General features: G+C 37.1%; 4 protein-coding genes and 2 long non-coding RNA genes across 17 annotated transcripts in view; 3 read left to right on the top strand and 3 right to left on the bottom strand.

Moving 5' to 3' along the window:
• LOC107211025 overlaps nucleotides 1-11,969 on the top strand; it is a 26,159-nt gene extending 14,190 nt beyond the window's left edge. The window contains exons 1-2 of the long non-coding RNA XR_001524066.3: nucleotides 1-1,850; nucleotides 2,038-11,969. The exon at nucleotides 1-1,850 is cut by the window's left edge and continues 14,190 nt beyond it. This is a non-coding gene — a long non-coding RNA (uncharacterized LOC107211025). The remainder of the gene's footprint in view (nucleotides 1,851-2,037) is intronic.
• A 29,350-nt stretch (nucleotides 11,970-41,319) lies between these two features.
• PARN (poly(A)-specific ribonuclease) lies at nucleotides 41,320-87,906 on the bottom strand. Of its 5 annotated transcripts, none has more exons than XM_015642447.2 (24): nucleotides 87,828-87,906; nucleotides 87,475-87,552; nucleotides 86,531-86,610; nucleotides 86,116-86,183; nucleotides 85,942-86,023; nucleotides 85,226-85,286; nucleotides 84,433-84,598; nucleotides 84,155-84,220; nucleotides 83,368-83,406; nucleotides 81,966-82,008; nucleotides 81,245-81,325; nucleotides 79,370-79,426; nucleotides 78,496-78,573; nucleotides 77,362-77,405; nucleotides 76,832-76,874; nucleotides 75,080-75,155; nucleotides 74,036-74,146; nucleotides 73,881-73,950; nucleotides 68,156-68,211; nucleotides 64,576-64,662; nucleotides 60,258-60,332; nucleotides 49,896-50,085; nucleotides 43,727-43,920; nucleotides 41,320-42,178 (listed from the first exon to the last, which is right to left on the bottom strand). In XM_015642447.2, exons 1-24 carry the CDS (start codon nucleotides 87,844-87,846, stop codon nucleotides 42,126-42,128), a joined length of 1,917 nt encoding a protein of 638 aa, XP_015497933.1. In that variant the 5' UTR covers nucleotides 87,847-87,906; the 3' UTR covers nucleotides 41,320-42,125. The 5 variants fall into 5 exon arrangements, 3 of the variants coding, with proteins under 3 accessions (XP_015497933.1, XP_015497936.1, XP_015497934.1); XM_015642450.2 differs by having other exon boundaries at nucleotides 87,841-87,858; XR_004499453.1 differs by lacking the exon at nucleotides 41,320-42,178 and having other exon boundaries at nucleotides 43,828-43,920; nucleotides 49,896-50,843.
• A 113-nt stretch (nucleotides 87,907-88,019) lies between these two features.
• BFAR (bifunctional apoptosis regulator) lies at nucleotides 88,020-97,483 on the top strand. Of its 4 annotated transcripts, none has more exons than XM_015643112.2 (8): nucleotides 88,020-88,041; nucleotides 91,717-92,047; nucleotides 92,908-93,106; nucleotides 93,426-93,595; nucleotides 94,218-94,362; nucleotides 94,618-94,788; nucleotides 95,240-95,442; nucleotides 96,303-97,483. In XM_015643112.2, the coding sequence occupies exons 2-8, from the start codon at nucleotides 91,782-91,784 to the stop codon at nucleotides 96,493-96,495; spliced, it is 1,347 nt and encodes a 448-aa protein (XP_015498598.1). In that variant the 5' UTR covers nucleotides 88,020-88,041; nucleotides 91,717-91,781; the 3' UTR covers nucleotides 96,496-97,483. The 4 variants fall into 4 exon arrangements, with proteins under 4 accessions (XP_015498598.1, XP_015498599.1, XP_015498596.1 ...); XM_015643113.2 differs by lacking the exon at nucleotides 88,020-88,041 and adding an exon at nucleotides 88,559-88,582; XM_015643110.2 differs by lacking the exon at nucleotides 88,020-88,041 and adding an exon at nucleotides 90,456-90,579.
• On the bottom strand, nucleotides 97,370-107,859 carry LOC107211276 (phospholipase A2-like). Of its 2 annotated transcripts, none has more exons than XM_033517971.1 (4): nucleotides 107,497-107,845; nucleotides 102,782-102,947; nucleotides 101,187-101,293; nucleotides 97,370-98,746 (listed from the first exon to the last, which is right to left on the bottom strand). In XM_033517971.1, the coding sequence occupies exons 1-4, from the start codon at nucleotides 107,546-107,548 to the stop codon at nucleotides 98,601-98,603; spliced, it is 471 nt and encodes a 156-aa protein (XP_033373862.1). In that variant the 5' UTR covers nucleotides 107,549-107,845; the 3' UTR covers nucleotides 97,370-98,600. The 2 variants fall into 2 exon arrangements, with proteins under 2 accessions (XP_033373862.1, XP_015498601.1); XM_015643115.3 differs by lacking the exon at nucleotides 97,370-98,746 and adding an exon at nucleotides 100,582-101,028 and having other exon boundaries at nucleotides 107,497-107,859.
• Nucleotides 107,860-113,131: 5,272 nt separating this feature from the next.
• On the bottom strand, nucleotides 113,132-127,755 carry LOC117245150. Its single transcript, XR_004499452.1, has 3 exons — nucleotides 125,944-127,755; nucleotides 125,623-125,771; nucleotides 113,132-114,539 (listed from the first exon to the last, which is right to left on the bottom strand). It is a non-coding gene; the product is annotated as an uncharacterized LOC117245150 (long non-coding RNA).
• Nucleotides 127,756-127,881: 126 nt separating this feature from the next.
• The window catches only part of ZC3H7A (zinc finger CCCH-type containing 7A), a 27,189-nt gene continuing 10,891 nt past the window's right edge, over nucleotides 127,882-144,179 (top strand). For 2 of the 4 annotated variants that reach the window (XM_033517854.1, XM_015643104.1), the window contains exons 1-12: nucleotides 127,907-127,989; nucleotides 134,046-134,149; nucleotides 135,343-135,382; nucleotides 136,139-136,336; nucleotides 136,866-137,024; nucleotides 138,633-138,713; nucleotides 138,800-138,841; nucleotides 139,638-139,665; nucleotides 140,164-140,444; nucleotides 141,748-141,955; nucleotides 142,961-143,025; nucleotides 143,724-143,916. In XM_033517854.1, coding sequence (XP_033373745.1) covers nucleotides 134,082-134,149; nucleotides 135,343-135,382; nucleotides 136,139-136,336; nucleotides 136,866-137,024; nucleotides 138,633-138,713; nucleotides 138,800-138,841; nucleotides 139,638-139,665; nucleotides 140,164-140,444; nucleotides 141,748-141,955; nucleotides 142,961-143,025; nucleotides 143,724-143,916 — 1,363 coding nt within the window. In that variant the 5' untranslated portion in view covers nucleotides 127,907-127,989; nucleotides 134,046-134,081. Of the gene's footprint in view, nucleotides 127,990-134,045; nucleotides 134,150-135,342; nucleotides 135,383-136,138; nucleotides 136,337-136,865; nucleotides 137,025-138,632; nucleotides 138,714-138,799; nucleotides 138,842-139,637; nucleotides 139,666-140,163; nucleotides 140,445-141,747; nucleotides 141,956-142,960; nucleotides 143,026-143,723; nucleotides 143,917-144,179 lie in introns of all 4 variants that reach the window. The other 2 variants (XM_015643103.3, XM_015643101.1) reach the window with 2 other exon arrangements.

Here is a 144,179-nt window from a genome sequence, read left to right as displayed (position 1 = left end):
AATATTAAAACTTTAGACAACAGACCAGACAGTGACATGTACATGTAAATTCAGGTGTGGGATATGGCCTTCATAAAACAGGACACTAAAATTTGAGGTCTTTTGATACAGGAGACCATTCCACTATTAAGCAACTGGTGCTAAAAGCAGTTCTAAGATTCAGAACGTGAGAAGTCTTGGAAGATGGTCTATAAGATGTACGTTTCAATTTAAGTCTTTTGTGAAGTTAAAAGCTTCTTGCAGTGCAATGAAATTCCTCCAAAGTGTGTGGTATTTAGCAGCAGCAGACCTTTGTGTTGTGACAATCAGCAGATCTCTGTTTTGTCAAAGTCTATATTGTGATAATCACCAAGTAACACATCTTACAAAATTACTGTACCTTGACTGTGGCATGAAGCAAGCAAGCAAGGATACCAATGGATCCTTATGGGAATTTATGCAGGCCTGTGCCATAAATAGCAACCTGTGGGAATGCAGGAACAAGAAGAAATGTCCCAGAGGAGCTGACTGGCTGCCTACAGGAGCACCACACTGCTTAAAGAATCAACTGTCCTCCAACTTCACACCAACTCAGCTGAGGGTATTTCCTAATAGGTCACATATGGAAAGCACAGAAAACAGACAGATAGCATTTGTATTCTGAGGTTTAAGAATATTTTGCTTGGTCTGTACTGTAAGGAGCTAATAAAATGAAGATAAAATGGAAGAGAATATTATTTGATAACATTTGTCATATATTGAATCTGCCAGATTTAATGTTTAGGGTAGAATAAAGCTCATTTATCATGAAAGATCACTTCTCTAGTACTTTAGACTCATTTTCCTGCCTAAAGCAGATATTTCTATTTTTTTTACTTTTCAAATTGGGTTCTATTAGCTTAGGTATGGTCTCACACTTCATTGCAAAATTAATCTACAAAGGCACTTCAAGGACTCCTTCATTTAAAACAATAGGCCAGCAGTATGTTCTTGTGGTTTTTGGATTATTTTTTGAGGATGCATATTGGGAACAGGCCCTGATTCTGAAACTCCTCATTTCAGAATGTGTTGTAGGGAATTCTGTTTATTTGGATGTGGAGAAACTGTTCTGAAGTAATGGCTCTGAGGTGGTGCAGCAGGAGCACTGCACAGGAATTCATCCATCTGGTGTTTATCTTTGCTCAGATAATGCACCTAATCTGCTCTTACATCATGTATTCCAGCTGTGATTAGAATTACATAGAGTTCCTTCTGAATTTTAAAAATAATATAGTATGAATTAAGAAACCTCACAGATTGTTATGAAACAGACATAAATCTTGCAATATATAAATTGCAATAAATAAATAGCACCTTTGATGCAAAGGTGCTACTTAGTTGTACTTGTAGCCTTACCTTGTACAAATATCATTTGATCCTCTACATTTAAAACTGTACATTTCCATATTGAAATTGTTTTAGTAAGAGATGTGTTAGTTAGGCATTGCTAAACACATATTATGTTCTTGAGTAATAATTCAGTCTTTATTACTGCAGTAAAAGAGCTCCAAGCCACAAGGATTGGGTAGCAAAGAGGATCTTCCCGAATCCATGCAACCCAAGTACTGTCAGAATCATTCTTCTAAGTATGTGCTGCTTCAGTATGTGGTTTTTAATCATTAAAAAGTGCAGTCTTTTGTAACTTGAAGATAAGGACTTTAATGAGAATTTTTGTGAATGTATTACTTTCCTGTTATAATACTTGGAACGCTTTGTTAATCCTATGTGCCCTAAATCAGGACATCCTAGTAAAGCAGTAAATGGAATGTAAAGATGAATGGAACTGAAAGAACGTCCTCTTCTATGGAAAGAAAATACTACAGAGCTGAATGGTAAGTTCTTTACAGAGACATATAAACTGAGGAGAGTATTAGAAAGAACTCCTACAGAGCATGACTAGTTTAGTTATTAGTGAAGTAACAAATTTAAAAAAAAAAATCTTTATCAAGTGATTTTTGATTATATGGAAGTACATTATCTGTAGTATAAATTAAATATCTGTTTCTACTTAATTTTTAGATTTACAGCCATATGGATTGTTAGCCAAGATCTAAATGTAAGTGATTAAAATAATGAGCAAACATTTCAGAATGCAGGTAATGTATTGTACTTGGTTCTATCTCACAGCAACAAATTATCACTTAAGGACCAAGACCTAACCAGTACCTATTTAGTTATATATAGCTATATATACACATTTCTGGTTTCCTTTAGTAGATGCAAAGGAAATACTACCCCTCTTCCATAAAACCCACATTTTAATGTTTTTAGGGTGACTTAAAAGCTTAACGCCCCTAAAGACTGTGTCTGATTTTGTAGGTAAGTTCAGATTCAGAGTTGAATCTTTCAAAACTCAGCAAATTCCTCTTTGAGTCTTACCTACCTTAGATGCTTATAATGTGAGAGGATAAATAACTATTTGACAGTACCATTACTCTTCACTGATAAACAGTCCTCTTGTTTATCATGATCCCTAGATTTTAGACACTCATAGTAAGGAAGGATTATTTATCCTTAAAGTCACTACGTTCCTTAGAGGATTAAAAAATGAAAAGTCAGCACATCATTTTTCTTACATACAAGATCAGAAGAAATCCTGAAAAAAGGGAGTATTCTAATATTGTCTCATTGTGGCTGCTTATTCTATTTATGACACCACTTTATAAGCTGGACAAATCTATTCCTGCAACCTACAGATACTCTGAATGACAAAATAAAATTGAACATGAATATAGAAAACATCATGCATTTATCATGCAGAAATAATTTCCACTTATAAACACATTCTAAATTGAACTAGACAAGGCTAATATCACATAAAAAATAAAGCAACTAGACATTTAACTCACAGGAAGTAATATGATCAAAGATAAAGTCTAAATGACAAAACAGTCAGTTATTGTCTCGGTAAAATTGTCACTAAGATTTTTGTGTCATTATTATCATATTTATAAAACATTCACAGTATAAAAGTATACATTAAACACTGTGTTGTAAAAATCCCTGTGGTATTAGTCAAAAAACCCAGCAGAAACAGGAGTCTCTATTACTTGACATCTCTAAAAGGCTTTGAAATCAGAAACTGATCTGCACAACCATAAGTTTAGCATGCCTTTAAGTAAGTAGACTCAAAAGACCGTTTTGCTTCTAATGAAATACAACAAAATATTCTTTTGACAGAAAATTCTGTTCTGAGTCCCTATTTCTATATTTCAACCTAAAAATCACTTTTATAAATTACAAGTGTCACATAGATCAGCGTGAATTAAAAAAGAAATCTCAATTTATGAAAAGAGTCTTGATTTGAATAAGCTGTTTTGCTTTTAAATCAACTGGAAACCCAAACCAAATTCCCTTTAACACCTTCAGTGTGTCTAAACTGATTTTGGTTTCATTTCAACAAAGCAAATAGTACTGGTGATAGGCAATGACATGGAACTCAAGAGATTTTGGTCGTGATTCTTGCAGAATCTGGAGAATTAGTAAGTCTGAAGTATGTGAAACCAGTACAACAGTGAAGGATTTATCCAGGCTAACAGTTTCATGCCTAATTATATACCAAACTGAAAAGTTTTTCTATATTCATAAAACTAAAATCCCAATTCGTACAACCGTGCTGAACAGGAAGAGTTCCTCTCTTATTAAATGCAGAGTGATTAAATATTGGAGACTAAATGCTGGTTGATAAAAATGGCTGGTGCCTGTCCCAGAGGAGGCTCTCTCTGGAACACAGACTGATAGCTGGATTAACACGCTGAATAAATAAGGATGATGACCTTCTAGATATTACTACTGGCAATTTTTTTGTACTCATTCCTCTGGAATACTCCTATTGTTTTAGGAGGAAAGGACACAACAAATCAACCATAAATCCTATGCTTAATTCCACATTTAAACTGGCTCCTCTGCTGCAGCAGGAATTGCCACTGTAATGAGAAATTGTGTGTGTGAGGGCAGCATCCCACGGCTGTGTATCTGTACTTTATACCAAACACTGCCTGGGCTGGGGTGTGACCACAGGCAAGAAGGAGATTGCTTGACTTTCTTATAAAAAGGCATGTTGCCTGATAACTGGAAAATTATTTTTTCATTATTTCAGTAGCTGGACTAAATAAAAAGCTGTTGTGATGTAATCCCAGAGATGCATCTCAGGTACTTGCTTTGAGCTGCAGAGCACTGTCAAATGACTAGGATAATCCAGAAATCATCTAGGAAAACTCCATTTTGTCCTTAAAACTTAGGTTCAGAAGTACTGCTTGTGATTTATTATGGTGTCATTTCACACTTTGCACAAGTAACTGATTCCATGTTTCAATTATACAAATATACATTTTTGCTCAATATTTATACTCTTCATACATACCCTTTATTAATATAACTCTTACTCCCTATCTTAGAATGGTTTTATACCTGTAGCATAAATTTTATCCATAAGCAAATGATAGAATGAATAATGTAAAAAGCACATTTTCAGTTCAGCCACCTTAAACAATCACCTACATGAATCACTGGGGTTACTGACAGAGAACAATGTAATACAGTTTGCTGTAAGGTCTTTAAATTCTTGGATTGAAGTTTTCTGGCAAAACGTTCCCTAGCTTGAATTAACTGTGATAACCACTTATTCACCAAAACAAAGAAGTATACATTATACATACACAATTCCATCAGAATTCCTCAAGTCTTTACCAGCATGGACAAATTGTAATGGAAAAACTTTAAAGGATTTAGTGGAAAAGGCAGGCTCCATTGTTAGCCTAAGAGTCTGTACTAAAATTAAATAGTTTAGTTAAAATACATAGGACAAGCCTTCATAGTGCCCTCTGCACTCAGCTTGACTGCAGCCAATACTGTTAATCCTCTAATGTCATAAATACTGTAGGAAAGACATGCTAATAAAAAAGACAGCACTGACACCATTTATCATGTATAGAAATATATAAATACTGCGAAATCTCTCACTTTTACAAGAAAATCAGCTTTACAACAGTTTTCTGAGAGAACTGACTATAATTTCACTGCAAAAAATATTTATACTCTGAAAATAAAAATATTTTTAAATAACACATGGCTTGAGTTATCATTGTTATATCTATGTCAGATTTTAATGAAAGACTTATGGATGTGTTATTAGTGTTCCTGCTATCTGTTGTGTTTTTGGGAAGGTTTGATTTAGTATTGAAATATGCTCCATTTGAAAAATGCATTTCAGCCTAATTGTCAGAGCTTTGTAAACCTGGATTGGTTTGATATCTAAAATGCCTTATAGCAGGGAAAAATGGGGATCTCCTAATTAAGGCAAATTACAATGAGATTATTCAAATCAACTACCGTTAACAAAAATGCCCAAGTTACTTATAGTTAGAAAAGGTTTAGAAAATAGCTGTTCTCTGATACAAGCCTGCTCCAGAGCTCTCTGTAGGGAACCCCACTCTGTTTGTGGAATTTAAGGGAACTGGTGGAATTTACAATCTATACATCACATTCCTAAAATGTTGATAAAGACTGAGTTTCAGTTACTTATATCAAATTTTTAAAGGTTGTCAAAATAAATTCTGCAAAGCAAAACTCCGCAAAATGCAGCATTGGTTTTACAATAATCTCTATTTTCCAGGTATTTGTAAAATTGCTCAGCACATTTCCAATTATGAAAAAATCCTTTATAATTTTGAGTTACGGATAGTGGCAATACTCATAAAGAAGCAGACAATAAGTATAGTGGTGGTTTTGGCTCCAAAATCTAAATCCTAAACCTGTATAACACTGTAGAAGTAGTTTTTATTTATGATATATAAATGTGTTATTCTTCCCTGTGCAAAGTGTGCTTTTGCAAGAAGTCCTGTAATCTTCATTGAACATAATTCAGTGATGGAACTCCATAGAGGAACAGGACTGCTTGGATACAATGCCATGCAGAACTGAGGAATTTTTATTCTTTTTATTCAACAGAAAATAAATAAAGTACATTTTGCTATTGTTTTACATTGCTTTTGGGAAAATTAAAATATATAAATTTTGTCATAATCCTCATTTTGCTTATTCTTTTCTTATGGGAAAAATATTCTATTATTTTATTTGTTTAAATAAAAAGTTATTTAAAGCTGTGTTGAAAAGTGAGGTAATTCGTGTCCATACAATGTCAGGATTATGTATATTCTGTATATTTAGATATTCACAATTAATATAACTTTGGAATAAAACATGAATGAAATACTTTTTCTAATACAAACTGTACAGATTTTTGAAAGATTATAAAACCTTCAAGGGGGCACTTTTGTCTGGGGCAGACACCTTCTTGCACATACATTGATTATAGGAATGGATGCTAGTAATTAAAATATCTCCAGCTAATAGTACCAAAGATACAATTTATAATAGTAATGGAATTTGTTGTATGTACTGCTATGGATTATATTTTTCATTGTATGACTTTTTTATTTCAACCACAATTCAACAGGATGGCAAAGGAAGGTGTGAATACATGTAAATGTGAGATGTTGTGACTAAGCACAGGAGTGTAATGATGGGAAATCTTTCCTACAAATCAACTCTTTGCATGAAGCTTTGAATATATTTCCGCCACAGAGCTCAAACCAACCCCCTGATGTAATATTAAAGTGAGTGGCCTCTCTGTGTATGTCTCTTACATCATTGTTCCTTATAACTGCTTTGTATGATACAAGACTGTACAGAAAAGAGTTTGCTGTGACCCCACTTCTGCAGTTCCCAAAAAAGCTACCACTGAAATTCTCAAATGCCTGCCAGAAATTTCAGTATTGGGAAGGGTAAGAAATTTATCAGCATGGTTTTTAAAGAAGCCAAGAGCATCTTCAGTTACTTACAGTGATTACATTTTTGCCTGCTGATATTCATCTATTCTTAAAAAGAAATGAAGGCAATATGTGTTTTACTTTCATCATGCTTGTGACTGCAGATTCCAGTTTAAAAAGTGATGATAGTTACAGCTTTTGTACTTTCATTTTCCCCTTCAATTTGTCAAATGCAGTGAGATGGAGCACTAAAAAAAAGGAGAGAAGAATAGAGGTGGTGAGGCATCTAAATATAACCAAGATTGTTTATGTCAATGAGCTCTGCAAAAGGATAGTGTATTTATGTGATTGTCTTAGGGAGTTGGTTTGCAATGCTCACTTATACTGTGCATCCCTTATTGTTCATATTTCAAAGGGCTTTTTTTTTTTCCAAGGCTCTAAGCATACAGATCAATAGTTAAATTATTAACTCAGTTGTGGAAATTGAAGTATTGAAGCTGACTGACTCTTCCAAGTCAATATTTACTACTAGAAGGATTAGATTTCATGTCATCCCTCCAAATCTTACATCCAGAATTGTCCACCTACCACACTGTGACAAATGTTGGTGTGTTTGGGTTTAAGCACTTAGTACCCAGGGAAGAACAATCAGACAAATGACTACAAATTTCTTAAGGATAACTCAGATGTTGAACATAAAACCCCCTCACATTTCATGTTACAATTCTCCTCACTACCATTTCTCAGGAATGTTCTGATTCATCCCTGTGGAACACTATATGCTGCAGTTTAACTTTGTATCTCTACATGGTACCAGCAACGTGCCAAAACAACAATTTCCCTACAGCCTGCGTATTGCTCACTCCTAAACTAAACCATCCTGTCTGCTCCCATCCCTGCTGTCTGTCACAATTATGACTTTTTGTAAGATAAGAAAATCCCATTTTTACCACTGGAAAGCCAGGCTGCTTAGGTCACAAGATTCTCTTGGCTTAATCCTTGCGAATGAATCATGAACTTTCCCTAATAAGTACCGGCATTCTTCAGATGATCAAGCTAGCTTATGAAGGCTTCCAGAGCTTTCCACATTAATTATCACCATGTTTAAAGGATCCAAAGCAGCAGCTAATTAAGAATTATTAAGACTATAAATTGTTTATTCTTACTTTTTCTTTCTGTCCTCTATTCCTCACTCTTATGTGGGTTGATATTGTAAATGGCAATAATACAATTCAGTTAAAAGAAAACAACATCTGATAAGGATTATGAAAAATATAAATTGAACTGAAATTAATGATGTGACAAATTGGTTGCTTTCTACACTAGAACAGGTCAAAAGTAAGCTACACATGACCACAATTTCAGTTCAGAAAATTCACACTAATTATCAGAAAATTGTAAGATAACCAGACTAATAGTAAGCCCCTACGCTGCAAATAAATGACTTACAGCTTCTGCAAAAGTTGCAGAAGCACACACACTATTGAGAAGTCATAGTAAATACCATGTTATTAAATAAGTATTTTGTTAGAAATAAATAAGATGAAGACTTTCAAAAGAAAAAATAAACTATTTCTTAACATTTGAAAGTGGAAACAGAATATTCACTCTAGATTCAGAGTACAGAGAATTGTTGAAATCAGTCTGGACTTCTAAGTACTTTCAATCTGGTAATGTGACAATCCTGGGCACCTCATGAAAAAAATTATATTCTTGCACCAAATTCAGATACTAAGTCTAGTAAAAGTAGAACAATTAAAAGCCTAGTCAGTTTAGCTACCAAAAAGATGTATTTTTTTTATCTTTTACCAGGATGAGCATATCTAAATAAAGACTGGGTAAATTCCTCAAACACTGTTTTAAGTGTAGCACAGCATGACAGGAAAAAAGTGTATTTTATATTTGGAAAAAAAAAAAAAAAGGAGATTTGTACTTAGCTGGTAGTTAATTAACAACATGTATAGGTGAATCAATTATATATGTATGAATAACAGGATACACCCAAGTCATAGTCATAAATCCTTTGGGAACTTCTGTGAAGACAGTAAATATTTTTACAATAGCAGTGATTAAACCTGAAAATGAAAGGAGAAAGCCCTGAAAGGAAATCAGAAATGAGTCAAAATCATTAGTGGTTACTCTCATATTTATCATCCAAAGTGAGTCAAAATCAGCAGGCGTTACTCTCATATTTATCATTATATAAACTGTGTAAGAATGCAGTCAAGAGGAAAAGAAGAAATAAGATGAAAAGAACAAATCCATCTTTAATATTCTTTCCAAAGAAAGAACACTTGAGAGGAGTACTGAAATTTGAGAATAGTACTACTAAAAGTAGCATTAAATAGAAAATTCTTCTTTAAGCACTCAAATGAGTTCTGAAAAAGAACTAAAACCAGTGGAATAACATTCCAGTTTGTTTTCCAGACAAATCCTTTGAAATCAAATTCAGATACTGTACGTAGATATTTACAAATTTTTAAAATGCACAAAAATATCATAAAGGTTCCGTACAGCCCTTTTTTGAAGCATAATTCAGTGATATACTTGACCAAGTGACTAGCTAAACATGAGTCTTGCTTCCAAGGACTTGCATAATTTAGCACCCAGGTTCAGGAAATGACTCTAAGTAATACCAGCCTGATTCAATAAACTATTTGAAGACACAGGGTACTGGGCATTGAATTTAATGTTTGCTATGTCTATAATAGAATAAACAGAATCTTACTCCAGAATGAAGGTGTCTCTGCAGAAAAAGAAACATTTTCTAGTAACTGTTTTTCTGACAGAATACAGTATACAGAAATCAGGCAGAAAATATAACATCTCTGGGTAGAGATCTATGCCATCCCTGTCTTAAAAAAACATTATTTGTTACGGATAAGCTCAAGCCACTTAAGTAAGAGCTACACAGAGATAATCAACACTTCTGGTAAAAAACGTTCCTGTATTTTTTCAGATTTAGTGAAAAACACTGCAAAGCTTTATAAACACTTCATAGCATCGTGCAAAAATCTAAATTAAAATTTTACACTTCCACTTTGCTGAGTGTTTAGAGGTGAAGTTTAAAGTTCTCCAGAAGCTGTATTATTTGATTGTTAATTCTTTTTGTCCTGTTTCTCACTACCTCTGAAAATATTTTAGGTTTTCTTTTATGGAAGGGTAAAAAATGTGCAGAAACTGTTTCACAATTCATATTAAAAAAAAAAACCCAACTCTAAAGCCATGCTTTCAACAAAACACAGCATAACATCTTAATCTAATAAAGTACTGCCCTACTTTCTGATTTGCAGACCTCAAAACAGGAATTTAAATATTTTACTTTGGCACTAGGGCAATTATTTCCTAAAAAAAAAAAAAAATTGAAAAAAATTACCTTTCTTGGTACTCCTTCCAGTCCTAGAAACTGCAGAACCAGAAACTGTTTGGAGATGTGACAATGTACATGATGCAGATCAGTAACAGGAGCCACATTCAATTACTGTTCTACAATGGCATTAAGTAATTGGAAAGGACAACAGAAAAGAAACCTTTCCAATGCTGGTTTTTCCTTTGGATGAAATGAGCTTGTGTAGATTATAAGGCCAGAGTACAGGCATCCTAAGAAGAATCTGTTTCTATCTTCCATATACTGTACAAATAGAAAAATAATGATGTATCTAAGCAAAGATACTTTTTATATATGAAGACCAAATTATTAATAAAACTATTTTGAGATAGCTTTAAAAGCAACAATGAAAAAAAATAAAGGTAAGCATATAGGAAAATGTGAGATGGTTTTGAATGCTAGACAGGTATACAAATTATTTCCTAAAACTTCTATCAGTTACTATAACTGTGTCATTCTTTGTGGCTCATCTTTACCCAGAGTGCTCCATCATTGATCCAGCGCAGATTGTTGATTAATTCTTCACATTCTCTGTGTATGCCTATATTAAAGTATTGAAAAGTAAAGCTATTCAGGGCTTACACCATCTTTCTTTTCAGTCAGTAGTTGCTTCTCTTATTTGTTTTGTTTAATCTCTCAAAAGGACAAGGGAAGGATAACAATAGATTTTCTCTCAAAGAGTACTGCTCATAAGATATGATCTCTACTTCCAAGTATTAAATTCAACTTCATATATGCAGTGATCAATAGATATGAACTTCATGGGGCAGTAGGGTAGTAAGGCTACATCAATTAAACTCAACAATAAGTCACAAGGACTGCTGGTGGCTGTTCTCTCTGCCCTATAGGTTTTCTCTTGCTTGATTTACCAGTAGATTTACATTATAAACTTGATTTTTTTCTTAGGCATGTAATATATTTTAATATAAAAGTTCAGCAATGGCAACTGCATCAGTTTAACATTCAGCACTTATCTCTTCTTCATGATCTTCATTTATCTACCTTATTTTTTATCAGATAATGCATATGTATATGCATAGGATTCTTACCACGTTACCTTACTGCTTATGATTTAAAAGCAAATGAGTTAATTTTTTCTTCATAACAAAGAATGCAGCATGTTATTTTTATGTACCACTAGAAGAAAACTGATAAAGAAGAAATAAAGCAAGGAACAGAAAAACAAAGTGAGAAATTAAATCCAAGTTTCTAATGCAGCAATGTAATGCCAAGAAACTGCTCCAGAGAAAATTAGTAACTGCCAGCTTTTCTACCTGTTGCCAAGAAAATGTTGCTGTGTTCACTGATCCTGTAATTAAGCTGAGTATGTTCTGAAACAACTTCTTCTGAATTGTGCCATCTTCTGTGAAGGGGGAGGGAGCTTCATTCTTATAATACACCAATAGAAAGGTGGTTCTTCTCTAAAAATTAGGTAGAAGAGCAAGCTTGGTTTAAACTTGTACACACATTCTTTGAAGAGAATAAATAACATTTGGAAAGAGAAATCATACTGTGTACAGACCTTTGGCGGGAAGCACAGGACTGTAATCTGCATCATTCAAAATACTCACAAGCAGGGCAAAAACTTTTATTAGTTATCCTTTAATATCCTGTAAAAACAGCAGTCTTGCTGACTTCTGCTGTTTTATCTATATTTTAAAATGTGAGTTATTAATTGTCATGTCTTGTAGCAGTTTCTTGCTAGGATTTTAATGTTTAAGTTACTGCAATTACCCATGCCATTCAAGGTATTTGTATACAAGTATGTCAATAAGCCAGATCATACCAGTATACTTCTGTTGACACATTTTATCTTGTTCAGCCCAGTGTTGGTAAACCAAGATTTCATAAAGGCTGACTGTATTCTTTTCACCTCTACTATGGTCCTCTGGGATCTTCTGGTAAAGCTTTATTGTACTTTGCATGGCTTTTCTGCATTCCCCATGCTTTTACACCTGATGAGCTAATGAAATGTTGGCTTTTCCTAGCTGAGTCATTCTTTGCTCTGGGCTGGCTGTGCTAGGCAGGACAGTGGCCCTCTCAGACGTTTGTCACACAGAAGCACCAAACACCTGGGATTGAAAGGGACCTCTGGAGATTGTGCAGTCCAATACCCCTGCTGAAGCAGATCCACCTAGAACAGATTGCACAGGATCACATCTTTATTGGATCAAGAAATGTCTGGATCACCAAATAAAAGTGTTGGAAACCCCTTGCTTCTGAAACAGTTCCCAATCCTCTTCCCCACATACACCAATAGCAAACTGTCTGAACGTGCAGGCTGACAGGTTCACTCTGAAGCAAGAGCTGGGCACAGCTGGCACCCACATTCTGCTTCATTTGCAGGAGAGTTACTTTGTTTTCCTTCTGACTTGGCTTGTTTAGTTGATGAGGAACAGGTCAGAGTCATTCACCAGACAAAAAACTCTGCTACTAATCTACCTCCAAAACAAAATTCAGAAGCATAGCCAGGTCACTCAGTTTCCTGGCTTGCATCAGTCCTGCTCTCTCTTGCTGATATCAGCACTATGCACTGACTTCAGTGGACATGAATAAGCCCAGGTGGTCCATTACTGATCATTGCTTCTAATCCTGACATCAGCTAATTAATTCTTGTACTTCTAAGCCAAGCTTTGGACAGTTTAGGGGAGAATGAACAGCTAGCTGTTGGTGCTGACTCATTATCACCTGTTATTTCTCAAGCTGTCAGCATTGATTCCAAATACATCTCTTCACATTTTCACTGCTGAGCAACTTCACTTGCTACAGATCAAGAAACAAGAAGTTTTCACAGTTGATAATATGAGTACTTTTCAACCACTACTAAATGCACAGCAGGAGTAACACAGAAATGTATCTATCTAATTTGACTCGCTGCAAGAAAGGCCAGAAGATGGATGCACAGTTATATTGCACCTGTTCAAAGGAAACAACATTCTGTAAATATTGGGTTTTCAGCAGCCTTTCCAGTTGCCATCAGGAGAGCTAACAAAGCTGTCTAGCAGACAAAGTTCAGCTTCTGGGAGCCTATGCTTGTTACAGTGCTCTCACCCTCCAGTTGTGTCTCTGTCCTGGAGCCTGCCCTGGCAGCAGGGCTCCCTGCACACTCACAGGGATACATGTGAGAAGCCACCGTCTTTACAGAGACAACATTACCCTCACAAAGCATCATGTGTGAGATGTGACATCTCACAACTTGCACAAGGTTCTTAATCACAGCATTTGGAAAGGGAAATTCAATCTGGCATACAGCCCTTAATATTGCCAATGTATGACCTAGATTGCATTTCCCTAGATGGTTTATGAGAATGTTATTTGAGACATTTTTCAAAAGGGTTATTAAAATTAAAATGTACAACGGCCTATCCCTCGTTCACAAGAGCTGCTACCCTGTCGTAGAGGGAAATCAAACTTGATTAAATTGGTTTGTTGTTCACAAATCCATCCTGTTACTTTCTGCTTATCTTCTGGATGACAGCAAATTATTTTTCCTAGTTTATTCTACAATTTTTTATTTTTATACTTGTCACGTGAAAACTCTTCTTTCTGTTCCAATGTATATGAGCAAAACCTTTACAGCTGCACAGGGCTTTAAGAAATAAAACAAATAACACCTTGAACTTTTTATTTATGACATGCTTTGATAATTCAGCCAACCTTTGCAGCAGATGAAATTGTCTTTGAGATTGAAGGCCACACCAAGCTCTTTTAGAGGCACAAATACATTAAATCATCTTTTTGTGAGGCAGATTGTATACTTGCCATTGTTTTACTGGTCTTATGGGATAAAATTAATTTGCAGGGAGTTTTGGATTTCTTTTTAACATCAATCTACAAACTATAAAACTAAAAGTGTTTTTTCTCTGTGGATGTTTATTTTATGTATCACCATTTGCACCATTTGGAATATAACAGTAAGAACTGCTCTTTATGTACTCAAAAGCATTAGTTTCTAAGAAAATATTTGACACATACTGTATAGGTTAGTTCAGTTGCTTACTTAACTGTACTGATTGCAAAATGCTGAACTCAAACCAGCTCACACAGGATTTGTTTTAATTTATCTCTGTTGGAAGAAATAAAACACATAATTTAATCCAAATTCCAATGCTGTGCTCTGAGTTTTACTAGTACATGCCATCTAAAATGTACTAATAATGCCAAAAACTGAAACACTGAATGTTCTATTTATTCTCCATGTATCATTTTCTCATTTTGGGAATCAGGTTCTGAAGTGCTGGCAATTGAAATAATCTGAACCATAAGTTTTTGAAAGCTATTCCTTAATATAGACCTTGATTACCTTTGTGGGTGGTGTTTCTTTGTACCTATGTGAAATAACCTTTTTTTTATGTCCCACCTACATTCTCTTATTCTTACTAAAGATTCAGAGAGAAAGCTGTGTTTTTCTCCCTAGATTTCCTGATAAATATGACAAATGCATTTCATCTGTTTAGAAAGATGAATAGACTTCAATTATGAGAAAATAATATTGGCACACATTTTTGTTGGGCCTGAATTGTAAGAGATTAACTATTACATTTATAAAGATTTCTGGACTATTACAGTAAACACTTTTTTGTTCAATGGATTTAGATGACAATTTACTAAGTAAATCTGCGGGCTTGTTCAATTACATTTTAGAGTGAATTTAGAGTAAAACAAGGATGTGGAATTCTTTCTGGACAGTGCAAAATGAAAGGTCTTTCCTTTTTTAGTTCCTACCACGTATGCATATTTCACACAGGCCTTCTAAAGAGGACTCTGCCAGCATAAAGTACTAACTGGAAGACTTTCTCAGTGATTTCTATCATTGTAAGGAAACAAGGCAGAAGTAGCAGGACTATTACAATCATGGTTCCGGGGAACTGATTTTTTAGTTGATATGCCAATAAAATTGTTCATTTAAATCTGCACTGTCTGTACAGTCTGGTGAAAGATGGAAAACAGAAAAGCAGCCCTCCAGAAGTGACTGCTTATTTACAGGAAAAAAAACAGTTGCCATTCCCTGGGAAGTGACTCTTCAGGAATTCTAGAGTAACTGAGACTAAAAAGCCAATATGTAAAAAGGTGGAGTGAGAACATTGTTACAAAAGAGATACAAACTTAATCTCTAAATTGAGCAAGAATGAGAACAATCAGCTCACAGAAATTACCAGGAACTGGTCCATCAGAAATGTATGTTTGAATACACACAACTCACAGCTCTGAAATTAATGCTGGCTTTTGGTGTTTTTTAATTGGCAATTCCCTAGAACCAATCCTGCAGAACTACAGACAGCTGCAAACCAAATGTAAGCCTACAGGCAGGAGGCCAATTTGTATGGTGTAGCAAGTCATGCAGCACTGAAGACTATCACGGCAATAACATTGCTACTATGGAATTTTTCTGTAAGCATAACAGTAGCAAAAAAAATTATTTTTAACTAACAGTCTTTAAATTTGTAGCTAAATGCAGCTTTCATCTTGAATGTGTATAGGTTAATGTTGTTTCACCTCCCTCCATAAGTCACATAAAAGATGCATCTTAATTTATCCAAAAACTTGCTGAGAAATTTAGACTTATGTTCATCACTAGTGAGAAATGTTCCTTAACCTTAACATGAAAACTTTTTCATTAGGAAGATACATATGAAGTAGCTAATATACATACATGCCACAGTACAAATGTGGTTTTAAATCCACACATACATATAAATAAATGCAACCAAAATTATTGGTAACAGTAATACCATGTTTTCACAGTGCAAAGCTTGTGCCCAGAAGTTTAAAAACATTCAAATGGCACTGTTCATCATTACAGCCACGTTCTTAGTCTGATCTGCTGCCTTCAAACTCTGCATGGTCATAAAGAGCAATTTTCTTATCTAAGTTCCTCTAAGAATAGCACTTCCTTTCTAGTGCTTTGGCACTTCAGGGCTACTGTTGTTTGACTTTCAATCACAAAGCTAAGAGTGTCTCAAATACTCTATGTCACTATTTTATCAATAAAGCTTATCAAAAACTATATGCCAGGAAGCCAGCAAATCTGCTTTTAAGTACCAATATATCTCTGAAGCCTTAGGTGTTATTTCTGGAAATGACACACCTGCATGACAATAATGCTATTTTAAGATGCACCACCTTCTGAAGGTAGCTCCAGTACAATTCAAGAAAACAATTGTGATTACTTATATATGCACGCTAAAAGGTACCAAACTATGCTAACCTTATCCAGCTGTATCAAATTAAACAAGTTCCTTTTCAGCTTTCAGACAACACAGCCACTTCCCTCTTGATATTACCTTCCCGCTTTTGTAAACTTCTGACACTTTTTTTGCTGTTCTATTTTTCTCTCAACAAGAGCAGTTCCTTCACTGTTTAATAAAAGGAGAAAGCTGTGACTAACACAGTGCATGAGCTTAACAACATCAATTTCAAGGACTTTCATATGTTAATTTGATAATATACTCATTTTTAAGCATATTGCACACATTCAAGGACAAATAAGATTTCTTTTAAGATAATGGATTGAACTACATGATGTGAAAATTGCAAACAGGAGGGAAGGAACAGTAATGGCAACTGACCGTCATTAGACAATGTAGAGGCAATAAAGAGGCAGGGAGCAGGTCTACCTGTTCAGAGACAGATGCCCTTGAAGTGCAGGAAGCCACAAAAAGGACAGGTCAACAGGGAAGATAAACAGGCTTGTGGCAGAAGAGCAAGAGTTACCTTATGGTATTTAGAACAGCATTTATTTCAAAGCAGCCTGGATATGTCAAGGGGCATAATTATGAGATTATGTAGTACTTCAGTCCTGGACATCTTCTGAACACAAATACTTCATTTCCTCCTGAACCTTGTGGGTTGATTTAGACAACACAATTATTTGCCTGAGAACAGGATAAGCTACAGGGCACAGATCAGCTTGTGGAGCAGCTCATGTTTTTGACATTTCCTAGTGCCAAGCAAGTGTCTGGGAATCACCTTGCTAAATTCATAAAGGTGTAAAACTCCCTGCTGTTTTGAGCGATCAAGATAGAAAAATGTGTCAAAAATCATCCTTTAATATGCAAATACGAGTATGCAAATGTAAGATAATAAAAGCATGTAGTGATTCACAACTGCTCCAGGAGTTCTTTGGATTACTGGGAGTAACTTGAACTGTTTTTTTAAGCAGCAAGTCAGTATTTCTCAGTAAGCATTCCTGATTAGAGTCACAGCTTTATTTTTTTTAAACTTTTTTTACATTTTCTATCTGGGACAACATATTTGTGTTTTTTGAGCTTCCAAGGATGAAGGTTTTATTTCTTTCTTCTCCCAATTCTTGTGCGAGTAGGACAAATTCTTTGGGAATGAATAGAAGCTATTTGGCCTGCAACACTTATCCTTTTTTGGTTCTGTCTTTCTCCCATGATGTCATGCAGTTATTTTTCTGAATGACTTCAATGTGTTTGCCACAACAAGTCTGCTATTTTATAATTATTATTGCACTTTTTAAAAGGAAAATTCCACCTTTTCATTAAAAAACCCTCGAAACCTACAACAAAAAAAATCCAAACAAGAGCACATTTTTCATTTCTTCTTTTCCCCTTTTGGTTCATCATAATGTCCTGGAATTTTATTGTAAGGAATATATAAGATGGAAAGTACTACATGTCCTGCAAACATCAACTCCTGCTACAATTTCTGTATTGAGAATCTCTAATAACATCAAGGTGACTGTAAATAATTAGTAGGACTCATGTAATTTTAATCTTCCAGTTTTTCAATCTGTTTTTGCCAATGCCTCTCTATACTCTCTAATACTTAATTATGATGATGACGGTGATGATGATGAAAGTATATTACATTTGACACAATTATATTAGTAGGAATTTAAAAAATATTCCCTCCCACTCCCTCAAAAAAATTAATAAAATTTCCTAAAAGAAGGGATTCAATAGAAAGGAAATTATAAAACAATTATAAAGATTTCTGTGGTAACTGAAAATATACAGATATGTCCCACTCATCTGGCTTCAGAAGTAAGGGAGACAAATTCCAGATTGCTAAAATGGAATTTTTCAATGTAGAATTTGGAACAGCTAAGTGGGATAGCAAACCTGAATCTGATAAGAAGGTAATTTGTGGCACTGACTGCCTTTCCTGCCTAGCTTCTTGGTAAAACAAATTTGTATAATCTGTTTGTTGGTCTGTCAGTGCTAAAATTAATTACAAAATGTTTCCTGAGAAGCTTGAGGAAAAGCACTGTGCTCCTAGCACAGCATTTTTTCTCTACTAGTGAGAATTTATAACAGGATCTTGTCTCTTGAGAGTACACTGGATTTAAGAGGCTACTGTGTACACATTCTGCTACATTAGGTGGATACAGTCAGAAAAAACCCAGCCAGGTGCCCCAGAATATGCCAGCAGCAGTTCTGACCTAGGGGACAGAGGTGTACTTCCCACTGCACTTTCCTGGGATGGCTGTTCCTCAAGAAGAGCTGACACTCACAGAGGGGACTCAGGGACACTTACATGGCCATGGACTACAGCAGTGTGGAAATTAACTCCCCTGGGAAGAACACCAATGACTGCACCAGTCTATCCTGATTTTCTCTGATGAACCCTGTAACATTGCTTCAAAGATGGCACATGTTATTTATATAATATTTAAAATCCCCACAAATATTCAGTTGCTGTTGGCTTATTTCCCCTTTATCCACTCAAGTCCCTGACATACCACAGCTGTTCAAAGATTCATTTCATATCTTAAAAATAAATTCAAAACCACACATATTCACCCACTTTTTGTTGTTTCTCACTTTCTGAAAGGCTTACAAAACTAAAATATCACCATTATGATTTTTAGTTTATTTTGACATTGAAGATATATTCTTCTATACAATTGATCACTGACAAAATTACATATCTTTGTGAAGTCTGTTAACCAGCTTTTAGATTTGAACAACTTGAAATAAAAACATCTCAGTTAAACACTCCACAAAATCCTGCATAATTTCAGAAGTTTTAAACAAGACTTTGAACTCTTTCTCCATAGTCCCAAATCACAAATACAAAATAATGCCCCTAGGTTAGAACTTCTGCTTTCTGAAACTCTTTATACACCTCTGGTATGTGCTGTGCCTTTATTTGTATTATCTCACAGAGTGTGCATTTATAATACAGCAGGTAAAGGTAATGAGCTGTTAATAAAAGATGAGAAATAGTATCTTTGTGCTTCTCCCATATTCTTCAATTCCTTTCTAGGAAAAGCCCAGAAGAAATCCACATTAGAAAGCCACACAGCAAAGCTGTCAAGAACTTAGAGTAGGCAAAAAAAAAAAGAACCAGAAAACCTAGTCACACAAATATTTGCACTATGGGAATGTGATGAGTGTCTCTCTCTGGTTATCAAGATAAATTATGTTGTAACTGAGATTTCTCTCATTCTCCAAGTTTTCAATGAAATTCAGCTGGTTAAAATCTAACCTTTCCAATCAAAGCTCAGACTGTGGTCTCCATGAGTCAGAATTTGCTCTATGAAGTAACTGCAGTTGTTTTGGGGGGGTTCTTTTTGGTTTTAGTTCGGTTTTGTTTGTTTGTTTTCTGGTTTTTTAATTCACGTACTTGCATTGCCACTCATGCAAAAAAGAAAACATCCCATTCTCCAAGGGAAAACATAAGGAAAGGAATTCAACACTTACACTATTTTTATTCATTTGTAAGTCATGCTTTTGGCAGCAATGCATGTGATTGTCCATGTACTTCTTTTTTCACTAAACTGGGACATTCTGCTTTATATTTTCTGCATATTTAAAATACAACTGTCCTCCTCACTACCATAAACTACCGTTAGCATACAAAAAACCTGCTCAGTTTCCAATTGGAATATATATCAAGCTGTTTGAATACTTATATTGTGGAGTAAGAGGACCATGAAATAATTACTCACTAACTAGAACATTTTAAAAGAAAATAAAAAAAATCTTTAATTTTCTGTCTCTTTGGTTATAATTTTCTAATAGACAGCCCATGCAGATCAACTGATATAAAGGACAAATTATTAACTTCTTTTAAAGTAACATTATGTAATAGTAATTTCATATTTTTAAATTATAAATCATCATGCCGTTTTCAGGAAATGCACTGTTACTGAAAAGATGCTTTAAAAAAAGGGTGGATCTATTAGACAAGATGCAAAGTATTCAGCAAACTCATTGGAGTTTAATTATGGAACCGACTTATCAGAAAGTCAGTTATCCAAAATATTTTGAGTTACTAGAAAATAGGATTTTTCCAAGACTGACAGGAACTGAGAAGGTTTTCAGCACAACTGGAGAGTGTTCCTGGCAGACAAGCCTAATATTAAGGAGAATTCTAGAATCCCTGTGCAAGTTTTGCAAAGATTCAATTGGCTCAGGAGAAAAAGATAATCAACATAGAAGAATTGCTTACGTGTAGATTATTTAATTCTAAATATTATGTTGATGTCAATAAAAATGAAAGCATAAAATAACAAGTACCTGGAGTTAAAAGGAAGTGATTTTTAGGGCCTTATTCTCTCCTCTGTGCACTTGACATATATATTCATTCATGTGTAAGCTGCAAGTTAAACAAAGATTTTGTACTCAGTATTTCTAACAGTCATTTGCATTAATTTTTGACAGACACTGGAGACAGTACAAAGTGAGAGGTGACTTCTTGATTCCCCTTTGCAAGCTCCACATGTAGCTTTATATGTGCACTTATGTGTGCTTATGAAATGATTGGAATTTTGTTGCTCAAGATTTATATCACTGCACAGTTTTGTATGAATGATGAATTCTTTCTGCTCTCAGTTTAAGATGTAAGCATCTAGACTGCTTAGTCATAGTGCAGTCAGGAGCCCAATATTTAAACAGACTAATCATAAAAAATTAGTCACCAAAAATCTTAATTAAGGATGACAAAGGCTTGAGAAAGGTCAACATTGAATTGATGTTCCCAGTGAATTATTTATTTTAATTTTTTTTCCAAGCATCAGGATTGTTAGAGAAATCCTAAATCACTTACAATTTCTTCAAAATTAAAATTATTATTCTTCATACTTTTTTAATAATTACTACAAGGACAGGAATTACAGAGAGCAGAATTAATGCTAAATCCTTGAAAATAATTCATTTATACAGCTACCAGTAACTTATATAAGGTGGTTAACACAGAAAGTTGATTCTGTAAAGAAAAATCTCTAACTCACAAAGATAATGTGAGTTCAGAACTTTTGCAATTCAGTAGTTCTGCAGAATTCTTTGGACAGAACACATCCTTTAAACTTTTATCATCAGATTTAACTGTCATGTCTCTACTCTCTTAGCTGCAGATGAAAAGGTTGAGTAACTGCAAACACATTGTAACCATTAACTGCTGGTAATATTAAATAAGGCAAACCTTTCACTCACTACTTTTTTCATGCGGACACATCCAAAATTTAGGTTTGTAACCTTTTATGCTAATTCCTCAGGATAAAAAATGGGGGGAGGGGAAATCTACAGCTCAGTGCTGAGCAAGTGAAATGAAGCTGCTATTTGTTAAATTTTAACACAAAGACCCATGACCTGCAATGACCACAAAGCCAACATTCCTCTTGTTCTGCAGCCCTGGAATGGGACAGCCGAGCTGCAGAGCTGACAGATGAGTTGAACTCTGGAACCAAGAAATTCACCTACTTGGGCTCTCCAGCCATGGTCAAACACTTCAGAGAAGTTGTGATAAGCCTTAAGATGTCACCCCTTTTAAACTTTTTATTATCCTCAAGCCCCAGTAAATGGAACTGCCTTTCTGAGCCAGTTGAGTTCAGCTGAATTACCTTCTACAGCAGTTAAAAGCTTTCTCAATTCATTATGCCAGAATATCTGCAGCCCAGTCACACCGAGACCTGGAGGGGCCAGAGCATATCCAACAGCTCAGTTGAGCTTGTATGCACATGCTTCGTGTGGAGAGAGGTTATGGAAATAATCTGGAATAAAATTACCAAAGATTTTGCTGTTTAAATCTAACAAGCAGAGATCATACTAGGAGTTATGCCCTAAAGGGTTAAAGCTTGGTTAAATATGTAGATTTTTCACAGAAATAACAAAAAGCACATGCTCAACAGGCAGATCACTTTCCTGCCAACATCAAATCTGAATTCCAAGCCTTTGGGTCATTCCAGAATTTCAAAGAATAAAGTTTCCAGATCTTTGTTTTTCAATAAAGACAGTATAGAACACACATCCCTAGCTCACTTTAAAAAAATTTTTGAAGACGTTTACCATGTTGATTTTTTAAGTTGTTTCTTTGGATTTTGTGTTTGTTTGTTTGTTTTAAGGATTGCTATGGTATTCATAGTTATCCAAACTACATCCCAGACTATCACATGCAGATACTGGATACAGCAGCATAACTTCTAGGAGTACTCATTTAGAATTTGTAGACATTTGGACTGAGTGCCAAAACATAAATTCTGCAGAATCTGAAGCTTAAAATTTCTTTAAGTTATATTCTTCACATGCAAGAAATATATTTAACATTACAAGACACAAGATATAATGTACACTGATATAAAATTAGAACACTTAAAATTGCTTCTTAATAACTGTTCCTTCTCTTTCAATTTTTCTTCCTTTTCTTTCTTTCAAGTGCTCTTTCAATTTCTAGAGTTTTTAACACAATAAGTTTTAGCTAATAGGTTCATATGTTCAATAGTCTGGGAAAATCTAAGTAAAGCAGTTTAATTTGAAAATGCTCAACATGACAGAGAAAGTAGGGATGATGGAGTAAATGTAATGCAATTCCTTAGGCACTAACATCAGGGGCTTCCCTTGTCTCTGGTCACACATTCTTATTCCCTCCTCCCAAACCAGCATCTCCTGACATGATGCTGGTCAGAAGGACCTGCTCATCTTTTCAAGTAAGCTCAAGAAGTGAAGCAAGCAAAATGTTATCCTCACAAAAAAAAGAATTATTTTCTGCCAGTTCATTTCCCTGAACTGGTACAACAGTGAGGTAGGAATATGAAGCCAGGATCAAGATGATGGTTCCTGCCTGGACGTTTACTGTGTGCAAGTCAAAAATAACAGATAATGCTATTTGAAACAACAGCAGGGAAAAAAATGTGGCTTTTGAAGCCACAGCTTCTGAAGCCAAAATTATGCTTCCAAGCTTCTAGCCTTCTATGTGTCTATTAGGTTTTCTCATGTTTCTGATTCATAATAAGTCTGAGATTCTTTTGTTCAGAGAAGTACTAGTTATATCTTAAGATTTATATAAAGCAGCTGCAGGCTTTGTAAATCACCTTTCTACTTAGAAGTTATGTGGTGTGATAATTCTCACTTTTCTTATATTATTCCACTCTAACACCTCTTACATACTCTGCTCATAAGAAGCAGTGAGGTAAGTATTGCATGAAATAGAGAATGCCACCAGTACAGCTTGTAGGTAAAATACTCAGAACTGTCAAGAAACTACCTTTGAAAAAGCATCTGTGCCGACATGGGAAATCTATCTGTGTGCAAAGTCGGAATTGTGGTTGTGGTTATGAAACTGCTGTATCATTAAATACTTCAGAGGATGTGAAATCAGCCATATGCTGTCAGGGCTGAATCATCCATGTCTCAGACATGGGGCTGTGGAAAGTGTCCCACCCTAGCAGCTCCCAGTTAAGAGGGAACAAAAAAGGACAATGGGGTATCTGAGCCAGACAGCAATAAATTCACCCAAACTCCTCCTGCATGCCAGGGTCTTAAGCTATAGATTTTCCCCAAAACTGAAAGGAAGATCAACAGCTACAACCAGACCTTAAAAACTAAAGCATTTGAGAAATGCTGTGAATCATAGAAAGAAAGAAAACTTGTGCATGGAGAAGGAACAGTGAGGTGTGCTTTGCTAACTGAGGGCCAGCCAAATGAGAAGGAAATTGGCTTCAGAACTGTGACACAGACATGTATACAACATAATTTAGCAAAGTTATGCACAGAAGTGGATGGCACAGAGTGCACAGACTATGCCCAAAACAACATTAGAACTGAGGAAGGGAAGTATACACAGTATATCCAGTGTTTTCTCAGCTGTATGGTAGATGCCAGCTAATACAAAGAATCATTTACTTCATGAAATTTTTACACCTGTGCTTGTCTCCTTCAACCATCACATCTTTCTAAGAGGTGAACTATAAACCCTGAGTGCATAAAAGGGGGTCAAAAGGAAAAGCTGTGCTTAATCTTTCAGAGAATGTAGCAACACAGCTGTCAGTGCTCATCCTTGGGCAGGGGGCACACATGCAAGCAGCCAGCAAAATCTCACATTTACCAGGGAATAAAAGACAATCTGACTGAATACTGAAACAGAGAGAAATCTTCTTTCCACTTAGATCAAACAAAGCTTAAAGGTATATGGGCTTCAAGAGAAAGAATGGAAAAAAAGTAATCCCTATGCATTTCCAGCTGATGGACATTATGAAACCTGTGACAAGCCTGTTTCTTCTCACTAAGAAGTTGAATCAGTTCAATATGCATCAGTTGAAATTTGAAGGTCAGTTGTCAAATTTTCACTTTCAATAAAAGTTAACAATTATGATTCTTTTAGGAAACCTTTAATGCAATCATACCTACAAATGGCTCTTCACCACAAAGATGCTCTTCATTAAAAAACTTCTATAAAATTTGAGCTGTTACTTGTCTATTCTTCCTATGGTTTTAGCCAAATGCCAGAGGAAGGTTTCCTAACTGAGACAAGTACTTGTTCTCATTGAATTCTATATTCTTCCCTATATTGTAAAATTACACTCAAGCTTCTAAACTGGAATTTCAAACCATTTGTAGATATACCAAAAATAGGATCAGGACAATATTCAGAGTTGTTTTCTTGACATTGTAGGTAACTAATTCTGTTCTTGGCTTCTTTACTCATAATTTATTTGTAAGATAGCAATTTGCATTATTAGTTTTCAATTAGTTTTCAATGTCTCTTCATTATTATGTATTTCTTATTTGTTCATAGAAAAAAGTATGAGGGTGCATTGTGATTGTCTTCTTTTTTTCTGGGTGGAGAACCACAAGCAAGAACTTTGGAAATTACACATTAGCACAACATTCAAGTCAAACCATGTCCAAACAGCTCTGGCTGCCTGCACTTCAAAGCACTGGCAAAGCCCCACACAGTGTTCTTCCAAGGTTTGCTCGATTGCCATAGTGGTGAATCATGACCATAAAAGAAGCTGTGTGAATGTTGGTTGGGTTTTTTCTCTCCATACAGGAAACAATAAAACATTAATAAAAAAGTGAGGTCAAGAGAGAACTATAGAACTGTTCTTCAGTGAGATCTAAGTGGCCATTTTGTTTTCCACCTGGAATACCCAGTCAAAACATTTGTTATTGAAGACCTCACTGTGACTCACATGTTAAAATTCCAGATACAGATTTAACTCACTCCTAACTCTGACAGCTATGATAAAGAAACCCTGAAACATTTTATATCAATAAATCTGACAGAATTTGGTGTAAGTCCCTCCAAAGCATTCTAGCTTGTTTTGGGTTTATGATTCACAAAAAAAATTAAAGTATGGCAAAATTTATGTCACTTAGTTCATAGAAAATTTAATGCAAAATTAGACATCAAAGTTAATGCAGCAAGCATTAACATATATTATGAATTTGCATTACCAAGTTCTGATACAGAGATTATGAAATGTTTGTCTTTTCTTTTGAAAGGCATTTCAAGTTTAATAAAAGATCTGCATGCCCTTAAAAAAACTGCTCATCTGTTCAAACTTTCAAAAGCAAACCAATCTTTCAACTATATGGCAAATCTTGCAAAATGTTGCTTAGTACAATACTTCTCCAGAAACATTTCCTCTATGGCATTTCAATTTTTTTTTTTCTAGAAGATATAAACCTGATTTAATATTTCAGCTATATAAAGGAACATACTTCAGTGTAGGATATGCTCTATAAAATCTTTATATGAAAGAAATATTTTTGAAGAAAAAAGGATTATGTAAAGCACCTATCAATTTCATTACAAATAAATAATTATATAATTCAAATAGCTAGGACCTGTAACTAGTACTCTTAATAGTACAGAATGCATTCTAATTTATTTTCTCTGTATGAATATCTACTAGAGAAAACATTTGAATTGGAGGCTTGAATCTCAAGGGAGAAGAACATGGAAAAGCAAAGCTGAGTGAATTATGAAGTTCAGATATCTTTTGAAACTCCATACTTATGTAAAAAATAGCCTTTAACTTTAGGATGTCAAAGTTAACATCATTCACTGAATTACCACTTTTGTACACCAAAGGCACACATCAACAATACAACAGCAGTTGCTGTGTACTGACTTTCAGAAAATCTGTCTTTAAGGACAATCAGTCAGGTATGAAAATAGCAGGAAATTTAAGACTTCTGTACAGCATTAAATATCACCCATTCATCTGTCAGTCCTACTCAAAAAACTGGTTTTATTTAATAATTTTTAAAGTAAGCATTAAGCTAATAAACAGCTTTCAGCAGACAAATTTTACAGCTTCAGCTCTTGTCTAAATTAAAAATATTGAAATTTAAATAACATAAAAGTGTAAAAGTAAAGCTGTAACATTTCAAATAAAAGACTTCCTATTTCCAGTGAACATATATCTGTACGAAACGTGTTTGCTGTTGACAGGGGCTGATGAGAGCCAACTGGATTCAGCATTAATTTACAATTGTTTCAAACATACATAATACAGAACATTATGCCAAATTCAGATGAGAACAGTAAAGCTCCTTTGCGAAATACAGCTATGTTTAAAAATTTCCATTAAGTTGGTCTTTGGCACCAGAAAGATTCCTATGACCCAATTTCCACCTGCTTATTGGCTTTACATACCATCCAAAGTAAAGTACCAAATGGGAAATTGCTAAGTAAAAGGTAACAAAACAAGAGGTTTTTAACAGTTTGCCATGTGTATAACATTATTTCTCCACTTATGAAAAATAATTATGGATTATAAAAGTGATGGAGACTGTGAACATTACAATTCTTTAGGGAAATGTGAGTTAGGAGACCAACTGATTAATGTTCTGAAAATTTATAGCAGCAAACAAATAATCACAAATATTTATTGGAGTTACTATATAAACCCCCATATTTTTATATCCTGTGTGTGGGTTTCACATAATTATAAATACAACAGTCAACAATGCCATACCAGGTAATGCAGACACAATTATTATATTCAAAGTCCTAGATATTTTTTAAACAGATAGCTTCCTAATGGTTTTGTTTATCAAAATAAAATTCCAATTAAGCTTTTCAGGGGAAGATTGTTTAACTGAACCTTATTTAATAATTTCTAATTGTATATGTGCAAAATAGTTCTAGCTAATGTACAGTAAGTTAGGAGATTTCATGCTGCAAATGTGACATCATTGGCAAGTGCAACAATGGCAAATTTATAACATTTCAAATTGAAATTTACCCCAGGAGGTAAAACTTGCATCTTAAAATTCTGTGGGGAAGCACACTGGCAACTGCCCCTTATGTGCAGACTTTCAAAAAGCTTTATCTCAGTCTCTTTCAGCTTCCTAAGAAACATCAACAATCAAATCCATTCAAGCCACTTCAATTGCACCTGTTTGCACAAGGCTTGAACTCTAACTTGTCTGAAATTTATTTGGTTAACAAATTTTCATTAATACTGCTAATTATTGACTCAGTCATTTCAAGCATGTATTGGTTTGCATAGGCTTGCACAGAAGTAATATTCTCAGCTCTGAATACATTTGGTTTGAGGGTCTTGTTTATAAAATTCGTCTTTTAATTAAAATGCATTTAATAACATACTTATTCTATACAAAGTCCTGAAAGACTTTGAATTCTGCACTACAGAATTTTTAAATTGAGGTCAAAGAAATTACAGTGTGCTTTTAGGAAAGAAGCAAAAATTTTCAGGAAGGTCAAGCCAATGAATATTTCGAAACCCTGGCCTTAATGTCCTAATTGGGTCATTCTCAAATAAAAAGTAGCTTGTTATATCACTTGGCTCTTCTGCAAACAAAGATGGTATTTTCTTAATTCCCACTTATGTATTTTCATGGGATCATAGAATATCCTGAGTTGGAAGGGACCCACAAGGATCATTGAGTCCAAGTTCTGGCCCTGTACAGGATACCCCAACAATTCCACCATGTACCTGAGAGGATTGTCCAAACACTTCTTGAATTCCTATGCACCCAACTGTAAAGAAAAATTTGCTATCTACTTCAAAATAATTTTAAATAGGTGATTTAAATACACTTTTCCTGCCTATCTTCCACCAAAGGGAAATCTTGCTATATAAAATCACTCAGATGTTTTAACCACAGTCACATTTTGATGTACACCTTCATCATATGGGACTTGTCATATAACAGTAGTGAACTATCAATCACAAAGTCCAACTCTGTTGCATATAATTAATCAGTCATAAAATCCAAATAACTCAATGCTAGCACAGTTTGAAGTTTAGTCTGATTACTTTTAGTGTGATGCTCATCTAAGATGTAGCTATTCCTTTAGAGAAGAAAATTCCTACAATACAGTTTGTAGCATCTTCATGTTTCCTCATCTTGGAAGAAGTTCTGATCCCATTTATGTGATGGGATAAAGAAACCAATTAAAGGTTAATTTTTTAAAAAATTAAAAAGAAAGGTATTTGTAGTTTTACTTTATATTAACAAACTATTTTTTGTATATTTAAGGAGAAAGAACCTCAAACTGAAGTAAGCCTGTTAGCTTCAATATTGCAATTCTATTGGTCTTGATCACACTTGGTTTTTTTTATTCCCTTTCTTTACCTCCTAGGCTTCATAATGTGGTCAAGTCATTCCTCATGCACACTCGTTTTCCAGCAAGGCCTTGTGTCTCATTGTCACGTGAGGGTCCAACAGCCCAGCACTAGGACAAGACAGATTTCTTTAGAAGTTCCTGTGATACTAAAGCTACATGCATACTACTACTACTTCAGGGCAAGGGAAATAATGTGAAAACTAACAATTGTTCACCTTTTAAACTGACAGCATTGTGTCCACTAGGACTCCACAAACTTTTAATCAGAGTGTTAATTATATTATTTCTGTTTATAAAGGTGATTTTCTGTTGCAGCAATCTAAGAATGCAAATTGGAAAAAAAAGTTAGTTGAAGGTCAGGAAGCTATAAATATAAAGTTAATTTGCACAAAAGTCCCTCTCTTACTGCACACGTTCAACACTGCTATCACAGCAAAATATTCTTAAACTTTACACTGTAAATTAAAAAAAAAAAAGTATAAGTGACTTATGTATGGTTCAACTTGGCTAAATTACTTTGGACCAAATTAAGTTCAAGTTCAAGCTTGAGGTACTTCTATTACAGAGTTGGATGCTGCACTTTGCAGGCACTGCATATATTACATGAAGAATTACATCCTAAGCAAATTAAAAATATTTTTTATAGTTTGCTACCTTTCTTTGTGAGCCCCAGAGACGTTTTTTTCTACACTCAAAGAACTCTCTCTGCATAAATAATATATTTTATGAGTTTCTACTCTGCGTGGCTTTTAAATCCCAGACACTTTCAAGCCACCTTCATAAGCCCTCTCCTGGAGATACCTGGCTCACCAGCAATGTGCATAGTTGGCAGAATGTACATGACCTTTAAAATAAGTGACATTTTGTTTTTTCTTACATGTCCTAATAAGCCTAACCACAGCACATAAGAAAACATTGTATTGGAATAAAACAAACAAAAAAAATACTTTGTTGAAACTAGAAAAAAATCTTGAATGTGAAATTAAAGTTAAAATTTTCATTCAAGAAATAAAACTATACAGATATAAAGAGAACATATGTGGAAGATGAAATAAAAAATAAATTGAAGCATTGTTTCTTCCTTGCTATGCTCTGTCTTCCACACAAACTCAAAAGCAAAAGTAATAATTAGATTATTGAAACAAAAAACAAAAAAATCCAAATTAAGTTTACTCCCATTTGTAATGCAGAGTATTACAAACAAGTGGCTTGAACCTTACCTGGTCTGTCTGTTAGGGAAGAGGGAATGCACTGGATATGAACTGAAATTAGTATGTCTCACAACACTGACCACAGGCAACAGGATAAACCCTTCTCTTTGTGCTTACATGATGCTTAAACTACACCAGGAAAATATTTGAAGAGAACTGTAGCAGATACTAAAAGTCAATGGAAAGTATTTTTGTATATTTATTCAAGAAATTTAAAAAACTTTGTGCTTTTTCCTACAAATATCAAGATGAAAAGGCTATGTTGTCTCACAGACCTCCATTTCTACACAAATACACAAATATTATCCAAGAAAACCTGGACTATGATTTCAAAGAACAGCTATTCTAATTGTTGTTTTACTTAATTTCTCCTGCCTCCTCCCAGTACTATATTATTCCTGTGTAGCATTCAATTTGCATAAAAAACCAGCTTCTGTGTAGCAGTGTAACTGCCCAGGTTAGGTTTACAGTGAATATTTATCTGCGGGACCTCGGGCACGCTTTCAGTGCCTACTGTTGTGAAGACATCTCAAAAAGTAAGAAATTGTCTTTTTTGCCTAAGGCAACTGCTCAGAATGAACTTCTCTAAGAAATCTCTTACACAGTAATTAACTTCCAAATTCACAAAGCCTTAGTACACATTGTTCAAACTAATGTCCTCACCGAATGAACACACATTTCTAACTCCGTGCTCTGAGCTGGGAGTTTACAATACCAGGAAAAACTGCACTGCAGGTCTTTTCAGGACAAGAAGGGAGTGGGGGCCAGGGAGGAAGATCACTGCATTAACACTGTCCCTATGTGTTGAATTAGAATACAGAATAACACAGTTGAATAACACAGTTTAGTTAAAACAATGCAGAGGCAGGGGGAAGGGGAAAGGACCAAGACACAAAACCATGGTATTTCACATATATTCTGCAGACAGAAAATCTGAAGGATTTCAGAAAGAACAAATGAGGGAGAATATCTTTAGGTGTGTATGGTCATATTGGTCAAATGAAATTGAAGTAAACTGCTATACCTGATTTTGTTAAACACTTTATAATAAATGTAAAACAAGTTAATTCACCATGTATAGCTTTCATGGAAAAAATTCACAAAACCCCCAGTAAATAAATACTAAATCAATTTAATCAATGATTCTTTTGATTTGCAATAACGTGTCACATGAAAATAAAATATACTTATGGAGCTTAACTGAATTCAATCTCAGAGTAACATCAGATATTTTACAGATAGAGAAATCAGACACAGAAGGGTTAAAGTGTGCTGCCCAGTGGCACCCCAAAAACTGATGGCTAAGCTGATGGTGACAAAAATCAGATTATCCAGCACCATCCTACCAGGGAAAAAAATTATCTGTCTCATAAATAACAGCAGCTCAGAAGTGTTTCTCCACTTTGCCAACATTGTGGATAAATGTTGGCAGTGTAAATGTGTGGAATTTGGCATAGAGCCTCTTTCCTTACAATGTGTCATTCATCCTCATTTTTAGCAATTCAATGGCTGTTCCTTTTAGGTAGCTATTAAAGGGAAGAATAACAGAATAAAACTAGACAATAGAACACACTTATATTACACTAATGAAACTTAAGTTAAGTAGAACATCCTCTAGTAAGTTTGTAGCATTAAAACAGTTCTAAAATAATCATCAGATTAAGTGTTGGAGCCATTCTAGCCCTGGGATCTGTTGAAATACTAATTTTTCTTGTTCCATTTTGTTAGAAAAATGTGAAATTCATTGTGATAAGATTTTATAGTAAACTGAAAGAAGTGCCAGTAAAAATGCAAGAGCAAATGCTCTATCTAGAGCTAGCAGAAACAGGAAATACTGTACTGTTTCCCTTTACAATGCTGTAAATCTTCACAGGTTCCCTGAAGAACCATCCTCAATTACAAACTTTAGTTGTATACACTATTAAGTTCACATTTACAAAACACTTTAAACCTCTGCAAATTGACTCAGTTTTAGTCTCCCAGCCATTGCTACTTAGATACCATTCCAAAAATTAAGGATTTCTATCTTTTGAGAATAAGATTATGTCACAAGAATAAAAAGCACTGTGAAAGCAAGTGAGAACTCCCTTAAATTGTATCTTATCCTACACTATCCTATCCCTCACTATTTGTGAAATATTCTGGTTAAGTTGTATGCTGCTGTATAATCCTCAACAGAGCAATGGAAATACAAATAAACTAAAAGAGAAGAAAAATTCATTATTCATATTTGTTATAAAATCTTAAGTAAGTACATATAAAAACAAGATCAAAATGTTCGTAGATTCCCACCAACCAAGAATTTCAGTGTTAAACTTGTGATAACATTGCAGGGTGGAATAGAGATAAATCCCTTTATGAAGAATTGCTTTCGTTTCAGATAAATGATTTCTAGAGGTTTTTTAGCTTCCAAGTTCAGGATTCTGTAGAATATAATGTTCAGCAGCATGTATGGCATAAGAATTGGGCGTTGTACAAGGGAACTCATGCAGCTGCTCAAACTCCAAGCCTTGCATTTGTAGCTCCCACTCAACTCAGTGCTGAAAGGGAAAAAAAAAGTCTTCCAGAGCATGAAAGGTGCGAGACAGTTGCAGCCACGTGAGAGTGAGCTGGATCACAGAAGCACATGAACTGGCATGTCTGAATATGACTAAGTGCCAAGCAGTTCTACAGTGATTTAAACAGGGCTCAAACTTCAGGAAATGAAGGGGGAGTGGGAGACTGTGCTTTTCAGTGTGGCATAATATTATTTAATCACTAAGCCATTGCCTTCTTCTAATGAAATATAAGTAAAGCACTCATGATTTTCAACTCAACTATGTCAATTCTCCAGTTAGTCTTCTGTTTGGATATTTTGAATTTTAGAAAGGCTGTTAAGTCCCTGCCTTGGTTTTATTATTAAGCAGATACTTTGTATCTATGATTATGGATGCTTTAACTTATTTATATTACTAAGTTTTTCCATTCCAGTTTCCAGTACTAATTTCAGTTACCTAAAACCCAGCCAGAGCATGCTAAAATGGATCCACCCAACCAGAGGGATCACCAGCACAGTTCAGATTTTTTCTCGGGATCATTCACTCTGATTTCTATTTCACAGAAAAAAGTCTGGAACATGGCAGCATTCTCAGTTTGTTATCTACAATAATAACTCTGTGTTGCTTACACTAAAAACTTTGAAAATTCAGTGTGATGCGGTTTTTAGTTTGAATGTGGGCAAATCTTAGTAGGGCTCTCCTAATCTCTGGAGTAAACACTGATGTCTGGTAGGTTCAGAAACACAAAGCAAGAGCAGCGATGGAAAATATATAGAAGTCACAAGTCCTGCAAATTTTTCTGATCTACTAGAAGTACTTGGATTTATATCTCACTACAGTAAACATTTTTACTTTGTTTTTCTGGGTTAGACTACATTAAACTTGGCAAGAAAATCACTTCTCCTTACAGAAAACTTAAAAATCATCTGACCTTTTTGTCAAATTGAACTCTAAACCTATGTGAGATGCAAATACTTTTAAGAAAAAAGGACAAACCCCCAAGTTTCCTGAACATGAGTTAGCTGGCACTTATGTTACTCAAAATGCTAGACAAGTGTCAGCTTCCTGCTGTTTTTTCCCAGAAGTTTCTACAGTTGGACTGTTAGCAAATATAACTCCAGTCAGATTTATAGGCCAGAAAGATCACTTACTCTGTTCTGTTTCCCACAGTACTGAGATGCCAATGCTTGGCCTTATTCTTCCTGTGCATATCATATACACATCTGCACTCATCACATACTCCCATCTAGAGCTAGACAACACATTTTTGTATCTTATTTTTAGAAAGTGCCTTGCAATACAACCAAGACCTCCCAAAACCAGGATGTAATAGAAATGGAATATTCTCTTCAAAGACTGCTCAGACAAACTTACGGTCTTCTTGTAGTGATGTCTTTCTCAGCAAAATCTGCTCCCAGCTTCAGTAATTATCTATATACTGAAAAACTAAGCAGAAAACTGAAAAACTTAAAGTATGCACAGCATCTTCCAGCTGCCTCCAAGAAACAAAAAGATAGTAAATCTACCAGGAATGCTTGACAAGAACATACTTCTTACCTTTACTAAAGGATGTAAAATTAATCAATTAAAGGAATTTGGACAATACAAACTATTTCATTCATTTTCATATGTCTATTTGACTAAATGTTTGTTTATTGCTTGCTAACATAAAACAAAGTAGGTTCTTGTAAAGGTTTGTGATATAAATGCCATGGTATTGGCATTTAATAGAAGAGCTGTGCAAACAAGTAGAAGTAACCTCAGAGCTTGTTCCACTATTAATGCATGTTAAACAGTAATGTCAGTGACTATGAACTGACTGTCCCTAATAAGGATAAGACACATAAAATCTTCCCCAGTGTGAAACATCTATATCCTGTGGTCCAGCTGAGTGCTCAGCACTTCCAGGCAGTGTTAATAGAGTTGCATGCTATTCAACAAGACAGGAAAACAACTTCACCATTTTTCACTCTAGTGTCACATTTGTCAAAGGGCATCCCTGCATGAAATCTTACCTGCTCTAGACTTTTTAGTTCTGTTTAAGAAACATTAAATTTGAAGACACAGGCAAGAGTTCAACAGCTAATTAACTTCTGATAACCTCTGTTCATTTTCTTTCACTAGTTGTATGATTATTTTGGTTTTGGATTAGCTCTTCAGCTCAAGCAAAACTCTACTTGTAGTTTTCTGTAGCTTTTATCGTGTTTGACAATTTACAGTTCTCAGGCTGTTAGATGAGCTGTTTGTCAGTGCCCCCAGCCTTCCTGCTCACAAAAATCCCTTTGCACTGGTGGCAACATGGCTGAACACAATCCTTGCAGTATGTTAAACAGTCATCGTTCCAGATTATTCATTTTATCTTCAGCTTCACATAAATATTCTGCATATGGAAATGTAGTGCTCTACCATGAACACACTGAGATTATACAGGTTTCCTGAGTGATACAACAGCCTGTGAGAAGTAAAGAGACTGCAATTTCAAACACAGTGATAATTTCAGTTCTTGCAGGAAGAAACAACATGAAACCTATTTGCCAAAATGAGTAATGGAGCAATAAATACTGATTACAGTTCACAAACCTACATTAAACTGTGTGTGACTATATTTTAAATTGTACTCCATGTAAAATTCACAGCAGAATTTTTATCTCAATAATTTATTCCCCAACAGAAAGGTAAAATACATACAAGCAAAACTCAGTGTAATGCAAACATTCAAAATTTTTCATTTTTTTACTGCATTTCTAAATGCTTTTATGTGTGTGCTTGTTTTTCAGAAATGTATTCAAGAAATAAGAAAGTGTTTGGTTTATTTAACATAATTGACCATTTTGTACATAGAAATAGATGAGAATGTGATAGCCACCTTTAAATTTGTTGTGCATTACCTTAAACTGTTGAAATATGCTCGGGATGGAAGGCAAGGAAGTACCTTTATTTAAGAAATTGGAATTCAGAACTTACCACAATTCTTGTCTCATCTGAACTCCTGTTGAAGCAAAACACAGAACTTTCCAAATTCTTTATATGAACTGAGAAAACATCTACACTAGATTTAAAAGAGTCTACTGACAGAAAATCTGTTCCACCAAAATACACAGGCCTGAGTGTCTGTTTTGGCAAGCCAGAATAAGAAAGTCTGTGTGCTTTTTAAGATCCTGGGACACATGCACAAAAGCTGCTAGCTCTTGCTCATAACACACATATCGTAAGATTAGGCATCGTATACACAAAAAAAAATCCAGACAAGGTCCCTTCAAATATGAGTTTGTACATTCAGCAAGTCTTCGAAAATTGCCAGACTGTACTGGGAATACTCTCAGAACACTGAAGGGGTTTTTTTTTGCCGTGAAAAATAGTGCACTTTCCTCGGAAAATGCTACTTTTTACTGTTACTTTTTATGTGTTACAGTAGCAATTTCAGATGCGTGTCTTTTACAGATTACTTGAAAGGCAAAAAACAGCTCCACCTGATAACATTTGACTGCTACTAGTATGGAAATATATTAAATTGAGCATCGTCCTATTCTTTAGTCTTAGAAATCCAACAGTTTTGTAGAGTTGTATAGCTGCTGCTATAATATTTTCAGGATAAACTACACTAATTTATATTTTAGTATGAGCTATGGAATTTACTAATTGCTACTGTCAACATAAGTGTTTCAAAGTATGTTTCAGAGTGGTTGTAAGGAAAAGAGGGATTTCCTAAATCTATCAGTCTAAAATATTTTCATATTTAGTCTAATTCTTCTAGATCTTTCTTCAAAAAGCAGAAAGAATGGCATAAAAAGGCTAAAAGGTATTGAACAAGGACTTCTGCCACTGAATCTCCATTTTACATTAGACACATCCTCATCCCAAATTTCATATTAGACATTAACTAAATGAACAATTAGATGTTAAATTCCTGCTCTTGGACATGATTAAAAACCAAAGTCATGAGTCTCAGAAAATCCTCTGCACATAATTGCAAATATCCATTAGAAATTATTATTAAAATGTTATAAACACTTTAGAACACCCTAGAGCTACACCCTCTATGAGACAGAAGAATTTACTTCAATTAAGAAACCTGACTGAAGTACTAAAAATACAGTGACCTGTTCTATGAGAATGGAATATTAAACATTTCAAGCAACACCTCATTTAACTCCTAGAATTTGCCAGTTCCCATTAACTTCTTCACAGACTCATTACCACCATCTTTTAATCTGTTTTAGTAACAATTACTGTAAAACCCCAGGGGAGTATGGCACAACCCAGAAGAAAGGGTTATTAGTCTACGGGTGAGGGAGTCCAGCAATACTGAGGGGAAATTCTCTGGCAAATCATCTCTTTGCAACACTGCATTATTCATTGAAGACAACATGCTCTGCACAGGAGCAAACAACTGAACTATTATTTCCACTTTCAGCAGTTCTACACCATTGTAGCAAGTTTCTAATGGTAACTGGCAGCTTCTCAACAGCACATCAAAAAAATCACTGAAATTAAATCGAGCATATGAGAGAACTGAAAGGAAAGGCTCAAGCATAGACCTTTTCCAAACAGAAGGGAGGGTCAATTTTAAATTACTGTTGTATTGTTAGCAAACATGTATAAGTTATTTATTGCAAATGAGGCAAGCAACTTACCCTAATGCAAAAATTTAAAATGGTAGACACATGCATATGCTTGGAGCAGACATATTTTTGAAGTAAGAAACATCCTACAATTAAGTCACCTAATGTCTGATAAAAAAACCCAACAACAAACAAAAAAAACCCCATCCCTGAGTATATACATGACCTAAACACGTTCAGTTAAATATTCTAAGTTTAAAATCTCATTTGAAGGAAATATTCAGAATTCTAATACATATTTAAAATCAATAATAATTCAATAAAATAGCCATTCTTACCTCAGTTACAGTGCAAAGCTTTTTGAGGCATATAAAAGGAATTGGTAACTTCAAAAGTTTTTTTTTTGAAGCAATCAGCTTTAATACAATTGTATTTTCAGTCATTTGATGGGTTGAAAATGGGTCACAGATTAGGGTTCAAGTGGATCAGCACAGCCACAACCTCCAGACTTTCATGCTCAGCTGCATACGACTACCAACCCCATCATACATACACTCTGGTAATAAACCACAACAATTGTTTGTAAAACTTGCAGACTGTAGGCTGCTCATGTACAAATTAAACTATCAGCTTTTTTAAGAAATTCATGTAAGTGCAGTGAAATTAACTTTTCCCAGTTTAGCTGACTGTTTTCTATACTGCACTTCTGAAGAGGTGTGTTCCATATGAGCTTCCCTTGAGCTGGGACTGACTTGTGAACTGCTATAGCGCTCATGGAAGCACATGGCTGCCAATAATTACTATGACTGAAAAAAAAATATTTTTTAAATGAGCTTCCTGCATACCTATTAAAGCAAAAAGAACATCCTAAATATAAATACATCGATCCTATAAAACTCAGTCTAACCCACCATCCATTGCTCCTCATCCAGTGAACATGTGGCAGTATATCTGTAAAGCATACATGTAGTGTTAGTTTAGTGTAAGTTTAAAGCTGTAACAGCACAATACAAACAAGCAAATGTTTATTCATTTACTAAATGTTCTGTGGAGGAATCTTCTTCAATGTACACATCTGCTCAGCTGGCAGTAGTCTAAACACATCAGAAGCCAAGAACTTAATTGTCAGGAGTCTTCTTTATGCTCTGACGCTGAATTGCAGAGGACATTTTTGTCTGCATTACATTCACCATGATTTAAAGACAGTGAACCCATCCAGGGTACCAGACATTTTCTGGGCATCATGACAGAACTCAAAAGTTTAAAGAAAGAATTACAACATTTACTTTTTCCCACAATAACCAGAAGTTTTAGCATTCTATCTCTCTTGGTTTTACCACCGGTTCCATAATATAATTTAAGTCTCCAGCTAAATTATCTGAAGCTTTTAACTTTTTGCTCCAAACCAGAAGTTCAAATCTGAGACCAAGAACAGGCCATTGCACTCACAGCAATCTTAATTTCGTGTAAGACTCATTCAGTCTCTTACCTGTCCCCATTCAAAACCATGCTTTAGGGAAACACACTCTGGCCTTAGTCTACACTACACAATTATCTCTATTTCTTGTTTACCAGCAACTTCCTATATCCTGTGCTGCAATCCTAGGCATTTTGACTCATTAGCACTTCTCACTCATAAATACTTGAGATGAATTTGAAAATTATTATTTCACATACAGTTTTAGCATGCATTTTGAGGTGAGCAATGTACTCCAGACATTGCTGTCTGGAGACAAGAGTACTCCATCACCACAGATAAATTACCACTGTCAAGTCTAAGTTCCAGACAAATAAGCCCATTCTCGTTCCTCACAGTGGCAGGGTTTCAGCTCACCTACCTCACTTGCTGCTAAGCCAGACCTCCCTCATGTTTCTCCACGCTATTTCGTCAGATACCCCCATGTTCAGGCCTACACTTCCAAGAGCCCTTTTTTTTTTTCAAACACTTCTCACAGAATTCCCTCATTTTTTCAAGGCAATTCCTCAATTCCTTCAACGCCTACTTCCAGCGTTGCTTGTTGCTTTCTACGCCCTCCTCAGCGTCCCCCCAGCTCCGTTCCCTCAGAGGCAGCGATGAGGGCCGGCCGCTCCTGACCCTGCCCCAAGCAGGAACGCGCGGGACCCGCCGCCGCAGCAAAGCCGCTTCACGGCTGCTGCGGAAAACGCTCCACGTCAGCACTGCCGAGGGCAAGGTCATGCAGGCTCCTTCAGCCAGCCGGAAGGCACAAGCACAACCCCTCAGGGCGGCTGCAGCCCCCAGCCCCACACGGCCGGCGGGGAGGGGAGAGGCGGCGGCTACGCCGCCAGCACCCGGCCGGCCCTGAGGGGAGCGGAGCAGCCGAGGGCGAGAGACGCCGGGACAATGCTCTCAGGTACACGGGGGAGGCTCGGGACTGCCCGCTGCACGGCCAGGAGCTGGATCCACCATCCTCGGGACAGTCTGTGATTCACTGACCTCTGGAGTCAATAACAGCACAAACGCCCAGCGACCAGGAAGCCCCAGAACCATCACAACTAGCGATGACAGCTTTGCTTTCCCAAAACAAATTCTATGCACATGTTTTAAACATACATTATGAAATAAATGTGGATCTAATTTAAGCTGCATTCTTTCCCTCCTAGAATTAATGACTTCATTTAAGGCGCAGTGAAGCGGACCAAAACCCCACACACCAGTGAGGTCTGGTGAAGGATGAGGGGCGTCAATCCCTGCTTAGGACACCACCGGCCCTGACCTCTGGCATTCATCCAACCGAATTTAGTGCCAGAAATATTACCGCCCCATCCACCACAGTTAAGTAGTTAACCCAGATGTCAATTGGTAAAATCAAACACACATAAAGACTAGGACATGGAACAACCCCGTTTTCTTAATCGGTATTAATTACTGACAGAGATCAGTAACATCCAGCTTCTCAAAATGACAACTGAGAGAAGGTTGAAAATAGAAATAGCAGGTACAGCTGTTAACCTCTGTAGTGTACAGATGTATGTATATAGCTATTCTGAAAAAACAAGTTTTAAGGGATTTTATTGTAATGTATTTTCCCTGCAGGTATGTAAGCATTGCTGTTCATGAGTAAAGAAGATCCTAATGGCCTTGGGGTACAGACTCCAGGTGCATTCTCTGTGACAGTGTGGCCCTCTGTCTTTTGAGCAGCTAATTCCTTGCCCCTTAACCTGTACTTATGACAATCTCCTTAAATGTTTCTGTACCCTTTTGTCATCATGACTCAAGCTCTGTCCCAAATCATGCTATGCCAGTTCTTTAGGATATACAGTTAATAACTCACTCCAAAATCTGGATAGAACACAGTGTGATTTACATCTCAATGAGAGATGAATACTCCATACAACTTATTAGGTGTTCACATATTCTGAGAACTAAATTTACAATTGGTTTGGATACTCAAGATGAAAGTGATTTAAGTATTTAGGCCTAAGGTCATTAGTTGTGGGGAAGAAAAGCCTCTGGATCCTTGAGAGCAGAAGAGTTCAGTTACTAATTTTCCCTTGCATCACTAATAGCAAGTCTTCTTTCCCACATTTTAGTGTGAGAATGTGATGATAGAGCTGCTATTAAACAATTTAATTATAGTACTTCTGGGAATATTCTAAGGTTAGAAATGCAACATTTCACATTTAACATCTTGAAATTATTTTTCCCTTTGCAATGGAAGTTCACAATCATTTAAAAACGTACCTTCAAACAGGTTATTCCATGTTTAAATGATAGTGGTTCCCACTCAAGTGTAAATACAATATTATGAAGCCTTCTTAATATTCCACTTTTCCACAGAAATGGCTTTGAACTTGCTGATTTGTAGAATTCTTTTGTTTTCACCCCTCCAAGGCAAACACATAGCTATTTAAATCTTATGACAATAGGCTTGCTTTTCTTGGTTACATTTTACAAATATCTTGAAAATAGTCCATGGAACAAAAGGGTCTGCTACTCACAGGATGAAAAAAAATATTAGGAAGAAGAAAAAAAAAATTCACTCACACTGTTTTAGATGCTAATAAATAAAAACAAACCAGTTCCTAAGAAAATGTCTTTAATTTTCATGTTATGGAAATACATATTTTGGTTTTATTTCCATGATACAAAAATTTAAATATCAAACATTTTCTGAAATCTAAAGGGCTGGTGCAGTTAGCAGGTTTATCACAGGTACCAAAAAACATTTTTTACAAAATCAGGATTTAAAAGTGGAAACAACAGATGTGAAAACAAAGAAAAACTACCTCCCACCAGGAAATTAATGTTTGAGAAACTTTTAAGTTACAGTTTTTTGAAAGGGTAAGGTATATGTAAGGCTGGTGTTTAGATGAATACCACCTGCACTGGGGGTGGGGGTAGAGAACAGAAATTCAAAAATGTTCCTGGACAAAGTAACAGGTAGAAAGCAATATGTGAAACTGCAGTTCTACCTGTTTCCAGAATGCTGACAGCATAGTGATGCTGCCTCAAAGAATAGCTAAATATTAGGAGAGCTGTGGTAACTCCCCAGGCAGAGGAAACAGCCTAGCACAAAATCACAGAGTGCCAGTTCTTGTACAGCTCATAACCAGCATGCCAAAGGAGGTTGAGTCTTGCTTCTTAAACCTAACATCAGTTACAACAGCAAGGATTTCACAGGATCAACAACAAGTCATATACTAGGTGATATACACATGAGTAAAACTGACAGTGATTGTTCAAGAAACAGTTTAAAATAATTAAACTGATTTTCAGGACACATACTGCTTTGTTAACACCACTTTATTTAAATAAAGTATGGCTTCCAAGAGGTGTATTCTCTCAACTGCTTTCAGTCATTTCCACTTGTTAAGGCAGTTGTTTCCTACCATGTTTCAGGGACCTCAAAGATTCCAGTGGAACTAGTTGTGAGGCTTCCTAGAAGACAGAATCATGGAATAAAAATTAAATCAAGATTTTTTTTGTTGTTCTTTCAGAGGATATTAAGACATATTTTCCTATAGAGAGAGGCTCTAGATACATTACTGGCAAGTCAATATTATAAAGAGAAACCAATAGACTGTTTATGAATAGGTACTTAAATATTTTAGAAGGGAAAAAATAAAGGCTAATTTTAGGTTTTTTACATAAATTATAAATACTGTATTCTTAACCCTAGTAATTAGGTAATTTTGGTACTGCATTACAACATTTTGGTTTTGCAATTACCAGGATAATAAAGTTAAATACTATTTTCCCAAGTGTACTTGTCATTATTTTTGTTTAGACTGTTAAGACAGGGAAGAATATTTCAATCCCATATTAACTGGAGAATAAAGAGGAATCACTAATACCAGTAACACATATTCCTATAATGCCAAATACAGAGCCTGAATTTTATACTCGGAATTACCGTAGCCATTCTTGTCATTTTGCATATGTTTACAGGCCCCAACTGCCCTTCTGGATAAAAAGAAGAAAGCAGTTCCAAGCACATCTTTTGAATCAGCAAAGAGATTTTACCAAGTCAGGAGAAAGGATGCCTGGTATACAATACCACTTTCTGGATAAAAGCTGCTAGTGCAGTTATTGAAACGAAGCTTCAATTGCAAATATTAGAATATACTTCAATGCAGGCAGTGCTCCAGATGACTAATACGGTATGATCATCTGGACCAAATTAAGATATTATTTAATTTTATTATAGTCCAATTTTTGCAAGAAATTACTAACAAACATTGAAATAAAATCAAATGAATAGATCAATAAAAAAAATTTTTTGATGTTTAAATTAATGTGATCTAAGGTTATTTACTTTTTCTGTACAAGCTACAGTAACTCATAAACCAGCAAAAATTACAGTGTGAAACATCATCATCTGATTGTAAGTTGCCTGCATTTAGTCAGACGTTCAGTTCCAAGTATTTTGGCTAAAAAATATATAGACATTAAAATCATTAAAACACCCACCTTCAAACCAATCCTAGGTGGAAAGTCTTCAGCCAAATACAGCACAATAAAGGTTATAGTTACATACACCACACACAACACTGAACGTATGCACACATCAAAACAGAGTGCCGTAAATTTCGCATACTATATGCAAAACACATTGAGTAACCCTAACTACAGTCATATTAAAATAAGAATATCTAAAAAAATATTCAAAAAGTTTTATTTTAAGGAAGAAAGTAAGCAAAAGGAATAAATGAACCACATTCTGATTACATTGGCTAGTGTCAGATTGGGTTTTGGTTGGTAGTGAGTTTTTTGGTTTGGGGTGAGTTCTTTGCTTTTTGATGTTGTTTTGGTTTGTTTGTTGATTTTTTTTACCATTTTTATATTATGCAGTCTTCAGTTTCAGGAAGAAGGTGGAGCAAGTTACTGCTAGAAGCAAAGACATTCAAGAAAAGAATTTCAATTCTGTTCAGGCCTAGAACATTTTCAAACAGAACAGAAAACCACTTGAATGAACACTGCACTTACCTGCTGGAACTTGTTCTGTCTTGATCTTTTTCAACTTTTTGGCTCTCTTCTTACCATCTGGAAGAGACTCTGCACAGGAGTCTGTCTGATCGTTTTCTGGATCTTGGCCTTCTCCCTCTTCCATATCATCAGAACCAGTTTCTTCCTCAATAGGGCTCATGCTTCTCTTTCCCACTGTACTGGTACCTGTAAAACTGGAACATAGAAGAAAGATGATGACGAAAAAGTCAAGAGTAACTATTACATAGGTACATGTACATCTAGTAAATGCTTATGAAGGCAGGAAAATATGACACCACTGTCATAAGTGGTGTACTATGAAATTAATTACATTATCTGAATGATGTGGCTTAACTATAAAATTCCATAAATTTGCTATCTAATCCAATCTTACGTAGATCAAGGTATTAATTTTTTGTACTATCAATGTCTCACACTTAGCTGCTATTCTGATGAGATCACTCATCCGAAATGTAATTAAATCAGTTCTCTATCCCTGCATGGTTTTACTTGATAGTTATGCAAGCTCTTTAAAGCACTGTCAATAGACACCAAATCATGCACAACTCAAGCCTCAAAACCACATCTTGAAATTGAAGGAATCTACATGCTAACTTCATCCTCCTACCTGGAACTAGTTTTAAATGCATTTCTACATAAAGGTAGAGAAAATCATCAAGCTGCATATATAAACTTAAATCTGGCTTTCAAGCACAGAGTCCTATTATTCATGGGGTCAGTAAAATAAAAAGCACAAAAATTTGCACACTCATTTCATTAGCAATATTTGAATAAAGCTGGACTAACACAGTGTAAGGATGAACTAAGAGTTCCACTACTTTCAGCACTCACTGAAATAACCTTGTGTAGGCTTTTGTTTCACTGAAATGCTATTGTTACATTTCCTTAAAAGACATATGACAATATTAAAATCAAATTAGCATGAGTATAAACAAGAATGCAGTAGCAAAGGGACTAATTAGAAACCAGTTCCCATTATGAACTTCTAGATAAGTAAACTATCTAACATATTAGACTTAAATGTCTAATATAATGCTTTTAGAACAACCAATTCTTAAAAAGGGTAGTTTTAGATTTATGAACTTTTATTTTTTAATTAGAGCTACATATCATGGCTGTATGCATCTAAGCCATGTTCTGTTCTGTGAGTTAAATAAATATTAATACTAAGTTATAAAACAAAGCTTGACAAGGTATTTTTTTCTTTTTAATCAATAGCAACGAATTACGGTGTTTCAATAAAGTTTCAGCTAAAGGAAGAACTCTGGAAGAATCCTGCAGTATAGTTTTGGCTTTGAAATTGAATTTTCTCAGCTGAACATTTTGCAACTTGAAACAGTCTGACTGGGATGTCCAAAGGCAATAAACAAAGATGAAACATATGATTACATCTCATGCTCTTACTTCCACTTTAGGAGCACAAACACCATTTACTTTGATGAATAGCTGGTTTTTCCTCCAAACATTCACACACAGAAGGCCTTCTTGCATGATTTCTTGCAAGTCATCATTTTGAGTCATACCACAACTACCACCAATAAAACGCTGGATAGAACTGTTAATCCTATGTACACACTTCAGTATTGCAAAACAGGCAAAAACTAGGGCTGGAAAGAAAGAAAGTCTAGGGAAGAAGGAGCATTTAGGAAACCAAAAACTACTTTTTTTTAAAAAATACAGTTTAGAAAAGCTTTAAGAATTCTACTTTGGGGAAAGACAGTCTGAAAAATACATTAGGAAGAAAAAAACTCAGGAGCCATAAATTATGATCCCAGAATTTCTTCAGCCCTTGGCTCTCAGAAGGGAACCTGCACTCACTGTAGGAAGAAGATCCCTTCTTGAATGGTCTTATAGCTGAATTAAATTTTTTTCCAGCTTAAGACTCCTGTGAAGTTATTGGAAATAAAGAAAAGTAAGTTCTTGACCTTCAGTGCACATTTAGCTCGGTATCAAAGAACAACACAGAAATTAATTTTAGGCCTTATCCTTATCCTGCAGATACCTTAAGGGGAAAAAAAACCCCACCACCAAAAAGTGGCAAGACAAAATATAAAATAAACCTATCTTATAATGAAGAACCACTGTCTTCCTTTCTCCCAAGTTACTCATTTTATTTTATATTCATTCATTGATTGTATGGCTTCTAGAGGGGAAAAGGTTAATTTTTTTACATCCTGTTCTTCTTTAACCTTAAATGAGATTCAAGATTATAGCTACATTATTTATGCACTTAGTAGTAAATGAGTATGGTTGTATATACGACTTAGAGCACTACTCAAAGTTTAGTTTTCTAATCAGAAGTTATTTTGGATGTGTCCACATAGCTGCCTCAACTTCCTTACTCAGCTGAGACACAACTGAACAAAGTTAGAGATTCAAACACAATAATAGCTTTCAGTTGTTGTCCAATGCAGACAGGCTTCTTTTATGATCCTTATGACCATTTAGAGACACAGATTTACACCATCCTCTAACCACGTAACACTTAGGTTTCAAAACACACCTGTACAACAGCTATCCAGGCAATAACTATTTTCTAGAGAATGTATTTCAAGAGGTACTAAATAGCAGCAATCCAATTAGTACTATAGTAACTAAATTGAAAGAATCAGCAAGTGGAGGGGGGCAAAAGGCAGGAAAACAATTATGGTGATGTAGCACTTAACATTTTCTGGTTTGGAAAAGAATGTCTGAGTTTTAAAAGAAACACTTTATCACAACAAGGCATTTGGAACTGGCCTGGATATATGAGGACCTACAATTTCAAATAAATTTCATTTGTACAAAAACCTAAGTTCTCTTGATGCTTGAAACAACATTTAGGAGTGGGAGTAGATACTGTTCCATCATAAAAATCAGTCATTTCAGCTGAAGAGCAGGTGACATCACCTGAAATAACACTACAGTGCATGAATAATAAACACAATAATAATTTACTTACAATATCTGTTATCTGTACCCTTAATACCTCAGCTTTTGCCGATTCTTATTCTTTAGTGGGTAATAAACCACTATAAAGAACCATTTCTGTAATAAACCAAAAGACTCATCAATAGAAACACTTGCATATTTCAAAAATGAGGTAATTTGGCAAAATGAAGACATTCAAGGAAGTGGTGCTACAAACAGCACCCTGAATTGACAGAAGATGCAGCACTCATATTTTTAGGTAGAATATCTGTAAGGCAAAGTGATGTATCCCTTTATTGTACTTCATACAAGTCTTTGCCATTGCCCTTATTCTATTTTACTATTTCCAGATGATGATCAGGAGAATAAGTACATATAAATAGAGCAGGGCACATAGTTTTCCATAGAGCATACCCTATTTGACTTTTCCTGCTATGGTTTAACACTATTTTGCTAAGGAAAAGCTCTTAAAGCCATGCATTTAACAGTCATGGCAGAGTTGGCAGGCAGTCATTTGCTAAGCACAACACAGCCAGTTCCATCTGTTTCCTAAGTGTGTTCTGAATAGCAACAGATCTGGACAAGGGGATCTATTTACCACTTGAAGTTTTGTCAGATGCAGCAGTTCTTCCTCTACTTCTCCATCTTATATTAATAATTAGGCATATTTCCATTTAAATAAATTTGTATATTTAACAGTAGTATTAAGTTATATGCAAGGGATATATATTAACTATAAATAATTTTACGTTGTGACTGCTATTAATACTATTAAACTCTGTTTTCTGAAGATGAGTTCCTCTACAATACAGCACAACAGTTTTATCAACAAGACAAGAATTAAAGAACCTTTGCTATATTATTTAATCAATCCATCAATTTAAGACAGAAGTTCCTTACAAGAAATACTCAGTAACTTCCTTACTGAATGAAAAAGTCACCAGGACACATTGTCATCATGGAGACAAACAGCTATCCTGCAGCTGTGCTCCTTGGCAGAAGCTGATGCAGCAACCTTATTAAATAATAAATAAATAAAGGATGTAGTAACATGAAGCTATTATAAGGGATCAGCTGCTGGATACATCACAGTGCTGAGTGCTCAGCTAGATATGACTTCAACTAATCTGGACAAATATACATGCACACATACATATTCATCCTGATTGTTTATATAAATATTGATATTATATTTTACATCAAAATTATTGTATATAGTAAACAAAAATATAAATGTATTATACACCTTTAGATAGAAATATTTTTATATACCTTTGTCTGGAAAAAAAGAAGTGTTTGTCTTGAGTAAAATAAAAGACCATGGTTTGCAGTTCCATGTTCTATCTAACCAAATTATGCTTCAGAGAAAGCATTTACAAAACATAAATTGACAAAATAATTAAGCATAATTAGTAACAAATAAAAATAAATTAAGAAAACCATGTCAGAAGACCTGCATGATAGGGAATCTGGGACTGAACCAAATCATTTTATTATAAACGGAGTAATGAGAGAACAAAAAATTATGTAACATCAATTACAAGAGATCTGTCAACAAAATAAAGGCTGCTATCCAAAGCTATCAAAATGTTGATCATATGAAAATAAAAAGCCTCTTCTTGTAGAATTTTACAACACTAGATGAAAAAAATGTATTAAAAATTTTCAAGGAGAGTAAGTGCTTAGACAAACAACTCATTGGGGCATGTCAAACTTTTAGGAAAAGAATTTATGGAAAATTTTGTTCAGCAGTTTTCCAAATTACACATTTGCACATTTGGTGGATCTTAAATTTCTTTGCAAGACAACAGCAAATCAACTTTCTGCATTTCCTGCTCTTCATGCGCTGCCACTGTTACCATCTGCCTGAAACCTGTGAGATGCCTAAATGCTAACATTCATTGAGAGGGGACACTTTCTCTGACAAAAACAAAACTAGGACTTAGTACTTTGCAAACTCAAGGTGTAGTATTTCCAGACTATTTAATAATCTACCACCTTAGTTATAGAGCTGAGCCTTAGACACATGCAGGCTGGTGTCAGGACAGTCCTTAAAGCTCCTCATCTCCTGACAGCATGGACTCCTCAGGAGTTCCGAGTACAACAGTTCAATTAAACTAACTTAATTTGATATGGATTATATCATCACCTTCTTCCATATGTTTTTTTGAATCAAACATGTCTATAACACATTTAGAATTCCCACCATGACAAAAGCCATGAATATCTGACTGCTTGCCAAAATACACACCTGCAAAATCATAAGGTCATGAGAAGAACAGAACAAGTTCAGCAAATTTGTTAAATGACAGATTAATGTTTAGAGGAAGATATAATGAGAACTAGAACTTAATGTAGCATTTCTAAGAAAGATGAAGCAGAAATACCTCAGCACTGGTTTTATGGCCACCAAATTTGGTTTGTGTAAACCACGGGGCAGGGAGGAAGAGAAATCCTCCTCCCCACCCTCCCCCCCCCCCCCCAATAAGCCAAAATATCCACCTAGAGAAATGTAACTTATATGCTTCACTCAAACTTATTTTCATATAGAATTGATAGAACTGGGGGAACAGTGCAGGAGAAGAGAGGAGGAAGAATGGCAATAACTTAATAGGCTACTTATACAATTATATTAACACTTAAAAACTCTTCACATGTTCAGCTACAGAGATGACTGAGAAAGAAGCTGGCTGTTACCATCATATCCAAAACCAGTCATTAATATCAGTGGGTAAATACGGAACAAGAAATACACACAGCAACATAGGAAACATCATGTACCAAAACCAAAAGCAGCATGTCCTGACTTAATTTCGTCCTTAAATGAACAAGCCCTTTTCAAGTTTTATACTGAAAGCTTAAAGCCATGCACCATTTGCCATTCTATTTCTGAAGCATAAGGACAACTTAATCACTTCAACTTCACAAGTGTCATATGAATAAAGAAAATAATTTTTAAATTTTGGTTATAAGAAATGGTGCTGCTACATCAAGCTCATAAGCTGTGATGTGACCTGCCCTAAAGATCCCAGCATTTAAAAATGTCTGATCATATTAATGATGAAATTCCCTATGTTCCTTTACCTATCATCTTGTGACAGCTGATATACCAGTACTGATTTATATGCAAAGGAATACATACAGAAAAATGTTTATACTAGTTAAGAACTATCCAAAAATTGCTAGATTTTGGATAGAAATGCAGTAAAAACATGAGCTGGCAGCTCAGACGTCTCACCTGTTAACACAGTAGTATCGACTCTGGGAAACGTAGGGTGTGCACTGGGTTTTTAACCTCTTCCTCTCCATCTCCTTCCAGCTATCTTCTGTACATTTTCTCTTGGCTTGTTTTTCTTCATGTTTTTTCTCCACATACTCTGCATATGTCTGGATCCTATAACTTTCAGCATACCGGCTGGTGTTTACAGCTATGGAGAAAGAGAATGATATTATACACAAAACACTTAAATGACAGCATGCCCTCTACTGAAATAGCTTATTTTGAAAAGCAGAAGGGTGCAAGCTATTTGTTCTGTTCATAAAACATTTCTAGTTCCATTGTTAGCAATTAAAAAAACAAAATAAAACAAACCCAAAATGCCATATTCTCTAGAAGTCACAATGTCTGAACTAGATGCTCAAAGCTCTTCTCAAAGTCAGACTGCAAAAAGAGTTAAATCTACTTAAGATGTTTCTTTTAAATTAGAAACGATCAATTCTTCAGTCGTAACCCTCTTCCAGATTGCTTGTTGGCAAGAAAAGATTTCCTGGATTTTTTCCCTTTTAGTCTCATTACTTAACCCAGCAGGTTTATTTTGCAAGTCTGCCAGGAAAAGACGACATTTGCAAAGCCTTTGCCAAAACTCTGTTTGATTGCTGTGAAACATAAGCTTATTTGAGCTGCATTTTTGGTTGCACAAGATATCCATGGAAGAAGCACTTAACTAATAGCCAGCTGTTCCATCCTTGTATGTTTCTAATGTCTGATCTCCCTTTAACCAAAAAAGACTTCAAGTTCAAGGTAAAAAGATTTCTGTCAATGCAAAATTACAAGCACTTTTAAACTAAACAGAAAAACTTTCACTGCCTCTCCTCAGTAACAATTTAACAACATTCCTTCAAGTCCCAGCATCTTCACAGCTCTCAGCCTTCAGTCTGTAAGCCAAGCTCTGGCCTGACGCCATCCCTGTAACAGATGAATCAGCAAATTAAACTGACTGTCAACTGGTGTCTTCTGCTGCTTTCAGCCTAGCTCTCTGAAAGAAAGTATTGTAAAGCAACCCTAAAGTAAACTAGTTTAAATATAAACCAAACAAAAAAGCCCCCCAAACCTCAGATTGTTTTTCTGTATGTTTTAAAATACCGCAGTTGTAGAGGAGACAAAATCCGGATTTTATTATGTACTTCCAATTTTTTAGAGCAATTTCAGATGCATATCTCACTTCTGGACTCTAGTTGAGCTGTTTTTAGTTCAGGTATTTTGTGCTACTTCTGGTGTAAGCATCAGAGATGGCAAGTTTCAACACCAAATTTCAGAAAAGGTGAGGAAGGTGGATGGATGTGGTTTTCTTCCTCTTTCAGGATGGATCACCCATTCTGTATATTTGCTTTGTAACAGTGAAATGAGATATCTATAATACCTGCCATGGTATATAAATGCTGCTGTTGAAACATACATAAAACCAGGCAAGAGTTAATTTTAATCCCCAGTGTAGACAGCAGTAGTTATGATTAACACCCCTGTGAGATTGGTGCACTAACCACTAAGTGTCAGACATACCTCCTTTCACCCCCCTTATATTTGTTTTGAACTACAAAGTTACAGGATGTGTTTGCAAGTATTAGGACAATATTTCTTGCCCATGAAGTTAAGGGGCAGGCATCACAAATGAGATAATAAGGCTCACTGGAGTTTACTGCATGCCAGCCAACATTCCTAGGGGCAGATTTTGTTTAGTTAAACTCAAGCATGTTTTTACTTGCTAAAATCAAGCACAAAGTTACCATGGATCATCTGATACATACTCATTTGTTAAAACACAATAACTTTATTTGTTTTGCTACAAGCTATGAACCAAAGTTATGGGTCTGCCATTTAATTCCCAGACAAACTCAGCCCTTTTTTAAGGAACAAAAACAAATAATTTGAGGCCTAAAGATAATTCTAAAATAAATCTGTGCAAGAGTCAGTATTTTTGTACAATGACAACTCTGCTTTCTTGAAATAAGGCATGTATTTTACAGCAATCCATTCATATGGCACACACATACACAAATATATGTATATACATATATAGCATATATATTTGATATAAAACGTTACATGCTGAATAAATCATTGCTGAATTTCATCATTGAAAAACTGAAATGAAGGCATATGGAGAAGTCTAAGGAGCCACACAGATAAATCAATTGTGCATGGTCTTGAACTGAAGAGCAGCTTCCCTGTAAGAGTTCAGTACATTTTCCCTGATGCTTTTTTGATGAATGCTGTCCATATTGCCAAACAAAACAAATACAGTTAGGTCATTCTGCACTCCCAACAGAAGAGATGCACTGCTAGAATACTCTGTAAATTCTAAAAAACTGAAGAGAACTTAGGGGAACTACTTATTTATTTCTTTAAATTTTAAGAGATGAGAAAAATCTTTCTGTGAGAAACCTGACCTAGTAACAAACACCGTGTGGTTGCATTTCACATTAATTGCAGCCCTAAAGTTTCTGTCTCATAGCAGAATAATAGTAATTGCAATTTATTTTAGGAAAAGCACTTCTAGAGGATGGCACCTTCCCTTGTTATTATGGAAGATATCAAACAGGCTGACTGTCATTGAGTGGTTCAACAGGAATGTGTACAAAGATACCCTCTTGCCAAGTTCTTGCTTTTATGCCGAGCAACATCCTGACAGATGGCCACTGACAATATTAAGCCTCTTAATAAATAGACAAATATGTTGGTGAACTTTGTAGGTAAAAGAAGAGCTACAATATATAAATGCAACAAACACACAGAGCTATACAGATTAAGGCTGCAATATTAAACACTTATGCTTATGAAATACTGAAGTGAAATTTCACCTGTGAAGCCTTTAAGTGACCTCTGTACTGATTCTGCATTAATCTTATCTGATCATATTCTGCTTAAAACATGGGACCATTGCCTCAGCCAGAGCAACAGTGTGCAATTAGTGAGTAGCTAAGTCAGTGCTTTGTTTTACTCTCAATACTCACCATATGGTTCCACAGCCTTATTTATTGACTACCAGGGCTATTCATGCCACATGTAACAATCCAGAAGTTTGCCATGATGACAAAAGTGCACATGCATAGTCCAGTATTTCAAAGTAAAATTCAGGAGTGGAAGCAATAGTGCTGTGTGCCTATTTTATCAACAGAAAGCAGAAGACTCAATGTCCCAAATTAGAGAGCATCTTTTAAATTAACCTAAATGGAATTAAACTGTCTTCTACAGAACATTCAGGACTGAGTCCCTCCACAGCAAATGTACAGACATATTCCCAGAGAAGCCATAAATCCTAAAGAAACCACATGATCATGTAACTGTGGACATTATGAAGGTGTAAGCAGAATTCAACTGTATTTTGTTAAATATCAGTGAAATTATTAGTGTAACATTAATGACCCCTTTTGTTAGCCTATATATAGTTTTCAGTCTTTCAAGCATACCTGGACAATTTCTGCTGCAAGGCATCAAAACGTTAACACATGACTAATTAGCTGGACCAGAGTCTCTTAAGTTTATTTAATAACAGCAACTATCTGCAGGCTGTACCCAAACTGATAACACCAATTTGTAAATGGTTTAAACATCCCTTTGTTTTCCTCTTGTGTATCAGCTGAGTATCAGCTTAAGATAGAAGATGTTTATACAGATTCTAAAAAAAACGTGTTGTACAAAGGTTGTTCTCTCTCTTGATATCTGAATTCAGACCAAAGAGCAGTATAAATGCAGGGACAAAGCAGCTCTTCACCTTGCAAAGGAGGATGGCAAGTCAGAGAGCAAACCAAAATGAGGCTTTGAACCTCCATGCTGGAGAACAGGGGAAAATGCACAAGTGATCTAAAAGAAAATGTTTTTACTGAAGGAAAATACACTGCTAAGTACAAAGTATGCAAAAAAAAGAGGAAGGGCCCTTATGCAAAGCTTAAACTTAAAATATTTTCTTCAACAGAGATGATAGTGTAAGTCCACTAACACGTCTCATGCTATGCACATGTATGTAGATTGTTATAAAGAACTTCAACTCCCATACAGATGAAGTTTTTTAGTTACCAAAAGAATTCAAGCTACTTAACCTTTCCACCCCATTAATTACCTCAATAATTAATACATTTCACAGCTTTTATTTCAACTTATTTCAAAAATTCCAAATCAAATGAAAAGGTAGTCACAAGACTTCCAACGTTAAGAAAAACTCCTATTCAAACTTATGGGGTACAAAGGGCATTTTGGGTTCAGGGTGGTTTTTTGTTTGTTTTGTTTATTTATTAGCTGATGAAAAAAAAATATGGCTGCAGACACCTTGAAGGTGAATCTATAACCTGTCCTCTTAATTCCACATCAGTAATGCTGGAAGTTGTAAAATAGCTATCTCTAATATGATTTATACCACAGGTTCCACTGTAAAACCAGTAATTCATTTTCCTGCTGCTCTCAAGGTTCCTGAACAACACAAGCTGAAATTCACCAAATCTCAATCCCTGCATTTACTACAAATTTTAAATAAATACTGCAGAATTTTAACTCCCAGGATTGCTAGTAAACTGTTCATATCATATCATGTTTGTGAACCTACAAATTAAAAGCATAACATGTTCAGAACATTTTCATTCTAGTCAGAAAGTCTCCATGCCTATTATTGCTCAAAGCACAGAGAGCTCAGACCTGCAGGAGTTTCAGATAGAAATGGACACAGTCTGGCCCCACAGCTGATTTCACCTTGGTACCAAATGGGAGCACCTGTGCTCTGCTCCTCAGCCCCACTGCTTCCCTGGGCAGCCTGTTCCAGTGCTTGACAACCCTCTCACTGAAGAAATTTCCCCTAATGTCCAACTTGAACCTCTCCTGGTGCATCTGGAGGCCATTTCCCCTAGTCCCATCATTTGTTACCTGGGAGAAGAGACCAACCCTCACCTGGCTATAACCTTCTTTCAGAATGCATCTGGTATAAATTTCACATTAACTTATTGCTGACAACACAGCCATGTGAAATGTAATTTTTCAGATTCTGGGTAATACAGAATCTACTACCTGCCCTTTCCCTGAAATCAGTGAGGAGAGATTGATATACACACAATCTCAAAATACTTCTTAGATATTTAAATGGTGGTGGTAAGCACTCATGCTAAGTAGCAGACTCTCTAGTAAACCTACAGAACAGACAGTAATAAACCATAAAGCCCAATCCTGAGAAACTCACACGTTCAGAAAGATAAATGATTTAAACACAAATCATTAAAAGGCTGTCACAATTTCAGCTGCTGCACCTGCTTTAGTCCATTGCTCCCCTGCTGCCTAAAAGCATCAGGCTTCTCAAAGCTGGGAGGAAGAAGATATCTTGCAGACACTAAATTCTGTATGAGCTCATATATCAGGGCACCAACACATGGAATAACTTAACATTATTTCAGTGCTTGCCATTTACAACAAGCAGTTGCTTTCCACGTGTATTTAAAATTACAGGTTAAGTGTATTGCATTTTAAAACAGCAAGAAACACATTCTCAGGAAGATTCACAGGTTACAATTACTCTAAAGTTGAACCAATGGTACTAAAATATTGCAGAAGTTACTTATAATCAGAACATAGATGTCATTAAACTGAACCCAAGCCTCAGGTAAAGGGAATTAAGTGCAAGTGTTGGCTACTAAGGGAAAATAAATGAGGTGTATTTTTGAGGTACCACAGATCATTTTGTCCATTATTTTCATGTAATATATGAAAATTTTCATATAATCATGTAAAATGTCTCAAAAGCCCAATTTTATTTTCAAGCACTTTAAACATATTTATAAGACTTTCCCAGTTTTAAAAATTAACCCATTCCAAGTACCAGTGTTTTTTAAGAGTACCTTTTAGATGGGCTATAAAGACTCCACAAGTGCAAAGACATCTACAGGAACTTCCCTTTAAGTATCAAGGTTCTTTTCAGACCAGCAACTTGAACAGTCAAAGCTAGATGACAACACTCAAGGAAACCATGAAAAACAAGAGCTTAACATCGATCCAAAGCATGAACTGAGGACTCACAAAGCTAACTGCAGAGAACAGTTGAGAGGCTGAAGTGGTTGAAAGACAAATACTTCAGGTTATACCAATTTATTAATTAAAATAAAATACTGGGCTTATTTGACAGTTAAGACAAGCTGAACTCTCTCCCATTTTCCCCACCATTTCCAGACTATCTGGAAGGAATCTAGATCTTTGTAAGTCATAGGATCATGGATCACAGCACTTACTCCGTACTAACCTCTCCAAATGAAAAGCCAGCTTTATAAACACACAAAGCTGAACAGCATCTAAAGGCAAACTTATCTAGCAAGACAAAAATCTTATGAGACAGAAGTTGTATCCCAAAAGTTAGTTCTGAATTTTCCTGTGTTCATCAGCTCTAACATTGCACAGTGTTCATCTTTGCCACAAACTTAACAAATGTGTGCTTCATGTTTGACAGAAATGCTGATGCCACTTGCAGTGCAACTTGGCAACAGAAGTTTTGTCTCCAACATGTGCAACTAAAGGAATAGTAAAGGAGTATCAACCATTTAACAAATTCTTATTCATTACCTACTTTGAACAGCAAATCCTAACAGAACATAGACAGTATTATTGCCCATTAGTTTTCAGGTGCTTGTAGCCTAGAAATGAGTTTACAGCATAGCATATTACAAAAAGTTATGACAAATTACAGCCATCTAAATCACCACTTTCATAAACTTGTTACTGGCTTTAAGATGACATTGTGGCAGCCCAACAGAAAGAGTGACACAGAGCCTACTGGAAACCAAGAACCTTCCCCTGGCAAAGGTCAGGTCCAGTTTGCACAGACAGGCATGGCAGTGTGACTGTACAACTGCTCCCTAGCATCTGTCCTGCTGCAGCTTCCACTTCAAGCTATAGAGAGCAATATGATCATATAGAAGAACAAGCCTTTTCTCCTCATAATAAATCTGAGAGACTGCCAATGTGTGAGTTGTGTGAATAACTAAATAAAGTGAAGATTCTTGGACATTATCATAAGCAGCAAAATGAGAAGTTTAAGGCATTTGACTCTTGTTTCCCGAGGTTTCTGGTTTGTGTGTTTTAAAACATGCCATATTCAGTTGGAAAGTTAGAAGCAGCCCCAAAATTGCCTCTAAAAATACTGCCTTTTTTCCTAATTAGTTTTTCAGAGGAAATAAAGTGGAAAAGGAAACAAGTCTTTTTATATCATCCAAATATTCATAGGGTAACACTTTAACAATTAAAACATTGGAAAACATTCTCCCTGGCAACATAAACACTACTGATTACCATGTGAAATTTGAAGAGCTGCTTATTAGCTAAATTCAGCTAATCAAATGTATACTTCATAAATAGAACATCTTAGTGGCCAATATTTTATCAATCAGTTTTGGACTAGGTTTTAATGGCTACCATCCATGATATTATGTGACTCAGGCACACTGAGTAGTTGTGAGCACTGAGGGATGAAGAGATATGTTTTATTCCCTACATATTCAAAATAAATGTTTGAATCTGTGAGAAATCCAACATATTCCCAGGATGCTGATGAACGTATTTTTAGCCCATTTAAAATACTGAAGCCAGGAGAGTTAGAAAAAATGAGAACAGCACAACATAGCAGCAACAGCTTATGCAAAGTGCCACATTTTGAGAGGTCTGTCATTTGTAAAGGTTAAGCATGATAATTATATTTTGAAATAGAAAAGACAACTATCACAATTTCAATACTACCCTTAGATACAGTTGCACATAACTAGTCATACAGACAAATCATATTTCAAGTTGTCTTGTATCACCTATGAAGCTGAACAAAATTAAAAGGCATTGGAGCTAAATTGTTAAGAAACCAGCCAGACTCATCAACTGGTTATGTTGAACATGTACATTGAGGGAGGACAGCAGATCAGTCTTTAAATGATCTGTTGTTCAAGTCTCTTAAATTGATCTTACTTCAGCCAAATATTCAGTATTTGAATCACTGCTGCAACAGAAAAATACAGACACCTCCCAGACATAAATGGGGTTTCAAAATCTGATAGATCCAAATCAGTTAACACTCCATGCAGATAATTACAAAACCAGTCTCATTTTCATCACTTTTTCACATATAATTTCCTTATTAAAAATATGCAAAGCAAGTCTGGCTGTTTTTACAGTACTTAGACTCCTCTATAATGGAAATCTGAACACTTTAGAGAAAACTTCCATACACTTTTCATGTCCTCGATCCATTTATGTCCCACAGATATTCTTGTTGCACTTGTGTTTTCTTGAGCTATACCAAGACATCAATACCAGCTCAAAGTCAGAAACCTCTCTAAGAGGTAAGCATAGAAGTATAGCCATACCAACATCTTGCCTTGTGTTCATATTGTTTTACAGTTCTCCAAGGCTTTTTATAAAGTCCAGAAGATGCAGACATTTATATAAACAGGTTAAAAAACAGGCCATATAATTAGTTTTTCCTAGGTTCTTCACTTAAGTACATCTCACTAAATCACAAGTACAATCAGCAATTTTTATTACCAAAGCAGTTCATTAAAGAATTTAAGATCAGGAAATAGAATAACAGAATTTAAGATGTATTTATTACAGGGAAAAAAAACCCAAACCAATGAAATACCAAGGATTTTAAGCAGTTTTAAAGTAAAATCACACAATTCTTGGTAATTGAGGTTGCTATAGCTTATCAGCTTGATTGGTCCACTGCTTTCACTATATGAATTTCTACTAACCTGATTTCATGAAAATCTATGAAAGACTATAATCACCTGAGCTTTCAAACAAATAACATGTTTCCCAGCACGTAGGCCACAGAACAAGCCTCACTGTTTGTCAAAGCACAAAAAAAGACACAGAGCAGTGCCAGAAAGACTCAGTTTCAATATTCTGCAGACATTCAGTTCTTTCCAAAATATGTAGTTGCTGTAACAAAAACAACAAAAAAACCCCAAACCAAACCAAACAATAGAACAACAACAACCAAAAGTAGTGGTGATAATGTATATGTCAAGAATTTAGGTAATGGATAAGTAACTGAGGTAACAGCAGTGGGAAATTTACTATAGCAGCATCTAGGAAGACTTTATTTGACATAATTCTTTACTGGAACTTCTCATTAGATCATTCTTGTATCTATATATAGTTGGAGAAACAATGGCTCTTGCTGCTAAGGAGCAGTTGCTGGAAGAAGGCTGCTGGTGAGCCCTCAAAATCCTCTGTGGAGCAATGAATGTATGAGGAAGCATGATAAACACTCCCAGGATGTTAATAAGGAATTAGAGAGATGCACTGACTGTACATCCAGACCCTAAAGCTTCTTTATTTGAGCTTAGTAAGGATAGATGATGGTTAACTCAGTGGGGTTTTTCTAATCTGTTTTATTTCTTTTTAGAACTTAATTGTGGGAATTCTGCCTGGATAGCTCTTAAGTGCAACAAGATTTTAGCCAGTTAATCAGAAGTGCTACATATACTGCTGCTCTCACTGGCTCCACAGCATCTGATGCAAGCACTTCAGTAAACGGAGATGGCACGATCCCAAGATATCCCAGACATGTCCCAAATGATCATCTATAATGGCCTACTTCTAGCCATTGTTCCCTGAAGTAAGGGTATGGGTCAGTCCTCAAATATATGCCCAACAGAACTACTGAAACCACTAAGAGCTTGTGGATTTCAACTATACTCAATCAAATATCTTTAAAAAACTCACCCCAAACACAAATAAAACCACCCCCAAAACAACAAAAAAAACACAACCAAATCCAACCTAAAACCCCCATACACCCAAAAGACTGCTTGCCCCCATAACTAACAGCAATATTTTCAAATGTTCAAATAAAAATTTAAAAACTTAAGTCTGGAGAGACTGCACATTGTTCATAAAACAAACTGTAGACACATTAGCAGTCCAGGCTCTTCGGATACTGTTATTTAGCATGTGTTTCACAATGCACCAAAAGGCATCTCTGCACTTGTCCCTTGCAAATGTAAACCAAATTAAATGTGTATCTGTCCAAAGCATATTTGGAGGCAAAGACCACAAAAGTCTTTGATAGTCTTACTCTGTAGAAAGTAACAGTAAATAACCTCAGTAAGTACCAAGTGAAGAAACCAGCAGTACTCTATCTACAGGTTTGGGAACTTGGAGGCTCATGGAATGTAACACAAAACTCTCAACCAAGTCCAGTCTGGCCTTGTCTTTGCTGCCACACATGTGCTGCTGCTATGGAAGTCCACTTCCTCTAAGCAAGTCAGTGGTTTTGCCATTAGAATCACAGACCCTGCTGGCTCAGAGCATTTTGCAGGAGCCAGTTAGTTTCAATGCCAAAGTAAATCCAGCAACACCTACCTATTTGTACTTGCTCTGGCTGGCTCAATGATACAAATGCTGATGTATCATCAATCCACGAAACCTGAATGTTACCTAGAAAAAGCAAAGGAAATTATTATGACTATTTTTATTTTAGACTCAGTCATAGATTTTTATCAGATATGCCATGAAATAAAAAAGCCATCTAAGAGTAACTGCACCTGAGGTGTCCACAGAAAAGGTGTGTATTTCATACCCAGTTACACAAGGGCCTAGAACTGTTCAGGATATCACAGCTGCATGTGCATCCTGTACAGCCTCAGACCCTCACATCCTCCCTTCATGACTTCTATATGAGTCTACTAAATAAATTGATTTTCTGAAATTCAGCCCTTTACTCAAATAAATAACAGTTCTTCGAGTGATGATAAATTCCAGTCGAGAGGGGTAGGTAAAAGATTGATCACATCAATGGAGAACTCCACTATTGGGACACTAAATCTTCAAAGTCTGGTTTGTTTGAATCCCACCATACATAATTTTCTGGATGTGAAATAAAAACTTAATTTGTGTCAACATGAGGACAAATGCACAAAATCATGGACCTCATTTGGAAGCTGTTACAATGGAACAGTGACTGGAAAAAAATCCCTCTATTCATCAAGCAGTTAGTGCATTTTCTATGTGAATGGCTTAAAATGTCACATTAATACTAGAAGAGCTCATAATCAAGCAAAAGCAGTGGAAAGGATCCCCATTCCAGACACAAGGTCTTATTATAGTCTGAAATCCATTTACATCTCTTGTCCTTACCTAAGCACTTTACTGTTAGTACAATTCAAATATTGAAAATTGGTGCCATTTTTTTCACGTAGACTAGAAAATCAAGTTATTTATAATGTTACACCACCATTTAACCTTCAGACATTACAAGGTTAGAAACAATGATGCAAAAGGGCTTAAAATACATTTATTCTCAGTTGTTTAATCTATTGAAATCTAATTTAGTCTACAGGTTACAAGGTTATAGAAGTCTCTTCTGAAATCCAGCCAGATTATAAACAGATTTTCTAATTATAAAAAAAATAAAAGCCTAGATAGATTTCATTCACATGCTATACACTTGAGTAGCCAGCTATTTAGGAGTTTAAGTTATAATCATTTTGATCATTGCCAAAACCATAATTAATTCAGTATGGTTTCTGACATCTCCCTGTACTGAAAGGCTAAGGCTGCTATTAGGATGAGCCTATGCCATGAATTAGAATTTCTTAGAAGTAGAATAAAAACATTTTTTAGGGCACATAAATTCAATTTCTAATAATTCTGCCTTTGACAAACATATAACTTTTCTGCCTATGGGTAAGGCTCTTTGGTGTAGGGAGAACATCCCTTTGGCAGGACACTAACATTTCACAACACAAGAAAAGCCCGAGCTGACTCATGACTGCAGCTCAGAACTTTAGTGCATTTGGTAGGACCCCAACACTGAGTTTCCTTTAAAGGACAGAAATTACTGTACAAATTCATATTGCTCTACATGCACTGACAAGTCTTTGTTCTACAATTATTCATGTATCGAGTTCTCCATTTTTGCATTACTAACTACAAAATTTTCTAAACAATCATTTAAGATATCTGAGACCATAATCTGTTATAACTCTGGAACACAGAAATGCTGTCCAGATTGTGTCCCCTTCCTATATATACAGATAATTAATTTCAATCTACCTGACCAGACTGATACATCAGAAAGAAAAACTTTCCTGAATATCTTGCAATTGTGTTGTCAGTATAAAGTAACAAAGAGGACCAGTGCTAGACAAAAAAAAAAAAAAAATCTCCTGAAGGAATTCAGCTGCTATTCAAATGGACTTCAGTGTCTGTATTTCCACTTAGCACCAAATAAAAATCCAAGCTATTGGTGGCACATCATTTCAGTATCAGATCCTTATTTATTGTTGTAGAAAGGCTACTGCACTCTATGTGACTTCTGACTTCGTATTTTTAGCTAATAAAGGGTTTCAATACTGGCCAATATATGTTGCTTTTATCCTTGGACTTACACACTTTAAATACAGAATTTAAATAAAGTCAAACATTAAATGGCAGACACTGAGTTCCAATCTGAAGCGAACTGCAACAAATGCTCTTATGCAACTCTCCATGCTTAAAAGATGCTCTCTTCAGACTAGGCCACATTTCATCATTGTTAAGAAGTAAGAATTTAGGAGAGATAAGATTAATGAATTAAATCATGCAATAATACTGCTGAGAACTCAGTAAATATTGTGCATTTCAAAAGTATGGTGAAATGCAAATATAGATCTGGAAAGCAAATGCAGCTGCAGTGCAATATTTAGCAATCACCAGAGCCCCGTGCCAGATCACTGCAAGGCCAGTGCAGATAAGCCATGGACTGCAATGTAATGGAACACCAGTTCTAGAGAAATAAACCAGGAAATTTCTCTCTGCATTTCTAGAATACATCAAATCTTCAATACTTAGAAGAATGCCAAGGGTGGACTATGACATGAAGGTGCAAGTAACATGTATTTCTTCTGTAAAGAAATTTGAAAATTCCCCATATATCAGCTCAAACATACAAAGAAGATTAAATCCACAGAATAAAATTATATTGATGGATTACATCATTGAAACATTTTTCTTTTTATATTCTGTTCTTATACATTTCCTACATGACATATACTGGTAATTAAGCAGTAGTTTTTACAACATTTTGATAGTAACTTGAGTTTTAATCAAAAGCCCAAAGACATTAATTTAAGTAGAACTTAAGGCTGTACACTAAATTTAATATACTGATTTGTTGTATTCTAGCAAATCCTATTTTAATGACTTCATATTTCACATCAGCATGACCAAATAAACAACACAAATTTAAGAATCTGAAGTGTTCTAAGAGACTGCATAGTGCTGCAAGTATTTGTACAGTGGAACTACATTCATTCCTAAGACTATAAAACCATCTTGCACGAACAGGTGTCCACTTGGTATGCAGGCAGTCCTGAAGGATCTCAGAATCATGAACATCCCCTCTAGAATAGCAAATGTGAACCAGTTCCAAGTGTGACACTGCAGCCCTTTCAGCTGTTTCACCATATTTTGTTAGAAGCTTCATGAAAGACTATAATTCTGCTTCAATTAATTCTAAAATAATTTTTCTGTAAAATTCAACTAATACTGTTTGATTTCAATCCACTTTAACTGATGTAATAAATTAGGCTAATTCATGTCTGTTACTGCCTTTTTTTTCAGCTTTTGTCAAATCACTCAACCTCCCGCTACACCACTCTGCCCCTATCCACCTACAACAGGAAAAGCATGGATACTTCAGTATTCCAGAATTTTGGAAGGAATAATCTGCAGTTTGTTTCGAGATACCATGGCAAAAACACTTTAAAAAATATACAGATTAATTCTCGAACCTGGAGTCTGTAAATCGAAATATGAAAACACTCAGCTCTAAAATCTGGAGGAGCGCGGGAACTGGCAATTCCCAAAGCGAGCATTTATCCGAGTGTGAGCGCGCCCCCTGGCGGCGGTGCCCGCCCGCAGACGCTCGAACCCAGCCCAGGCGATGCTCCCCACCCCGAACAGCAGCTCCGGGAGAATCCTGCCATTCCTACATCCTCGCCTTCTACATTTCGGGGCTATCACATCCTATCCACTACACTGAGCCCTGCTGCGGTGAAGATCGAATGCACACAAGGAACTGAGGGAGTTTTGATACAGCTCCAGAGTTCCAAGCTACACGAGAGTAGGAACAGGAGGCCACCATCAATTAGTTCAGCATCCAAGTACCTACATTTTATACTTCGACTTAGTAGAGGAACTACTGCTCCTCAGTTATTAACTAAGTTATTAACTATCCTTTTTGCTGTTTCTTCTCACTTGGATGGTGCTCACAATCTGGAAATCAAATTGGTTATTTTCAAGCCTGCTTCCTTGCCTAGACTCACATATGCCAGAGTTTGGCTTTACACAGACTGCAGGATGAACCTTGTCCCTAAAGCCTCAATCTGCCTTACGTTCTCTTTATCCACCTATATAAACTCTTACCTCCTTCCAGGAGAGGATGGAAATAAAAGGATAAAAGATCCTCAATATTCAACAAGCACCAAATAAAAAGATTTCTAAAGAGCAGTTAATAAGAACGGCAATTTTCACATCATTACGAAGTCCACAGGACACCATTCAAAAATTACAAGAAGAGATTCACTATTACCTACACTAGGAATAAGTCTGCGCAGACAGACTAAAAATAACAAAACAAACCAGAAATTTAACTTGTTAATAACAACAACATAAAAGGAAGACGGATTATATCGCTCACCAAAGGCACTGAAAAGCTGGTATAGGTCACTAGTCTTCCACTCTTTGGGAAAAGTAACATGAAGAACATGATCTCGTTTGGGCTGCACTACAAAACAAAAATGCTTTTGTTAAAATGAGAGTCGCTACTATAATCTTTAAAATATTCTAAAACAGTCATATAATGTGGTCATGTAGTTTTTTCCTTTCCTTTTTCAAAAAGAAAACAGGACAAGATTTATGAAACTGCATTAGGTACAGTTAGAACGTGCCTACACTTAGGCATGAAAGATACACTAAATCCTACTAGCTAGCTCATCTATTTAAGGAATTGAAACAGCATTTCCTGCAGTGAGAAATGCCCACAAATGTAGTTCTTCCCATCCCTTGCACCAAACCAAGTGCAAGGACAGAAAAAAGAAAGAAAAAAAAAAAAAACAACAAAAAAAAGCCTTTTCATGCTCCACCTTTAAAAAATTCTTAGCAATGGTTCAATTTTTACCATTTTCCTGTGAAACAATGTTCAACTCACTATTAGATACAGTATAAATAAAGTATTAGATACAAGCTACAATATACACACTTTTTTATTATTACTACAAATTACACCAAGAAAAAAAGACAACTCATCAAGGCCAACATCTAAAGAAGTGAAGAAGTCTTTCGTGCATATTGAAAGAAATTTTTAGGCCTGTGAAACTGAGAGAGAATCCAAATCAAACTGCTAGAAGATGTAAGAATACAGCATAAATTATCACTATATATCTTACTTTCACATATTTCTCCTACCTGAAGTTCCTTTCACTAGAGATGTGAGTTTTTATAACCTGTGAATTCCTATTGTATTTTAAAAAGAAACAAGTTGAACACTGTATTTTCAGGGCCAAAGACAATGAAATACTTGCAACTAAACTAAACTATTTGCAGTTCATTAATTAAGCCTTTCCACAGGTATCTACAGAGATCTATTTTGTTATGTATGGCACATTGCTTAATCTTATGTGTTGTTTTACGTTTGATGACAGAGGCTGAACCACTGAAGTCAAGTGCTCCACTTTGCAATGTAGTGCTCTAGTTTGTTCAGAATAACTCAAGGGTTACCCACACACAGCTTGATGTGATCAGATTTTAATTTGACCACCTGGTAACAATATCAGGAAAATCTTCTCTTTTGGTATAGAGACTTTGGGACTATTTTTCATTTTAGGGAATGATTAGTGACTTACCCACCTGAATTATTTTTTAATACAAACTTTTCTAGTTTCTGATCTCCTTAGCTTTCAGCTTGAAAACTGGAGAGCTCTCCAAGGTGTATCTCATTTGTAGAACAGGTGTCCAAAATCAGACTATCAGCCACTTGTTACTGCTAAGTGTTTTAATCTGTTTCACCTAACAAGTGGGTTAGCCTGAGTTGACGAGAAACCCCTAGTAATAAAGTACAGGTGTACGTGAGCACTGGGAGCTCAGTCAGGCTGGACAGAGACACAAGGAGATAAGGAAAGCAATCCCTTCATGAGCACAGGTGAAATCCTGTTGCCTAAATCTGCTACTTAAAGAAAAAGGATAAAACATTTTTTAAGGACTAAAATTCTTTTTTTTTGTCCCATACAAGTTAAACACCAAAACCTCACAAGCAACAGTAGATCAATTCATTGTTGTACAATTTACTGAACAGAGAGCAACTCAAAGTTTAATTATTTGTAATCCAGCAGTAGAAAATCATAGCAGGAACAAAACCAGTTTCAGATATTACAGCCTTTATATATTGATTAGAGAAAATAAACTATTCCTAACCTTCTTGTACCTGCTTATTCTTAAATTCAGTGAATCTGCTGTTAAAATCTCTAACTTCTCCCTTCTTGGGTGAAAAGTATTTGATTCTTTTTCTGCTTTGCAGTTATTTTGTGAGGCAACTTCATTCTTCTAAATGAGTTTTTAACACACAGTAGCAAAAGATGATGAAAGTCACATTCACATATTGTCTTTAAGTTACTCTATTTAACTTAGCACATGTTACTGAAAACCATTATTTCAGGAAAAATTGCATGAACTTGCTATTTCACTACCTGACAAACAGAAACATACAATAGTCAGCTGTGCCTCATCTCTTTTTTAAAAATACAGACTCCAAGTGCACCTCCCACAGAAACCTGGCTGTACCTTTTAGGTGGCTTTGCTTCTCTGAGAAACGGCTCCCCACAGACAATCACTAGACAGCTTCCTCAACCTACAGTGGTATTTACATCTCAGAACAGCACCAAAAGTGCCCAGAATAGCCAGCCCAACATGCCACCCCTGCAATGCTTTCTGTTTTGAGCCTTAGAAAGCCTCTTGGCTCAGGTTCTCCACGAACATCTGCATCAGTCTGTTCTACAGGAGTGGCTTTCAGATAAAAGAGACAGACTTTCACAGGCAGACTCTTCTTTGGCAACCCTTCCTGGCAAAGTATCAAAACAATCCTGTAAGTTGGCCAGCAAGTGGAAGTAGCATCTTTACAAATTAGTACATTTGGCACTCTCTCAATGGCCCAAAGTATTTACCCATTCTTCCACTCAGTATCGAACAGTTGGGGAGGGAAGATGCAACGTAATTAGATTACCATTCCAGCAGAGCCAGAGCTCAGTGATCTGACCACCTAACTGAATTTAAAATTAAATATATGCCCTTACAGAACGTATTTTCCTCTCCAACAGTTAGTTCCATCTCTCTAGAACTGCATTCTGTTACTATTAAACTGACATCTAAGAAAGCCACACTCCAGTCTGAGCTTTCTGATGCAAGGAGTGGAAAACGTGTCCACATAAGTACTGCTTCCAAATGTGTAATTTTCAAGACATTGTGTATCTGACTCCTCAATACAGAATTAAACTTTTATCTAATCAAGGACCAGACTGACCTCCAGGGCTTCACATTTTCCTAAGTCAAGGCATCAGTGGGAACCCCCATGCAAAGTTCTCCCCCTCATAATGAAATCCCGGAACAGTAAGGACATTTACATTAGTAGAATCTTTTTTCATTTAAATATATTATCACCTAATTACAGCTCCAGATCTGTAAACTGAAATAACCTAAAAGGTAAAAATGTTTTAAGTAATATTTTCCATTACCATAACTCCATGTGGCAAAAGAATCTTGATGTTTAGGCTGAAGTTAATTGCATGTCAATTGACAAAGTGGCCACAGGATTTTAAGAACCACGTGCTTTTCACTAGTTTGCATTCTGTGTTTACTGCTGGGGTGAGGGGACAGTGTAAAGATCCCACTTTTTATGTGATATAGTACATAAGAACAGTAACCCAAAATAAAAATAAAGCTGTTAATTTCAAACTCATTTAGTAACATTAACTTAATTTGTTCTCATCAGCCCCCTTTATAATGCAGATTCTCTGGTCAAAGTTGAACAATTTCTGGGTTTACTATTTTGTTAAAGGAAAACAGGGGAGCAGATACTTTTAAATCATTTCATAAGTAGCTAATAACTTAACACAGCTGATAGATATGTTGATATCCTTGCTTTAGATATACATGACTAATCTTTACACTTCCTCCTCCAGGATGTTTGTCAGAATGGTGTTAAGATTACGATGAAAGAAGCTACTTACAGTCTGGTCCTTCCAAATTGAGATATGGTATGTCCATTACTCTCATAAGAAATAACCTAGAAGCAAAATGGAAAAATTAGCAAATTTCTGCCTGAAGATATTTTTCTTTTTATAATTTGACACGTTCTTTCTGAAGAAGCAGAATTAACAATCCTAAACTTATCTCAAGGTATGTTTAAACAAACAGACCCTCTAAACCCAATCCAACAACCAGATTCAAACATTACTTGGCATTATGCCAGGAATTTTACTTGTTCAAGAAAGCAAGAGCAAAAAGGCCCAAAGTAACAACTTTTTTTGGTTTTGCTACAACTAGAAGATAGAAAAAAGCCCTAAACACTGGGGTAAAATGTACTGTACAGCAGGTTTACATGTGAGCCACAGTGTGTGAGAACTGGCACCAGTTGTGCCACACACTGTCCCACCTAATTTATCTTCTGAGTCCCAGAAAAGGTACAGTCTAACATCCACTGCATCCCCCTGAGCACTGCAGCACCTAAAAGGAACTTTATCAATAAAAATTAGAAACATCTGCACCAATTAGCTTCAGAAACTTCACCCATCCCAGCACAGCACTGAGTAACGAAGACATTCTACAAGGCAGCCAGAGTTTCTTTTTTATGTTTAGCCTTAGGTGCCACACTTCTGAGGACCTGGCTTCAACACAGCTGTCTGTCTAAACTGGACAGGGTTGGCTCCACCCAGAAAACAAGGAGGCACAGGGATACCACCACAAAGGTATCTTTTATGGAATTAAAGGAAGTGGTATAGAAAGAGGCAGCATGGGACACATCCTCCAAGGAGCAATAGAAGGTACGTGACTACATTCCAACTCCGGTGGAAGACATTAGGTAGGATCATAGCACCTTAACAGGGCACCCAGCTGTGCAGTAAAGAACTGGGATCTGTGCTCTCCCAGTAAGCTGCTCCCAGACCACCAAAAGAGGCTCAATTTGATTTATTAGCTATGATTTGTGCTCACAGCTTCATCTGAAATGTCGGTGTCACTGTTAGTAAGAGATACAGCCCTCTTCAGACCCCAGTGCAGGGGATAAGCATAGCCTAAATAGGCTAAATAGAAATTTTCTACTGGTCAGTAAAAGCAGTTTAGTCATTGCTGGAAAGAGGATGTCCATCATCCAAGCAGGACAGCAAAAGTGGGAGGTTTTATTAAAAAAAAAAAAAAGGCAGGTTTGTTTTAAGCTGAGTTATCTGAACAAACTTTTCCCAACTTCTTGGAACCTACTGTTTTTAAAGCATTCAAATAATAAGTTTTGTAGGTTTTCATAAAAATAAAGATGAAGTCTACTAAAAACACAACAAAAACTTCTGGGGAGGAACACTAATTAAGTTTCCTTCCCCCAGGTTTTATCATATTGAGGAACACAATACACCAACTACAACAACAATTACAACAAGACTTATGTCAAAAATATATATATATATATATATATATGTATATATATATATACACCTGAAATTAATTAGGTTCAGTTTCTTTATTCTCTGAAACAAATCCCATGTTTATTTGTTTGGCCAAACAATTATGTCACTAAACAGCACATACACACACAAACACACACACTCTCTTGTAGCCTAAATATTGATTTTATTATTAAGTGCACTTCAGGTGTGTTACAGAAGTAACTGCATCTTGTAGCACTAATTTACACCACATGGATCATGAACACCAAATTACACCATAATCCATAATTAAGTATCCATAACTATGGTTCTGAGACTCTTCATCTATCTGCAGAACATTTAACTTAGTAACACTCTTCTGTATGACAGCAAGAACTCTATATTAAATTAGCTCGATTCATGAAGTTGTGAGTTAATGTTGTAAAAATCTGTATTGTAGCTACATTTCTTTAAAAGCTAAGCAGACCAAGCTAAAAAAAATATCATTTCCTACACTATTTAAGGACTACAGCCAGATTACACAGTCAGAGGACAGAGATCCATTTCTCAATAAGAACTATGAGGTATTTTGAGGAAGCATCTTGGAAGACAACTGTTTCTGTGGCAAGTCAAATGAAATGAGGAGAGGAAGGCTATCATTGTGCCAGTCACAACAGTGCATAAACAGTCCATAAACAGTCTCAAGGAGTCGACATTGTTCCTCTGCACTGAGCTAGGATTAAAGTTTTCATATCTGTGTGGTGAATTGTGCATAGAAACTGATCCAGCTGAAAAAAGAAAAGGCTTTTTTTTTAAACTCAGCTCAGTTTACTGGTCCAGGTCAGTGACTACTTCAGCCACATGTTGCTGCAAGCACAAGAACAGGAACTGTTTACTCTTACACTGTGAGAGGGAAGTTATTGGTCAAACTGCACAAAAGCACACCAATCTCCTTTTTCAGTAATTTTGCAAAGGAAAAGTAAAGTATATAGAAAAACTGGAGGATTTCCAGTACATGCCAAAGAACATAGCTCCCTATGAGAAACTTTCTACTAATATAGCACAAACCCAAGTGATTTGCATGGATTTTGGTTACTGATATCCATTGTATTAAAAAAACCAAAACATTTCTAAGCTAATTTCTATTTCTACAGACCATGATGCTATTCAGCTCAATAAAACATGGTGTTCTCATTTCTCTACACCTCTTCTACCCCCTACATCAAAAGAATAAATAGCATTCAAACAACCCAAGGAGATACAAAAGAACACTGTTATTAAAAGTTTGTGAGGGGCTTCTGGGTGAGGGCAGGAAGATACGGAAGAGCAGTTGCCCTAAACAAGTCACAACATTTCAAACCAACTCCAAAGTATATGAGACAGTAACAGTATCTAAATTATACACACAAGAGTATACTCATAAATGTTCATTGGGGATTACTCACAGCAGACAAACAGGATTTTTCAAAGATTTTATATATACAATAACGCATAGAGATTACAGAAATGCATCTCTGGAGTTCCTGGTTTATTGAATTGTTTATCATATAACTTACTGTATTATGCCTAAAAGAGCCAAACAACCCTAAGGGAAAGTCTGTTTTTAATCAGTTCCACTCTCACAAAAGCCCTAAAACTAAAGATTTTACCTGTGTTCATCATTAACCTACATGAACGTTATCCTGGCCATCACTCTTCAACAGCCAGCCAGGAAGCTGACATAATGAAAGACATCAAAATTACTTTTGAAAAAAGTATTGCCTTAATTTGAAAGCTAAGTTCAAAAAACATCAAAGCTTCATGTTTAAATTTATATTTACTAATTTAACTCACATTAGTGTCAAGCCCATTTAAACAAGAAACATTTCCAAAATCCTAGCAATGATCTGAAAGTTTAATCACTAAACTGTATTTAAGTATTAACACATAATATACAGAGATCTTGAAATTAAGAGGTTATAAGCAACCCAAAGAATCATGTCTGTTTAAAAAAACATTTTTAAGACTATCTGGATAATAGTTCAAACTGAGAACACTGCTTCTGAATAGCTGCCTTATACTAAACTCCTCTGCTCAGCTTCTTTCAGGAAAAACTTGTGACACAAGGTATAACTTTCATTTGTTTAGCTTACTGTTTGCATGTTGTAGTTTGTGTTTTGCTTGAAGAACATGACTACAGCACAAAGGAAAAGGTTTCCTTGTTCTGACTGCTGCCCACAGGATCAGGTAGAACTTCTGGAGGAAGGAGGAACATAGTTTTTTTTCTCCCCAGCAGGAAGAAAGGATGCTCAGCTAGGGAAAGATTCTAGACCACAAACTAGAGACAAGTAGGTGTAGCAGGAAGCTGGCTGGCAGCCCAGAGCATACCTGCCAAAAAGCCCCAGAAGCAACACACTCAGTAAGGGACCTTTAGGGAACTCTGAACTGCAGAGCCCAGATACTACTAAAGGTGCTAAAAACACCACCTGCTGCAGACAGAGAGACTTGCAAGGACTGAATGAATGAAGCAAAAGACTTGTTCATTTAAATACCTCAGTTTGACTTCTGACATGTAGTTAAATCTTCTTTATTAAAAAAAAAATAAGTAAGAGTTGTCTTATTCTGGTTTGTTAGTTTGCATTACAGGAGAAAGAAAACTACCTTGAAAAATACAAGTCTTGGCCTGCTCACTGTAAGGAAAAGGTGAGATAGTCTCATCTGCAGGCTCTTAGGTGATGTGGCAGATGTTAGTTAGAATATGGCAAAGCTTCTGAAATCATTTGAAAGACATGGCAAGGCTTCCAAGTTTCCATGATTTAAAAATAATACATAGCTTTTCTGAAACAAGAAGCTACAAGTTCTGAATAATGACAGAATGGATAAACATTATTTTCTTGCAAACACTAATTTTCAGTTCTTGCTTAAAACAGAAAAAAAAAGGCAGCTGTTCTCCCTACAGTTTTTTAACTCTTCCTTTCATTACAGTCAGGCAGTGTTAACTCTGAAGCCAGAACAGGCACAGCAGGCTTCCTCTCACTCACTCACAATTTTGAAATGTCGCTCCTAGAGGAATTTCACATTTCAAGTACACAATTAATTTGAAAAGCTTAAATTTAATGTACTATTGTGACAGCTCTAGAAGCTGCTGTTTGTACTTGTTGCAAATATGTATTTCTAGAAAGAATTTTGGTTAATGATTGAAAAATTAACCTGCTCAATTGGCACCTACTACTTGGCATGTGTGTGTTGGTGTTCCTGAAAACAACCTAGTGACACATCCCATCTTAAAATGAAATTGTGCTGATAAATTTTATCATCATTTTCACACTCAAATCAAGCAGCCACTGTTTCATGTAGGGAATATTTGTAACATCTGCTAAAATGTATGGAGTTACTGCCTCACGTCTCAGTGTCAAGAGAATCACATCACTGCTGTCACTATAATGATATGATTTTCAGAACAATGAAAGGTGAAAGCCAATGATCACAATGATTTCATCCTTTGTGTGGGCCATCTGAAGCTAAAATAATTTATTTTGCCAACTCTTGTATTATGGGTTTGAAAGGATGGCATTTCTCCTGAATTTAAACAGACAGAGCAAGCACTAGAATCTTTTTAATTTCAACTCCTTTTCCTTTATGTGACAGATGGCAGCATCTTTAGAAGTTTCCTAAGGTAAAATCTACAGATTAACTATGTAAAGGATTGACTCTGTGCATAAAGGTTTCTAGATTCCCCAAGTCTTACTTCAATTTGTTCAAGGAGTTTGTGTGAAGATCCAATTCAAAAGAAAAACACTGCTTATAGCATCATCCCATAAATCATACATGTATATTTCTTACGCCATCTTAAAAATGGGTTACCCAACAATGTTAATACCCATGCTTCCTGTCATTTGGACTGACATTACCATGGGTGCATTTTAGTTTTTCCAAACTGTTGAGCACATTCAGTTTTCACTATCACCAGTTACTGAGGGTCCTACAACATAAAGAACACCTGACCAGGTTTTCTTCAGTTCCACTATTCCCAAAGCTTATTCCAGAAATAATTTTCTAAACTGTAAATATATCCTCAACAGTGGCATGGGCAAGGCCATTAAAGGAGTCCAGGTTCTCTTCTAAGTGTCCTTTCACAGGTCAGCAGAAAGTAAACCATCCTCCTCAAAAGAAAAGGTATTTACTTCATAGCCTGTCCAGCATTACCAGCATGAATCAGAAAGCCAAAAAAACTTTGGTTAAAGAAAAATGCAGTTAACTATTGCTCCCAAGGCTAGAAGTAGATCTGCAAAGGTGGTGTTGTACTTCCATGTTTTAGTATGTTTTTTATACAACTACTTACTTGTTAAAAAAAGGTTCAATGAGTTTTGATCTAGCAGACACATGGTTTTTCGGAGGACTGAGGAATGAACCTGATGAATGAAGAATAAATTCAGTATATAATAAGCAGCTACAGGCAGCACCAAGGAGAAGGTTTGGAAAAGACTTGACAGGTACCTAGGAAATTAGCCATGGAAATGAAGCACAGTCCAGTAATATAAGCATCATATCCTGCTTCATGGAGTTGTTCAGACGCTGTATTGTAACTTGGAAATCCTTCTGCACTTTCTGAGGGGAAAAAGACATTCATAAACACCTTATCAGAGAAGATAAAGGCAGTACTCTATCCTTACCCACAGGCTTATTTCATCAGAGCATAACATTTGGAGATGTCTATACAACTTTCAGAATCATTGAATTTTCTTAAGTTCTTAAAAAAGTAGTTTTGTTTGGCATTTTTAAATAAGGATAGATTCATAATATGGAAAGTCTTTCCTATTAAAAAGCTCTTAATACCCAGACCTACTCAGCCAAAATGGAGTATTAATTGTAAGACAATTACAGTAGAATTCCCCACAAAGAGTATCTTTTTTGCATTTAAGAAAACAGACACTCAGTCTAATGGTTAGCCTATGATCAGATTTTTCAAGATATTTAAATGAAGACTAATCTAAATGATTTAAGGATGTCTTTATTGACAAATGTACTTGGTGTTCATGCTCTGCCCATTCAGTAACATAAAAAAGTACTGCTCATCTTGATTTTGAGCAAGCATTGAAACTTTGCCTTTCAACATAATCCACTCTTGAGTATTGCTCTCCCTTTTCTAAATCAGCAGCTTAAGAAAAATTCCAGAAACTTGAGCTAAGCTTGCCCTTTGATTAAATATCCTTGTGTTCACCTCAAAGCAAATAACCCTTTTTCCTACTAAAAGAACTTTAGTAATTTCTAGAACACACACGACTGGTCAATATTGTATAAGTTTTCTTGGTTTTGTTTGTCCATTCTTTTACCGTCTGGATTCTTACTAAGTTCCAGTTATACTTTTAAATATAATTGCTCTGTACGTACAGTGCCTTCATTTAAAGTCCCTTCATCAGAACACTAAGTATTAGCAGGGGAATTTATATTTCAGACCAAGAGCTAAAATAATCAAAACATTTTGTTTCCCCTGAAAGAGAAAAATATTTCAGAAAAAAGAGCATTTTAATATATCCTTACCAACTTTAGGAGGGCTGAATGGAACCTCTTTTAAACGCTTTTCCAGTTCTGCAAGCGATGTATTATTAATGATCTCCTGCAAGAAAAGCCATCATTAATTGCCAAGCACATTTTCCCTGGAAACTGAAATCAAATAGGATCAAATTAATATTTACTGCTGCCACCTTGTGTTCTCTAAGGATTTACACATAGCCCTGCTTCAAACTAATGCACCAGAGGTATGTCAAGACAAATCTCAGTTACCTTCCCTCACTTGCATCATAATGAATCATAAGCTTTTATTAATGCTGCTCAGAGTTATTGAGGGATTATGGCAAAGTATTATTTCTATTTGAGTCTGGTTTTATGCAGGGTACATGTGGTAAGGGAAAAGACAACACAAAGAACAGACAAACATTCTAAATATTGATCATAATGGTTGAAAGCATTCAAGGTGAGTATTGAAATGTGCCTGCTGATTGGACATTCTTGAATAGTTTAACAAGTGTAAATACTGCTAATTTAAAGTAATACAGAAACAGTGAAAGAAGCCTGACAATCAGAAAGTTGCTCCTACACTTCAACTTAGTTGAGTAGCATTACTGAATCTACTGATGAATTATATACATAAAATAAAAAGCCACAAAGATGTATTACAGATTAATTCCTTACTGAAATTCTTAATCAAATATATGTTGTCAATCAGTACAATGGAAACAAGCAGAACCAACAGCCAGAGAAAGCAAAACATCTCACACAATCTTTATTAAAATTGTTTGAGATCTACAAGGACCAGATTTCATTTGATTCTCAGTCAAACCTGGCTGTTTACACTCACCTAGTCTGCACACTGAAAAGTTATCAAGAACTAGCAACAAACAAGCTCAAATGATGCATTACTCTGGCATCCCAAAGCAGGATTTCATAACAACAGCCTGAAAACCCAAGCATCTGCTATAGAATTACAAATGTCAACATAGCAGTACCAAACATAAAACTTGTGGAAGATTCTTACTTTTCAGAATGCCAAAGCCTCTATTCTTACCACAGCAGTGTGCAACACAAACTTGACAATATCTGTGAGTGTATTTAATAGCACTTCTTTATGGAATGCTCTGGAGTCACAGAGCTATGCACAAAGACAGATGCTGCTTCCTCAGCACGTTTTTTAATTAATTCAAAGGTACATGGGAAAACAAGAGCTTATGATAAGAACACTTATACTTCTTTAGAGGAATAAGACTCGTGCTGTGAGATATTTTAAGAGAAACCTGTATTTTTTTTCTTCCTGCTGACTATCCACTGAGCAAAGGCCACAAGAGAACTTAATGATGATAAAGCATTTTTCCAGACAAATCTAAGTCAGCATTCCCAGTACTCTAAGGCTTTGAATATACAAGCAGCTTCCAGATCCTATTTGCTCATGAACAGCACTTTTTTTTATCTCCTAAGGGCATATGCTACTTAAAAAGATGAAAATAATCTACTAATCACATTTTACCTAGCAAAAACTCTACATATTTTGAAATCCAAAGCTGCCAAGTTACCATAAAACTTCAAACACAAAAGTCACTAGTAGGAAAGTAAAAATTTGCATTCCATAAATTCTTTAAGTTTAGATAAGGGGTAAAGAAAAAACATTCTTCAACAATAAAAGGAGCATCACAGAAAATATTATTAGACAGCTTTCTCTACAAATAAGTATAATTTGTTTCAATACACATGTATTAATGCAATTTTGTGTCTTCAAATCATTCTATAATGTTAATTTACCTTAAAAGGTTGTGTACTTGCCATCAATTTAGTATCCAGTAACCTAGAAACAAAATAAGAGCTAAATAAGTTGAAACAGAAGAATGCCCATTTTGCCAAATCCTCAAAAATGTTTTAGTGCATTAGCTGGGAAACAGCAGATACACTCTACTGAAAATTACTGTTGGGTTTGGAACAGCCAAAACATTCCTTGGCTTTGTTCAGCATGAAAAAGGACAGCAACCAAGGAACAGCAAGAGATGCAAACAACTAGTAGCAAATAAATCTTGTTCCAAATGAAGTGTAGACTCAAAACACCAAACATCATGCCAAACCCAGGAGAGCAGCAAGGGTGCATCTTTTGCCAAAAAGTGAACCAACAGCAATGCTTTTCTGAAAAAAAAACTGCTCAAAATTAATTTAAAAATAGTATTTATCTAACTTGATTCCAATTTCTTTTCCAGTAACAGCTGGGGTACAGGGCTGAGACAAAAAATATCAGTTTGCTAAAGCTATACTGAAATGGCTGAAAGTTTGAACTAAGAACTTACCGGGGAAAGACACATGATGTTACTTCCTTGAACTCACTTAGGTCCTAATTTAACATTAATCGGAAGATAAAAAACAAGTCAGTGAGCTGTTTACAGTCTGGAGAGGACAGAGAGCAGTAGCTACAATTATCCAAACAGCCTCTAAAAGTGAGCCACAGTAACTGAATTCTCACTGTGACAGATGTATTTGTCAGCCCTACCATAGACACCACCTGCAATTACACACAACTGCAGAGTACGTATTTCTGATTTGTCTGTCATTAGTAATAAAAGGCTCTGTCACTGCCAACACCTTATTCTATTTTATACTCTAGGCTACTTCTGATTCCAGCCTACTTAACAGCTCTTAAGTGTTCCCAGCATCTAGTATTTCACTCCAGGTATGCAGTGACTGCCAGATGTTTAGATCTGCCAAGGGTCATAAATACAGGAACTACTGACAATTGCTCGTGTTCCAATACCATCCAAACCAGACCCAAACTACTTCTTCCCATCTTATGATCAAGTCTTTTCCCCAAACACCCACAAGCCCCTTAAGACTGCAAGTAACAATGTCATGTGAGCCATCCTTCCAATGAGACCTTTTGCCTCCTCAATGTTCTTGGTACCCAATACACTGAATTGTCCAGTCATGAACTGTCAGACTGCCCTGCTGCAGTCAAAGTGTGCTCCCTCCAATTATTCTGACATTACACCTCTTCACCCCAGTGAACATCATCCTGCTACAAGACTGCTTATCATTTTATTTAGTGTACTATAGTATTTTTAAAAAATATTTCCATTTTGTAAACTACAAATGGGAAAAAGCCAATTGTGCTGAAGCTCCACACCAGTATCTTATAACACATCAGTCACTTAAATATACCTGATATAAGCAAAAACCATAGTTCTACTATCTGTTTTGATAATTTTAAAAATGCAAAGGAGAACAATCCAACTAAACTTTCTACATAAATATTTATGACAATACGGCAGTAGCCCAGAAGTACCAAGTAGATTTTTTAGAAGTACTTTTCTATACTTCTTCATAGACTGACCAATTCTTCCATTCAGAAGAAAGTGTGGAGTTAAGACTAAAAGACATATACATTAAGGCATTTATTTCATCATGTGAACACCCAGAAGATTACTTACATCAGGTAGAGGACAATAGAACTGATGTATGGTGTGCATAACATCCAGCAGCATGTTGTGCCCAATAACAAGCTTGCCCTGTGAAAATAACATTTCCAGTCCTGATCACGGTGAAGGGAATCAGTGAAAACCCCTATTCCAGCTGCCAGCCAAGGGCATGTGGGAAAATACACATCAAACCTCTCTATTGTTCTCTGCCTGCCCCTCCATTCTCTCAAAGCAGCCACTCCTTTTTCCTCTACCACAGGCTTCCACAGCAGTTTCATATGTTGAGATGTGAACAGCTACTTACAACTTGGTTTCCAAATGTAGTCTATCTAAGATTGAAGACAAGGCATTTCTCAGTCCATTACCTTTTAATTTGCTTCTACAACAACACACAATATACTCCTTACGGTTATAATATACAATAGTTATTAAGGGCATGGTCTGGCTTGGTCACCTTTCATGACAGATGTACAAGCAAGCTCCTTGTAAAAGCTCAAGCAGTTTTTTTAAATGTTAACTTTGATTCATTTGACATGACAACAGTCCTTCTTTGATAGTCTTTAACTGCCAGAAAAAAATAAAAAAGGAAAAAAACCCCACAATCTTTTCAGAATAGAGAAAAAAGAAGCCACCAAAGCTTATTTACAGACTAAGACATTGCTATTGTTGACTCCTACAGATAAGATTCTTCATGTCATTCTTTAGTTTCAGCTTACTTAACCAACCTCAATCAACCACTGTAAAACATGAAGCAACACAAACTTAAAATGTCAGTTTAACTTGTATTTCATCTTCTCTTCTAAAATGTAACAGCAGAAGAATCCTTTCTTTGAATTATTTACTTTTCCTTACAAACAAAGGTAGGTTAAAAATCACATTAACTTACAGAATTAGCAATGGCATGAACAACTCTGGAAAATCCTACAGCATCATTCAATTCTTCCTGTAAGCAAAGATCCTGACGTTAGTGAAGCAGAAATCCAAATATTGCCAAAACTGTACCTGCAAACTGGCAGATGCCCCCCGTCTGCCTGTGTTTCTCAAACATATCCAAGAACAGAACACAAAGGAAATGTCAATATTTGGAAGACACAAGATGTCAAAGCAACTGAGATGCTTCTCCCAGACTTCTCGTTTTCTATGTAGTTCTAGCTCACTGTCAGGTAGGACAAGTCACAAGCTGCTGCCCGGGGTTGCCCCTGGTTAGAAGCCAAACAGCCACTCTGCCCTTTGCTCACTTCCCTCACCCAAAATTCAAAGACAGACAACAAAATTTGTGCATAAGGATAATGGGAGCCCATCCCCTCCAGCCTCATTGCTTTTGGGAGAGGGTGGGAGAGAAAGCCTTGACACTGTGCAAGTGCTGTTCAGCAGTAGACAAAACACACGGGTGGTATCACTGGTGTTTTAGCCACAAAGCAAAGCACAATAAAATACAGGCTGCCAAAAAGAAAGGTAACTTCACCCCAACCAGAGCAGTAACAGCTGCTGTCAGCTCATTGTCAGCACACGATCACCAATAGTGCTCAGCAGCTATGACACTGCAAACAGCTCAGAAGGTATTAAAATGAACCTATATATCTTCAGCTGTACTCTTTACATATATTGTTATATATGCAACAGGTTGAATCCTGATTGTTACTCCTATTAAATCAGACCTGTACTATTATGCTAACACAGCTTGTGGAAGAAACATTCTTCATTAATTACATAAACAAAACCAAGAAGAAACATTAAAATGTATGACATATTATATAATATTGTAGTTGTATAAACTGACCCTGGATTGGTTTGGGGGGACCTGACTACAGCACAAACTGTTCTGTAACAGATTTTTTTTTTTCAGGTCTAGGGAAGTAATTTCTGCTTTATGTTACCTGTCTATTCAACCAGAACTGAAATTTAGTAAAAACATTCACTGTTAATTTAATTCAGCTCTGAACACTGCTAGTCCAAGCAAGTAATACCCCTACTAAAAATTTTTCAGAAAAATCTACTGTAGAAGTAAATTGTTCCTGACTTGCCTTCTGGAAAAAGAGATGTCACATTAGTTAATGTCTCTTTAGATAGCTCTTTCCCTCCTAAAAGGCTTTCTGCATAGGAGTATCATTGGCTCCACCCAAACTGACTTTATCTTGATGTATGAAAGCACAAGAGTCCGATCAGGAATTCCCACAGTTCAAGTCTTAAGACCTCTTGAATTTTCATCACCCAATAAGCAAAATACAAAGTCCCATAAACAGTGAGAGTGCCTGAATACACCATGTGTGACTTCCTGGTCAGCCTGTTACCACAGCAGTAGTGTACAGTGTGTTTCTATCGAGAAATGACACATTCATTGTACAGGACACTAATTCAGACAGTCAAGACCAAGCAAGCTTTGTAAGAGAAGGGGAGACTGTCAATCCAAACCATGTAACAACTTGCTCAAGAATTTCTGCAAGAAACTGATGTTTCCTCTTACTAGTCCACACTTCTGTGAGAGTGAAGATTCACATAAGGAGGTGGTCACTACTCCAGAGTATTCATTCAGTATTCCACAAATTCTGATTTTTAAAAAATTTTTAGAGTGCCTCACAACTCTTTTTGCTCTGTTGCAAAGCTTAAGTTATCTGGTAGAATTTAGAAAATCAAATTTAGCCAGACACAGCAAAACAAAGGGAAACAATACCAAACCCTATCCTGCATTTTTGCATTGCTGAGTGAAGTCAGAGATTCTCACCCTTCTCTCACATAAACACATGGAATTTAATTTATTTACCTGTTCTTTTGCTTGTTTCTGCTGCTCTCTTCTTTTTCGTTCCTCTTCATCTACCTTACTAATAACAATGTATCTCTCCTTCTAAAACAAAAAATGTATAGTTTGAGGAATGACTCTGAGAAGTTCAGATTTAAGGCTGCTGCAAGTTTCTGTAAATTTACATTGTAAAGAAAACTGTTATACCTCAGCAGCAGTTACTTGGCAACACAACTGTTTCTATTGCAGGCATTACATTATCACCTACTCCCAGAAGCCTACTTCAGAAAGCTGTATTTGATTCATCCACCAAACCTCATTTTTTCTAAACCCACTTTTTACCTCTCAAAATCAGTTATCATTTCTTGGTGTATAGTTTGTTTCAAATACTTTTTGGAGCAGAGATCTGTGCTGGGAATTGAAGACACAGCATGTGATGCTGCTGTTTTTTTCTAAGATCACAACCTGCTTTTTACTAATATAGAACATCAGATCCACTGTATTTTAAAACAGCTTTTAGTATCTGTTTAAAAAGTAGTCTTAAGCCACAGAAATACATGCTCACACTCCATATCTTGGTCAGATATAACGTTTAGAACCTAGTTCACTGAAATCCATTTAAAATGCTTTGCATTTACTTAATAAAGCTCAAGTTAAATCTAAAAATCAGAAGAGATAGTGAAATTGAGAAATACAATTTCTCTTAAACAGATCAAATGTTAGAGGCAATCATAGGCCTAGTTACCTTATCTGACTCCAGAGTTTCCACATGGATACCTTTTGGATACCTACATCAAAACAAATGAAATATTAATATTAACAGCCATTCACTTGGCATTTAGCATATTGAAACCACAACAGTAATTCAGTAATTTCATGTTTCACTATTTCTGTAAATCTTAGGTGCAAAAGAACTGTTGCAAGTTTCTTTTCAATGTTAATAATAATAATTTTAATAATGCAAAATTTGAAGCAATTGAAGCAAAATGGACTCCTTACATTATCTAACAGTAACTAGCACTTACACAATTTCCCATACTATTGTTGTGGAACCTGTAACCTTTTATTTCGGTAATATTAAGTAAACATCATCTAGATATTACATCATAATGTAGAAACTTTGCTTTCAAGAAATTCAAAACGAAAATGCTGGTGAGAATGATCTCATTTACTTGCAGCCCCATGACAGCTTCTTTGAAGACTGCATCTCTTGAAGACATCACTAATTTGAGGACTTATTAACAACCTTCAACTTTCTGCTAGCAGTAAATTTTAATAGGAATTATTAACTCAAATGTCATCATCTCTGCTACAGGGTTGCATCACACCACCACAGTCACATTTAATTTCTAAAACAACATCATACACAGAAACATAGAGCATCTGATAGCAACCAACTGATAGCAAGAGAATATTGCCTTTTCCTGCCTAACCAGTAGCAATTATTCTCATCATCTTGTAATGAACTAACCACAACTATGCAATAACTGCAGAACCAGCAAATTTCCTTGTCCTCTGGCTACTCCTGAAATTAGAACTGGAGAGCACACTCCAAACACTTGTGTCCTTTGCACCCTGACTCCTCAAACAGTTTTGAGCCTCCGTCTCACTTATGGGCTGCTTCATGCGATAAACCTTGCATGCATCGAAACACTGATACATCAGAGAATACTTCAGCAGAGGAAATGGCCTTTGAAGAGGTCATAACACAAGGGCAATCAATAATTTCACTCTTCTGCTTCAATTATTTAATTCCAACAGAAAATTATACCAGTACCTACTAAAGAACTACTATTTTTTCATGTAAAGCCCACAATCTGTATAAGCACATGCACTTTCTGTTCACTAAAAACCTAGCATGCTGAAACCTAGCATGCTGCATTTGTTACATAATTCTAGGCTGTGCTGTTCTATTCAAGGATCTTATATACAAATGATTAAAAAAAAAACCTAAGCTCTAATATCTAAATTAATCATCACAAATAAGTTTAATGTAATTCATCTTCAGAACATTACAAAGTTTTCTTTTAAAGGGGAAAAAAAAAGTCTAAATCAATCACCCCAAGGTTAAGTAGATTAGCTCTTACCCAGATCTCTTATCAAAAGTACTAAAAATATACAGTAAGGCAGTATTACCAGTAACTTACTTCCAGCTCAAGGTCTGATAAATTAATTTCCTTTGAAATCTAAAACCAAAAGACAATCATGTTACTAATAACGCTTTCACAGAGTGTCTCCTAGTAATGATTTCCAGTTAAAGCTAAGTGTTCATTTGTAGAAAGATTTTTAAAGAGTCACTGCTAGCAGAACTATAGACTAGGAAGAAATTTACTGAATTCTGATGTTCAGCTGCCAAACTGTAAAGGCATTTACATCATGTTTTACAGTTATCCTCATACCTTCCCATCAGAGAGTATTCTATAGTCATGATCCCTCAACGTAGATACAATGATGGTTCCTTATCCTCAGCTTTACTATTTCTGAATTCAATTTTTTTTTTTTAATTTTTTAAAAAATCATACTCTTCAAATACCTACTTTCCAAAGCTAATTAGATTGTTTTGGGAAGGAGACCTACTAAAAATAGCCACACACTGCCAACTGTGAACAACCAATAGCTCAACAGATTTGAAAAGCTTCTTTATAAAATGCAGCTCCAAGGCTTATGATCACTTCAGCAGTAACAAAAGGTAGCTCACACATACAAGACATTTCTTGGCTATACGTAAATATTTTGCCACCACATGCAAAAGTTACACATCAAAAAAAATTACCTGCATACATCACCACATTATCTCAACATCCAAATATTAGTCAAATCTAGATTTTTCTACAGTTAACCCAAGTAAACATATTCTTCCCTGTCACTCCCCTAATTCTAGAAGACCAAATTAAAGAAAAAAAAATTATAAGAGATTCAGTTTCAGAAACTGACCCTGTACATGGCTCCAGTTCCAAACTTTCACTTTCTTCATTCTTTAGTAAGTCTTCTATCTGTTCCCTGGAAGAAACAGATTATTTGCTTCTGTATCTACTATTTTATTTGTTGGAAGTTTACAGCTCTCTCCAAAAGACAAGAAAATGCTTCATAACAAAAAGAGCAGCATTTTACAAACAGTGAACTAATAGAAATGGCTTCAACATATGAAAATATCACTACAGTTCACATTTTAGTTTCAACAACATCAGAGGATATTAAACAGCAGTACTTACACTACTTTATCAACAAATTTTTTCTGATCTTCAGGAATTGTTACAGGGCACTTTGTGGAATTAGGAGAAATGTATGACAGAGATCCTGCACCATTGGCTTGAGAACGTTTTTCATCATACTGTTCCCTTAGCTGTCTTTCTTCTTCCTGATTTAAATAAGGAATTCCTAACAAAAAAAGTAAAAGCTCATTATAATAGAAACAAATTAGGGAGGCACGGTGATTCAAGCATTTGCCCCTGCAGGCTGAAAGCACACCCTTCCCTTTCAGTGATCTGCTGTGGATGTGTGTGTCTGTCCAGCTCCCCAGCACGTGCCAGGTTAGCTGGTACCACTGCACAAGGCACGAGCCCCAGCACTGCAGAGCTGCAGATCACAACCACAAAAGCATTGAGCACTTTTCTGTTTGCTCTGTGCATCACAAATAACAGACTGCAGCAGCCCCAATGAGTGCACTGGGATTCCTTTCCTAGACATTGCTACTGGTGTATCACACAGCTCCACACCTTGTTACTCTCTCTATTTATTCACCCTTTGCCTCCATACAAAAAAAAGCAAACCACACTCTCATGTTAGTGGGAATTCTGTTCTGCTGAACTACACAATGAACTCTTGGAAAGGAAGCTACGACCAGCACAACAGTAGACTGGATAACAATAATTCAAGAATTTTATTACATATGAAGACAGTATCATGGATGGCAGCCTTTTTTCTTTTTGCAGAAAACAATGAAAGGTGTCACCATAAATTTGCAGAAATTGAAAGAAATTGAAAAAAAATACCAAAATAACTCACCGTTGCGAAAAACTTTATTAAAATCAAATCCTTGGTTTGCTAAAAAATCTATACTTGAACTCTGCAACAAGAGAAAAAGGCTTTACAATTGACAAAAGTGGCTGTGGCATAAAAGGTAAGTTATTTTTACACTTTTAAAGAAATTATACAAAGTCCAAAGCTAAGAACAAACAAGTTTGTGACCCTAAAGAAGCCACTGATAGTTTAGGCTATGATACTTTTCTTACTGATTTTAAACTTCCATAAAGTACAAGAACAATGACCATGGTAAGGCATAAAGATAAAAGAGCAAACTATGTAAAGAGAGGAAACTAAAGAAGGCCAAATGTGGTTCAGGAAAACAATCTGAGACCAGAAAAATATTGACAATAGCCTGGGAAGCAGTGAAAGGGAGATAAGCAGATGAGAATAAAAGATTACAAAAGGGAATTGGAAGTTCAGTGAGAAAGGGGACAAAAACAAAATCACCTTCCCAAGTTTAGAATGTTATCTCAAATTCCAGAAATCATACACTGTAATGTGTAACAAGACTGAAAAACTGAAGTCAAGGATATTCCCTTAAAGCTCATTTCTGAGATTGCTCTTAACTGATGCTTATTTATTTTATAAAAGAAAAAATCAATACAACCTAGAAACATACATTTTTCTACCTTTTAAGCTGAAGTTTGTTTCAGGTATAACTTAACGTAATAAAATTAAATTGTTTTTCTACTAACCTGACAGACAAACTTGACATCTGGTGAATTTCTGTTAAAGGGTTTTGGAAAAATATAGAAGTTAAATGACTTCATTATATACCTGCAGAAAAGATGAGTTACATGTCAATACAGTATCAGTATTACTTTAGAAAATCCTCAATTAAGAAAACAAGAAATAAGAGAATAACATACTTTTCTTCTGTGTCATCATATTTAAAAGTGCAAAGGCCAAACTGAAAGAGCAAAAAATCCATGGAATGCTGGAAAGGAAAGGAAAACTTTGCATGAGAATGAAACATGTACACATTTAAAGACTGACAGGGTGCATCCACATACAATTTCTCTACATTTCAAAATTAAGTAAAGTGAATCTTCTTAACTAATGTTGATAATTTTAAAACAAACACACCAGAGTTTTTCCACTAGTTTTCATCCTCATTTAATCATCTTACTATCAGCCCAAGATGACTTCAGTATGCACTTTCATTCCACAAAGAGACAAGAACTGAAGGAAGTTCTGTCTCTCTTTCCTCCTATTGGTCACACACACAAGCTACTACACCAAAAGTAGCTTCAGTTTTCATATTAGCCCATGTAAACACTTTACCTTTTTAAGTTTCTGATACCTTTCTTCTGGAGTGTCAAAGCCATTTGTTAATGCACTAACTGAAGGCCCATCACTGATCCCTGAAAAAGTAGAATATATTATGCTTTGGGTAAGCTTTTCAAAATTAATTACAGCAAAGAAATGCAACAACTGGCAATTTAAGAAAAATGCTTTCACTCAAAGTACGTGTCACAATTATGTCATTTGAGAAAAATACTACTGCAATAAGCCACTCATTTTAATAGTGTTGCTCTAGTAGCAAAGCTCTTCTGCAAAAGCTCTGTCATTCTGGCTCCTATTCAACATGTCAGTAACAGGCCAAGACCTACCAATACCCTAATGTAAATGTGCTTCACAACACAATGCAGGATCAAAGCCAAACTAAAACTGGGAAGGGCTGCCCAGAGATTTATCGAACAACTTAGTCACCTTAAGCAATATGCAACAACTGTACTTCCATAAACACCACATGTAACAAAACCTAGTCTTGCTCACATTCATGTCCCATGGGTGAACTGAACTCTGCATCCCAAAAGCAAAGCATCTCTCTGCTGCACATATCCTCTGGGTTTCACAAACACACACATTCTTAGTGCTACCTATCCCTGTCCAAACACTTGCAAGATCTCCCTCATACATATCTCAGTCCATTGCTTTCATAGCATATATAACACATATTTTTTACCTTATGCTGCAACAACTATCAGTTGTCATGTTGAAATTACTGTGGCAGCACAAGCAGCATGAGCCTGACATGTATCTTTGACCAAAGCCTTGCTATCGCACATGTAACAAGTGGTTCAATCGCTCTGTGGTAGCCACAGCTTTAGTTTTTTCAAGTTAACCAGGAGACACATCACAAGAACGAACTCGGGCACGGAGGTCAAACCATCCCCCTCAGATATTGCCAACAGTTCGCTACGACAAAACAGGTGCAACTGTACCTGAAAACTCTCCATCGATGGCCAGGAAGTCCGACTCTTCAATGGCTTCATACACTTTGTTAAGGTTATCCTTAAAATCTGCGGGTAAAGGGTTAAAACACACTTGAGACTACGAACCACATCCTCCGGCAGCCCGGCGCCCCTCGGGCGGGCAGGGGTGGCCGGGGCCTGCCCGCCGCCCCTTCAGCCCCGGGGCCGCGCCTCATGCGTGAGCGGGGGAATGGGGACCCCTTCGCCATGAAGGAGAGGCTGAGGCCGGAGCGGCCGCCAGCCCAGGGCAGGACGCCGGGACGCCGGGCCAGCTTAGCGCCAGCAGCGCAGGGCTCGGGACGCAGGGCCGAGTGGTCACTCACTGCTCCTGATCACCTCCATCCCGCGCCCCCGCCCGCCGGAGCTCGGCCCGGCACCGCCCGGCACCGCCCGCCGCCGCCGCCGCCGAGCGCTTCCGGGGCCGCCCCGCGCGCCGCACGTGAGCGCGCACAGCAGCTCGGGCCGCCGCCATTTCCTACCGGGGCGGAGCCCTAAGGGCCGCACCGCCCTGTCCGCCCGTGGGCTCGCCTTTGAGCGGTGAGTTCGGTAGCCTGCCGTGTGCTCCGAGCGGGCCGCAGGAGTGGCTGCAGCAGCGCTGCCGGGGGGAAGGAAGTCTTACACCAGCCGCAGTTCTGTGGGGTGTGGTGAAGTATCATGGATGTGGGCCTTGCCCTCAAAGCCAGAAATGCGTAGCTATCACTAACAAGAAAGAAGGGATGGGACTGCCTAGGAGACACCAGGAGGATGGTGCAGAACTGCTAGCTCGATGCCTTAATGATGATAATTCCAGGGGAACTGCAGGTTTTGGCGTATTACTGAAGGAACGTCTTCCTGTTAGAAGCGGCACTTGGACACCTCGCTGTAAAGGAGCAGCGCTCAGCGCCCAGCAGGATGGGCCCGCAGCAGCGCTGCGGGAGGAAGAGCTGCCCCAGGGAGAAGGTGCTGCACAGGGGCAGAGCGCAGGAGTTGTGGGCGAGGGCGGCGGAAGAGTTCAGAGTTTGTGCTACAGGGCTCATAAAGCATCTTTTCCAGAATTCCAGCAGAAATTGTGGGGGGTAGTTTCTGCATACAGAAAAAGGTAAAGAATTATGCAGGATTTAGTGGAGAGAGTTCTTCAAGATTCTTCAGTATTAAGCTTTGCCTTTTCAGTATAAGCAATTTATTCAATAGACATTCCCAGCAAATAATCTAGTATGATTAAATGGCTCCCAGTAAGATGTTAGTTAAAATGGCAGAGATGTTTTTATTTTGCAGTATATTGGCTGAAGCCTAAAATTTTCATGCTACTCCTCTGTTTTTTAAGATGCATTTCTGCAGTTTCTAGTTAAAGTGCTCATGGCACTTCAAAGTGGTTGATGGTTGTTTTAGAAGACTGTTTTCCCCCAAGTAGGTGACAAATCTGGGGAACTCTTTGCTTCCCTCACCCACAAAATGAACTGCAAATCAAACAGTGAGGGACTGTAATAAAGTGCTTCAATAAGAATTGAAGTACTATGTCTTACAGATTAGACATTTTTTACTTCAGCATGTACGTATTGTTATGTAAGCAGAAGGAACACCTAAAAAGTGGGAGAGGGCAATACAAGCAGTTAGTTTGAGATTCCATAGCTTTTTATATGTCAGAAGTTTTATAAACTGGAACAGAAAGGCCATGTTTTCACATCATTCAAGTCTGCTGCACAGACTACCAAACACTTGTATGGTCTTTTACTTTACCGAACATTGAATGTGAAGCTAAGTGAAAAGACACTAAAAAAGTAGTAAAAACCTGTATTTTGGAACAAGTATTCTGGATTTTCACCTTGCGTGCCACAGTAGATGCACTTCCTCAGATCTAGAAGAGGTTGAATTCTTTCATGCTAGAGTAGTTTAAAAATCTGCTTATTGGTTCTCTGGACAAAAATAGATAATGTGGGAGAGAAAACAATGAGAGACTATTTTCTTTCTTGAAATAGGCTAGAATAATTAAATGTCATTTGAACTGGACTTGTAGTTTGTATCAAAATGGAACAAAATCTTAAAAGAAAATGTCACTGTGTTGAACAGTTGAAAAAAATGCATCTCAGAGGCACTTCAAAAATTCACAGAATCACTTAAGTTGGAAAAAACCTTTGGGATCAAGTCCCACCTGTGACCAAACACACCGGATCACTCAGACCATGGCACTCAGTGCTATGTCCAGTCCTTAAATGCCTCCAGGGACGGTGATTCCACCACGTCCCTGTGCAGCCCATTCCAATGTCTAATCACCCTTTTATAATGTCCAAGCTAAAACTGCCCTGGTGCAGAGTAAAGCTGTGTCCTGTCACTTGTTCCTTGGGAGAAGAAGCCCATCCTCACCTGGATACAACCTCCTGTCAGGGCAGGCAGGAGTGAATCAGGTTTTTTTGACTAGTCAGAAAGAATTTCAGAAAGGGAACAGAGACTGAGAGAAGTAATTGTGAATGTGTGGAGAGATAAACTCTTATGTGGTACGAATAGCCTGTGCAGGATGCGTTAGCACTGCAATCAGACTAGCACCTTTAAGTCTCGTTAAACCTCGAATCTTTATTGTAGAATCAACCTTAAACAGTTTCTGCGAAGGAAGGCTACCTGAGTGCGTAGTGTACAGTAAGCGAAGGTACCTCAGTTCTCATGAATATGGAAGTGGGCGTATTCCCAGAAATGGGAGTGGAGCAGCTCTCATGTCAGGTGATTTTAAACGCTTGAAATAAAAAGGCGAGCGGCTGTGGTGAGGAAGGAGCGGCGGTGCCGCCGTGCCCGCGGGGCGGGGCGGAATGAGCGGTGTGGGCTCGGCCCGGGGCTGTAGCCGGGGCGCCGCGGGGCCGAGCCGGCTGCCGGGTGTCGGGCCGGGGCCGAGCCGGCTGCCGGGTGTCGGGCCGGGGCCGAGCCGGCTGCAGGGTATTGGGCCGGGTTCCCCCCGCGCCGGCCCTGCCCGGGTAGGAAGCGCCGCGGGCCCGGCCGTGCTGCGCCTGAGGCAGGCAGCGCGGAGGGCAGGAAGCTGGAGCTGGGAAGAGACAGGAGAGGAGCCAGGAGTCATTCTGCTGCTGGCTCTTACTTGGCGCAGACTGAGCGGTGAAATATTTTTCCTCTATTTTCCACATACATGTTGTTGTTTCTGTTTGAAGGGAAAACTAGAAGAATGCTTTGAGGTGCAAGATCTTGTTTTTTTATCTTATAAGTTCTGTTTCCGGTTTGTTTTAGAAAGCTGACAGCTTGTATTTTGCCAGGGAAATACAGATTTGGAAGTCTGAGGATTCTAATTTCACTATTGGTTTCTGTTTCTGTGCTTGGGGTTTTTTTTTGTAATTTCTGTTCTGTACCTGCTTGCGTCCTTACCTCTTCGTGCTTGATCTGAATGGCAAGTTGGTAACTTAGTAGTAAGCGGGAGCCACATGGTGGAGAGTGTAATCATATTTTGGTTTGGTAGTGCCTGAGGAGAAAATAGTCTTCTTCTTGGTATCTTCTAATATATCATGAGTATTGAGTGAGTGATCTGCAGAAGTGTTTTTCTTAAGAAACTATATTCTGCTATCTAAGAGAATGGAGTAGGAACATCAAGCAAATAGGTTCATGTGTTTTGTAAGCCTGGAACCATCTTAAACTCTTCTTATTTGTGCATTTTCTGTAATACTAACAAAGTGGCTACAAATAAAATTAGTGTGGAGTTTAGAGCTTTGGTGAGAAGGTGTGCAGATCAGTATCTTATCATTCTGAAGCAGGTGACTTGGTGGATCAAACTTCTTTTAACATTGCCCAGCATTGACCTCTTTTAGTAATGTTTTATTCCATATGCTTGGAAGAGGAAGAGGGGTGAAGTAAATTAGATCAGTATGTTATACTGGTATTTTATTTTTGTATCCTCTGATGGTACTTCTTCCTTTGACTGGTTTCTTTTACTAAAACCCTGATTAAAGCTACTGTCAAAAGTAATGTGAAATAAGTTATTTTGTTTGACTTTCATGTGTTTTGTAACAGGGGAGAAGAAAGCATAGGGAGATTGAGCCCAGCTGTTTACATCTAGAATCTGGTTTTGATTGTTTTGTTGGCAGTGAATATATTGTTGAAAAAGTAGATCATGTTTCATTTTGGGGAGGGCTGAGTTACTTAAAAAAATTTTACACCATCCAAGTGACAAAAGTGGTGCAATGATAAATCACATTTCTTACAATTCTAAACTTCTGTAATAGCTGTTTTCTTGTTGCTTTGCAGAAGTAATGCCTTATCTGGTTTGAAGATCTAAGAGAGCTTTCTATTTGTGTAAGGCATAAAGGAAAATGGAAGAAGATGGGACTTTACAAGGGGAAACAGAGAGGGCAAAAGTCGAACCATGTGCTACTCCTGGCCTGGGTCAGCAGATATCAGTCAGTGAGTTCCTGTGCCACTGCTGCTATGATATTCTGATCAATCCTACCACCCTGAACTGTGGGCACAGCTTCTGTAGGCATTGCTTGGCCTTGTGGTGGGTATCATCCAAGAAGAATGAATGCCCTGAATGCAGAGAAAAATGGGAAGGATTCCCCAAAGTCAACATCCTTCTCAGGTGAGTGAACTACTTTGTGAATGTCTTTTTTACATAAATGGAACCACAGAAACCTTCTTTTTGAAAAACCTTTTGAGTTTTCTGCAGATATTCTTATATAATTGGTAACCTGAACTGTCACAAAGAAATTTAAATCCCAAAGACTTTCAGTTTATGCACTTGTAATGAACTGTTCAAGCAGATGGAATTAAGGGGCAGGTTGGTTGGTTTAGTTTTGAGGAAGGAGGTTTGTTTGGGGGGGAGGGCTTTCCCCCCTTTCTAAATTTTTTGGGAGATGGAGAGGTGGGATCCTCAGTCTTCTAATATTGCTGGTTGTTTTCTAATAATTATAAGTTAGATTGATCTTGGATAATTGTGTAGTAATTTCTGTAATAGAAATTATTTATTGGAAGAAATATATTCATATTGCAGAACAAAGCTAAAAACATCTATTTGGTGTCTTGAATTACCCACAAGTTGTTTCGTTAATAACACTTTATCTGGGATTAATAATATTTAAATAAATAGGTGGTAGGATTGATGGTAGGCTTTTATGTTGTCTTCTGCTTAGCATTTTTTAATAATTGAGGCTTGCCAGTGGCACACAGAATTCTAATTTTATTAGATATTTTATATATTTTTATATTTTTTTATATTTTTCTTTATATTTATAAAAAAATAACTTGGGATTTCTGTGGAATTTTAGCTTTAGAAGCTAAGGAAAATGTTGTTTGACAGGGATTGATATAACTCTAAGTTTATTAAGCTTTAATAACTATTTTTTTCTTGTTTTCAAAGATGGTAGTCTTCAGTAAAGGCTGGAAAACAAATACAAAAATTAGTCCCTTTTCTGAATATTAAGCTTTTATTTTTCCTATTAGGGATGTTATTGAAAAGCTATTTTCTGATGCCATTGAACAAAGAAAAGAAGATATTCAACAAAACAGTGATGTAGCACAGAGCTTAGCAACTTTCCAAAAATATGGGAATGACCAGATGCCTACAGTTCGGAGCACAGGAAGAATTAATGCTCGAGGAGGGTTTTTCTCAGGCGTTCTCACAGCTTTAACTTGTGTAGCAGTAAGTTTCATCTGGTTGGTTTTCCCTGTCTGCTTCTTTAAGCATGCAATCAAATATCCTTAAATTACATGCACAGAAGACACTCCAGCTGGGCAGTGTAAGTGGCCTTCAGAGCTGTCTGTCAGGAACTGCAGTATGCAGCAAATGGAAGTTAGTGGCTAAAACTTCAAAATACTGTCTTATAACCTGAATATTCTAGTCTCCATGAAATGGAAAACTCTACGTGTCAAGCCTCTTATTGTGTGTTTATTTATATCATTCATGTATTTGCTTCTCAAGTAAAGGATCTTTGTTTATTTTTCTTTGCATTTACCTGTAGGTAGTTCTTCTTGGCTATCACTGGAGTAGCAGAGAATTTGAAGATGATCTTCTTGTCCACAAGCCTGTTGCTAAGTGGACTGCTGAGGAAGTGATACTCTGGCTGGAGCAGCTGGGTCCATGGGCTTCACATTACAAAGAAAGATTTTTACTGGAGAAAGTAAATGGAAGGTGAGAGACCTGATGGTCAAGGACAATTATTATGGGATTGGACTACTGATAGATTCATTGGGGGTGGCTTATTGTGAATGACCATACTGTGTTACATGGATTATGGGAATATTCTGTTGATGTATAAGAATAAATTTCAGAAGTTTTAACAATTGCTGTTGAAAACTTTTAGTAGTAGATACTTAGCAAGCTACCTGAAAATTTTCTAAGAACTTTTTAAAATGCTAAAAAGGCAGACTGAAATGATACCTAGAGTAAAATTCTACTGAGGTATTATCCACCCCTTCCACCTTTCTTTTCTTGTGGAAATATGCATATGCTGTATGCTATGCATATGTATTCCAGCCAAGAGCCATACTGAAAGCAGGCAAGAGGAAACTAGAAAAGTAGGAAATTTAAAACCCAGGCTCTGAGATGCTGTTGGTGTAGAACACTTGATGTGCAATGTAATGATGATCTTTGAAAGTCTCTGCCAACCCAAAGTATTCTATGATTCTTTAACTCAAAAGGCGTGCTACCTTGTATCAGTAGCTTATTGTTTCAGTAAGCAGTCATGTATTTGTTAGTCATCTTTTTTGGTGAATAGGCACTGTTTACCATCTTAATTCTTCTGCTTTTGTAGACTCCTCCTAACACTGACTGAGGAGGATTTCACCAAAGAGCCTTACAGTATAGAGAACAGTAACCATAGGAGAGCTATTATGGCAGAACTGGAATGTGTGAAAACTTTAGGTGTTAAACCACCACAAAACCTTTGGGAATATAAGGTAAATTTAATATGAAGTGTGTCATGTCATGTATATTAATTATTTTAAAGTAGTACCTTTGAAAGAAGATTCTCTTAAAGCCATGAAGAGTGTTAAAGTAGTGGAATTACCTGTGTAAAACCTGCTCAGTTTAATGAACTGTTGAATTTGAAAAGCAGCCCTTGGAAAAATGACTGTCAGAAAATCTGAGAACTGGCATGTCCTTTTAATTTTATTTTTTCACTGATTAAAACTTGATAATTTGATATCTTTTAGGCCGTAAACCCAGGAAAATCACTCTTTCTTCTGTATGCACTGAAGAGTTCTCCAAGACTCAGTATGTTATACCTATATTTGTTTGATTATGCAGAAGCTTTCCTACCTTTCATCCACACAATTTGTCCTATGCAAGAAGACAAGTATGAAGATACTGTCACAAAACTGCTTGTAAGTATTTAAAACATTAAATATGCTACTTGCTTTAGTTATAACGATTTTAAGACTGGCAGCATAAAACCACATGATGTAATTACTCATCATTTCATCTCTTTACACTATGACTTTAAAAAGGAAGACCTACAGAGTAAGTAGTTCTTTGATTTTATTGTATGCAATCACCAGTATTGCAACTGTTACTTTTAAAAGGATTGATTTTAGGCTTTTAAGACTTTAAATGTGTGAAACTGATTGTTCTGAAGTTCACATGACTACAGAAAATGATGTTCTAGTCTAATTGAAATTGCTGCATTACAGTATTACCTACAAGTATAATAAAGATAAAACACTGCTTTCAGTGTATAAAACCCCCAGCTTTTCAACAAAAGACTAGTGGAAATAAGCCAGTATTAAATCAGTTTAATATAAAATTGATTAACAGTCTTTTTATCCTAATTTACAGGACCTTAAAGATCCTTCTTGGAGGCAATGGAGAGAATTCACTGTAAAGTATTTATTTTTGCCATACCAGCTGATAGCTGAATTTGCTTGGGATTGGCTAGATGTGCACTACTGGACATCAAGATTTATAATTGTAAATGCCATGTTGCTCTCTGTTCTGGAATTATTCTCCTTTTGGAGGCTCTGGTCAAGAAGAGAATTAAAGTAAGTTTCACAACGCTTTTGTTAAAGGGTAGGAAGTACACAGCCTTATAAAGAGAAAATAACAGCCTTACAATTTCACAGTTGCTCACTGAAATGAGTGTCTAACCCAAACTCTGAGGTTAATAACAACACGTGAATCTGCATTCCTATTTGTATGCCTTTATTTCTGTGTGTGCTTCCAAGGGTTTCTTAGAGGTGGTTTTACTTATCAGATGTAGCAAATGTGGAAACAGTAACAAGCACATTCTTAACCACTGGCAGATATTAAACCTTGTCTTGAGAACTGCCTCTTACAGTGCCTGGTATTAGTTGTCAGCTGAGAACTAAATACATCAGAATGTAGTCATGATACAGTAATGTAGTTATTACAGGATAAGTCTTCATTAAGTTTAGTTATACTGATACTAGTTCTGATAATTTATCAGATTTTCTGTTTTCTGTTAATGCCTCAGTCTTAATTCATGCATATTAACATTCATATTTGGTGTGATCTTTGGAAATTGTATGGGAGAAATTCTTGTTTTGGTGTGTAGTGGGTTTTCCCTTTGCCAGTCAATAGAGGGCAGAATGTGCCCAGAACAGCACAGGGAACGTAGGACAACCTGAGGCACAGCTGGGATGTGGCACTGGAACCTGCTGTGCTTCGGGTCTAAGTGCACTGACTTAGTGCTTTCTCTTTAAATCTGGTACTACTGGGTTTTAGGAAAGTTTTTCCTGGAGTGCAAAATGTGGGGTTGTTTTTACAAGTACCCAAGTAAGGGCTAAGTAATTTAAAGCTGTAGCACCTATTACCTTTTCTTAGAGCTGGTTAAAAACAAACCAGAAAGTTCCTCTAAGCCTTTTCCTTTCCTTTTTCACAGGACTATTCCTCACAGAATGTGGAGACATTTCTGGAAAGTCTCAACCCAGGGACTTTTTGTGGCCATTTTTTGGCCTTTTATTCCTCAGTTTGTCTGCAACTGTTTGTTTTACTGGGCCTTGTATTTTAACCCAGTTATAAACATTGATCTTGTGGTTACAGAGATAAGGCGTCTGGAGACACAAGTGCAGTGATTGGCATTGGAACTCTTGAGCTGCTTAGCTTCCAAAAATGGACATTTTGAGTAAACTTTGCTTTTCTTCTTTATGTATGTGGCAGTGAAAATGGTGGACTATGTTAATTTAAACACACAAAAAAGCTTTAAGGTAAGTTATTAAGCTGATTCCAAGTTGGAGGATGAAGGAAAAAGGATTTTTCTGTTGATAAAAAGAACTACATTCCTGTATAGCCATGTAAAACTCTTACAGTCCTCTCACCCTATTTGTATCAGATCCGTTTCTTTATTCTGTCCTGAGCATTCTGTGTATTTTCAAGCCTGCCTTAAAATCAGTGTCTTCTGCACTGCTACAGTGATCTCTTTCTTTTTCTTTTTAAACTTAGTATTTCATACCAGCAATGTGTTCCTTAACTTCAGTTTGCCAAAGGAATGCCCTGCCTGGATAGGCTTGATGTTGAAAGAACTTTATTTATTTCAGTCTTCCTTAAATGCAGCATTATGACTGCCCTATACATACGCAGTCTCACAGTAGAGTTTGTTCCAAAATTCCTGCAGTTGAAGGCAAAGACTACTTGAATTCTCTTGTGTCTTGGAAAATGTGGTAATTACCACGGAAATTTTTTTATTCAGATCAGTTAGACTTCATCAATAGCTCCTTTCATTCTCGCTTCTTGAGTTCTGTTGCTAATTCTTAAATGCAGGGTTATCTCTTAAAAAGGATTGTTTTGGAAAAGTGACCTGACACTGTAATTACTCATGGCAATATAATGTCTGTATCTATATCTGTGAGCAAATATTGACTGGAAAATTATTTTGGGTAAGCAGGATTGACATTTGTTAATGTATATTCCTTTGAATCAAAAGGTAAGATTTTTTTTTTTTTTGAGAACTTTGTCCCCTTGCATTCTGTATTTGTTGTTTTGTTAATTTCATTTGTGTTAGTAATGTGAACTAAATTTGCTATAAATATTTTTCACAATTAAAGATCTCTCTTGAAATCTTCACTATTCCTAATAGAAATGGGTTATTTTTTGGGGGGGGTTTTGGGGGGATTTTTTTGGTGGTTTTTTGGGTGTTTGTTTTTTGGGTTTGTTGTGGGGTTTTTTGGGTTTTTTTTGTATATTGAAGTATATATCATAAGCTTTGACTGCTCTTTAGCCCTGCATCTTTAAGTTTAGGTGAGAGAAAGTAGATGTAAACCACCCCTGGCTCTATAACTGTTAAAATCAGCAGTTACAAAAAAGTGTATTATTCAGCAATTCAGGGAACTGGTTTACCAAAGGGTTAGGTTAAAAGTATCTATGAAGTGACTCTAGCTAAAACCAGCTTTACATCCTGATGAGTTGTATATACTTCTGAGCTTCGTAAACTCTTGCTGTTCAGGATCAAACACTTCTGGGAAAGCCAGTTGGTCCCCACAACTTTTACATTTTTTCATGTTTTTGTTTTTGTGATGGTTTGCATTTGTGTTTTTAAATTTGCCTCTAAAGTTCTAAGGGTACTCTCTGTGCTTACAGGAAATTTAGGGTGTACATAGAGTAAGGAGTTTGAGCCATATCAAATAAGCAGCTGTTTAGAAAACCCTATTTAAAAAGTGCTAGGAAAAAAAATAGTATAATAGGCCATCTTCAATGCAGGTAAAATTACTGTAGGGGAATGAAATTCAACACTTTAATTAGGCTTTGTACTAAGTGTTTAATGTAGATGAGAGGGCTCCTTGTGCTGATACTGTCACTTCATGCACTTTTTCCAGTCAGTTCAAAGTTAACAAATGCTAAGATTTGTTAGTGGAGAAGTTTGATTTGTATCTTATAGCCAGTGGAGAGGGGTGAAAAGTTCACAGCAAATGATATTATCAATCTGAAAAATCTGTGAATCTGACTATAAACAAAAATTAACACTGTCAGTTACTCCTTAAGCTGATAAACTCAGATTTCTTTTTAGTCAATAAAAGTGCATAGGAAAAGGTAAATAAGATGAAAAATGTTTACTTTGGCAGTTTTGGGGTGGAGAGGCTGAGGTGGAATGAGGGAGTATCAAGAAAGGGGAAAATCATTTGTTGTCATTACTGTGGCCGAAAAAAAGTCATTGTAGATTTAAATATATACAAGAGTCATGTATCTAATACCTACACAAAGGCTGAATCTCACCACACATAAAGTCTGGCCACAAAAGGTATTTTCTATGGTAGGGAGCTTTAGAAAAACATTTGGCAGCTTCACGATCACATTCACATGCCATTTTTTGACATTTATCTTCTAGTGAGTCTGAAAGAAAACACAGTAAGTTTGATATTAGTCTGAAGAAATTGAAAATCCTAAATGGAATACCAAGAATTGCTCCCTCACATTCCACATTTGCCATACAAATGCCTTACATTTCAAGTGCAATAGGAGCTGTACTGAGCTTTGGTAAGAACCTGTAGATCAGTCAGCAGGTGAAAATACAGTAGCCAGATAAAGATTTAAATACTCTTCTTCCAGTTTTTAATAAAGGAACTCTGACAACTGATCTCACTGTAGAAAGTGGTATGGAACCTTCCCTGCCTTCCCTCTTGCTCTAGTGAAACTTGACTTTGGGAAGATACTCCATTCACATACCCTTTGTAATCTGCTATAGGATATAGCATTAAAAATAATACATGGGATATATACATGGCATGCAGATATATTCCATGTCCAGCCTATGGCAGCCTAAACAGCCCACCTTTTTTTATCGAGGTGTTCAGTAAGAAGTTAGGTAAAGTGTGTTTGTGTGATAAAATCCATGTCTTGTCATGTTTGTTTTATAATTGTAGTGTTGTAACTTAACAGATTTCTTGGCATGAGTGTTTCTTCTTGGCATGAACATTTTCTTCTACAGCAATGTATTTTGGGTTCAGCGTGCCAACCCAGAAGTGTGTAGTTTTTTTCTCTCTGTAACTGTCTGTAAACTGAAGAATCCTTGATTACATTTTGCCTGAGTGTTTACCATCTTAAAAGCTTAGCCAAGTCTCTGCTTGAGATTTGTCCAGGAGCAGAACAAGTGTTCAGTTTTACAAATGAACTCAAATTCTGCCATGAAATGGAAGTGTTCTTAATGTATATGTGTTTATGCTGCAACTAGCTGCCCTTAGAGCTACTCAATAGCACAAATGGCATGAACAACATGATAGGATAAAAAAATCAAAACATGGTAACTGAGAACTATTCCTCCTTCTGTTCTTCTCCTGGTATGCTCCACACATTATCTTCTCCATGCTACATCAGGGACTTGGTTTCCTGACACTGTGCCTGCTGTCTTGGCCAGTATTTTGGATATTGTCAGGAGCGGAATCTTTACAGCCAAATAAGGGCAGACTGTAATATGATTAATCAGTTTGATTCTCAGTTAATTGAGAGAGAAATCGCTTTGTACATCTGGGGCAGGGGAAGAAATGAGCAAGTAGAGATTCTGAATGAGGTGGACACTTGGGCAAAGTAAAGGTTGAATGTGAAGGAGGAAAGGAAGTAATGTCCAAACTTTCATTTCTTTTCAGGTCAGGCAAATTCTAAATTGAGTTCTGAAATGAGAGGGTTTTGTGTTCTCTGTGAATGGCCAACTGTTGCCTTTAAACTATGGTAGTCAGAAACTCAGACTTGTTTTAAACAAGTTTATGTAAGGGTTTTTGCATTTCTACAGTGCAAATAATAACCAGTTCTTAAGCTCATTTGCATTCTAGGTAGAAGCGCAAAATTATACACAAAGTAACTGACCAAGCACCTGATTTTAAAAACAAAACAAAAACAAAACAAAACAAAAACGAAGCAAGCAACATCCCAAACAGTCAGCAAAAAACAAAATTACAAAAACATGACAATAACAACAAAAAAAACCCTAGAAATATTTGGGGGCTTGTGAGAAGCTCCAGTTTCAATGAGTCTTTGACACTCATATTGGAAAGTATTTGCTAAAACTTTGGGAGTTGTGAACAAATAATGTAAAAGAAAAGCTGCTTTCCATTAACCATTTCTTGAGGCTTTTCTTTCTTGGTGATCTCTTTGTCCTTCCCTTACCTCAGCATGGCAAATATATTTTGAAGCAATCAAACAAAATTTATCAGGATGTGGTCAGCAATCTGTACACTTGTCATGTAAATATTTTCAAATTAATAGTTTTTAATTTAACTTCCAGAAATAAACATACTCATCAAATATTTTATTACCTCATTGTTTGAAACTGTAAACTGTAATTGTGAATTCATTCATAAATTTCAGCCATCACTGCAACTGCTCAGGGATAAATATGCCAAAACCTTGTCTATTATAAACTTACAAATAGTGGGAAATATTTTCAACTAAGTAGGGAAAAGATCCTTTTAAACTGTTACAATTGTCTTGTCTCCTGTTTGGGTTCCTCAGCAAATGTAAACGTTGAGTAAAAGGAGGATGGTTGTGGTTGTGTTTTCTGAAAAGGTAATAGATACTTCTAGATCAGTTTTGTTTGCTTATGTCAGTCAGTAGGGGAGGATTAAGAAGAAACTTCATTCAGTTGATCAGTTTAGCTGTGCTATCTGGAGGCACAGTGTATCCTGGCAATAAAAGTTATAAAAGAAAGGATGGTAAACTAAGAGTTTTACAGTTAAGAAAATACCTTTCTAATGAGGCACTTAGTAGAAGTAAGAAACAACCAAACCAAATAACCCAACTCCAAAACCCAACACCAAAAAACTCCCAAGTGCTCACTCACCACACACAGCAGAATTGTCTTCGCATTCCCAGTGGTAACTTTCAGTCTTTGGTTGACAACCTGCTTGTTCTGCCCTCCCATAGCAGCAGTCGTGGTGAAAGCAGCACCTGAGAGGAGCAGAAATGGTGATTTATGGTCACACAATCTGGGTGGGGTTTATCCATGGGTTACTACAGCTGTGACAAAAGGGTCAGTATCAGTGAGTGTACAAACGTTACCTGCCCAGGAACCAAACCAGGGTAATTGAAAAAATTACTACTTTTTTCATGTAGTAAGTGATGAGACAAATATCTGATATACATTGAGCTAATTGAATCTTCAGGGCATTCACAATTATATGAGGATTTATATTATATTATAAAGTGTGAGTATGCTTTTCTCCTAGCACCTTCCACAAAATGAACTGTTAGCTCATTATCATCAGAAAATTTGGAAAGTTGCTCAAAATTATTGTTTTAAAATTGTTCTTATCATAGTTGGCACAAAGATTTTATAGTCTTTCTATGACATTGTGAAACTGAACAGTACAGGTAAGAATTAATGAGATTTTAATGTTTAAAAAAGGCATTAAAATATGCTGTTGTAGTGTGTCTGGTGTGGAGTCATTGCAGCCCAGAAAACCAAGTAGAGGAGGCAACAAGGACCTGAAATTAGGCAGCTTTTAAGTTTTTGCTGCAAACTAATTACACCCTTTCTTTCTGACTTGCTGGAAGAACTGGGTGTATCCACCAAGTACTCAGTCATTATTCATTTATTTCTTTCCTTCATTTATTGGTTCAGTTTCCTCCTGGTAGACTAAAACCATCAGATTACAGTAGGTAGATGGTGTTTAGGTAGTCTGAGGAATTTGTCTGCAATAGGAAAAGTTAATGCTGTGAGCTCTCACTTTGCAATTACTGTTTTTCCTGTGCTTATTAAGTGATTACTTGGTCATTCCCCACAGATCACTGTGTAAAGATCCTGTGGTACTTAACAGTTAAACAACACAGCTCAGTAACTCCCTTTCATGAATATAAATTTTTAAAAAACCCAAACCACACAACAATAACAGAACAGAACCCAGACAATCATCTTCTTGTCAGTTAATGTACAATTACAAGTTACATTGATAATAGTATGCTGAAATTTAGTACTAAATGGAAAGGTTTGGTTTTTAGAATTTTTACCAGGTTGAATTTTGAGTAATTATTATGTATTATTTTGAATACTAATAACATGGAAGATAGTAAAATCAAAATATTTTTATTCCCTGTTTTTTAATTTTTTTGTTTAATTTTTAATTTAGATAGCTTCCATGCTTGAACTTTAAAGCTTCTCCAACAAGTCTTCAGTTATTTAACTCTTTGCTAAACAGTGATAGCAAAGAAACTCAGTTGTGCTGTAAATCCTGTACTATTGCAATGAGAATTTGAATTAAAGGCAAGCTCTTATAGATCTATGGAAACACAATTTGAATGTTTCAGAGTTTCCTAGCAATCTGAGGTGTATTTAAACTTAGTTCCTTCTCTCAAATAGGCCTAATTTATATTTTAGTCCTTTTATTCATCATCTGCATTCAGCATTTAATTAATTGTCAGATAAATCATTACTCTCACCAGTCTACTCTGTCCTTGGGCCATCCTTTTCCTCCCAGGCCACAATAGCATCCATAGCGGAGGTAGGCAAAAGGAGAGCGCCCTGTGGTGCATTTGATGGCTCCGGCTAATTCCAGAATTCCTCTTCGATTTCTCAAATGGGCTTCCCCAAAAGTGCCTTTATAAACTGTGGAAGAAAAACTACTATTGAATCCAACATGCAAATATAAAATAGTTCAGATTGTTTGGGTTTTTTAAAGCATTGATAATAAATGACAGGACTTGAAAATAGTCCAGTTTTATTTTTGACACTTTGGGGCCACGCTGCTTGACCCAGTCCCTTTGTCCCCAGTCCATAGTGAGCAGAATCCTGAACACTGAGAACAGCTGCAGTGCTTTCCTCCCATGGAGGCAGTGTACAATGGCAGACCAGTCATTCCCAGTCTTCCAGCTGGTGAGGGCCAGCATGTGTTCTGTGGCCCTGACCCACCCAGTTGCTAAGATTAGCTGCCCCAGTTTTTTTAACATAACATGCAATTTTGCCCATGTTATTTTGTAGAATGTAGTGCTTTACATTGGAACAAATAGGTCCTTTATGATAGGGTTTTGGTTTTCCTCATTTTTAGACAAAGCAGCCAAATAACTGGTGGGGATGGTGTGGTGGATATAAGGCAAGGAAATGGATGGGTGCTTGGAATCTTTTCCAGGGAAATTAGAAAGGTGGGGTTTGGTTATTTTCCTGTTTACTTTTGTATGGGGTTGCTGTTGTTTAAGTGATTCTCACTACTATTTCTCCTGAACACAACTTACTTTAGGTACTGTATTTTAACCATCCCGTATCAGTACTAAAGCAAGAGTTCCAAAGCACCAGAAAACTGAGACTCTGGGTGACATTTTTAGGGGTTCATGTCATCCTGAGAGGTTGAACTAATACACTGAAGATCCTGATGGTAATGGGCAGCCTCTCCTTGCAGTGCAGGCTCCAAGTTATTCACAGCAAATTTTAAAAAGCTGAATGACTAGAAAACAAATTAGTTTTAGAAGGCTTCTCATTAATTAAACTAATTACTTATTTTGGTATGAGGAGAAGAGTTTATAAACCTAAACTTCAGTACTGGTTACAGATTCCAAAAGACATTAAGATTTAATAACTGATAATACCTGTGATGGAGATGGACAGCAGAAAAAAATAGACTTATTTGTTAAAGACTTTGATACTTACTTTCCTACAAAATAACTACATGATTATGCAGTTTTTATATAATCTGCATAATCACATAATCTATTATAATGGCACAATAGAGTAATCTTTTGTAATAGATTATATCATAACAGATTATATGATTAACTCTAATCAGTTAATGAAAAATCTGACAGAAAAAATACCGGTCCCAGCACAGTTGAGTAACTTGAAATGTGTGGGATGCTGGTGATCTCTGGAACTTGTAATGTCAAGAAACAATCGAATTTAAGCACCTCATGAAATCACCTTAGTAAGAAATTCAATTGGTTTGTGTGTGAAAACAGTAAAAAAAACACTTAGAGTCCTGAGGCAGCAGTTAGTGCTTTCCTGACTGGTGACCACTCCCATATCTTGTCCCTCGTGCTTTTTGGGCATGTGATCTAGGGGCAGAAGTGTTGAAACAAGGGTGTTTAAACTTGCACATGCAGCTTTGGCTGTTGATTAAAAGCAATCATATCCTGAGGAATTAAGAAAAGCTTCCTTGCTATGTAGTCGATTGCAGTTTCATTTCAAAACTGCTGAGTTGCCACTAAACTTCCTTGCTAAGACAGTGAAGAGTGTCTGTTGTGAATGACTCCTGTTCCAGACCATTACCTGTATGTTTAGTGTGAAATATTAGTTCTGGGTAGCAGAGGCATCCATTTGATAATAAACAGATTAACCTTATGATAGACTGAAAGTGTTATCTTTATTGTCAGTACAAGTTCAGTATATTCTGAGCTGAAAACCCTGCAATAAAGCTGCAGCATTACAAGTGACAACTGGTTATGCTCTTCAATATTTAGTAATGGTTACTCTTTTAGACAGCCAGTAGTGTCTGGAGGAACCATGGTTAATGGCAAAGCTGGGTTTGCTCTGCATGGCCCTGGGGATTCTGAAAAAAGCGAAGAATTTTTACATTGTGTCTCAGTTCTTGGCAACTGGGGAAGGATGGTGTAGGAGAGATAAAAGTCAGGAAGAAGAAAATAAGAAATTTCAAGTCATGTTCCTGGTTTCATCAGAGAATTGTTTGCTAACTTAGGACAATTCCCAGTCCCTTGATTTAAATCCATGACAAGTAGAAGTGATGAACTGACTGGTACCCGAGGACCTCAAGTAAAATATGCCACATGTCTTAAAGAAAAGGACATAAACCTTTTGTCCTTGTAATATATTTGTATTACAGGATCTGGACATCCAATTGTAAACCAGCACAGCATAGATACTCTCAATATGATAGTCTGTCACAACAGCTTCATGAGCTGAGTTAATGCAAGCAATGAAATACCATCTGAGAATGCACAGAACTATGGAAACAATCGGAGTATCAATATGTTGATAATGATGATGATAACATCAGTATGTTTGCCATATAACAAAATCTCCAAAGTGTTTTATCAAATATGTTGTGGAATACAGTTAGAGAGTAAGTTGATATTCTGCATATTTCCAAGTATTTTATGATTAAGGTTTTGAAATCTTCTGTGTGTTTTTTTGTTTTGTTTTATGAAGACTTTGTGACTGAGAGTTTGATTATGCACTCCTGAGAGAGCAGTGTTGTCCCTCGATATCTAGTTAGATTTTTGGATTTTGTCATGCAGATCGTGTGCATGCACCTTGTAGGTGGAGAAAAAGGGAGTGAGCCAGATTGTATTTATTTTAAATTAATTGCTTTATAAGGTATAGAAAAAAAGAACTGTATGCCTTATAGAAACCTTAGATTTTGCTTAGATTTTTACTACTTGTTTCATGAGCCATCAGGAATGGCCTTTTTCACCTCATTTTATTGCCCAGACAACTTACATGCTATCTCCAAAAATTCTGGTCACATGTAAATTTTTTAAAAGGTTAAATTTGCCCTTTTTGATACTTTGGACCAATTGGGAAACAGGTGAATTGCATTTCCCGTGCTCCTCCCTGCCCACGGAGTGAGTGACTGAGGTGCCTGACTCAGTTATCAGAGCGCAGCCAGGCTCTCTGTAATGAGCACTCAAAGCTGGCAGAAGCAGTGATTTCATTGCTTTCCTTAATGTTCTTGCTGAGGTTTGTGCCATGCAAAGGATAAAGTCTGGAGGATGATCAAAATGCAGAAGGAATCATAGGGGCAATCTGAGGTCACGAAGTAGAACTGGGGCAGGGAGCTTGGTGGGGCCCTAATTGGCCACATTATGCAAGCACCTTACCTTATGGGCTTTAATCACATGATTGCCTCCCCCCAGACCCTGCTCCATTCTGTGCCCAGAATCTGTTCTAGCAATGAATTGAGGCTCTTCTCTTAGGATCCTGCTATTTGCAAGATTTGGTGTGGTGATGAATTTGCAAGCTGTGTAGAAATGAATAAAAAAATACTGCAAGAGAATCTTTTACTTAAGGATTTTATCCTTACAGCAGTTACAAAGGTTCAGCATGAGGTTAATTTAATCACTTTAAAACAATGCCTATTGATGTTTACAAATAGTAGGCTCTCAGCCTGCTGAATATCCTGGGGTTGAAGTACCAAGCTGCCACAGCATTCAGCGAGAACCAGGCTTTGAGCAGTTGAAGTTCCACATAATTCTACATAGAATAGGTTGTAGGTAAAATTGGGTTCCACCATGTCCCCAAGGGAACCTTAAGTCAGAGGATGTGTTTTTGTGTCAGCCCACCTACCTATCTGAAAAAGAGGGATGATAATATAGTTTCAGAGAAATGAGTACAATCAGATACTGTACTGATGAATGCCTCAGAAAACCTACGATGAAATGGACTGTGAATTGTTACAACCGGTCTTTAACACTGATTAATAAATAGGATGTAGGAGACCAAAAAAAATAATTAAATATTTGCAAAGTGAGTAATTGGCTGTGCAAAGGTGTAAGGCAGGGGTCCTTTAATTATATTCTCACATTATAACTCATTCATGAAGAACTGATTCATTTTTCAGAATAACCCAGTTAGGGTTTTGTAGGCAGTCTCAGTTCTACCAATTAATTCCTGCTTCTGAACTGCTTAGTAACTCAAGAGCTTTGCGACAACTCACTCCAGTACCCGGACAAGAGTGGGAGTAAAGCTGCTGGCCTTATAGAAATATTGTTATTGAACGTGCAAGCTGCAAACTCATTTGAAGCACGGAAAAGTTCTTGGTTAGCAGAGTTGCACATTACTGACGAACTTTACAGAAGTAGCGCACGCCCCTCCAGCCCCGCTCCCGTGGGCAGTCCCCGGCTATCAGGGCAGCTCCGGCCGCCGCTGGCAGCGGCAATCGGGGCTTCCCGTGGGCGAGTCCCACCCAGCTGTGCCCGAGCGCTGGCTACCTGTCACAGGGACTGTTCTCCGGCGTGGGAAGACAGGCACTTCCCGTCACTGTTTCTCCTAAGACTCCTTTCTCTACCCCTCTTCCCACCTGCCCCCCGATGCTGCCAAGCCCCATCCCACCGGGTCCGAGCCCGCGGAGGCGCCGCTGGACGGGACGGCTTCCCTGCCGGGAAGGACCGTATGGATGCCGATCCCCGGCCCGGGACTCTGCCCTACTCACCGGCCACCGGCAGCAGCAGCAGCAGCAGCAGCAGCGGGGGCAGCGGTGCCATGGGCAGCGGCGGGCGGGGGTGCGGGTCCCAGCAGCGGCGTGTGCTCGGCAGCGGAGCGCGTACGTGTGAGCCGCAGCGGCGGCGTGCCGGCTATAACAGGCTGCTTTCTGCCCCGAGCCGGGTCCCCCGGAGCCGGAGCCCAAGTCCAAGCTGTGCTGTCCATCTGGCCAGAAGGGAGGAGCTGCCGCTGGAAGAGCCGGCGAGAGCTGGGACCTGTCACTCGGGCAGCGGAGCGCGGTGCAGGCACAAGGAGTCACACCCCGCAGGTCTGGGATGGGGCCGCCTCTCTGCTCCTCCACACCTTTCTGCTCTGGTAGCTATATTTTCTTTTTGAATTACAGCAGTAATTTTATCTAGATCTGAAGAGGAAAGTAGGAACTGTGTTGTAAGTTAGTCTAGTGGTTAATTATAACCAGTGCTGAAGACGTGCTCTATCTGGAGTCTGCATCAGCCAGACTTCATCTACTGATTACTCCTTTCCTTGGATGACTAAAGAACAACCAACTCATAAACTGGTTACAAATATTTGTAGGTTGATAAAAACTTTTTAATTGTACCTCAAACAAAATAGACTCTCAAAGTGAGTATTTTTTGTACGTTGTATTATAATTGCATATTTTTCCGTTCCCTTTCCAACCCTTGCACTATTTTGTAAAACATATTACTAGGTATCTTATTACAGTCAGTTTCGTTCCCTCTCTCCACACACAGACAATACCACTTGTTTTTATGTGATTTCTTCTGTGTTCATACTTTCCAAGTATTTCTTCAGACATTTTACTATTGCACTGAAACCAGTGCATTTCCTGTCAGTTGTTTAAGCAATCAGGAGCCCTGAAATTCAGAGTATTGATTTTGTGTGCATGTGTTTTGTCTTGTGGTGTACATACTATTTTTTTTTTTTTTGGCATTATTATATTCCAGGATATTACCCCCATAGGATCCCGTTGAGGCCTACACTGCTAGGATATGAAAAGAGAAATAAAACTAGTTTTATTTATGGCACTTACCAAGAAATTTTTCTTGGTCATGTCATCTATTGGAGAGCAGCTGGTAGCTTGGTGGGGGGTTTTTGTGAATGGTATTTTCATCAAAGAAATAAAATCATTTTTTCATGCACATACTGAGGGATAGTTCTATTTTTTGTATTAAAATGCTCTGATTTCTGTTTTATAACATTCCTCTTTATTCAGGAGAGGTGGAAAATCATATGTGATGTGATTCCAAGAGACAAAAAGCATGCACAGACAGATCAGATTTGTTTTTGTTATGCTCTCATTAATCCAGGCTCTCTGAAATGTTTGTGTTGGCACTGAGGTGAGGGTAGCGTGGGATAAATGTGGAACATTGATTGGAGGCAGGATATTGATAAACCATTGTACACCTGGTAGGCCTTTGTGCAACCGCGTGCAGAACACCAGGTGAGGTGTGGCAGCTCAGCCAGGACTGTGCATGGCCCCTGGCAAGGCAGAGGGTGACAGTGTGAACTCCACACAGCAGAAGTAAGCAGGGTTCCCACCCAAGTGCTGGTGCTCTGCAGAGAACGGAAGGTTGCTGGAAGCTGCCTGTGAAGCCCCAATGCCTGGCAGATCTGTACCAAGCAGCTGCAGGTGCTGGGACAATGCTGCCAGCCCGTCCTTCTTCCACCTCTGCGCCTGGCTCTGGACAACATGGGGAGCACACCTGCCACTGTGTCCTAACACATCTGGTGGAATATGAGTGAAGTGGGTTGTATGGCAATCAGAAAGGTTGTTCATGACCCTTAAAAGTGTTGGTAGAAAACCCATATGGGGAAATTTTTTTACATTTTTTTAAGATTTTGTTGCTATTTGCCATCAACTGGGTCAGGGCAATTTTCCTATTACTCATGGAGTCACATCGCTAATTACTGTTACTCTGGTCTCGTACTGTCACTTATACTTCATTTGTTTACCGACTCTTCCGCTCAATAAGTCACACCTATTAGAACACTTTAATGGTGTCCGAGAGCTGCTTAATGAAACTTCCAGTTGAACACTATCCCATCCAGCATACCATTGCATATGACAATGAAAACAGTATCCAAGGGAGCAAGGTGAATTACATTTCATGCTGTTCTTCAGGAGGGTGACTGATGCAATGTGTTAGTGCAGCTGATATATTTTTGTCTGAAGAAAGTATAACCTTATAACCACTGGAAAATCAAATGAGACTGAAATCAGACTACAGCTGCTTCAATCAGAAAGTACACAAAGATGTGTAGGGACAGAAACTGTATATGGTGATGAAGTATGGAATGCAAGTCATGAGTTCTGAGTCCTATGAGTATAGTAAAAGTTCAAAGGAGAACATCCAGTGAAATTGGTGAGAGGAGGGGAAATCTGATAGAAGGAAATACGTTTATTGAGGCAGAGCTAGATTGTCCAGTTAATTGCCAGGCATATGGCTAAGAAAATATACTAGTAACAGACTGGGAGTTCATATGGATTACAATGACAGAATAATGTTTTTTAAAATTATATTTAGTTCCCTTTAAATTTCTTAATTAAAAACTTATGTGGCAGTGTAGACCTGTCATATTTCTTTTTGTAGTGTTTCTTTTCTTCTCTTTGAAGCACTTGGAAACTGGCCTAAGTCATGTGACAAATAGCATTTTCCCTCTTACTGATGAATTCTTTTTGACTGTCAACTGGAGCTGTGCAGGGGTGGGGAGAAGCATTTGCTTTTCAAATATACTTTCTCAAACAAGGCTGCATGTGCCTTATGATTACTTTGTTTTTAAGTCTGAGAAATAGATTAATATAATTGAGACACATGGCTGTACTGAGGAACATTCTCACAGCATAACACTGCTATTGGTAAACTTGTTAAATGAGTTCTAAAAGCCTCATTTCTCAGGGTCCAGGATTATGTACATGCAGGAAAACAACAGAATATAATAACCCAAAATGGAAAAATGTTTATGGAAAGTGCTAGAATGGCTTAAAATATAGTTAATGTAAGTGCAAGTTATCCACTACCCTGTAATCAGGTGAAGATAGTGATCTTACAAAAAGTGTAACAGTAGATTTCCTGCTGACTTAACAGCTGAAAAACTGCATTTTTGTAGTAATAATAGTTCCGTTAATTCTTTTTATTTCATAAGAACAGTTATTTTTCTTGAGAAATGAAAAAGCATAGCACCTACCTTAGTCAAATTTATATATACTCTGCATTTAGTTGTTGTGAACCAATGTAGTGTTGCTGCTGCTGAGTACAGAAGTACTAGGGTCTGTAGGTGTCTAAGCAAAGTGCTAAAATATGCCGACAGCATTAAGCATGTGGCATTTAAGCCATAGGACATACTCACTGCCCCACTGAATTAATGAACTAATAAAGAATGGTGAAAGAAATTATTTTCCCATTGTTAGACATGGGAATGGAGGCAGGATGATTTGCTGAAGGTGCTTTATGATGGCTGTAGCAGAGCTGGGAAACAGGAATTTGATGTTTTGCATCCCAGGTTAAGTCCCAAATTAGGTTCTTCTGTGACACTGTCTCCTGGAGGAAAATAAGGAAAGAAGCACACACCTTACTGTGAGGGTATCAGAATAATTAGAACTGAAGAGTTGCTTCCCAGCAGTTAAGTCAAATAACTGCATTTACTTGTGGCTATACTTGGTAAATGTGTCCGAGTTACCCCATGTCTTCTTAAACATTGGATTGGGACAGAGATTCTGCCTGGAATGTATTCTTTACAAGTGTGTGTTCCTTCAGACACTAAGTGTCCACATAGTATGTAACTTTTTTATAATTTTTGTCTCCATAAAAATACCAAACCAAACAGCCTTAATTATCTGAGTATTTGTTTGGAAACATTCAGTGCCTTTGCTCCCATTTTTGGAGCTTTGGCTGGGTTTCCTCACTTTCATGTCCTTCCATCTTCTCTTAGTTCTTTTTCACAACCAATGCTTCCTGTTTATCAGTGTTTTCTTCAGCTAATGTTGTAGGAGATGTTGTCCCAAATTGTACAGGAGTTATAAACAGTTTAGAGAGACAAGCTCCATGTGGAAGATTAGAAAACATTCTGCTAAGCCATTTTATAGTATTTAGCAATGTACATGTATTATCTCAGATCCAGTTCTAGCATACGCAACAAAATCGAGCTTTAAAACTACACCAGCCTATGGCATAACTTGTAATGTCTCTGGTAATACTAAGTCTCTGAGTAGCACAATATGCCCCAAGAGGATTTTGGGGATCGTGTCTGTAGTGTTGTCCTTTCCATGCCCTTTGGCAGCAATGTTACTCTGTTCATGCTGCAAAAACACCATGTAGTGTGTCACTGCCCGTAACAGACAGTTTTGTGCTGGAAAGGTTATTATAGAAATGTTCTTGAAACTGCAATAATGTCTGCAGAGGAGCTGAATTACTCCTACAGTTTTCTTCTCCCATCCTTCTAGTTCTGTTTTTTTCCTGATCCCCATTCTGCCCTCTGCTCCTTTAGTACAAGAGCTGCTGGCACAGAGTCCATTCTGTCCATACCACCACCCAGGCAAGTAAGAAGACTGCAAGAACTTCCCCAGTTCATCAGTATTTACTGTTGCAGTTCTGTCCATTTTTATGGCATTGAAATATGCCTGTCTTGAGCAAAGGCACACACTGGAGATGCTGGGGAAGGACTCTATAAATAATTTCCAGCTTGCTTAGCTCTTAGGTTCTGACAGTCATCTCTGCCTTTCAGAAGATTTGCACTAAGTCAAATTCTACATTCGGCATTTGCATCCAAAAAAAGACTCGCGACCTGCTTCTTGTGGAATTCAGGGCTACTTCTTATTTTATATCTTGAGAAAAAAAGAGACTTGGCAATGCAATATGTGTGTGTTCCTAAAGCAAAATTTGAAGTCTCCAGCATATCTCTGGAAGGATATTTGACTTGTGTTCTTTATATAGGTTACATCAACATGGATTCTTGAAATGGCTGATGTAATGACCAGGATGATGGGATAGAGTGACCTCTCAGCACATTTGTGGGTGATACCAAATTGGGGGGAGTGGCTGATACACTAAAAGGCAGGGCTGCTACTCAGACATACCTAGTCAGACTGGAAAAATTAGCTCTTGGGGACCTCATGAAGTTCAGCAAAGGCAAATGCGAAGCCCTACAACTGGATTGTCATAGCCCCCCAAGTGGGACAGGCTGGGAACTGACTGGATTGAAAACAGCTTTGTAGAAAAAGAGCTGAGGGTTGTGGTGGACAAGCTGAATGTGAGTCAGCCATGTGCTCTTGGAGCTAATGCGCCCAGCTGCAACCTGGGCTGAGTACCACTGGTGTGTTTGGAGGGAACTGATTCTTCCCCTCCATCTGACACTTGTGACACCACATCTCGAGCTCTGTGTCTCATTTTAAGAAAGCCATTGAAACACTAAATCAAGGCTACCAAACTGCTCAGGCAGCTGCACTTCATGACCTACAAGATGAGAGAGCTAGATTTGCCCAGGTTTAAAGATGGTGAATGGAGATCATCATGCTGTGAAGCACTTCGTAATGGAAGGGTGTAAAAGAGATACAGCTACATTTGTCCCAGAGGGGCTCAAGAAGCAATGAGCACAACCTACAGCAATTCAATATAGGAAACAATTATTTATTTATTTTTTAAGGATCAGATATGGAAACGATTTGCCCTGAAAGGCGATGGCAGCTCCATCCTTCAAGATATACATAATTCAATTGAACACGACTAAAAGCAACCTGCTTTAATGGAACCTGCCATGAGGAGAAAGCTGGACTACAAAACCTGCAGAAGTCCCTCGCCACCTACATGATTCTAATACTGTGATGTGATGTGATGTGATAGGAGACACCTTCAAATTAGCAGTTCCACCCTGCCAGGGAAGGAGACTCCAGTATCACTTCCTTTTGCCTAAAGGTTTTTATGAAACTATGGCCTGTAGGCAGGGAAGGCAATAGGCCTGTTCTGCAATAACAAATTAATTGATAATAATTTTTTCAATATATCACCAAGAGATGCAAATGCACTGAGGAAATCATCTATACTGAATTCAAACAGACTTGAGATTTTGCCTGCTTTTATTATCTAGACAGCTTTGCCACAAACAGAAGCAGTGCCCTTTTCATACTTTCCTACTATTTTAATTCAGTTATGAAATCCCATTTCTATGCCTTTGTCCTTGTCAACCATTTCTGAATCTTCTTCCAGTTCTATTTTTACTGAGACTGGGGGGAGGCTGCAGAATTGAATGCAGTATCCAGGGTGGAGACAGGACGTGGATTTAGAGAGACCACAGACTACATTTCATTTAAGAGAGAAGAAAAAGAAATTCACAGTTATGTGTAACTTCTACCATGTCTACTGGCTTTTCATTGTCTTTAAATAGTTTAAATTGCTTGTAAATAAAATGAAATTTTTTTGTTAACTGTTTATTTGTTCATCTCTTAGTTTAATTCTTCACCCTGTCAACAGTGAATACTGTATTGGTCTGGTCAGGACCTGTCTTTCTTGTACTCCCTCAGCTGTGCAATTTTATAGCAACTGAACCCATCAGGATAAAATCCCTAAGTAATGTGAACATCAAAGGAAAGCTGGCTAGAATGTAGCCCTCTATTGTTCCAGGCTAATCTGCACAAGAACCCTCTTATTAAAAACCCTTGGTCTTTAAACATCATCCAGACTGCTTAGGGAACTGGGAAGTTACTGAATTGATTGTTGAGGGTCAAAAAATCCCTGGAAGTACCAAGGGGTAGGGAACACAGGGATTAGCTAGAGAATTTAGGAGTAGGAAAAAAGTGAGTATAGGAAAACTTATATCTTAAGACATGTAAGATCAAAAAGGTGCTAAATAGTGCTGAAGAACAGAGTATGTGTCACTTGTCAAGTAGGTTCTGAATCTCTTATCTCCAAGTCTCTGTGGAATCATCTCCTACTTTGCTTCTTTGCTTTTGCAGAGTGGTTGGGATGAGAAGTAATTGAACCAGAGAACTGTCAGCACTAACATCATGATTGTCTATACCTGAAATAAACCAGATATTTCAAATCAGCCGAAAGATACAAGAGTCATTTGCTGAGAGCATGTGACACCGAGTGACAATACACAGCAGGAAGGCTGATGTTCAAAAAAATGTTCTTTAGGTACCAGCAGCTGTTTGATTTTCAGTGAGAAATGGGGACTCAGCAGAAGGTAAGAATTTAAACACATTCTCAAATCTGGACCAACATATAGACCAACAACTATGACAACCATATTATGTTTTCTATATAGGCCTATTTTCCACTGCATCGGAAGGCAATAAATGCCATGGCTACTATACAATATAAACAAATTAGAATAATTTATAGAACCTATAATTATAAAAAGTTAAGCTTATGCTTCTTTGGAGTATCAATTACTAATTTTCCTTTCCAATTACAATTTTCCTAAAACTCAGAAACATTTTATAATTCTATAGACTTTATATTTCCTTTAAAAAGATCAGTTATGGACAAAAGAAGACATATTCAGGACACTTATGAGCAGAAGACTTGTAGACTCGTTGCCACAAAGACCTAAGGAAACAGTGGAATGTGAAGGAAGCTGCTGAATTGAAGTCCCAGTACCTCGTACGTGTGACAGTGCTCAGGGAAGGGAAGATGATATTTAACTCTGTAAGAGTTTGATAAATCTTCAAAAACAAATAGAACTAGTGCATAATTGATAATAATAGTGCAGACTGAAAACTAGCACACCAAGGGGTTTGGCAGTCTTCAGACATTGTCATTCTTTTTGATTTTATTTTAATTCAAGGAGGATGATCATTGGATGACCAAGCACCAGAACAGATGGCCCAGAGTGGTTGTAGAGTTTCCCTCACTGGAGATATTCCAGAACCAGCTGGCTGCAATCCTGTGCCATGTGCTTTGGGATGACCCTGCCTGAGCAGGGGAGTTAGCTGCATGGTCCACTGCAGTGCCCTCCAACCTTACCCATTCTGTGATTCTCTGACCTGATCCATAAATTGCTTCCTTGGTTTAATATAAAACAAATTCCTCATGGTGATACTATATTTACAGAATTTCATTCTGAGCCATCTAGAAAAACTCTTATCTACAGATCCTGTGACTAACAAAGTTCATACCATCCTAAACAAGTAGAGCTGTATTCTTTAAAATAGCATGTATGAAGACTATTGTTCCTACATATAAAGGAGAAAAGATTTTAATTGCATATAAAATGCCATCATAAAATGAAGAGACCAAATGCCATGAACTACCATTTGTACCAGCAGTGATGGAACCACCATTCTCTTTGCATTTACTGTGTAGAACGGGGGAGTTTGCTGTACTATGTGTACCAGGCCTTGCTAACTGGCATCAGGATGTGCAAGGCAGAAAGGAAAAAAAGGAGTGAGGAACCAGTCACAGTAAAGCTTTAAAATTAATAGTTTTATCTACAGCTGTTAGAGGTGTGAATCTTATTAAATGCATTTAGATTCTTCAGAGGGCTTATCCTACAATACATATATGTAGCATCCAGCCAATGGTGATCTCGAGCCAGTAGTCAAAAAAGTGACTGGGAACAAAGCAAAGCAGTTCATTTCTCTGACTCCTTCTTTAGTAGCTTTCTAGTTTCAAGTCTAGGTTATAGCTTTCACTGATTAGCCTTTTAAATAAATAGACATTTTCCCAAATAGACATATTGCAGTCTTCATGAAAGTCTTTCAGATGGTAGATACTAAATATATTTTTAGCTTTTTAGGGTGTAAACCAGCACATTTTAATGATGTCTCAGTTACTTCACCAAAGTATCTTCATCTAAATTATGATGAATGATAAAAACTTTGTCTAGCTTCTTTTTGTGACTATGATACCCCAAAAATAGAATATGGTGCATGCAAAATTTTACGCTGACCATATTCAGATTATCTTTTGAAATAAACAGCTTATGCATACTTGGCAGTTTTACTTCACAGAGCAAAACAGCTCTGCATACACAGAGTGCTCTGCATACACAGAGTACTCTGAATTCTGTGTGTCTGCACATAGAATCTGCATATTGAAACTTAATGGTGATTTGATGTTGCTGTGAGACTCACAACCACCTAATTTCCTAATTCTGTTTGCAATTCTTTAATGCCACATTAACGTTTTAATGTTCCTCTAGTTATCTCCCCTCTCAGAAAGAAGATAAACCCTTATTAGTTTATGCTCCATGTAATCCATAGGAAGGATTTGCCTGGGACAGATAATCTTCACTTGTGTTGAAGTCTTATTTAGAATGGAGGGTTAACTTAATTACATAAGCAGGCCTAATTTTTATTCTGTAAAATACTTGATTGTATTTTTGTTTAAATTGGTTCTTTCTGACAGCCACAAAAAAACAAAAAACCAAAAAAACCTAAAAAAACCTGTATAGTTTTTATCAAAAACCCAATGGCCAACACTGCACATCACTCTTCCAAATGCACAGACATTCACGGATAATTGTGTGCAGAGATGCTGCCAAAAATCCCTTTTTTTCCCATCAGCTGGGCTTTTTCTTTTATTTATTTTTGTTGAAGCAACACATAGTTTGTCTATGGATGCATGCAAACATGTTTTTCATATTTATACAATAAAGTAGAATTCAAATATAAAGCAATGTAAAGTAGTTCATTCTCTGTAATGTTTTCATTCCTGTTCCTAGGAGAAGGAATGCACAAGCCCTAAATGATCACTTCTTTCATATAAGGAGAGAAACATTTTCTACCATAGCACATATATTGCATCCCCCCCTCAGTTTTCTGTAATCTGCATAGTTAGCTGATTACTGCACAACTGGAAGGACTGGAATTAGGTGGGTCCTTTTATGATCCTTATGACAGCAAGTTAAAGGAAGAGGAGGAGATGCAGCAGTCCTAATTTTACTTGAAATACTGGACTTAGAAATCTATGTGAGAACACTGAGTATCACAGTCCCTTGGAGAAGGACTGACCTCAAAACAAGTGTTACTACTTACTGCTGTGCTGCTGCTTTCAAATTTTTGGTCTGAATTTTGTGTTTCATCACTTTGTTCTGGCCTTTGCTCATCATCTTTTTATCTTTGGCTTCTTAAGTCACTTCTCATTTGTTCAAGGAGCTGAAGGTCAGATCATCTGATCTAACTTGTATGCCATAGGCCCTGAAATTTCTTGTACCAGCCCAAGTAATTTCTCTTTGAGCAAGGTGTATTTTCTACCTGCTTAAAGCATATAATTAAATTTGGAGTCACACAACATTAGAAGATAAAGAATTTCCTGTTCTGTTATCAGAAGAGCATCTTGTAAGGGGCCTGTGTCTGGAAAAATGCTGAATGGAGTAGGCACCAGAAGTAGAGACAGGACAACCTAATTAGGGAAGGATTTGTTTAAAACTGGTTGACTTACTGTAAAACGGGATTATTAATTGAAATATTTGTTATAAGCAATAATTTGGACCTTTCAGAAAAGGAAGGAATGGTGGTAAGTTCAATACTAAAATGTTTCAACTGAGTGTCAGAGAAGGTTTAGTCTTCAGAAAATAAAGTATAAATGGCATTTGTTACAGGTTAGGTTCTGACCTCAGTAAAACTAGTACATACCTAAAAGGTAACAAAAATGTATAAAATTATTTAATGTCTGAGATTCAGCAGTTTACAGAAGAAAATATATATTTTTAAGTAAATAAATAATCACAGCTGCCTAAGTCCCATTTTACAAATTTAAGTAGTGAGACTCAGGATAACTGAAGCTCTCTACAAAGTCAGTGGTAAGCTGCAAATCTGAAGAGCCCAGCTGCTTGTCATTTTCTGTGCTGAAGTCTGCTAGTACTGCTTATTGGTCAAGAATAACAATGCTGTGGTTTTAAAGAAAGGCTGACATGCCCAGAAGATACGAATATAGAAAAGCATCAGAAGGCAGGCAACATTTCCTTTTAAAATGGCTTCTAACAATGCTTTAGTATAATTATACATTTTCCAGACTGAGGTTTGGAAGAATGTTAGTTCTCCTGTCAATTATAAACCTTCTTTTGTATGCAGCCAATGGGTGGGATGCCACATTTGAGAGAGCAGCATTCAAGTAAAAACCTCAACCATCCAAGGCTTGTTTTGAGTCTTACAGCACACAAAGTCGAATTTTGTGAAAGCCTATGGTGTTAGAAACTGAAAAATGGACTTATAAAACAGATTTTAAAAGAATGTAAAAAGTGAAAAATATAAAAAGGAATTAGAGTGAAGTATGAGAAACAGCAGGACTGCCTGTTGTAGCAACTTCAACCTTAATGGCAGTGCAATTCTGTTGCAATTGCAATTGTTTCCTAAAAACATTACCTCATGTATCTATGTCCTACCTTGCAATAGCTGTGTGGACTAAGACTGTGTGAAAGGTCTTGCTGCTCTATCAGTGCCATTCTTTGTAATGAGTACTGTAAACTACATGTTCTTCTGGATTCTCTTCCATTCCTCAGAATTAGAACTCCATAAAGCCAAGGATATGTATTAGTCTGTTAGTCCACTGTCATGGAACTCTCATCACTTCTGATATTGTCTGTTTGTAGGAGTAATCTGTATACACTGGGATGCTTCCAATCCAGCTGACAGCTGCAGTTATGTCAGCACAACTAAATTAGGCAGAGCTAAAATGGTAGTTCATACTTGCTTCCCAAAAGTCTTGAACGGTGTGCTTACTAGGGAATACTGACTCTTTCAAGGAAGAAGAAAATGTGCTAACCTTATTTTTAGATACATTAATTTCTTCAGCATAAGTCTCTGAGAAATCACTAATTTCCAAGTATTGTGTTGCTTATATGGCAAACCAATTTTAGCCTGAGATTTTATAATTTTAGGGTCATATTGGTTTGAGTGTAGGAGAGGGATGCAATGCACAGTTCTTTATAGAAAATACTTTCCTAGGGTATCTATGGCAGCATTCATAGGGTCATGGAATGGTTTGGGTTGGAAGGAACCTTAAAAATTATCTTGTTTCAACCCCTTCTGACACAGGCAGGGACACACTCCACTAGCACAGGAAGCTTTAGGGATGCAATCAAAGAATTCTCATGCTTTCTTGCTCCACTTGTATGACTTCTTTAAAATGCTAATCCTTCTAGTTTGACAAAAGAAAAAAATTAAAATGCTTTTTACCCTTTTTATATTTTAAAAGACTACTTGCCCAAAAAAAGTCAAGAATTGAAATGAAGATTGCCAGGAAGAAATGAAAGGTGAATTCTACCAAGAAAATTTACCTGGAAAAGTGTGCGTGTTTTAGGAGGGTGGGAAGACTCTTTTCTCCCCTGGACTTTGAAGAAAATTTATCTTAAATCCTGTATTTTGGTAATGATTGTAAAGAAAACAAAAAAAAGCTCTTCTCAGTTTGATGCTCAGCAATATAAAACCAGAAGTACACTGAAAGCATCAGCTAATTTCGTTCTCCTTGTGTTTCTGCAGAGGTATTTTCTTTGAAAGACCCTAGTCAAGTCTGGTCACTACTTATTAAAGTTTTACTTAAATTCAGAATTAATCAGTGTATATATAAAAATGATAAAAATGTTATTTTTGTAACATAGCTTTTGTTTCACTACATTTCAGGAGACATTATTAAATTTTTTTTCAGTATTTTCTGCAACATGAAGCAGAATGATAGAAAAAGAAAAGCAAACATTACTGTTGGGGACTTGAAACTCCAATTGCTTGCAAAGTGTCAGAGGTGAAGATAAAGAATTTAGTTTTAGAATTACATTCTTATACTCAGACAGCTTGAAGATACCTTGCCATTTTTACTTGTGCTCATAAACCTGGATTTTGGACGACTCCTTGACCTTTTGGAATCAGTACAACAGTTAAGATAAGCTGATGAATAAATGGTTATCCTGTTTGCAGGAATTAGGGTATTGGTTTATAACTGTGCATCGTGGTGGCATTGTCTATAGAGGGCCTGAGCTTCCTCCATAGTACATGGAGAGAGTTGAGAATTCATAAGAGCCAATATGATCATTGGGGAATTTCTGTTTTAGCCACAAGGATATGGTTAAGCAAGGCACAGTGGTGTAACATTTAGCCCCTTTGACCTAAGACTGGAGAGAAGCAGACTCAGTGCTGATGTGTTAATAGCTTTCAGGATATGAGAGAAACAGTTTAGAGGCTTTGAAGATGTTTAACCTACTTAGCTCACCTACGAAAAGGATAATCTGATTGCCAGCTTCAAGAGGATTGTAAGCAACCTCTAGCAGTCTCCTGCAAAACTTGCTTCAGAGCCATCATTCTTGCTCAGAGCAATCTAACTCACCAAGTGTGTGACTTAGCATTTCATTGTGGCTCAAAACTGAGCCAAACTGATTGTCCCTATGCACTGTGCTTCGGTTCATTTGATAGAGCTGTCTCAGAGCATGGGGCTCCTTTGGGGAATAAGACAGGAAGGTGTGCTCCAACCATGAGATTCAATCCGTGTGTTCAGACTAAATCTATTCCAAAGTTAACCCCTGAAATGTGCATTGAGGCTGACCATTTGACAGCTACACAACATTTGCTTTATTGAAAGGGCTTCATTTGGACAAGTCTGCTTGCACACAGGCATGAGCATGTGCAAAGCCGGCAGCACCTTCCTCTCTGCTGTCTCTTGGACAGCTTGTACTAAATAAATGCTCCTAAAAGGCACTCTAATTTGACTTTGACATTACCAAGAGATTGAGATCTTCAAGATCTTGGCAAAGCTAAAAAACAAAGGAAGGTTTATTCTGGCAGGAAACTCCCTGTGGAGAGGTATTCCTCAGTTCTGCTGTGTTACTTGGCAAAACACCATTCTTTAACTGGATTAGACAACAAACCATTGTTTCCCCCTCCCCCATTTTCCTTATGGGCAGATTTAAATCTCATATATAACCTGTGACAGAAAAGTGATCAATTCACTTTATCCCTGTTACATCTTTCCAGTTATAGCAGAGTTCTCTAGCATTAAAGACCTGTGGTAGTTGACCTCTAAATAGAAAGCAAAGCAAATATGGACAACGTCAGGTGAAAAATCAAGATATTGAAGGTAACTGAAACATAGCTCTAAAGTACAGATACAATGAGAATTATGCGTTGAATAAAACACTTCCTGAGTTCCATGCTAGCAGTAGATGCAGTGACAGTCTCTGTCTTCCAAAGGAAGTAATCAGACACACCTTATATTGCTAAATTAGACAGTACAGCCACAGTTACAGAAAAGCAAATGATAAAATTGAGATGTGATGTAAACAGCTGAAGCTCATGATAATGGGTTAGCTAGTTACAACAGTGATGTAAATATTATATTAGCAAACAGGTCAGAAAATAGGTGTAATTTTCCTCACCTTAATCTCCAAAGCCTGTTTATTACATACAAATGAGAAAGCACTTCTGAGAAAAGGGAATAGAATAAAATAATCAAATAGTATAGGACATAGATTGCTACATTTAATCATTCATAACTATAATAAATATCAAGGAAAAAAGGATTATTTTTAAAGGTAGGAAAAGTTCTAGCTTGTTTTTTTTTAGAGAAACTGAAAGACTAGCATAATATAAACAAAATGAGAAATGTCTCTGAAAGAATAGTTGACAAACTAAAAACTTCATTATGTGCTTATCCTGCACTTTCAGAAAGGGTCCTTATCTCACTAGACATGAAGTTAGAATGGCCCACAGATCTGAACTCCTGACTGCTCATTACTTATAATCAGCTAGGATAAATAAGTTGTTGTTAAATCAAGAATTGAAGTATGTATATATGATTCCTATTGAAATACAGCCTTTTTGTCCACACAGTTACACTTCTCCAATTGTAAGTAATTTTACAAAGGTATGACTCTCTTAAGTAAATAAAAAAGCACCTTACAAGATTTACAGATCTTAAAGAGTATGCAGCATCAAGGCTCATAAGGTGGAAAACTGAATTTTATCTATTAAGAGCCTGCAGAACAGAACTTTTATTTGAATCAGCCTCTCAAATTTATTTACTCTTTACTATTCTTTGTTTGAAATAGTACAGAATCCTCCATTTAATTTTTAAACCACATTTTCAAAGTTCTGTGTGTTCGTGGATCTGCAAATGAATCTTGAATTTTGTAGTCCAGCAACAAGCTTTATTTGCAAATTTTTACATACTTTGGACAACTAATGCTTAGGAAAGCTATCTTAGCTAGGCACCTTGATTGCAATTAGTAAAATATTAACTACTGTATTATTAGAACAGTGTGCTAGAAGAGAAGGTTTGGGTATTTGCTGTAGAGACATTTTCAGGAATGGTTTCAGTTTTGCCACTCTTCCTGTCTAAGGGTGTGTATCACCATCAGGAGACAGTCTATGCTGCAACACCACCCACAGCCAAATGATTCTGTCTCTTATCCTCCCCCCTGCTAAAGTGAGATGGTACAGTTTGATTTATTGCCAAACATACTGAAAGGTTGGAATAACTTAAGATACCTCCAGGAGTAAATTTAGCTGGGAAAAAAAAAAAACAAAACAACCTGGATCCATCTCCCACCAGCCCATTATAACCCTTTAGAGAAGGTTAAACACAGAGACTGGAAGTACCTCACACCCTTTTTGTTTTATTTCTGGCTAACAGAAGATCTCTAACCAGTCACCCATTTGAAAAATGGCTGTGTTTTTTCTGCTCACATCCTCATTAGAGCAGTCATCCATGACTTTGTTACAATGCAACATATTTTACTCATGACTCTCCTCTGAGGCTATCCTGAGGCCTGAAGCTAAAGCTCCTGATGGTGGCTGGCATTCACATTCCAGCTTAGCCCTCCTTAGTATGTCTGCTTTCTGTGTGCTCAAACACTGCACTGAAACGGCTTGACTTGTTTTTTATTTTTTTTAAATTCAAGCAATGCTTTTTAACATTGCACCTTCCAACACAGAGGAATGGTTGCTCCTCACCTGTCGTGGGCCGGGTCAGACACACCCCGGGAGGGACTCGCCCCCCCTGCTGGCCCGTGGCAGCGAAATTCCCCTTGGGCCCAGTGAGATAATCCATGGCGAGGCAGTACGGAGGAGTGGCTGCTTACGGGGGGTTAATTTTTGCCTCGGATTACAATAGATATATTGAAATCAATCCAAGATATTATCTGTTGTAAAAAACCTACAAGTGTTTCACTGCCTTCCACCAATTTCAACAAAATTTTAACATGCAAAAAAATTTAATTTTAAAAATGTCAAATAGTTTCCCAAGGAAACTAAAAGGCCATCGGTAACCTCAGGCTCATACCACAAAAGTTACAGTTTAACTTGCATTGTAGCTGTTGTCAAATACTCTGCTCCCCCTCCACCACGGTCAATGTCCCAGCGATAGCAGAAATCACGTCTCTGCCAGGGCATGAATGGTATGCAAAAAGCAACTGAACCTCAATGCTTGTTAGACTGACAAGTAACAAACACAGATCTGTAACATCCCATTTTGCATAGCTGGAAGATACTGATACACTGTTTAGCTCAAGTCTAAGGGTAACCAAGTTATTATATACAGATGTTTAAGAAAGAAGAAGCAAAAAAGTAAGAAAAAAACACCCTAACCTCTTCATTCATACACAGGTAAGTGTCGTCTGCTATAGGATATTTTGTCTTGCATGGATTAAAAAAACTATGCAGACTGATGTAGTTTCTGCTAAAGTAAAAGTCATCCTATTTTCATGGCTCAAATCCATAACTTGACTGGTAACTGCTGGAAATTACAATGTAGAATTTCATTAGCATTTAAAAAGGAAAAGCTGTTGCTGCTTCAGTGATGCAGTGGGTCAGGGTTTTCAAAAGCATGGTATGCACATGAGAGAAAAAATAATATACCAAAAAAAGCATAACTGGCATGCAATAATCAATTTTTTTATGACAGACATACTAAGAATCCATCACTGCCAACCAAAAAGCAGAAGTAAAATCTAATACTGGCAATACCTTTAGCAAGAGTCCTCTTCCATATGCTGTCAAGCTACAAGAATGTACCATAGATCTTCCTGTTCTGGCCAGAGAAATGCTCACTTACCTCTGGGCATCCTAAGCAAAAGAGCTGTGTCAAGTGGTGGCAGCAAATTGACTTTTAGAATGCATTACACTAGACTATATTTAATTTACACATGATTACTTTGACTAAACAGCAGCATTTTGGCTAAGTCACCTTTGGAAGGGAATCATTCATGCTCTAATTTAGTTCAGTTTAATTTTGCAGATTTCTCTTCTCATAAAGTCCTAATATGGTTTAAGTATGTCAGTTTAGTTAATTCAGGTCAATACCCCCAAGTATGATTTCAGCAAAGGGGTTTTCCTTTTCACACTCTCTGTTTTGTATAAAGCTCTGTCTTGGTGAAATTTTATAGACTGTATACATTCTTTGTTGTGGAGTATTTCCTTGGGTAGCAGCTATAATGTAAATTCATGTCTGATCACTACTGACTCTTTTTATAGATGTTTAAAGAAAAAAAATGGAAATTTGCTGGTTTAATTATTCAAGGAGATTTTTTCCTTCCCATGACACATGCAGAGCTGGAATAACCATATATTCCATAACCATTGTTTGAAGAAAGAGAGTAATGCCACCATCCATATATTTATTATGTAATTCTGAGCCTGGGAAAGATCAAGAACTTTATTCTAATTGAAACAGCAAAATCAATAGTGTTTTGAAGGGAGTACATTCCTTGAATTATCTCCACACATAAATAACTTACATCAGAAATTCCAGCAAACTGTAATCCTCATGTCAGAAAGTGCTGCATGATAAGGACTTCAGATGCTGCAGATTAAAGAATACACTGGAAAAACTTAGTTGTCTTCCACTCATCTGGAACTATCATTCACACCCATGTAATCCTCTTGATCAGTGAGCACATAATAAATACGGGTTCCAAAACAATTTACTTTATAATACTTGAATTATAAAAAGTCAGTCTGGTTTTGTCTCCTCTCCAAAAGTTTGTTTAGAGTTAAAAAGAAGTCCCTTTGCTTGCTTCGTTTAATAAATTTATTATAGATTTTATAGGAATGTAACTTTCAAAGTCAGGAACATGTTCAATAACCGCCTAACTGTAACCCAAAATTTATTTTGTCTTCTAACAATTTGAAAGGCAGCATACTTATATAGACATTTTAGTAATTTAACTTTACCTGATGTGACTTTCAAGCTCACATTTGCAGTCTGAAGTATTCCCAAAAATAGTCAGGAATTCCCAACAGGCCATTCTCTCCAGGTGAACAGTATGCAACAAATCCTATCAGCAGGCTTGGAAAAATCAGTGGCATGATTTATGTAATACCTATAAATCAAAAGGATTAACAGCTAAGATTAGTATTTTCACTCATTACTACCAGCCAAAAGGTTTTACCTCAGCAGTGGTTTGTTCTGAATGAGAATGATCATAGTGCTTGCTTTCTTAGGAGGCTTTGTGTTCAAATAATTGTAATTTGGAATTGGATAAGCTTTCTTACCATTTTTATGGTCTATTTCATGGTTTATGATCCATGGGTGTAACTGTTGTTCTATGCATGATCTTTTTTTCTGTTTTCTCTCATGTCCCTTTAGATCCTGCAGTAAGCAAAAGTCCAATTTCACCATGACTCTTAGGGATCCGTTAAATGCCGTGCTATACACTTAAACACTGACTATTTAAAAACTGACTTCTGTGATTGAATTGTCGCACTTAGTCTCAAGAATAACAGAGCTGAGATCAGCAGGAGGCAATTCACTCTTTGGAGCTGAGAAAAGCCTCAAGGCAAAGCTTCAACAATTTAGACACAGCCCCTCTAATGTAATTCGACTGGAACAATGTTTAATACATTAATTTATTAATAATTAATGTTTTAGGCCTCACCAGGTCAAGGAACTTTCCATCAGCATAACTTCACCTGATAAACTACTAATTGGATGCATTCTTTCCTGTCTTGATTAGTAGTAGTTAAATCCTCATACTATACTGGTTAGAACTTATAAAGATTTCTTTATGCAGTCCTACCATACAGATCACATCAGTTACCACAGTATTTGTGGGGGCATCTGTGCAAGACTGGTAAGCTGCAATACTGAAATTGCCATCACTAATGTTGCTGAAAAAAACGGAAACAGAATTAGAAAATCCTTAGTTGTAAAGGACCCACAATGACTGAGTCCAGCTCCTGGTCCTACACAGGACAGTCCCACAAATCTCACCATGTGCCTGAAAGCTGTGTCCAAAGATTCCTTGAGCTCTGTCAGGCTGTGTTGTGATCACTTCCTTGGGGAGCCTCTTCAGTGCCCAACCACCCTCTGGGGAAGAATCTTTTCCTTATATCCAACCCATACGTCTCCTGACACAACTTCAGCCATTCCCAAGTCCCATCACTAGTCACCAGAGCAGAGATCAGTGTCTGCCCCTCCACTGGCCCTCATGAGGAAGCTCCAAGACCACAGTGTCTGACTTCAGTCTCCTCCAGGCTGATCAACCCAAGTGACCTCATACCACAAAAGGCATGAGGTACAATGAGGTAGTAACACAAAAGGTACTCCACAAACGGCTTCCCCTCCAGACCCTTCACCATGTTCATTATACTACGAGAAGGCAATTATGTCCAGTCCGACGGGGAAAACCCAATTCCTCTCATTTGAGAGAGCATTGAAAAGAGCTCCAATCCGGCCGTTCCGTGGGCAGGGCGTGTGTTCCATCTGCCCGGCCCAGGGAAGGCGTCCCCGCCTGACCTGCCGCTGGTCAGACTGACCGCGGCCATCGCTTAAAGGAACGACGGCACAGCGCCCCTTGGGCCTCGTGCGCACTCAGGGGCTTTTACCGGGTAAAGGCATTTTTATTGTGTGCGTTCACAAATCCCAGGTGACACCAAGCTATGGAGCTCACACCCGCTCCGCTCGGCGAAGCGCAGCACCACCACCTCACCACCCTCAGGGCAGCGGGAAGCGCGTACGACGCCAGGCGCACGCGCAGCGCCCCCGAGGCCAGGAGTGACGTCACTGGACGGAAGAAATCCCGGGAGCTGCTCTCGTCAGGCGGCTTCCGGGAGAATCAACCGGAGCCTTAAAGGGCTGCAGCATTCCGCTGCCCGGAGCGGCGACTCCGGGTGGTGGCGACCCCGGGCTCGGTCGTACCGGTGCCTGTACAAGCACCCACAGAGCACCACCCGCACAACGCCATGGACCGGTCGGGGCGGGCTGCGGCCCTCTGAAGGGAACGGTGCGCGGGGGCGGGGCCACATACAGCTAACCAATCAGCAGCTAAGAGCTTCCCAGCCGCCCCCAATCAGAAGCACCGGTTCCCAAAACAATCGTGGCGAGCCAATGGGAAGCCCGCGCTGCTCGCGCTCGGCTCAGGCCGCCCCCGGGCTGTGCCCGCGGCCTCCCGGCAGCAGGGGGCGCGCGGGGGCGGCGGCGCTTCGCGGGCGGCGCGGAGGAGGCGCTGCCGCCGCTCTCGGTGTCGTTATCGCCGTCGCCGCTGTCGCGCCTGTCCCGCCGGCCCCGCCTCCCGCTGCGCTCCCGCGGCCTCACAGCAGGTACGGGCGGGGGGAGGGACAGACACACAGCATCCCGGTGCCCCCGTGGCACCCTCTGCCCGAGGAAGGACTGCCCAGACGTGGCCGGCCCCGTTGCCGTTCGTCCCGCTCCGGGCGCGGGGAGCCGGTCCCGCCCGTCCCTTCCCACGCCTCGGGGCCGCCGCTCCCCGCCGAGGTGGAGCCGCGGCGTCGCCGCGCCCCTCCCGCGGAGGGTCGTATGTCCTCCCGGCCGTGGCCGCTGTCGGTCCCGCCGGAGCCGCGGCCGGGCCGGGCCCCCCCGAGAGCTCTCCCCGACTGCCGGAGCCGCTCGGCGCGAACAAAGGCGGCGGGCGGGCGCGGCGCGCCGGGGCAGCACAACCGGCGGGTTAAAAGCTCTCCTGTTGCGCCGTGACTGGAACAAACCCTGGAGAGCGCTGACAGTGGCTGGCCGGGGCCCGTCCTCTGCCCGCGTCCCCCCGGGACGAGGTTTTGGGGCTTTCCGCGCTAACAGGTGCGCGGTCATTCCTCCAGGCCAGGGAAGGTGCCCGTGCGCCGTGCCTTCGGTGTGCCCGGGCAGCTCCGGCGGGCGGTGCTGGAAGTGTTTTGTTACGGAAAGTCAGAACTGTCTTACAAGAAGTGAGAAGGAAACCCCAAACCAACCCCAGAACCAAAACCAGCAACGAGACTCAAATATTGTTGATTGTAGTCACCAAAATCGAGTATCAGTGTTTATCTTGGTTTAAATCCTGTTGATTAATCTGGATTTATTGGCAAGATGCTCCTCCTTCAGTTAGATTTTTTGATCTGTTCTTTACTGAAATACCTGAGAGAACCATAAATTGAAGTCTTCCAGCCCCGATTCTTAATTTCCTGGGGAAATGAAACGACTTCACAAAGTGTCTTTGTTCTCTCCTGTTTCTTACATGGATTTAAAAAAAAATAGCAAAGCCGTGAAAATAGAAAATAAATCTTGAAAACTATCTTATTATTTTGTGGATAGGGAAGAAGTGGGAGGAGATGCAACTAAATACTGGCGGTAAGAATGGGAAACGGATAGGTCTTAAATTACTGCTGTATGTTCTGTTTACTTTTATTCAGATATTTAGTTTTGACTACAGTCAAGTTCAATTTTTAGAAATAAAATGTGGAACTACATTATGCCTGTGTTAGGTGGTGTTTTGAGCTGACATAATAGAATTCTGTGATTGTGGCCAGAACTTCTAGATTAAGCAGAGGAGTTAACTCGGAACTATTGAAATGTGTGTTGTGTAATGTGTTCCTGTTCCTCCCCCAGCATCTTGCATGTTTGAAATGTCTCATATAACAGCTCAATGATGTGTGAACATGAACATAAAAATCTTTTGTGCTTTTGCTGTCTGAGGAACACATTTGCTTTGTGAAGATTTTGTATTAAGATTTTTATTTTCCCTTCCTTATTTTGATGCTAGTCCAAGTCTGATGAGCAGTTTACAATCTCTGTAAGGCATGCTTTAGTTTGCACTGTAGTTTATTATCTGTAATTACGCTTTTAATCTGTCAGATGGTTGGGATGGGCAATAAAATGGCTTTGACAAGTCTGCTTTCTGACAAGTCATATTTTTTGATGGCACATGCTCGATGACCAGTTGAATCCTCGGCTGGGTTGGAGCTGAGGGTAGTGGAGATCTTTGTGTTGGCAGCATCTCTTGAGGAAGCGATTTGAGTGTAGCTGCATGTGTGCCACTTCTCACTTGGATCTGTCGAGGCAGAGTGCTGCTTTCCTGTGGCCCTGGGGTGGGAATTACATGTATGTAGCTTTTGGATCCAAGTGCCTGAGTGTATTGTGCTTGTTGCAGTTGTTAGTGGTGCAGGAGTTAGCAGCAGAGACAGGCTTTTGCTTCTAGTAGGTGAGAGGGATTTATATTGCCTGCCTCTTAGTCATATCTTCACTCCTGTTTCAGTCTTGCTCTTCTCTTTGCAGCATTCCCTTTATCCTAGGGTGTAACTTCTCTCCTCTGGAGTACAGTTTTCCTATATGGAAACATTGGTGAACTGTTTGTGGTGTTTAATACATAGGCTTCTGGTTTCATAGGTTCTGACCAAAGTTTTGACATATGATGATGTAGATGATGGGTTATTTTCTGCCAGAATTGAAGGGGAGAAGGCTAGAATACAGAAGGGGTCTCTTCACTTGGCATGATTTTATTTGGTAATTCAGCTGAACTACTGAAGCTGGTAGAGATCTACCAACTGCAGTAATCATAAAATTTTCGTACAGAGATCTAATTTGAGATTCCTGTCACCCAGTAGTAAATGTGTTAACAGTGAATTTGGTGATACATGGCAGGAGGATATGCTCCTTTAATTTAAAAGAATGCATCTGTACACTATCCTTGCTTTGTAAGTTTTAGTTCTGTGCAGTAAGGATTACTGACTTCCAGTTGTTTTCAGCATTTAGGCCTGAAGGTGCAGAGAATACTTAAAGTATTTATAATAGACAGAGCCATAAATATCTATAACAAACAATAAGAGAATTATTTGGTCAGCTGAAGGTCATTAATTCCCAGGAGGAGTAGTTCTGGTCCCCAAATGATGTTTTGCATTTTCACAGCATTCTCCAGTTGTCTCTGAAGAAGCAATGTGTAAAACTCTGTGCAAGAGGAGAAGGGATCAGTCATTCCCAGATCCCTGTCCTGTGGGACTGAATTTTCAACTGGGGGATCTTGTGTGCATGGCAAACTGTAGATGGTTGCTCTCTAGTCCTGTAGGTTAGAAATGGAAAGGCTCAACTCTCTATAGTTTTACATCGTGGGACCTTCCTTTCAACAACAGCCAAGGCCTATATTCTTTCTACAGGAAAACTCAATTTCTGCATTCTGTATGAATTTATTCACTTGTGTTCCAGAGAGTTGCTTTACAAAGATAGTCTAGCAATTGTACTCAAAGCCCTTGTGCCTGAATATGGCACACAGTATATGCTAGATAATGGGAATGTCATTTAAAATGTATCTTGAATGCCTTAGAAGTGCTAAAATACAGAAAAGAAGAAAACTGTCTTGCCATGTGCTGGAAGGAAGGCAAATAACCAGTAAGAGACATAAGTGGCTTTGTATAAAAGGGATGTAGAGGTTCCTGCCTGCACTGGCACAGACCTGTTATCCTTTGTATCTCCTGTTGGTATGGATGGACCAGCATCTGTCAGAAAAGGTGGCACTGGCTCCTGGCAGGGTTCTTTCTGTCAGCAGGCTTCTGCTTCTGGGAAACAAGATTAAAGAGTTAAACCCTGTGATGAAAACAAAACAGGATAAATTGTTCTTTAAAATGTCTAGGCAGCTTTTTTTTTTTTTTCCCTTTACTACATTTAGTAAATTGAGCTTGTATTGGTCTCATAGCAGCAGTTGTAGAAATCCTGCATTTAATGCAACAATTACTTCTGCCTGTTATGTGAGTTAGTGATACATTAGTCTGCCTTTTGTTTTTTCCTTCAGTTCCTATACTATTTTTTCTTTATTTTCGGTTGTTTCTCTTAGTGAATTGCGTGAAGAGTAAAACAACAGTACAGGCTTTGCTTTTCTTGTAATTTTTCAAGCAGCAAAGCAAAATTCAGTCTGTTTAAAGGTATCTATGTACATAAGTTTATTTTTCTTTCAATTCTGTCACTGCAAATGGAGAAGGGCTGTTGCTACATAGGCAAGTCTTTCATCTTGGAAAGTGGATGGATGGATGACATTGAAAGGCAAGACATGATTGTTATTTGCCTTGTCTATAACTGAGTGTTAATGTGTTTCTGGTTCCTTTAGAGGATATAAGAAAAATTTGGGTAGAAGAGATACTGTTAAAGGTGCTATCCGGAACAATTTTAAATCTTCTGCAAAATCATCAAATATTGGAGCAATTTGATTGTCAGAGTATTCTAAGAAAAGTTAATTTTTGCCTGAATATCTTGTGAATGCAAATGAGTTGGAAAAAAAATAGAAAACTGCTTTGAATAATAAATTTCAGCACTCTGATATGTTCATCATTTTCAAGCTATTCTTATATATGTGATGCCAGTTTGTAACATTTCCATAACTTTATTGTTGTGGAGAAACTGGATATGCAAGTCGTCAAGTTCAATATGTCATTCTTTAATGTTATGTTAGAGGTGATAAATAAATGCAGGTGTTGCTGTGTTCCACTTTTTTCGTGTCTTTGCAAGCTGGGGTGGAATACTGGGATTTCTTAAAATTAGTAAAGCTGATTTTAATATTTGCCCAGATTGTGGCATTTGCAAGACTCTTGTGTGGCAAGATATTCAAATTCACAGGACTAAAATGTGTTTTTCAAAGCTCACTTCTGAGGGAAAACATATGCTAATATTCCTATTTTCTTTGGTTAGTGTGAGCATTTCTTTTTCTTACAAGACTTTCTTTGAATTCTAAAACCTAATCCATGAGTGAGTAAATAGAAACTATTACCTTTGTCATATAGCAAAAGCATGGTAGGTATTAACATGTATAACTTATGGAAGAAAATTGATATATAAAATGACATGAAAAACAGTTCCTCTCTGGAAAGTAGATTACTGAGGGCTGTTTACCCAAGCAAGCAATAGCTGAGAAATTCCTGTTAGTGAACTATCCCAGCTGTCCATGATATTTGTCTAAAGACCGAGTTTTATTTTCGTGGTTTTTATAAAGCTTGCTCTGACTGAGGTCACAGTAGGAAGTGAGGTGAAATGGGGACCTGGGAGTGATTCCAATAATTTGTTTAGTGACCTTAAGAAAATTATTCATTTTTATGCTCATTTTAGGAATGTGTTACAATAGGACTAATTCATAATGACTTGAACTAGTCTAAACTTCGTTTAAGGGGCTTTGAAAAGGTTTGTGAACATTATTAGAACTGAAAATTCTTCAATTTGTTTCCTTATTCCTAATAATTCTGAGAAAGTAGGGTATCTTCTGCAGCCTGTTTCTGTCCTCAGCTGGGATTTTGTGGAGCTTGCTAGAGGTTAGTTTGTTCTTCATTTTACTTTGTTTTCATTCTTTTGCCATTGATGTGAAATGGCAATTTGGCACAAAATACTGGCTTTTTTAAACTTTGTTTCAAGACTAACAGACATGTATGCATGTCGTTCAATTTTTTTAACTATAAATTCCTACAAAAAGTAATTTTCTTCACAAAACATACACTAAAACATCCTCTAGCTAAAAGCCTTTTTCTGAACTTGAGTATTTTCAGAATAAAACTTTGTCCTAACGGTTCTTTTTTTGGAAAAATAAGTTGTATTCTTGCATCACAGTTGGGCATAACTACATACAGTTGTAACAGCATACTTCAAATAATCTTATATTGAAGGTTATGCAGATCATTTTAACTTAACTTGAGCATTTGTAAATCCGAGCAGTTAAAGACACAAAAAAATAGTGATTGAGACAAATTGAAATGTCGAGCTGATGACATATTGAAATAATTCAGTTCTTCAAGTGAAGTAGGTACTTTGGTACTGGTAAAGTGTCCAAGGCTTTCACCTTGTCTAACTGGTAAATATTAATAAAACAGTGATGTTTGCTTCTAATTTCACCTCAGTGCTTGGGGATGATGAGATGCTGTAGAACTAGACTTGATGGTAGCCTTTTCATTAGTTTGGTTTTAATTAATAAAATATACCAGGATCTTGAGTGTATTTCCATTTCAACAAGCAAATAAAAGAAGTGTAAAGCTCTGAAAAGGGGTCAGTGTGGAACTTCAGCTCAGTTTAGCAGTAATCCCTGAAAAGCTGGACTTGTAGCTTGGTGCAGTTACACTGGCAGGACTCTGCATCCTCTGGAGGAAGTGAGTGGAAACCAAAGATCAATTAGAAACTGGAAGAAAGGTTCTCTGCAGAAATACTGTGTAAGTGGGCACTGATGGGGGGTGTTGGTTGTGACCTGGGGCTTCTCCCTCTGTCACTGTGGGTGCTTCAACTGTGTCAGGAGTTTGTGTGGTGACACTGAAGCTTGGTGCAGAATCATCTTTGTACAATGGACTTAGTGTTGATGTGAGAGTGGATCCTTCTGGGCCAAATGCACACTGAAACATTTTATAACAGCCATTTATCTCTCTTCCTTTTTGAGGAGTGGCATATCCGAAAAGTGGATGTTCAGGATAACATGTCCAATGTGTCGGAAGAGAGAAGCACTAGACAACAGGACATTAAGAAAGGACTCCAGTTTATAGAGTATGATTTTGTGGTTTTTATTCTTGTATGTTCATTCACATGTGTACATATATTTCTATGAGATGGATGTCACTGGGAAAGGCCTTTTGTGTTTTCCCTCAGAATATTTGCTAGCACTAACATGTTAAACAGGGAGCAGCTTTAAAGAAAAGACAGCACTTCTCTTTGTTCCTAAACAGAGCAAATGGTAGGTGAGAGGTTACTCCTTTCCTGCCTTTGAAAAAAATTAGCATTTAATGGTTTTTTTTATTATTTTTTTTTTGTGGGTAGAAAATGTTGCTAGACTGATAATCCACCTTAAGAATAGCTACACCTAAAACCAGGTTGCTACTGAAAGGGATGGGTTTGCTCACCACTACCTAAATGTTTTAACTCTGTGGAGCTAAAATTTAAGCTATTGAGAAATCATCTGAGTATTTAATTTTCATTTGGGTCAATGCCAAATTCTTTTTAAGATCCTGGCTATCTTAAAATAATTTTGAAATTTCATACTAGCTCACTGCTCATATATAGCATTCTTAGAAAACAAAACCAAACAAAAATCAACCAACCAACAAAAAAACCCAAAAACAAAGCCTTCCCTCCAAAAACTGTGACCATCTGAAAGCTGTTTAAAAATAGAATTTCAGTTACCCTCTATGCAAAAGGAAAGGATTCCTGCTTCTCTTCCTGAAAATGTAGAAGTAAAGGCCTCTTTTCTGTACTAGAGAAAATCTCTGTTGCATGTCATATGAAAGAACTTTTAAATTTCCTGTTGTGTCATTGGTATGACTTAATTAAAATTGATGTGGGTTTTTGACAGATAATTTGTCATTTTACAATACTTACTAGAAGATTGCAGTTCTCATCTATAACATGGTTCTGCACATGGGAGAAGAGGAAGGAAATTGCTTTTAAACAAAGAACACTGGTGTCTAAAGCTCACAAAGCATTTAAAACCTTAATACATTTTGAACAGCTCAGATTGACCATGTAACTTCAAAAGAAAGTGAGCCATTAGTAATCAGAAAGCTCACTTTTTAAATCAGAACTCATCTACATTACTTTTCCTTGTTCAGTGCAGGCTATGGGCAAAATTCAGATATTTGCCTGTTGCAGAAGCAAGGCTGCTTTTATTAAGAACCAGCATTCTTCAGTGTGATTGTCTTTTCAGCAATATGTATAATAAGTGAAGCTTGTAATTTTTTTTCTAGATCCACTTTGCCCTATCCAGGGACGCAAGAACAATATGAGGTAATGAAATGTTAATTTCCAGAAGGGTTTTTAACATGGGCCTATATTATTTTAGTTAATCTTGGTTTTAGTCATCATTTAGGTGATGACATAATATGAATGGTAATTGAAAAAGTTGCAATATTGGAACTGAACAACTCTAACATTATGATACAGGTATTCAGATATTTGGGTGTCCTGAATTTACTCATACAGCAGTTGATGTGAGATCTTTCCGTACTGGTGTTGGGGATAAATGTGGGGCATTAATGGAATAAAACCATGTCCTCTTCTGAGTAAAGTTCAGATTAGCAAACCAAAAGTAAGAAAAAAGGACTTAAGTCACAGAAACCTTCAGAACATATTTTGTTTCTGTATGTGTTACAATTTTGCATAATTTTGGCTTGTATTTTCAGTTTCACCATTTTAGTTCTTTTTTCCAGTGGTAGGTGGTTTCATTGGAATTGAGAACATACTAGATAAAAATGCAGTCATTCACATTTTGACTAAAAACCCACTTTTACAGAAGCAGCTTTTGTGTTCTCTTGCTTTGCCAGCTGCTATGGCTGCTGCTTGCTGAAAGAATATATGGAACATATATGTACATCTTTGAGATTGTCTTGGAAAAATATCAGAAGAAAAATAATGTAGACAAAAGTTTTGCATTTCACTCTGATTCCATGAAGTTAGAAGTATAAATTTTCTATTTGAAATTTTCCTTAGAAGGATGGAAGATAAGCAACTGCTGTTGATGAGTTTTTCTTTTCTTTGTTGCAGTTATTTATACGAGATCTTGTTAGAAATCTTTTTCATGAAGGAAATGACGTATATCGAGAAGGTGATTGGAGAGGATCACTGAGTCATTATACAGAAGCTATAAACATAGCTGATTATGCTAATTCAGAAGAAATCCATGTTTCTGATGATGTTTTAGAGAAGCTGCATGTGAACAGGATCGCGTGTTTTTCAAATATGGTAAGCTGTTTAAACTAGGATTTCTCCAGAACAGGATGCAAACAGGGTATGAAGACATAAAGTCTAGTGAGTGAAAAGCTCTTGATGGTAGTTTGAGGATTGACATGTTTCAAGTCATCACTTTGGCACGTTCTTTAAAAGCTTTTTACATGTATAATTGAGGTATTTTAGTTACTAATACTAGAATTAACATAAAAGAGTCATACTAGGCTTGGAATTTGATGGAACAGTATTTTTATCCATTTACACTGCTGACTACACTGAGTTGGCTGCTTTCTCTGTGGAACAAGATGGCTCTTGTGAAAGAGCTAAATTTTCTTTGTGACTGTTACTGGATTTTACATAATGATGGCCCTGCTTGGTTTTAGTTGCCTAATTTGGTGACTTAGCAAAACTTACAAATTCACTGTGCAGTGGCCTTGGTGAATGTTTGACAGTGTTTCAATACCTTTGTCCAAACCAGTTCAAATTCACTTTTTCCATCATAATAGTTCTGATTAGCAGCTTTTTTTCTTTTTTCTCCTCCTAGGGATTGCATGAAAAAGTTCTAGAGGACTGTGAGATAGCGTTAAGATTGAATGAAAACAATTTCAGAGCTCTCTATCGCAAAGCAAAAGCTTTGAATGAACTGGGAAGCTATAAGAAGGCTTATGATGCTGTAGCAAAATGTTCTCTTGCTGTGCCACAGGTGGGTAAATTATATATTGGTGATTATTTTTACGGTTTTGAAACATATGTTTATTTTAAGAACAAGGTTGTTTCTTCTGGTTTGGGTTTTTTTAATGAAAAAAAAAAATAAATTTATTCCTCTAAGCATTATTTTTTCATGTGGAAATGGAGACTGAGGGCAAAGGTTACAGTCCCCAAGCTCAGTTTGTTGTGTTAACTTTCAGCAGAAGTAATGCAATGGGGGTCAAGTGCCATGAATGTTTGCAATAAGCACTAGAACCACTGAATTAATTGTTTAAAATTCTCTATGACATAAGAGAACCCCACCATAATTATAATGTACATTTATTCTTTTGATAACTGTATTTTAGCTTTCCAAGCATTCAGTAACATTGCTTCCAGTGCATTGTCCTCGCTGTGAATCACTTGCTGTGCACCCTGAATCTTGGGTTCTGTGTGTGTTAGCAGGCTCTGTGTGGTGTAGGAGATGATCTGTAGACTGAAATGCTGGTCCTGAGGATCTGCTTGCCGTGATTGTTTGTGTGGTTGGGTTGTACTTTTTTATTTGTTTGGGTTTTTTAAGAACTGGGGTGCATCAAATGCATTCCTGCTGGGCTTTAGTTACAGTGCCAAACCCAATTTAGTTCTCTGTGACCCTTCATAATGCAAATTAAAATGCTGTGAGTGAGGGTGATTAAGAGATTTCACTTCAGAAAGGCATTCTTGATTTGAACTTACATGCGGATGGAATCTGTACTTGCATTGCTCAAAATAGACTGATCACAGGATAAAATACTGACTTGCTGCATATTCACCTTGCTGCATCAAAACTTCAGTGAGACACTAGAAAAAGTGTTGGGCATAGGTTTGCCTTTCGATGGAGAGGAGGTTTCAGTTGTGTTTCCAGAGGCATAAACAGTTCATCTGAATGTGTAACTTTGGACTTTGGATCCTCACTTTGCACCTCCAGATCTGAATGTTTTTGCTTAAGGTTACTATGCCTTTATGTAAGTTTTATAAATAGCTGTTTATAGCTGTAGGACGTGATCTGAATACTAAATCTTAAAATCATTTAAATGGGTAGTTATAACTGTTGGACAGACGGAAATATGATGACATTTTTAATTCTAGTTGTATGATGCAATGCCTCCCAAAATACAGTGCTCATTAAATATTCATCAGTGTTATGTAGTAACTCATATGGTAATCAGGAATATTTGCCCTCAATTTGTGTAAAAACAAAATAACAAAATAAACCCCCATCCCCTTAAAGAACAAATGTCATGCTCAAATAAATAAACAAAAAATACCCACCTGTCATAAAAAAAACCCAAACAAACCCAACAAACACTTCTTGGAGTTTCCCTGGTTTTGGAAAGCCTTTATGTTATTTGAAATCTAAATAAAGGAGAAGGAGGATACTGTCCATTTTCTGTCAACATAGTTTTGCTTGAGGGTAGCTGTATTTTCAGATATAGGTTACAGTTCTGTGTTTGTGAAAGAATAAAGCTGCATTTTGAGACATCTTGCATATAGGGATCTTGCAGAATACAGACTGAGATATAAACAGATGTCTTTGCTTGATGACAGTACATGTAAATGATGAGATTTTATTTATGTCTTTTAGGATGAAAGTGTGATTAAGCTTACCCAAGAACTAGCTCAAAAACTAGGGTTAAAAATAAGGAAAGCATATGTTAGAGCAAAGGTAAGATTTTATTTTAACATTTTATGTTAAGGTTTCCCTCTTTTGATATCAAATTTGTATGTAATGAAAGTATCTTTTCTTTGTAGCCACCATCCTCAAATTCAGTTTCTAGTGATGTATCAGCTCAGGTAAGGTTTTACATGTTCTGAGTGCAAGCTGACTGTAAACTACAGGGAGTAATTGTTTCATAATTTCGTTATGATAAAGGAACAGTGGTACAACTGACATTTTATATTAGAAGCTGTTATTTGGGACTTTAGAGTTCTCATATGTTCAGTTTTGCTGTATATGTATGGCAGACTAGGACGTAAGATTATTATTCAGGTTAACTTTATTGAATAAATGTTAGCTAAAAGATTAAATCCAGTGCAATGCATGTATTTATTTCTCAAGTCCTGAGGCAAAAGCAAAGTTAATGGGTTTATTTTTTATTTTATTTAGTTGACAGTTATCAAAATGAAGGGTGCTGGGAAATCCCTTCTACTTGTAAGCAGTTGTCCAAATTTGATCTTCATTAGCAGCTGGACTTGCATTTATCTTGCTCTTTTTAACATGTCTGAATAGCAGTAGTAAAGAGGAGTTTATCTTGGAGACTTCTTTCACAGGAATATAGACAATTTAGCTGTAAAGGAATGAGAAAATGTAGGAACAGCTCATTTAAGATACCATTTATATTCTTTCATTCCCTGAAGTATCATTGTCATTTCGGTTGGTTGCAAATTTTTGGTGATACTGTGAGTGGATTTAAGTCTGCAAGTGGATGCTTTATCTAAAAATATTTGACCTTTAAATTACATTAGACTTGGTAAATTTGAGATTTTATAAGACCTAAATTTGAGAGGGGTTACATTCTTTTCTGTAAATATGTATTTGAAAGTTTTTAATGGCTCTTATGGCTGAGAGGTATTTTTTTCTCATTTACAGAATTCTTCTGTAGAAGATATTGAGCTAGGTGAGTCTTGTGTTACATTACTAATGCTAGGGACCTAGATATGCCATACATATCTCATTGCATTAGGAAAATTTGGAAGAGAATTCATCTGCTCATTTGAAAGTACTGGGGTAAAAGTCTGATCTGTTTAAATATTTAAGTGTCTGGGCAGATTTCCCTTTGGTCTCCTCAACTTGGTATGATTGTAACTGCTCCTGTAGTGATTGTCTCCATACTGTCCTCTTTAGCTTGAAAAAATAGGAAGGGGAGAATATGCTAAAGATTTAGTAAAGTATCAAGTCTGTAACTTTTTCTGTCTGTTTTAGCTTGAGTAATAAATAAGTATTGAGATGAAGATACACATAATTTGGAAGCTGAAAACATTTAATGTGGTTTTGCTTAAACATTCTTCACATTTCTTCACTCCCTCACACTCCTTGCTGTCAGGGTAAAAGTCATGCAAGAACTTTTCACATCTTTGAACAAAGGTCCCAGTCATTCCCATCTTACCTATTTCAGATTTATCTGACCAGAAACAAGAGATGGTTTCTACTGCTTCTTCATCAAACTTTGTTTCTGAAGTGTCTAAAGTGTCACCAGTACCTGTGCCACCTTTAGCTACTGCTATGCCTCTTCAGATGGAAAAGGTTCCTTTGCCTTCTACAGTGTTGGCAAATGGAGGGAATGTTTCTTTCTCCATGCCAGAAGCATGTTTAGATTGTGGAGATGGAGATATAATTATTGGAGAAGAACTTGATGAGTTACTTGATTCTGTGCCTGATCCAGATGAAAGTGTAATGGTAAGACTTTATTGTCTTCTTCCTTGAAACACTCTATGAGTGGGAGCTCATATTTTTATCAGGCTAGTGGTAAAGTTTCCTTTCCTAGTTACATTGAGCTCTCTTTGGGCATAGTCAGGTTGATTCTTTTGCAGATTCTTGAAAGTGTGGCTGTAAAGGTAGCAGGACTACTATTGCTTCAGAAATACTGCTATGCTACTACCAATGCTTCTTACAAGAAGTGCTGTGAAAAATGAATTGGATATTTGAAGTCTGGGCTAGTGTGGTTTTTTTGTGTAAATAAACCCTCTTAGAACATGAACAGTGTGTTGGAATGCTCACCCTCTAGCTGCAGAAACTATAGATAAACATAAGCAAAAAGCTTTTTAGGAGAGTAGTACTTGGGCTGTGGCCTTCTGGGATGCCCACTGGTATCTCTGCAATCAGAGCTTTGTCCAGATCCACCACCTAGCTGAACAGAAATAGACCATCATGAGTCTGACTTTTTGAATTTTCAGAAGAGATATTAAAGAAATTTAGTTCTATGAAGTGTTGTTCCTACTTACACCATTATGCCAGACCTAGAGCATACAGTGAAGCCTCCAGACTTGTGCAGTTAGTTAGAATGAGAGCTCTGATTGATGAGTGGAGATGTCTGAAGTTATTACCAAGGTTGCTGTCTCCCTGCTCTGGCCCTGCCAGTCATTTGGAGTATTGGGGCAGACTCTGTGCAGACCTACTCACTCAACATCCAGACAAGGAGGGAGCAACTTGGGATGGCAGAAAGAAGGGAGGGGAAACTCCCCCACTTGGTATGTCCTTAACAAAAGTGTACAGAAGGATATGTTACTTTTACTGGGAGGAAGGAATGTGACCAGGCCTTTGCAGAACATGTTATTGTTTGATTGGATCTGAGGATTTACCTCAAAGCCAGCTCATACCTCTTTGCTGTACTACAGTTTGAATTATGTTCTCTTTATTTAGAGACAAATACTGTTGATTTCTGACTCTTCCTAATCTTCCCTGGGGTCTGTGTTTTTAACATAATTTGGAAATTCAGCTATGATCTGATGTATTAAAAAAATCCAAATCTCTTACTAACTTAGTAAGGTGTCTGGTAACTGTACCTTGCACCTGGGGCGTTGTTTAGGGTTTATATACTGCAGCTCTGTGCAGGACTGTGGTGTACCTGTCATTGACATTTTCCAGTAGGTTTATAAAAACTTTGCAGAAACTTGACTAAAAAAAAATACTGTTGCAGGTGATGTTATTGATGCCTTTCTTGTTTGGTCTGAACATTCTTTTTAATTTATATTTTTTCCAGCAAACTACAGGAGCCAGAGGACCTATTCCTGCAGGGAGTGTAGCTCCTAGTGTACCTTTTTCTGCCTCTTTACTGGGGACACTGCCAGTTACTGCAGGATTTGTTCCTTCAGCTTCTCTTTCAGAAATCTTTTCACAGCCTTTGGCTTCTTCGCTGGAAAACTTTTGTTCACCATTAAGCACCTTTTCAATCAGTGACCCAAAAAGAGGTAAGAAATGAGTCTTAGTATTTAACCTTTTATGATGATGAGAGCTGTGCATGAGCCAAGTGGCTTTCTTGTTTAACAAATTAGTTTTCACAACTATTAGTTATATTTCACATATAGTATTTGAGCTGTGCTAGTAGTTTTTGGGTGTTGGTTGTATACAAGAGTTCATAAATAAAGCTTTTGTTTCTTTGGGGTCTGCATAAGCATGCTCCAAGCTCCCTCTGTGTAGTTTTTCTGTATCATGTAAATTTACTTGTTTCAGGTGAATAAGTTTAAAGAAAAAAACACTATTCCCTCAAACTTTTTTATTTTTTTGAACAAACTTGCTCTTACAGCTTAAACCATCTGTCATGATTTGGCAATAAACAAGAATTCTAAAAGGGTAATGTAACTGTGTGCTCTGAAAAGGTACCACTATTACATGCTTGGATTCAAACTGCACAGACTATAATTATGTAGTGAAATAAGGTATGTGAAATAACAAGGTACAAATAACGAACTACAAAAGATAAAACAGAGTTTTGTCATTAATTACCAGTGTTACAGGACTATTCATCTTTGGAACAAAGCCAGATTTACAAAATAAAACCAAAAATTGAAGAATCCTTTTACCCCTCTTTTATCTTCTCATTTTTTCATAGTCAGATATTATTTATGTTGCTACCCTTTTTATACTGCACCAGTGTTTTCATATTGCTTCAGTATCTGCCTGTGAATCTGCCTTCAGTATCTGCCAGTCCTGCTGGTGATAACCAGGTGTATATTTTGAAGATGATTGCCTAATAACTTTTCAGCCCAGATGTTTACAAGGGGCTTTTACATAATCTAAAAAAAAAAAAAAAAAACCAAGAAAAAACAAAACAAACTTATTGTAGCAAATAAAAAAAAACTTTATTGTTTGTCATAAAACCCAAACCTCTGATATTTCTCAGGAATGATAAATTATTTTTTGCATGAGATGTCCTGGGGAACTCAATTAATTAAAATATCTTTTTATTCCTTTAGACATCTCAAGTTCAGCTTCTCGAGATGGAACACCAACACTTAACAGCAATAATTCCCCATTGTTTGTATGTATCTTTCATGTTTTTGTTCACACCAGTTCAAATGTTAACACCTTGGAGGCTTTGTACAAATCTGAATTTTTACTATTGAAGTTTCTCTTTTTAAAAAAATAGCACTTCTACCATTAAAAGTGGGTTCTGGCTATGGGAACTTACAGGAACTGTAACAAAAGAAAAAGATTGTGGGGGTTGTTTTATATGTACAAATTTTGGCTGATGTCACAACCATCATTCCATTTTGAGGAACTTGCTGTAAAATATTGTTGAATTGTAAAATAACCAATCTAAAATCCCTTATGATTTGAGTACCAAACACTAAGCATCCTGAAGAGCTGTCCTAGCACAGGAACAGAGCAGATGCCACCGTGGGTTGAGATCTGTCTGCTCTCTGTATTGCAGTCATGCTGTGCATTTTCAGTCATGCTGCTGGGGAAGGGTGGCATGAAGGACTGCATCCTCAGGAGCCAGGAGGGAGTAATAGTTAGCTTGACAAAGGCTGCTGTTCTGCCTGTACCTGGTTGGCTCTTGTTTTATGTTTAGTTTGTGCTGTGTATGTGGCCTTTGTAAAATCTCCATGTCCCTTCTCAGGTGTGTGTTTGAAGTTCATATTATGGCTTTGAAGAAAAGTTTCAGTAGGTTACATTTTAATTGTAGATTAGGAAATTCAAGTATGTATCAAGTAATAATATGTTTTCTTTCAACAGATTAATGGTCCTAGTAGTTTGTTTGGGTCCGAAAATTACATGGGAATTGCAGGCCAAACTAGAAATGACTTTTCCAATGTTTTTAGCAGTACAACTGCTAATGTACCTGTGTCTCCAGCACTGGCGGGGAGGAACCCACTGGAAGGCACACATGAGCTAAGACAGGCCTGCCAGTTATGTTTTGTCAAAAAAGGTAAGGACCTATTAGACTTGATGGAGTTGATTTTTATTTTTTTTTAATTAAAATGAATCTTGTTCATAATTTAACACGGTTGGCTTCTAAACCATATAATCCTGACTTGTTCCTTGCAGATATAGCATGATCATATGATAGGTGAAATATTTCAACCACTATTTTATCTTCTTTCCTCTTGTCTTTATTTCTTGTCCTAATAGATTCTTGATTTCTAAACCCAGCACAAATCACCACACGCTTTCCCTGAGTGTAAGGTCATT

This window comes from Parus major, chromosome 14 (assembly GCF_001522545.3).
Source record: "Parus major isolate Abel chromosome 14, Parus_major1.1, whole genome shotgun sequence".
Lineage (NCBI taxonomy): Eukaryota > Metazoa > Chordata > Aves > Passeriformes > Paridae > Parus > Parus major.
The sequence above is the reverse complement of the archived record's forward strand: the minus strand, read 5'-3'. Positions and strand labels throughout refer to the sequence as shown.

Coding starts and splice junctions, on each gene's coding strand:
- PARN (XM_015642447.2), bottom strand. Junction 78,574..79,369: donor TTCATGCCATTGCTAATTCT/GTAAGTTAATGT, acceptor TTATTTTCACAG/GGCAAGCTTGTTATTGGGCA. Junction 77,406..78,495: donor TCTATTGTCCTCTACCTGAT/GTAAGTAATCTT, acceptor ATGTTAAATTAG/GACCTAAGTGAGTTCAAGGA.
- BFAR (XM_015643112.2), top strand. CDS start 91,782: ATGGAAGAAGATGGGACTTTACAAGGGGAAACAGAGAGGGCAAAAGTC. Junction 94,363..94,617: donor AAAACCTTTGGGAATATAAG/GTAAATTTAATA, acceptor GATATCTTTTAG/GCCGTAAACCCAGGAAAATC. Junction 95,443..96,302: donor TGGTCAAGAAGAGAATTAAA/GTAAGTTTCACA, acceptor CCTTTTTCACAG/GACTATTCCTCACAGAATGT.
- LOC107211276 (XM_033517971.1), bottom strand. CDS start 107,548: ATGGCACCGCTGCCCCCGCTGCTGCTGCTGCTGCTGCTGCTGCCGGTG. Junction 102,948..107,496: donor GCTGCTGCTGCCGGTGGCCG/GTGAGTAGGGCA, acceptor TTTCTTCCACAG/TTTATAAAGGCACTTTTGGG. Junction 101,294..102,781: donor CCCAAGGACAGAGTAGACTG/GTGAGAGTAATG, acceptor TGCTCCTCTCAG/GTGCTGCTTTCACCACGACT.